Source organism: Equus quagga, chromosome 5, assembly GCF_021613505.1.
Source record: "Equus quagga isolate Etosha38 chromosome 5, UCLA_HA_Equagga_1.0, whole genome shotgun sequence".
Taxonomy (NCBI): domain Eukaryota; kingdom Metazoa; phylum Chordata; class Mammalia; order Perissodactyla; family Equidae; genus Equus; species Equus quagga.
The window spans coordinates 131,624,118-131,768,296 of record NC_060271.1 but is presented as its reverse complement, the minus strand read 5'-3'; the positions used below and the strand labels follow the sequence as shown (position 1 = coordinate 131,768,296).

General features: G+C 43.6%; 1 protein-coding gene and 1 long non-coding RNA gene across 2 annotated transcripts; one reads left to right on the top strand and one right to left on the bottom strand.

The window, feature by feature from the left end:
- Positions 1–71,699: 71,699 nt before the first annotated feature.
- On the top strand, positions 71,700–142,138 carry TAF1B (TATA-box binding protein associated factor, RNA polymerase I subunit B). Its single transcript, XM_046662590.1, has 15 exons — positions 71,700–71,753; positions 72,944–73,042; positions 76,781–76,868; positions 79,035–79,132; positions 81,085–81,180; positions 86,803–86,956; positions 93,113–93,269; positions 99,057–99,156; positions 118,574–118,721; positions 124,880–125,057; positions 125,634–125,680; positions 128,228–128,318; positions 133,722–133,792; positions 134,332–134,554; positions 139,148–142,138. Exons 1-15 carry the CDS (start codon positions 71,736–71,738, stop codon positions 139,350–139,352), a joined length of 1,773 nt encoding a protein of 590 aa, XP_046518546.1. The 5' UTR covers positions 71,700–71,735; the 3' UTR covers positions 139,353–142,138.
- LOC124240003 (uncharacterized) lies at positions 108,740–130,855 on the bottom strand. The gene is made up of 4 exons (XR_006888749.1): positions 128,617–130,855; positions 116,834–116,973; positions 111,482–111,555; positions 108,740–110,112 (listed from the first exon to the last, which is right to left on the bottom strand). It is a non-coding gene; the product is annotated as an uncharacterized LOC124240003 (long non-coding RNA).
- Positions 142,139–144,179: the final 2,041 nt, after the last annotated feature.

Sequence of the window (144,179 nt, the reverse complement as noted above, 5' to 3'; positions counted from 1 at the left end):
GTGCATAAACTCTCCGTATGTTTCCTTCTGGAGTTTGGGTTCGGTGAATGCCTACGAACCCCCTACATCTCTGCACGGGGTGGTCCTTCCTGATAATTGGAGTCGAGGTTATGGTGTCCAGACTGGCCGAAACCAACAGGCAGCCCTCCTTCAGCATTCCTCCTACTGCGCCACCATACAGAGTCCATGCTGCCCTTTGTAATTTTGTTTCCTTTTTTTTCTCTATATGCGTGTTTACACAATGATTTCACTTTGTATATCACTTTTTTCTTGTGACACACGCTAAGCTTTTTCCGTAGTAGCTCATAACTTCCACATCTGCCATTCGTGCGCATGGCTGTGTGAGACCCCTGCCGAGCAGCATCCTGTCATCTGATGAATTGTTATCAAGTGGTTTACTTAGCAGAGAAATGCCAACCACGAGGGGAACGCCCAGCGGGCCAGGGTGGTCTCTCCTCAGCTCTGTTCTGCTCAACATTTTCGCTGATGGTCAGATGAAGACGTAGCATGCAGACTACTCATCGAATTTGCAAAAGACACAAAACTGGAGAGGGTAATAGGTTGTTTGGACAAGGGAACCATGATTCCAGCAGTTTGCCTGGCAAGCCCCTTCTTGGGCCCTTCTTCTCTGCCCACCCCATCTGTGTGTTTACAGGGCTTCACTCGGCAGCCACCACCACACATCACCGTGCCCTGTCGTGGCAGGTGGCTGATGAGGTGGGCCAGAGCACCTTCCCGATGCCTTTGGAATTGGGCCTTACAGATTCCGAGGGTCTCTGGGTGGCTGGAGCATATCACATCAGCTTGGGGGACACTGCGGCTGCATTTTGTTTTATGAACCCAAGAAGCAGAGTAAGCTGGTCAGGGGAGAGAGAGCGACAGAGAAGAGGAAGGTACAGAGGGAAGCAGGGGAAAAGAGAGGCAACGAGAGTCCTGGTTCACTTGTTCCTGAAGCCCAGTCTCTTCTCTGCCCCCTTGTTCTGAGGGTCCCGTGCCATGATAATAAAGTCCCTCTTCAGGCATGAGCTGGCAGCTGTGCTCATGACAGCTGACGAGGTTCTCGTGAAGTCAGTGGGCAGATCTGGAGTCTTGGTTTTCAGGTGACTCAGTTCATAGGGTAAACAGGATGCAGAGGAATCAGGCCCCAAATTAGGGGGAAAAACTGCATTTGGGGTTCTTGGTGTTGCTGTGACCTGAGGAAGTCCCCTGGACAGCTATCTGTGCTGGCAAGGCGATTCTGACTCCTGGCACCCTGTGGACAGTGGAGCAGAGCCCTGCACGGTCTGTCTGCACCATCCTCTCTCCTACTGGCGCTACAGCAGACAGTGCTCTGCTGGGTGGCCCTGCCACACGGGCGGGCGCGGCAGGGGATCCCTGCACAGAGGTGATTGGACACGTCCTCCCGGCCCCACAGTCCTGGGGTTGGTGACAGAGAAGGTGTCTTCCTATGTTCTCTAGACCGAGAAGTGACCCGCTAACAGATGTTTAAGAAATTCCTGGAATAAAATATTTGGCTCCCGTCCTCCTCAAACCATCCCTCACTGAGGCAGTCATTCCAGGGGTTGGTGAAGGCTCCCACCCCAACTGAAGCAGCAAACGAGGCATTTTCTGAAGCGAAGGACTGTACCCCCCGTCCCTCCATGCATGGTGGCTCTCCTCTCTGACAGGGGACAGGGAGCAGAGTGCACAGCCCTCTGTGACCTGAGGCCTGGGGGTCACACTGTTTGCCAGGCCCTCTCAGGGTGGGTGCGTGTGGCCCTAAGGAAGGGTGTTGTGACAGTTTCTCACACAATGGGCTTGCTTCGTGAACTGGGTTCTCTTGGCTCAAAGTCCGCAGGCGGAAGGGGAAGGAATTTCCTAGAAATCAAGTCCCCCCTGAACACTGGACAGCCTGGGCATCGCCAGGGAGCCCATTAGAAATGCAGAGTCTCGGGCCCCACCCAGACCCACTGAATCAGAATCCGCCTTTTAACAGGACCCCAGCCGATTAGTGGGTACAGGGAAGTCTGAGGAGCAATGCTCTCCTGCTCTTTGTGGGTGTGTGTGTGTAAACGTGGGTGTATGTGTGTTTGTGTACACGTGCAGGGTCTCTTCTCTACTGTACTGTGGGATCTGGCAGGGCAGGGTCAGCACTCAGTTCACTTGTGAATGAAACGCATAGTAGGCACTTGGAAAATTTTTACAGAGTAAACTCATTAATCAAATCCCCTAATGGACAGACTTGGTTTCCCTAGTTCTTTCCTTCCAGTCTCCGCCTGAACAACTCAACAGCCCTTTCTTCCTTTCTCTTCTCCCAAACCACAGGCACACAGGCTTACACTGCACACACTTGTGTGTGCACACCACACACGTGCACACCTGCCCACCCTCACACAAACACACCTCAGAGTTGGCTGTCTCCCCACCAGAACGTGGCAAGGCTCGAGGCTCTGTGAGACCAGCTGTCCATCTGTCCAGGGAGCTCAGCAGGTGAGCTGAGCGGGGGCCTGAGAACCCGCGGCCAGGAGCTCAGGAGTGGATGTGGTGAGCGGGACAGCAGAGCTCCAGGGGTCTGTCCCTGGCTGGGGCTTATCAGGACAGCAAAGGGGCAGCCCAGCGGTGGGGGAGCCCCCAGCCTGGCCCAGCCGGTTCCCCGTGTGGTGCATAGCTGCAGGACAGCCTCTGGCTGACTCCAGGCCCTCCCCGGCCAACTCCAGTTAGCTCTGCCTCAGAAAAGTCTGCCCTTCCTGTCTCTCCTCTCCTTGCAGCCCTGCCACCGTCTCCAGACTTGCTGCTTCCTCTCACTCCCACCCCTCCTGTAACAGGCCTAACTCAGCTCTGTGCCCTGCTTGTCCTCAGCCTTCGCTCCTCTCCCAACACTGCCCACAGAAAGTCTCTCAAAGGGGACTGGTCAGATGGCCCCCAACTTCAAACCCAATGGCCACCCATTATCCTCAGCAAAAAGCACAGATTCTTCAGCCTAGCATTTTCGAGTAATAACACACTGACCAAGCGCCTCATTCCCCGACCTGACCCAGCACCTGTCAGAGCCAGGCCCCACCCTGCCCCATCCTGACCCCACTCTGAGGCCCCTCCTGCCCACATTGCCCTCTGAGGCTGAGCCTTGTCCATCTTCCAGTGAAGTCTTTGATCTCGGAACTCCGTGTGTTATTACCCACCCGCCCAGGAACCTGACAGCTTTGCCTTTGTTCTTTCCCTTCCGACACTCCCCTCTTTGATATATGGCCTTGTCAGCAGGAGGGATGAGGAGGGACCTCCCAGCAGAGCCGGCTGGTGCCCTTCATCACTGGTCATCACCCCTTCCCCCGACACTCCAGCACCCATGAGGGGCCTGGTCTGAGCCTGGAGCCTGTGGGCAGAGTGCAGCAGGGAGCAGGTGGCAGAAAGAGCAAAGGCTTCGGGTCAAGCCGATGGGCTGACCCCGCCTCGGCCGTGTCCCTGGATCCCTGGTGACTTTACCCCTTTGAGCTTCAGTTTCCTCCTTATCAGCGGAGGATAATAATATGCAACCACAAGGCTGTCACGAAAACCAGAGGAAACATTGTGCATCAAGAGAACTAAGTATTTAGCCAGTTGCCATTTGATGGAATTCCAGAAGTCCGTAAGAAATCATTAACAGACAGGATAACTGAGGCCCAGAGGCACCATGTCCTATGCAAGGTCACACGGCCATTTGTTAACAGAACCAAGACTGCACGCCTCTTCTCCTGACGTCCATGGCTCCATCTGCAGCTTCTTTTCTTTGCACAGGAAAATGGAATCAGGGTGGTGCCTCAGGAGAAAAATCATGTGGATTCCAAGGGCCAAAGACCAGTGTGTCGTGTCCGAGGACTGTTTGCCCTGGGGGAGGGCACAGCAAAGATGGCCAGTGGGTCACCCCCGTTGGCCACTGCTGAGTCCTGAACTTCCAGGAGAACGGGCCAGAGCAGGGGTCACTCTCCTATTGTTGGAGAAGCACAATGAAAGGATCTGTCATCCCCGAATCTCTGACACACACAGAAGGACATATCCACCCCTCCCTGACCTCTGCTGAGACACACAGACAGACTGACAGACATGCAAACCCGAAGAGGCGCAGGCACACTGACAGATACAAACCCACAGAGAGGACAAACACGTGACAAACAATTAGGAATTGTCTGGCAGGCCCCCAGGTGCCATGAACCAAATCAGATGAGGTGTCGGTGCTTTCAACACACACCTGTGAACATCCACCTCCCACCCCCCTCCTGGACGTATGTACACACCCACACACACTGTCACTCTGGCCTGTTGGGGAGCGGGTAGGTACACAAGTGAGCACTGAGTCTTGGCCTGAGCAGGTATGTGGGTGTCTCCCCACCCAAACGGGCAGCCGGAGAGCCAAGGGACAGGTTTCAGGTTAGCTGAGTATAGTGGTCCTGTGCGGGGGTGGTGAGTGTTGCCATGGAGATGAGAGCCAGAAATGCAGCATTGGGAGGCAGGCTCCAGTGTGTGGGCGGCAGAATACTGCAGATCCACAGATCACAAGGAGGGAGGAAGGGTGTCGGAGGGTCTGGGCTGGCAGGTGGGCTCCTGGAATTGGGTGGGGGGCCAAGCTGCTCCAGGCTAGCAGGACCACCCGCCTGTGTCGCAGTCCTGGGCCCCAGGTGATGAGCTTGGTCTCCCTCCAGCTGGCTGCACAAAGCCAGACTGTGGGGCCTCTGTCTCACCCTCAGTGCCACCCCTCCCCTGGCCCCCTTCCCTCAACAGCCATTGTGCTGAGTCCAAATGGCAAAGCCCGTGAGGAGGGCAGAGCAGGGGCTTAGACAGGAAAGGTAATAACAGGCTTTGGGCAAACAGCAATGCAGTGAGGGTGTGGCTGGCTCTCCCCGCCTCATTCTCTCACCTTCCCTCCTCTGCAGTCCAGGGCAGTGGCAACCAGGAGTCAAATGACAGATCAGGATACCATTCCTTCCAACCATCTCTGAGACTGTGAGCAAACTGCCCATCGTTTCTGAACCTCAGGCTTCACACCTGTAAGATGAGATGAAGAGCCCCGACTTACCTAGGTCCAGAGTCGCTGCGACAGTCAAGTGGCTCTGAGCAGAGCCTGTAGTTGGTCCTCAATAAATTCAACTTGACAGACATCTACTGAATGCCTACTGTGTGCCAGCACGTGTGGAGCTCATGGAATAAGCAGAGAAGAATGAGACAGTGCCTCTCATGTTGAGCTCACCAGCTAGTAGGCAAGACAACAGTGCATAAGTAACAGGATACAAGACAGCTTAAATGAATGCCAGTACCCAGCATATTTAAACAGCTCACATGAGCACCTACTAAGTGCCATGTGCAGGGGATAAAAGAGGCAAGTGCAGCAGCAGAAGCTCAGGTGAACATGGGATGCAAAACACAGAGAAACACAATGACCATCTGCTGAGCATCCCTCGAATGCATCCTGACTTATCCTTGTAACGAGCCAGGAAGTCCTTAGTTAGCATTATCCCCATTTTACAGGTGAGAAAACTGAGGCTCAGAGAGAACAAATAACTGTCCCGAGTACATTACTGCCCCAAGCTCAATCTCACCCCTGGCAAGGGTGAGGCTGGGATTCAGCTCCCTTCTGGCAGGCCCCAGAGCCCCTGCTCAACTGCTTCTCACATCCTTACTGTGCTGACACACCATTGCCTCCAGAAAGGACCTGCCCAGCACTCTAGGCCTTCCCGTCTGCACGAGAGGACTCTCCTCGTGGCCCGTTCCTGCCGTGGCCTGGGCTGTGCTCCCCCCAGCCACTCCCCTACCTCCACCTCCCCCGTTCCCTCCTCCTGATCGCCTCCAACAAGACGGTGAGTGCCTTGAGTCCAGGGACATGGACAGACGGCAAGTGGTCACAGCCTGACAGATCCAGTGTCTGCTTCCTGGGCCACCACTTGTGAGCATGGGTGAAGTCACACCACCTCTCTTGTGGTCTGACCGTCACGAGGCTGAATAAGCTCTTCAGTCCATGTATGGGAAGTGCTGGGCACCACGGGCTGAACCCAGGACCCCTCAGCATCCCGTGTGGTACTGTGCACACTTAGTGCTTCCAGAAGGGGCCGCCTGTCTCTGTGTGGCTGAAGGTAGGTCCAGCCTGGCAGGAGAGTGAGTAGAAGCTGGGTCTTGTCACCAGAGAGACTGGGGATCAGATCCTGCCTCTGCTGCTCCTTACCTGTGTGTCCTAAGGAAAGCCACTGGACATCTCTGAGCTTCTACCAGTGAATGCCTTTTCCCCCCTTGTTCCTTCCTGGCCCCCAGAGGCACCAGCAGGACCCCAGGTTGGTGGGTCTGGGGCTTGGCAGGGTCTAAGGCCTGAGACTTTGCACTTCTCCAGAGGGCCTTGCCCATCCCCAGCTTAGGGGGTAGGGGAAGTGGGAGGGGAAGGGGCCAGTGCCTGCTTCTGAGGTGGGATGGGCCGGCAGATGGCAGAGTGAGGCCAGCCTGGGCGGGGTGGGAGCCCTGCTGCCTCCTTTCTCTAGGCTGGGGCTCCTGTCAAGGACGAAGGTGCCCCTCTTCGCAGTGCCGACAGCCTGAGGCTGGGGTGCCCCTTCTCCCCCCACCTCCCCAGGGAGGCTGTGAGGTAAAGATGGCACAGCTCAGCACAGCTCGGCACAGCTTTAAACAGGACTGCTGCGAGAGACCCAGCAAGAGCCCACAGAAGGAGAAGGGCTGGCCTGGGCTCAGAGGCTCTGCAGAGTGGGGAGCGGGCAGCACCCACCCTACTGACTAGCATCTATGGGGTTTCCGTGGAAATGTTTGCTCGGGCAGAAAAGGAATATGTTACCATGGCAACCTAACATCTTCCCTACCAAGCTGAGCCCCTCGGCGGGAGAAGAATCTCAGAGATGCCAGAGAGAGTAAACTTAGGGGGCTTCCCAGGGCCAGGCCCGGGGCCAGCCAACTCTCACAGGGCAAGCGAGCCACATCCCTTCAAATACTCACTCATTCATTCATTCAACAAACACTTACTGGGCTACGCCAGGCACTGTGCTGGGCCCCAGGGAATGTAGAAATCACCTAACATGGTCCCTGAGCTCAAGGAGCTCACAGTCTCCTGGGGAAACAGATGCATGAACACAGACAATTCGGAGGGTAAGGGCTTTCACAGGGAACTGGGAGAATGCTGTGTAAGCTCGGAAGGAGGGTGGGAAGGCTTCCTGGAGGAGGCGACATTTTTGTTGGCCTGGGACAGGGATGGCACTCCAGGCAGAGGGTAGAGCACGTGCAAAGGCAGAACAGTCAAGACGTTGTTGTGGAGAGGTAGATGGGTGCCAAGGCAAAGCCGTGTGGTGCAGTGGTCAGCTCTGGAGCCAGCCTGCCTGCGCTCAAACTCCAGCTGTGCCGTTTACAAACTAGGTGACCTGGGGCCAGGCGCCGCACCACCTGGTGCCCAGCTCTGTCATCTGGAACATGGAGATCATAACGCTATCCACCTTAGGGGGTTGCTGGAGGACACACATGCGCAGGGCCTGGCATGTAGTAACAGTACAATCAATAACAGCTCATCCCCTTCCCACCCACCTGAGCTGCTCAGGGAAGGTGTGAGCAAGAGGTGTGTCTGATGCTGAAGGTAAAGGGTGCCGGATGAAGAGAGCTGGGGCAAAGAGAACAGAGAGGCCCGAGGGGCCCCGGGAGACCTGCTCCGGCTGGCCTGCGGGCTCCTCCCAGCAGGCTCCTCCTGGAAGGCTCCTCCAGCACCCGGAAGCCCTCAGAGACCATCCAGCCCAACCCCTGCCTGGCCCCCACCCATTGTATGGATGAGAACACTAAGGTCCGAGAGGGTAAATGAGGTGCCAGGGCACACAGTGAATTCGTGACAGTGCTGGTGGAGTTAATGTTCATGAAATGAAAGGCAGCTTTATATCTGACCTGGATAAATATTTTATTTCTGGATGTTAATAATTTAAAAGCCTCCATTTCATCGATGTCTTATCAAAAATAGAAACTTTCTTCTTTTTCAGTCTAGATTTCTTTTTAAAGTAGCAGGTGTGAACAGGGGCTGGAGCAAGGCCCTGTGAAGGGTTTTGTGACAGTGGCCCCCCAGACAGGCCAAGAGCCTGAGCCCCTGGCTGGAGAAGTGGCAAGCAGCCCTCACTTCAAGCCTCTTCCCTCTCTTAGCTTCAATAAGTCCCCGTCTGTCCTTGGAATGGCTGCATGAGGGGACGGAAGCCGCTGAGAGCTGGGAAAGAGACCCCGGGCCTGGGCGCAGTGGGGAGCGTCCACCGTCCCTCCACGTCCACCAGCCTCCCTTTCCTGGTGGGCACGTCAGGGTTATGACACCCTCCTTTCAGAGCTGTTGAGAGAATTCAGAGTCCATGTCCACGGTGGTCCCATCTTGTGCCCAGACCTGACACACAGTAGGCCCACACGTACGGAAATATCCATCCGTAGGTAGACCAGCAGAGTGAAGTAATGTGCCTGCAGCTCTGGAACAAAGCGTCTTAATGGTCATTCACCAGGGGACAAGGTCATGGTCACCACCGTCCCTGCCCGGAGAAGCCACTGCTGAGGCAATCAGCCTGGCCCCAAGAAGGTGCTTTGCCCAAAGAGGACGCCCCACGCCCAGCGCCAGCTGTGTTCGGCTTCTCCTGGTTGAAAACACTCCCCTGAAAACGAGGTCAGGGTGTGAGTGAGAGGCGCTTTCCTCCCCGGGACAGAGGGCAGGGTGGGCACCAAAGGCGGCCGCCCACAACGGGGAATTTTATACAGAAACTATCAGGGTTTTGGCCCAAAGGTGGACGTGGAGTTTAGATGAGAAGAAGAGGGAAGTCATTTTCTCAGATTTAGGGGGCCCCTTTGCCTTTTCCCTGGGGGGAGGAAGCATGACAGGAGACCTCAGAGATGGACACCCAGCCAGGGACCCTGAGCAAATTCAGACACGTCACCATTCTGCCTGCAGTCCCAGCCCTTGTGACCGCAGAGGGCCGAGCTGGGATTCTGGACCAGGACCCGTCGTTGACCGACTCAGTGGCTTTGGGCCAATGACTTTCTCTCTCTCAAACCTCCGTTCTCTCATCTGAGAAGGTGGAGATAATTAACCCTGCCCAGCCTCCTTCAGGGGGTTGTGGGGGTGATCAGAAGGGGTGTCCACTGTGTAAAGATGCCCTGCCCACAGTGCACTGCACAGGAGTTTTGAGTGAGGCCACCAGCATGGCATGGTGACGAAGGGTTGCAGAAACCATTTCAATTACAGATGAGGACTCTGAGGTCCAGAGAGGGGAAGGTACTTGTCCAGCAGGTAGGGAGAGCATGAGCAGGGGCTCCCAGGCCAGCCGTCTGCTCAGGCCTGGCTAAGCTGACCCTTCCTCTGGGCTGAGGGAGCTGCTTTGCACAGCAGAGGTGCCCTTGAGCTCAGAACCTGCGAGCAGGGCACTTTCAGCCAGAGGTGCTTGGGGACATACCTTGCTGTCACTTGCTTTGACAAGCACAGGCCAGACTCAGCACTGAGTTTCTAATGAGACACACCAGTGGGGATGGAGGATTGCGTCTAGCTCCCTGAGAAGTCTGGCAGGGTTCTCTCTGGATCTTGCAGGGCTTCCCTCCTCACCCCAGAGGCCAGCTACACCATCCTGTCCCCAGGCCTTGGCCAAAGATGTTCTCTCAGCTGGCTGTCCTTACCTACTCCCCTGCTTGGGAAAGTCCCACCCACCCTCCAGTCTGCCCATGGCACCCTGCTCCAGGAAACCTGCCTCGACTGCCCAGCTGGAACTAATCTCACCCTCCTGTTCCTCGCCATGAAGCATGGAGCCGTAGGAGGGAGATCCGGGTTCTGGAAACCTGTCTTCACCTCCACGTCACCACTTACTAAGAGTGCAGCTGTGGGCAAGTCACTTGGCCTCCCTGAGACTGTTTCCTTACCTATAAATTAAGGATAATAATGTCTATTCCTGGAGTTGCTGGGGGTGGGGGTGGGGTTAAAATCATACATTGAAGAAATACTATTTTTTTTAAAAGATTTTATTTTTTTTCCCCCAAAGCCCCCAGGTACATAGTTGTGTATTTTCAGTTGTGGGTCCTTCTGGTTGTGGCATGTGGGATGCCGCCTCAGCATGGCCTGATGAGCAGCACCATGTCTGTGCCTAGGATTCGAACCAGCGAAACCCTGGGCCGCCAGAGCAGAGTGTGCGAACTTAACCACCCGGCCACATGGCGGCCCCGAAGAAATACTTTTGAGCACCTTTTAAGTGCCAGGCCAGATTTTAGACATTTAGGATGCAGCAGTGAATAAGAGAAAGTCTTCATGGAATTAACGTTCTAGTGGGAGAGAAAGAGTGAACAGATGAATGAAGGCATAAATAATAATAACAGAGCAGAGTAAAGGCATAGAAAGTCATCCATGGGTGGTGTGCACTCTTTCAGACACAGCGGGTACTTAATTAATGCTGCATGGATGGAGGGATGGGTGGATGGATGGATGGATGGATGGGTAGATGGATGGATAGATGGATGGATAGATGGATGAATGAATGGATGGATGGATGAATGGAAGGATGGATGGGCAGATGAATGGATGGGTGAATGAATGGACAGTTGGATGGATGCATGCATGCATGCATGCATGCTGGATCACGCCTCTTCCACCTTTCATAACCAACAGTGACCCTGGTTGTGGTCCATTTTATCTCCTTCTCAGAGGAGCTCTCTGAACCTCTGAGGCTGCCTAAGGAGAGGACAGGAGGGGATTCTGGAGTAGAGGTGGGCCTGGCTGCACTTCCATGCTGCTTCCTTCTCTCATTACCATCTCAGAGCAGCCTCCAGTTGCAGGAAGAGCCCTGTGCACACAGAGGGCCAGGGAGGCCTGGCCAGGCAGAGAAGAGCCACTAGCAGCTGATAGCAAGAGTCCCAGGCACTGTGCCAAGGGCCTTCCCTGTTTCCCTGACTGGGCCTCACAAGAACCTGGCAAGGGGGCCTCATCCCCAGGATTTGATGCTGAGAGGCTGGCTGAGGCGGAGAGGAATAAAGACCGGCCCATGGGATCAGGGGCCATTAGAGGTGGCAGGGCTTTTTGCAGTCCCCGATCCAGACTTCCCATTTCTAGATGGGGGAATGGAGGCCTAGCAGGGGTGACCGGCCTGGGGTCACACAGGGAGTCAGGGATGGAGATGAGGTCAAGCCAGGTCCCCCTGAGTCCAGGCCCGGTTTACCTGCAGGAGACTCTGGCTTCTGTCCAGTGTTTCTTCAGCTGTGCCCTGTCTGTGGCCCTGCCTCCCCCGTCCCCCTCACCAGTACCCCCACATTCCCTCTTACCTAAATCCACAGGCCACCCTGCTTGTCTCCCTTTTCCTCAAGGCCTATTGTCAACTCCGGTGATAACAGATGCCAACAGGTGACTTCCTGCTTGCAATTTAAGGAATGGCGTGAACCCACCTCAAGTGCTCTTCCCTCAAGGCCTCTACTGGGGCACCACAGCCCCGGGCGTGCTGCTCCAGGCAGGGGGCGTGAAGGGAGCGGGTGATGCCCCGGCTCAGGCAACACTTCTCAGACAGGGCTGTGCTCCCGCCCAAGCACGCGGGCCCCCGGGGCGCAATCAGGCTCACACACTCCGTCTTATTCCAGCCTACTCCTCGACCTTCCCAACCTGCATGACCCCCATCTCAGCCACCTTGGAGGAAGGTAAGGGCCCTCCCACCGACACCTGTTTGACTGAATAGAAAAAGACAGAAGACAATCTGAGCCTTCCCTCAGTTCCTAGGAGAAGTCATAGGCCAGGGTTGGCAGGAACCAAAGGGTGATGCAGCACACGCAGCATGAATCAGAGAATTTTAGGAGTGCTGAGTGAGAGGTTCTGTGAATCACCAGATCACGGAACTGTAGAAACACGGGCAATTCATGTCATAGAATTACGGAATCCGAGACTTCAGGGATCATGTGGACAAAGAGTGTCAGGTTAAGAGAATGACTGAGCACATCACAGCTCCGGGAGGAGTGGCATCTGTCTCTGTCTCCTCCCCACAGATGTCTCCAAATCCTGGCCACTGTTCCGAGGCCTGGAAGCTGTGATAGTGCCTGTCGGCTTCCCGGCCATCGGCCTCACCGCCTTCCAGCTGATGCTGCCTACCACCCTGGTGACGTTCCCAGTCACGACCGCAGGGATCACTCTGCCTGCTCGGGAAACCTCCACAGGCTTATTCTTGTCAAGAGCCTGAGCTTGGCTGCTGAGGCCCTCATGACATCCGACTTGCCCTGTCCCATCTCCCACTGCTCCCTCAGAGGGGCCGACACACTTTGTGGATATTAAAAAAAAAAGAGTGAGCACGCAGCCCTGATCCATACATATCTATCATTGATTGTAGACCACACGCATGGCAGTCTCAGGATGCTCGGTCTTCTCATGGGGTGGCTCAGGGTGCCCAGAGAGTGAGCACAGGAGGGAGGAGATGGAAGCTGCTGGCCTCTCCAGGCCCAGCCCAGACACCAGGCCAGCTTTCCTTCGGCTGTGTTCCATTGGCAAAGCAGTGCCACAGCATGCCCAGATTCAAGAGAAGAGGATGCAGACCTCAAGTCTCGGTGGAAGGAATGTCAAAGAAGGTGTGGCCGTCGTTAATGCACCACAGATGCAGCTGCCCTGGGAACGGGGACTGACCCCCTGCAGCTGGGGCCTGAGCACCTCTGCCCCAGGAGGCAGGGCGGGGATCTAAGCATGTAGGTGGTACTTCACGACTACAGTGATTCTGGTCTGTTTCCACTTCCTTCATCAGAGCCCGTGGACTTCACTCTAGATCTTAGACCCTTGGAGGACTGATAAGAAAACATTTGTCAAGTTCGCAGTTCCCAGCAGGGCTCAAGAAATCAAGGCCACTATTACTGGAAGAAGCATTACAGCGTAGACTCGCATCGGAGAAGGCCCAAGCACAGAGTGTCAGCTGAGTTCCAGGCAGGACTCCATCAATCAGGGGTCTTGGTTGCAAAAACCGTCAGGGTTCTGGCTGTCTTCAGCAAACAGTGGATTTTGTTTTATTTGTTGGGTTTTGTTGTTGTTTAAGGATGTAGAGGGCTCACAGAATAGACAGGAAGCTGAAAGACAGAGGCAGAAGTCAGCGAGATCAGCCAGAGGCGGCGGCAGCTGCCTGGCCAGGCCCTGCTGTGGTCACATCCAGGTCTCCACCTCCGGGCCCCGCCATGACCACCTCCACCACTGAGGACAATCAGGGTCTGAGCTGCAACTGCAAGTCCTGCCCCTTCTTCTGCCTTCCTGCTTCCACAGTGGGAGGCAGGCAGCTCCCGGGGACCACGAGCCTGCACGACAAGGGGGACCAATGATGGAAAGCCAAAAGTAGGGAAAGTTTTTTGAGAAATGGCTCTTCAGCTACTGCTTCTGGAAGAATGAATCAAATTTTTCCAGGATAAGTACAGGGGAAGCTATTTGGAGCAGGCAGCCCTTGTAAGCGGTGAGAGTGAGGCCCTCCAATTAGCCCAGATGAGGGGGCTTGATGGGGTCTGAAACGTGACTTTGGACTGCTACCCTCAGCCCGACTCCGCGCCCCTCCTCATCCCTGCCTCTCGGCAGCCCTGCTCTTCCTAACTCAGAGACCTGCCTGCAGGAGAGATGCTGCCTGAACTGCAACTCAAAACATCACGAAAGAATCAACCAAGCAAATAAGATCACCCTAGGTAGGGGAAAGACAATAAGTGAATGGGTGAGTGTTTTTGTAAAACTAGAAGCCTTCTGGGTGAGCAGAAGTGAGTTCCCATCTTTGGTGTTCAATGGGGTCCACAGCTCTCCTCGGGGAGTGCAGACTGTGATGACGGTCGGGAAATCTCCTTTACCGCTTACTTCAACTTGTGTCCCCCAGGAGTGGGTACCTTTGTGGTCTGTTGCCTGCTCCCCACCCCAAAAGGTGTCTTTGCTGCCTGCAGATCAGAAGGGGTAGTGCGGGTTGGTACCATCACACATCCCTGTACCAGGAGGAAGAGACATTCTCATCACCAGAGACAGGGAGTCAAAGCGAGAGAATTCTGCACAAACAGACCTTGTTAAAATAACTCTCTTCCTTTAGCCTCCCCATATATTTTAGTTCCTTTTCCGCAGTCTCCTCTCTTTGTTCAACCTGGTGTATAAGTACTTAGGTTTGGCCACTTCTTTGGGTTTTTATTTTCCTGTGGGGCTCCCATGTATGTGAAAAATCTGTATGTTTTTCTCCTGTTAATCTGTCTAGGTCAACTCAGTTCTCAGGCCCAGCTGGAGACCTGAGAGCGGAGAGGTAAAGCCTTGCTCCCATCCCCCATGCTATGGGGGCACAGCCAGACTGCAAGGGGTGCACGTGGCACCTGCAAAAGTCCAGGAGGGGCCTTGGGAGCAGGAAGGCCCTCGGACCCCGACTGAGCAGAGAGAGAACAGATCACAAGTCTTCTAGCCTCAGACGTCACACAGGCTGAGCAAGGACAGGCAGATGGGGGATATGGTGCTAGTGGCCAGAGGAACCAGTCCACCAGCCCCTTTCACTCAGTTCCCTCCTTGCCGGCACCCTGTAGACTCCAGGTTTTTGGCATCTAGAGGATGGTTGGGAGACAACGGAAGGGACTGCTAGGAGCCAGGAGAATGGGGTTCTCAGACGATGACTCAGGTAGCCCCAGAATCCATCTCCATCGCTAATAAAGTCCGTGAACAAGTCTGTGGCCGTTCGCTGGGATGATACTTCCTATGCGGTGTTACTGTCAGCAAGCCAGACAGGCAGTAATGCCAACCCCCTACGAGGCAACCAGGACTCCAGCCAAGTTCAAGTCCTGTATTGCCAATAAGTCACATGGACTCTGGGCGACTCAGCCGTCCTGTTGCGCCTTTAATTTCCTCATTGAACAATGGGGTACAGTGGGTTTTCCTACCGGATCCATGACATCCCATTTTTAAGCTCTTAGTCTAATACTGCTGTTAAAAATAAGCAAGCCCTTCAAATGGCAAAATTCTCATTATCTCCTTATAGAATGTAAAAAGGAAATTAGCCAGGCGAGCAGGGAAATCCTGTTTGGGGGCAAATTTCCTTCGGGTTATAAATAAGCAGATGCTAGCGGAAAGGCGCCCCGTACACGGTCTGGGAGGCCCACACTGCTTTGCCCTTCACACAGGCACACACATTTCTGGCAGAAAAGGATGTGACATGCCCGGGGGAGGCAATATTCCTGTTGACCGCTGTTGCCAAGGTAACATCAGGCCAGGCTGCAAACAGGTAGAAACAGCTGGCTCTTCTTACTCACCTTGAAAATGACCAGGAAGGTGATTAAATTTTCTTAGAGTCACAGGTGGGAGCCGAGAAGCCTTATCCTTCTCCTCAGGCAACTCACGACTCCAAGCTGGACCTGGCTTCTCCTACCTGCACTGCCACAAATTCCGCTGTGTTCCTTCGGGAAATCACTGCCTCTCTGCTTCCCCACCTGCAACATGAGGGGTTAGACTACATCCAGGGAAAAGCCCCCCAGATTTTGGGGTACCCCTCAGAACACACAGTGGGCATGAAGCCAATGTGATCCATTTTCTTCCCCCAAGAAAAAAAGCTTGTTTGGACTGCACAACAGTTAGAAGCACTGAAGGGGCAAAAAATCCTGAGGAGAATAACAAAGGTTGAAAAGAAATTAAATACAGGAAGCAAATGGTGATAAAATGCTAAATCCCCTAAGTTAATCTACGAATTTACAGCTAAACTAATAAAACCACTAATAGGTTTAGCTGGGGGTGTCATTGTTATCGTTTGGGGTTTTTTGTGGGGAGGGGGTTGCATTGTTTTCAAAACCAATCAAAATCTTTGAGGTCAATATTAAGGTACTTTTATTTTTTTGATCGGCACCTGAGCTAACAACTGTTGCCAATCTTATTTTTTTTTTTCTGCTTTTTCTCCCCAAGTCCCTCCAGTACATAGTTGTACAGGTTTTAGTTGTGGGTCCTTCTAGTTGTGGCATGTGGGACGCCACCTCAGTGTGGGCTTGCGAGCAGTGCCACGTCCGCGCCCCGGATGGAACCTCGAAACCCTGGGCCACCGGAGCGGAGCATGCAAACTTAACCACTCGGCCATGGGGCCGGCCCTAAGGCAGTTTTACATGTAACGGCTCATAGCATACAGAAATGGTCTTTACTGTTTCACGTGTCTCCATCTGAGCATGTCAAAGTTCAATTGTGGTTTAAATAACAGTGGCCTTTTTGTTTCCATCAAAATACAATACCTATCCCATCTAATTCTAGAGGGTCCAATGAAGTGGAAATAATATATTCATAATAATTATATTGAAATCATCTATATTTGAAGAACACTTAAGAAATTCAATTTTATGGATCTTCAATAAGGGCAAGCGTAGCATTAATTAAATAACAGCAAATAAACTAAAAAGGTATTAATCCAAATTAACATCTTCTGATCGTGCGGCTGATGTTTTCATGCGTGTTGGAAGTTTCTTCTCTCTTTCTGAGCAGTGAATTCCTCCTCGATCACCTTTCTGTGAAGTCTCCTTACATGTTCTCCGAGAAGTTCAGGCAGGATTTGAAGTTTCAGCTGAAGCTTCCGAATCGCACTCTCCAGCTGTGGGACTTTGGACTGCAAACATGCTGCTCAGTTTGAAGAATTTTCATCTGAACTCTAAGTGCTTCGTTCATTTGCTTTTCTTCATAGAACTTTTCTACATTCCTTGATTTCCTGCTTCAAGCCTTTGGCAGAAAGCATTTACGTTGACAGCATCGATGAGTTTCTGCAAATCGACTTCTGACTGACCGTTTTGGTCTCCATTTTTGGATTCACTCTTTCTGTCTGACTCCAAGATGCCGCCATCCATGCGATCTTCTCTAAAGCGAGCAGGAAAAGGCATCCTCAGCCAGTTCCGCAGGACATCTTATCTCCCTGTGTCACCCGCAGCCTGTTGCGCTGTGCGGCGTGACCCAGCGTTCAGACACTTCTCTCCTTGCTTCAGTTCCCGAACCCTCTCCTTCCCTCCCGTGGCTTTCCTGAAGACGAGCGTTTTCATCCAAACCCTGCTGTGTTTCCTCAGCAGCCGCTCTACATTCTTCAAAAAGGCTTTACGATGCTTTGGGTGTCAGTCACTTGGGATCGGAGGGACTTCAATGCATCGCTGAGGGACCCTGTCTGTGCGTGAAGACAGCCAGCATCACTCCCTGGAATGAAGGCTAAGGGGGCTCACTTTCCTCCTCTTTTTCGAGAAGGTTTACTTCATCCTCGGGGGAAGAGGCGAGTCTGTTGGCATCTTTATCAAGTGCTGCCAAGCCCAGAGCGTGTGACTTCAGGGGCCTGCTGCAGGGCCTCGGAGACCTGTGTCATCACCCTAGGTTTTCTCTGACAACCACATTCCTCAACTCCGGCAGAAAACCTCTTGGCTGGCTCTTTTTCCCTCCTTAAAGTCTGCTGGCCCTTCACTAGGAAACCGATCACAGCAGCACGTAGCAGAAGCTCCCAAGAAAACCCAGGGAGACTTGGGCCCTATCTCAAGCTTCCAGATGCCAGCAGAGCATGGCACAGAGGCTCCAGGGTCGGCAGGAAAACATTGCAGTGGCCGTCAGCAGGCCGTTCAATGTTCCAAAGGGCCCCACAGCTCTGCCTGTGTTTGCCGTGTCCTCTCAGCCACATCTGACCAAACCAACCCTGAGGAATGCACCACCTCTAACCCAGACAAGGGCCCCACAACCAGAACAGACCCCTGGTGACCTTGGGGAGAGGAGGCCAGGTTCTACAGGGCAGAGCCCTCTGCCTTCGCCCTGGTCACTGCCCAAGCAGAACGTGACACTCTGTGTCCAGCGCGGTGGCAGTGGACAGGGCTGCTGCTGCTCAGGCCCCTCCAGCCCCAGCTGGTCCTCCAAAGCGGGACCGGACCAAGACCCCTGCACTGCCTGACAGCACATCGGGGCACGTTGGGGGAGCCCTGTGCAGAGGCTCCTTCTGACTTAAAGCTTCCTTCTGCAGCAAGGTCACAGAACCTCCCCACCTCCCTCTCTGCAAGCCCCTCCCTCCCTGCAGGCCCCTCCCTCTCTGCAGGCCCCTCCCTCCATCGCGTGCGCTCCATCCGCTGGGCAGGGGCAGAGGACCAAAGGGCCTCATCCAAGGGAGTCACGATCTGCTTTTCACTCAGAAGGCATCAAGAGAATCCACCAAAACAGGCAACATCTGAACATTTCACGGGCGTTCAGAGGAGCCAGTTTGCCCGTTTGGTCCCAGCGTTCCTGGATGGGGCTCCTGGGAATGTCCCGTGGCGAGGTTGCTCCACCCACAGTTGCCTGGTCATCTCAGAAGGGTGCCTCGGTGGACGGCTCCGCCAGGCAGCGGGTCCTTCTCTCGAATGAGCCACCCCTTCGTGCTTTAGACCGCACCTCACTGTCCTGGCTCCTCTCTGGCAGGCTCAGGCTCCGCGCCCTCTTGTCCATCGCCCGAATCTACCGCGATCCACTGTCCACAGTGCCTTTACCTCTGGCTGGGCACTAGGGGGCACTAGGGAGCAGGCACAGTCCCCCAGTGGGTGTGGGTTTCGAGGGTTGGACCAGGCCTGGAGGGCAGGGGACGAAGGGGCCAAATGCCTGATGGGGAGCCAGGTGGCAGCTTCAGGGAGGATGGCCACAGCAGCCTCTGCCCTCTTTTCTCTGCATTTCACTTTGTCCCCTCCTGCCTGTGGAGGGGCTGTGGGTCTTTGCTCCGGGCATCCGGTCCTTCATGGGGCAGCAGTGCACGGATGCTTTTACATCAGGCTTCTGCTTAAGATTTCATCTGAATGCATGTTTCCTCATCTATAAAAATCAATCGCCACTGAACAGTACCCTTAAACATGATTAAACGGTAAATCTCGTTCATATTTTACTACAATAAAAATAATTACCTGATCAATTACAGAATCGGATCATCCCTAAGGCTCTATTTGGCATCAGATGCTACACCCTGTTGTCTGAGACGTGACCTTTGCACTGTCTGTTATGCCTCGCTCCTCCTGTCATCCTCAAGTTCCCAGAGGCCTCCCCTCCCCCTTCCATGCTGAGCATTTTCAAGTGTCAACTTAAAAAGCAAATTCGCCTGTTATTTTACCCTCAGAACGAGTTTATTCAGGAACAGCCCAAGGAATTGCTATTCAGGATGTGCATGCTACAGCAAACCATGGGTAAATCCAGAAAACAGAGAGGAGCTGCTTTTATAGAGAAAAAGGGGGAGTGGGGAGGGGCTTTTCCAAACAAAAATCCATTGGGGGAAAGTAACAGTTCAGGGTGGCATCAGCTTCTCATTGGCTGAGCTGTGGCATTTCTCATTGGCTGAGCTGCGGCGTTTCTCATTGGCTGAGCTGCAGTGTTTCTCATTGGCTGAGCTGTGGTGTTTCTCACTGACTGAGCTGTTGCCAGGTGGGAGAGAAATCTTCCTTCAGTAGTAAGGTAGTTGTACTTCCTGTTGGGATGCAAGTGTTGGTCTCCTCCAGTTTGGTGTCATCAACCATGTACGATAGGGCATGAGAGCTCCCCCATAGCCTTCCCTGCTCCAATTTACTTGAGGTTTCTTTTATTAATTTGCACATAAGCAATGGGGGTATTCTGTAGGAAGACAGGGACCCGCCTTCCCTTTGCTTTGGGGAAGGAGGACCCTGCCACAGTCGGAGGTGAGAGCCTCCAACCATTGTGTCAAAATTGGCGGGGAGAGGGAGAAGGAGGACGTTTTTGGCATCAGCAGCTAAAAACTAGAGACTAGCCCTTATCCTATTTTTCGTTGTCTCCAAACTCAGCCTCCCAAATGGGATGAGAAGTCAGAGGAGCAAACATGTACAAAGGTTAAACTCAAATACTTATATAAGGTGGCAGAGAGATTTGTCAATCGTTTCCGCAACTGGTGTCAGAACGCCTCTTGGCGGAAGGGGGAGGACTGTCTTTGTTAAAGAAAACACCTCAAGTGGCCCGGACGGTGGGTGCTGGCCTAGGCCCCAAGGCCTCCAGGAGGGTGGAAGCCGCTCCGCATAAGACAAATGAGGCAATCTGGATTTTAGTCCCAAAAAAGGGAAGGGAGAGAGAGGAGCCCCTGAGACGGGGTGGGGCGGGGGTTGGTGGCAAGGAGGAGCCCCCTGAGATGGGTGAGAGGTGAAGGGAGGAGCCAGAACCCCGACAGGGGGGAGGGGCTGGGTGGCAAGAGGAAGGGCTCCAAGCGGGACTTTGCGCTGCTCCGAGAGGCGTCTCACCAGGGCGGAGTGCAGAGACGCACTGAGACTTAGTGTGAGGGGCAGGGGGCCCCACTCTTGGGCAGTGGGCACACTTGGGCAGGACCGGGAGCCTCCACAGGCCTTGGAGCTGGGAGGGCCCGGCCGAGGTGACCCGGCCTTCCAGGGAGGCCTACTTGGCATCTACTCACCCCTAAACAAAGGCAGGGGCATGGTGCCCTTGGCTTGGTGAGGAGGAAGGAGTTGCAGCCTCACCGGCCACAACTAGACTTTCCTGATGTAGGAACCCTTGGCGGAAGTGAGCCCCGGCCTCAGCTCCTGGATGGCTCTGCTGTTTCCAGAGGGGAGAAGAGGGGACCAGTGGGAAACAGGGGGTTTTCCCAGGCCCTTGCCAGCTGGGTCCTGCTTCCTCCTCAAAACCAGCCACCAGACCAGCACAGCTGCTGCTGGCCCCAAAGAACCTCGCTGCAAGGGCTGGCGGAGCCCCCCAGTCAAAAATAACCTGCAGCTGCTGCACGGGGACAGAGCCCAGGGGCACCACCCAGGGAAGGCGGCCCTGCCCCCACGCCCCCAGTCCGGTGCCTAGGGGAGCCCTTGGAAGGCAGTGAGCCCGAGAGATTCCAGTACGGTTACTGCTCTCAGTTAAACCCTGCAACAGCTCTGAGGTTGGCGCCATTACTATCATCATTTCACAAAGGAGGAGGCATAGCACAGAGAGGTTAACCAACCAGCACACATTACCCAGCTGGGAGAACTTGGAAAGTCAGCTGCCCGAGACGTTGCCTTTCCCTCCTTCACAGCTAGGAAAGCAGTGAGGGGTTGAACACCGTTCCGTCTTTTACTTGAGCAAGTCACTTCTTAGCCTCATTCTCCTCACCTGTAAAGACAGGTAAGGGGCCCAGGAGAGGGAGGTGGAAGCTGCCAACCCTCGTGAAGCCTAGGCCCAGAACTGTCCCCTCTGCTGTACGCTACTGGTCAAAGCAGCCACGGGCCAGTCCAGACTCAAGAAGAGGAGAAAGAGACCCCGCCTCTCAAGGTAGGTGTAATTGTTGCCATTTTGTAGATTAATAGATTGAGGCTCAGAGAGGTAAAGCGTCCAGGGTCTTAGAACTTGTGGGACAGAACCAAGCATCACATCCAGGACTGTAGCCTGGTTTGTCTGGTTCTAAAGTCTGGACTCTTCCACGCCGCCACATGCCGGCCTCGACGCATGCCGTGGCAGAGCCCTGGGTCAGGACTGAGGGCCAACTTCAGCTTCCCACCCAGCGGTTCCCAGCCTGGCCTGCACCCTCACCCGGACAACTCTAGAATCACAATGCCCTGGCCCTGCTCCCAGGGGTTCGGCTTTAATTGGTCTGAAGTGGAGCCTGGACGCTGGGAAGTTTTCAAGTGCTCGGGTGATTTCATTCCAGCCAAGGGCTGAGGACACTGTTTCAACCCAAGGGGCTCCCTCCCTGCCTGCGGCCCGCCTGGAGGGCCTTCCCCTGGGCGGTCCTTCCCCACCCCGAGAATGTGGTTCCAGCCGGGGCCCATCCCTCCCTCCAAGTCCGTAGGGGAGAGGAGACTGTCACTTGGTCAGCAGGTTTCCGTGATGGCAGAGTCTCCCGTCCCTGTGCAGGGAGGCGCTAGAACAGGTGGCCCCACCAGAGCACGTCCAAGTCCAGCTCTGCTGAGGGCTTGGGGATGAGGGTTCGAATCCCAGCTCTGCCACTAACTAGTTGAGGCTTCTTTGATCCACACCATGCAGTTAATAAGGACTGTCCTGCCTACTTTACAGATGGTTTTCAAGGCTCCAAAGAGGGAATGAATACAAAAACGCCTTGTAAAGAAGTACAGGGCTTTTGCGTGGAAAACTACAAAACATCATTGAAAGCAATGGAAGAATTAAATCAATGAAAAGACATCCCGTGTTCGTGGATTGGAAGACAATATCGTTAAGATTTAAACTTGTTAATATTGTTAATACTGTGCAAATAGATCTACAGATTTGACACAACATTAGGTTTAAACAAATTCTCATAGCCGGAGAAACAGAAGGCCGCTGGACGGCTAATATAAGATGCACACTTTATTCACATTTTCACATCCCTGAGATCAGAGTGTTATCTTATAATTGAGAGTGTGTCATAGTTTAGTTGTCTTCTGGCCTCTCCAGCTGGGGCCCTCCCCATGGGGTCAAAGCGATGAGTCCTTGCAGAGTCACCCCCTCCATTTCCAGGGACCCCCCCTGGGCTTTCTCCCAGGGTCTGTCCCCCTGGGGTCCACCCGGTTTGCATATCCCAAGGGACAGCTGTTTGTGGGGGATGCTGTGTGGGCATGGGCAGGCTGGGCCGACCAGGTGAGTGCCCGCCTGCATGTGTCCTCGTGGTAAGCAGATGGGGGGCAGGCAAGGGCTGGCTCACCCCACACCGTCATGTTTTGGTGCATAACTCCAAGGAGGCCAAAAATTCTAAATTTGAACCTGGCCTTCCAGGCTCTTGTGAAGGCATAGTTTGTCAAGGCAGGAGGCTGGAACATATTTCAATAGTTTGTGAGGTTGGTTTATAACTTTTAAATATTTAGACATAGAGTGTGTGGGTCTCTGATTGCCCCAGGCCCTGACAGTGTTAGGTGAGGTCTGCAGACTCCCGTCCTCTGAAAACACCAGCCCTGGAACTGGTCCAGCCTGTCCCCTTTCCTGGAACTCCCTCCCCAACTTGTCTGCCTCGCCAACTCCAGTTTTCCCCTGAAGACTCAGCTCAGATTCCTGACTCCCCCGGGGCAGACTCAGGCTCACAGGGACCTTTGTGCCTTCTTCCCTCCCAGCACCTGCTGGTAGCGCTGACTTGGCTGTGTGGAGCCTGGCTGACGGCGGGAGCCAGGAGGCTCTGACCTCGGCCGAGTGCTCCAAGAATTCCCAGACCCCAGCACGAGCGCTGCCCAAGGAAGCCTTGGTGAGCACAGGCATCACCCTGCAATTCAGTCGCCACTTTAGTCCAGTTGCTTAAGACATGCTCACTGCTCAAACCGTACTGGCACACGAATCACCCAGGCTCTTCTTCAAATGCAAGTTCTGGGGCTGGCCCAGTGGCGCAGTGGTTAAATTTGTGTGCTCTGCTTTGGCGGCCCTGGGTTCGCCGGTTCAGATCCCGAGTGCAGACCTACACACCGCTTGTCAGTGGCAGACATCCCACGTATAAAGTAAGGGAACATGGGCATGGATGTTAGCTCAGGGCCAGTCTTCCTCAGAAAAAAAAAAATGCAGGTTCTAATTCTGTAGGTCGAGGATGTGGCCTGAGAGTGTGCATTTCCAACCAGCTCCCAGGTGATGCCGATACTGCTGGTTCAAGAACCACACTCAGGAGTGAGGCTGGAGATCTCATCAACTTCAGAGAGACAAGTTCAATAGACATGTTGTCTGCAGCCAATGCTTTCGGTGCAAACTGTGGATGATGCAATTCTGAAACCAGACTGCAGCTGCCCAAGGGTACTGTGGGAGACTCCTGAGCAAGCTCCTCACTGAGGAGAGAGTTCAGGGATTCAGGGGATCACACAAGGGGGCTTGGAACTCAGGCTGCAGTGCTGTCTCCAGAGTGCCCAGGCCTGCGCCTGGCTCTCGGGTTCCAGGCTCAGCACGGCCCGGCTCGCACAGTGTCCTTGAGCAAGACACCTTCTCTCTGGGCTTCTGCCCTCCTGGGTACTGTCTGCTGTGACAGCAAGAGAGGAAACACTTTCAAAAGAAAGAAGGCCTGGCCTAAGTAGCACTTCCTGCGTGTCAAACACTGTTCCCCACGCTTTCCCTGAGCCAGTGTGTTTACCCCACCTGGCGATGCTCAGAGGTGGGCACTAGTCTTCTTACTACCATCATACTGATGGGGAAACTGAGGCCCAGAGAGAGGAACTGCCCAGGGTCACGTGGTGCCGTAAGGCCCCCGGCAGCCTGGCTCCAAAGTCCCAGTACTTAACCAGCTTGTTACTGAGCCTTTCCAGTGTGAGGCTGGGTTAGGACAGTGAGGGGTGGAACCCTATCCACACTCAAGCCACAGCCCCGAGGCTCCTCTGCAGACACAGCCACAAACCTCTCTCAGATGTCCCTCTGGCTCTGGGGCTCTGGCCGCAGACAGGGCAGTACTGGAGAACGCCCCTGGGCTCCTCCCACCCCAATGGGCAGCCTCGGGCCTTGAGAGCAGGAGCTGGCGCAATGGTCCTGGATGGATGGGCCTTCTGCTAGGAAAGCTCCTACCCCCGGGTTTGGACTTTCTCCAGCCAATTCTCAGACACAGAGCCGTTTTCCTTGTTCTCTGGTCTCCAGCTCAGTGCTTGGCGCACAGTAGGTCCTGAACCCACCTCGCCTCCACAGTTTCCTTTAGAAGAGCTGGGGTGCAGGGGCGATGCGTTTCCAGATCTTGCCACCAGAGGGCAGGCGAGCACAGCAGCTTGAGCACCATCCCACGGGAGCAGCAGAGAGAAGGTGGGGTGGGCGGGTCCCTGGGCGCCCAGGTCCAGGCCTGGGGACAGGGGAAGGCCAAGCGGAGCCAGCCTGGGACACCTTTGCACTTACCCTGGCGATTCCAGCCTGAGCAAGAACCTCCTTTTCTCTTCCTTCCCTTCCATTTCCCCTCCTTCTCTCCTCCCTTTCCACTCTCCTCTTCTAGGTTCCTGGGTTCGATTTTGATCTCATGTGACTTTGGGCCAGACACCTTGCTCTCTAAGCCTAGTCTCCTCATCTGTAAAATGGGACAGTAATGATAATATCCAGCTTTGTGCATTTCCCTCCCTGGGGATTTGGGATGCTCAGTGCAGGGCTACCCTTCCTTCAGCACCAGCCCTTCCCTGCTCTAAGTGAGGAGGTCCAGGCTGGGGCTGGGGCAGAATCAGGGCCCCCTTGCCATAAGTTGCTGCCTCATCAGGCCTCCTGCTCCATCCCTGGTGGTGGATATCTCAAGGCCCAGGTCTGTGGTGCTGTGGGGGGCTGGCTGGAGTGGACCGACTGGATGACCACTGGTTCTCCAGCCTGGAAGCTGCAGCCACCTGTGCTAGGATGCTCGCAGGACATCAGCTGGGTCTGCTCTGGTCACGAGTAGATGAGCAGGCAGTAATGAAGGGATGGAGGAGTGAATGAAGGAGAGAGAGAAATTAATGCACTGCTTCAGAGCATCTGCAGCAAAGGGATGTTCATACCCACTGCCCGCAAAACCTTACGGCCTTGTTAAACCGTGTGGAGCCTCCACAAGGGTCCAAAAGGAGTCACTTGAAGGCCTGTGCCTCTTTTGAAGCTTCTTGCCCACTTGGGATCTCCCCACTGGCAGTGGCCCCAGGGGACCCTTGGCCCTGGTCTAGGCTGTCCTCGGGGGCGGGAGGTGAGGGTTCCTCTAACTGAAAGGGTTTGCTCTTTCATCCCAGCTCAGCTGCAGCACCAGCTGGCCCGCTTCAGAGGAAGTCACTGGCCAAGAGTCAACCAGTGGACCCAGAGATGCTCCAACCCCCAGGGAACTGAGGGCTGTGTGGCAACCCACTGTCAGACAGCAAAGGTGGGTCCAGTCGCCGGGTGACTCCTAAGCTCCCGCCCTCCCCTCCTGCGGGGAGGCCTCCAGAAAAAGGGTTTCCGGGCAGCTGGGAAATTCGATGCGTCATAACGGTGGGTTCTCGGTCCCCAGCCGAGCTCATGGCTTTCTTATAGCCAGGCCCATCTATCCTGGCACTGGGGCAACCTGTAGGGACTTGCCTGTTGCTGACCCAGATTTCCAGGCCACTTTGTCAACACCTCCAGGGCAGGGCAAAGCTTGGCTTCGCAGAGGCCCAAACAGGATCCATGGCCAACATCACAGAAACTCCACCTGCTGTGGGAGGACACCTACCTGTCCCAGATTAGCCCAGCTCCACATGAGCTCTGAGGGCTGCTATGGGCTGCCTGGTGTCTGCCTGGCTCGGCTCTTCCCCCACGAGGCTGTCCTCAGGGCAGCGAATGAAGAGCCAGTGTTCTTTCAATGAAGAGCCCCTCATTGGAAGGGGGTGGGAAGCATCTAACGGAGGAATTTAGAGGCATGGGCAACTGAAGTACCCGGGATGGAGGGTGCTGTGTGTGTGTGTTTCTTCTCTGTGGCTCTTCCACAGTCCAGGTGTCCTGGGATGACTCAGAGCCTCCCCATTGCTGCTGCAGCCCTACCCCCAACCCAGCACACCCAGGGCTCTCAGGACAGCTCATCTCATTGCCACACAGCCTAGAAAATTCGGCCTCTGGCTTGGTGCTCCATTTGCTGAGCCAAGAGGAGGCATGAATCACTGGTTTGTGTCAGAGAAGCTGCACGCTCAGGAGCTGCCAGCGGCGTCTGGAACCCACAGACCTTGGAGCCCGCAGAGCCACAGCCCCTGCCCCTCCAGCGGGGCTGTGCCTCCATTTCCCTCCCTGCTGACCTCCCCCTCGGCCATGAAGCCTGGCTGCTCTGGGTTCTTCTCTCGTCAGCCTGCACAAGTTCAAACAGCCCCACACAGTTAGCGCCCTCAAAGCAGGCCCGGGCTGACAGCCCGTGGCAGTCCCCAGCTATAAGAGGTTTATCAGGATGGTCCAGAATATGCACACAGTATCCTTTTTAGATTTTTCTTGGGTTACAAACTCCCAGTTAAAAGTCTTTGTAAAGAATTCCTAGACTCCCAAACATATCCCTGTGGATCCAGAGGGACCCCAGTTTGAGAAACTTTTGGGGAGTGGAAGTCGGGGGTCAGGAACTAGACTGGAGTCTGGTTTGCTGCCCGTTGTCCAAGCGCTGCCCTTCTCCAAGCCTCGTTTCCTACTCGAAGCCTCCTACAGCTCGGACTTCCTTGCCTCTCTGATTCCTTGGAGACATCCCAGGCCCTGTGGCTGGTCAGATACTGGGCTTCAGGCTTGTGGTTGTGCCTGCAGGTGCCACGTGGGAAGCCGGCCACAAGCGGAGCCTCTCTGAGCAAAGGCGAAGCCGCAGGGGTCGGGGCACGCCCAGGGCTGGGGGTCTCGCCTTACCTCTCTGCTACACGGTCATCTCTCGTTCTCCCTGCAGTCTGCACGTTGGTAGGCTAGTGGTTCAGAAAAGCGCTGCGTTTCCCTGTCAACGACTGGACGGGAATCTGGGCAGCACAGGGTGCTGGCCTCACAGGGAGGCCTGGCCTGGGCTGGCAGGTGGAGGGTCCACGTACCCAGGAGGAATGTCAGCTGGCTCCCCTTGGGCCCTAGCACGGAAGTCCCAGAAAATTCGAGAAGAACAAGATATACGGAAGAAGAAATTATCCTCAAGACTGCAACAGAGAAAGCCTGCCTGAGTTTCCAGCCCGCTGCACTGCAAAATTTGGCCTTGAGCCACCACGTCAACTCTCGCCTGAATTGCCAGCCTACCAGCCTGCCTTATCAATTCTGGACTTGCCGACCCCCACAATCATGTGAGAAGATTGCTTAAAATAAATCTCTTTCTCTGAGCCTCAGAGTCTCTGTTTCTCTGGAGAATCCGAATACAGTCTCTCACATATCCTTCCGATAAATTTACTTTAGCTTAAGTTAACCTAAGTTTTATTTCTTACAATCAAAAAACCCTGATATGATAGAATGAAAGATTTTTCTATTTTGATTGTTTTTTAAAAGGAGCTTTAAAAAGTGTGATCAGGCCAAAGGCTTATTCAAGCATGGGGACAGCAAAGGAGAAACACGAAGGCCGAAGCAGGGAACTTCCCTCCGTGCAGTCGGAGGAGCTTGGTAACGAACCTCGAGACTGTCCAGTTGGCAGAGCCACCCCATCAAGGAGACGGCTCTCTCGGCTGTAACAGCCTGATGCCGTTAACTATCCGAGTGGTCCAATACCCACGTCCCATTTTCACCAAGCGAACTTCTTCCTGGAAAGAAAAATGATGCACTGATTGTGCCTGTGCAAAAAATTGGTCCTTATAACATTCATTCCTCATTGGAAATTGATACGTTGGCATTTCGTACGTTAGTCACGTGAGCACAGTCAGTGGGAGTGCTTCCCTGAGAGACGGATGTGTCTTGGCAACTTCGCAAGTCTAGTTCTGAGCCTGCAAGGCTGACATCCAGAGGCTCTGGTGGGCAAATCCAGTAAGGTTCAGAGGACCAGGCCCTGCAGCCACCTTTCTGGGAGGGAGCATGCCTGTCTGCTCCCAGCGGGGCACTGCCCCTCCCTGACCTGCCTGCACTGGCCATTAGCTGAATGCTCCTTCACACTGTAGGCTAAGTTTAAGAATGGGCCTTGCGGAGGGTGCAGCATCATCCAGACGTGGGCTATGTGTCCTCCACACGGGCTGCCTCTCACTGCCATGGTGCAGTCAGAGATGCATCTTAACGGAACTCTGAATAAATCGGGTGTCCTCTGACAGCCTCCCCCCAGGGTCAGAACCCCTTGTCCCTGGGCTCCCCCAGGGAACGTCCGCATGTTTTTTATCCGTTTGCCATTGTCACCTCCTCTGCAGCAACATTCGCTGGAGCCTTTGGAGGGTCTGTCTTGTTTTCTTTCTGTTTATGACCCTGTGGCCCCTGGCCTCTCCTCCCCAACACAGGGCCAGGCCTTGCCTCCTCACCTGGGGCTGCAGCGCTGATGGCCCACCTTGTCCGGGAGCCATCATGGAGGGCTGCAGACAAACAGCAGCGCTCCAAAACAGAGCTCACCCTCAGCTCTGACCACAGGAGGTGCTGCCTCCACGCCTTGGCGCCTGGACACCACCTGCTGTGCCCACCAAGCCCCTCCCACACCCCACTCCCCCTCGTCTCCTCTGACTCTCCGCCATTGGCTCCTGGGTTGCTGGGAGCTCTACTACTTACTGTCTCCCTCCACCCCCTCGGGCCTGCTCACCTGGGATTTCTTGACCCTACAGCCTGAAGTCTCCCCTCTGAGACCAGCCCTGCCCCATCACCTGCCTAGTCAAAGCCCCAGTCTATGCGTGTTTTGCCCTCGCCAGCCTGTCACACCCACTTCTCAGGTGGGCCTGGCAGCCACCTGGAAGCTCTGCCCTCCACCCTGACTTCTTACTTCAGCCCTGTCTCTGCTTGAGTCAGAACCTTCGCTCCAAACCCCAACTCCAGTCCTGCCTCTGACCCCAGGGTTGGCCTCTGTCCCAGACAGGCCGATGGGAGAGCGGTCGGAGCGCTGGAACGTGGGGTGATGGGAGATTGGCCCACGTGTTTATCACTGATGGTTCCCAAGCCCTGTAGAATGACAGGCCACAGAGACAAAGCAGACAAACAGCTAGTGAGAGTCCACGGACTGTTCGGAAGCAAATGGAGCCAAGGTAACTGATGAGCAGCATGGAAGTGACACCTAAGGACCTGCAGAGCTAGGTGACAGCGATAAGGGTCAAGTTCACCCTGCAGGACTGCTATCCACTCTCGAAGCGCTTCGAGTTGGTGGAACCACAGAAGGCCGCACATTGAAAAGAGGAGAGTGGTGGAAAGTCTTTATTCAGAGAGTGGGACCCCCAATGGGTAGCCCCTCCATGCAGCCAGGAGATCATCCTCTCCTGTCCACAGGAGGCCACAGGAAGAGTCTCTGGAGAAACTGAGCCCAAAAGGCCCAGGTTTGGAGACGAGCTGGGAGGAAGAGAGAGAAAGTCAGAGCGGGAGTGAGATCAACCCGGGTGACCCGGGTCCTCCCTCCGTTCACTCCCCATAGTGGACACTGTCCGGCCTCCACCCAGATGCCCTGGGTCCCCTGGACTCTTTCTGGGTGCCCCTGCCGTGGCTTGTTCCTGCAGCTCACCTGGGAGCACCAGCCTTGGGCTCCTGAAGCCACATCATGGATACTCACTCAGACCCCCAGGGTGGTCCTCACCAGTGACTGGCTGGTGGCCATTATACCATAGCTGTCTACCCAGAAGCTTCCCTTCGAGTGATCCAAGCTGGGCTGAGTGTGGCCTGTCACTGCGTCTTGGATCTCGTGGTGCTGGAGTGGCCGCCTGCTCTCTACTGGTTTGAGAGCTATGGCTGCCAAGGCCATCGCCCCTGACCCCACATGCTTATCTCTTTATAAATGTCATTTCCTCTTCTCAAGGTCCACTCTCTCTTTAAAACTTGTGTTTCAGGGGCCAGCTCCATGGCCTAGTGGTTAAGTTCAGCATGCTCCGCTTCAGCGGCCTGGGTTCGCTTCCTGGGTGTGGACTTACACCACTCATCAGTGGCCATGTGGTGGCAGTGACCCACAGACAAAATAGAGGAAAACTGACACAGATGTTAGCTCAGGGAAATTCTTCCTCAAGCAAAAAAAAAAAAAAAAAGGAAGATGGGCAACATATGTTAGCTCAGGGCAAATCTTCCTCAGCAAAATAAAATAAAGTAAAATAAAATAAAACTTGGGTTGCTTCTGACGGCAGCTAGAAGCCCAGCATCAGGATGACCTGTGTTGGCCCCTGCTCAGCCCTGCAGTCCTGTCCCCATCATCTGTTGCTACCAGAACTCTTCTCTTTATGGCTTATCTTCTTCAGTAGACTGGCTCTCTGCTCTCTCCCTGTGTGTCCAGCTTGGCGCCACCTCCTTGCTCTCCCCATTCTGAAAAGCCTCTAGTGGCAGCCTGATCCACCTCCTGGGCCCAGCCCAGGCTCCCCAGCAAGATGGGCATATAGACAAGATGCCACCATACTTGCACAAGTAGCTTTTCTAGAAATATTTGTTGAGGGGAAGATATGTTTGGGGTTCTGCGAGAGCCATACCTTAGTTTTCCTGCTCCTCTGGGGACCTTTGACCCCAGTGCTCTCTGGTTCTGCTATGTTACCCAGATGGCATGCCTGCGCACGCCTATCCTCCACCCTGGAAGTCCACAATTCCTCTCCCTCCTCCATAATCCCTGCCCTCCCCCACCCTCACTCACAAGGGCTAGCTCCGCCCTTTAGGGGGTTTGGTTGTAAGGACTGACGGATGGGCCTGCTGGAGAAGGAGGCCCATGTCGGGAGGACCCACATCTGTTCCTCGTCGGGCACCCACTTGCTGCTCCCTGTCCACCTGGCACAGATTAAAATCTCTTCCCTTGGCTCAGCCTAGTGTCTGGTATAAGAGAAGATACAAATAATCACGTTTCCAAAGCACACTTCTAATCTTGCAGCTAACTTCTAGAAAGTCAGTGGGTGCAGTGAAAAGCTCTGGGGTCAGGCATTCAGGACCAGTTCCCCCAGCTCTGTGTGGTCTCAGTTGGGTCAGTAACTTCTCTCTGCCTCTGTCACATCCTCACCCGGAAAGGGGGAGATGGCCTGCCCACGGGGTCGTTTTGATCGAAGGTAACACATACGTGCTAAGGCCCAGCATCCCCCCACTGAGGGGCCCTGGAACACGTCAGTGACTACCATTCTTGCCATACTCCTCCTGCCATGAAGGGCAGCTACAATACTGCAGGTGCCACCTTACTGGAATCGGCCCCCAGACAACCAGCCTTGGGGTTGGTATGCGGGGGGCTTCTCAATTTCAGGCAATTGCCAGTGTCTCCATCATTGTCCTGTGTCCACTCCAAACATCAACTCTTTACTGTGGGGTGTCCTCAGGCAGCTCTGGGAGCCCCTCTGGACCTCAGTTTCGTCCCCTGGAACCTTGGAGTCACAACAGTGTCGAGGACTCAGAGATCCTGGACAGGGAGGCTGTTTCTGCACAGGACAGGCTGGACAGCTGTGCCAGTGTCTGTTTGTACCAGTGCTGGCGGCGTGGTGGGCTGGCCTCCAAGGATACTGGCGTTGTAACTCCACACGAAGGAAAGATGCTCAACTGGAGAAGTTTCCGGCACCCTGACAAGGCAGCTGGGAGACGGCCGGGCACTGCGGCCCCTCCGTCACTGACACGCAGCAGTGGCTGGTTCCATGAGAACCCTCTGCGCGGCATCCCGGCATCCTCTCCCAGGCCAGGACCAAAGGGCCAAAATCACTAAGAGGCCACAGGGTATAGCAGGCAACCCCACTCCACCTCTTCCCAGCTGGGAGACGTTGGGCAAGTTACTTAACCTCTCTGCACAATAAAACAAGCAATTCCTGCCTTGCGATTCCTGTTGAGAGGATTAGCAATAGTGTGTGTAATGAGCGAGCGCGGGGCCTGGCACAAAAATAGTAGTTGTTACCTCACCCAATGGGATGACATAGCTAAGAACCGAAAGCCTCCCAAACTGGCCTCACACTCACCCTGCTCCACCCAAATGGGTGTGGCCTTAATTATCTCCTTCCTCTAGCAAACCCTCCTGGAGAACCCCCCGGAACCATGGGTGAAAACCGGGGTGTGCTCACACACCCACCAGACAAGGGTCGCCAGCCCCAGGGAGCAAACAGGGATGGAGGCTGCCTGGGCCCAGCCTGGCAGCCCGAGGGTGACAGGACCAGGCTGCCCAAGCGCTTGGCAGGGAAGGGGTGTCTGGGTGTCCCAGCCTGGATTACCCCTGGGGCCGGCTGGGCAGTCGGGGGAGGCGCAGGGCAACCCAGCTGGTGCTCCAGTTGGCACCGGTGTCCTGGCTTCACACACCCCAAGGAGGCGGCTCACAGGGAGGGGCCGGGATGACGGGCGAAACTGAGCAGACAGGCAGCTCACGCCCACTGCCACGCGCACGCACACGCACACACACTCAGCCTCGCCCAGCACATGGACAGGGCAGTTTCTCAGGCCTCTTTGGTTCTCTACTCGCTCCTCTCTAGGGTATGAGGACACCTCTTATCACGGCCACTTGTTTTTCCGTGTATGAGCTTCTTACGGGCAGAGATCTGTGTCACTCGGTGACGAGTCTCCTGTGCAGTTTAGTGCCAAGTAGAGGATGGGGGACGGAGGCCTGGGTGACCAGACAGATGGGCTGGTGATGCCTGTGTGGGGCACCTCTCTAACACGAGCAATTTCACATAGAGACGCTCAGACTAGTGGCTGCCAACAACTCTCTCTGTACATGAGCCCACTTAATGACCTTGGAGGTCACCTCAAATGACAAGCAGAACCAATCAGCAACGTGCCCCACCTTTCACATGGAAATCCTGAAGGGCATTTCTAAGGTGAGTGTTTAGGAATCTAATATTTGAATGTGGTGTGAGTGGGTTTTCTTTTCTGTCTTAATGAAAGTTTTTTACCCTGTGGGAAACTGTGTTTACGTTTCAGAAGTCATGTAACTGATTTTTCACGACAGATACAAAAATCCCTCTTCCCAAAGGTGGGAGTGTCAGGGGCACACATCTCTCTCCTTCCCTCCTCGCCCCTGGGCCATGCGCTCACAGGAGAAAAGCTGATCAGGAAACTCCTTAGGGTGTGACTTCAGCAGATCGTTAATCTCTGTGAGCCTCGGTTTCCTCTTCAGTTAAAGGTACCTGCCTCATTGGGGTTTTGTGGGAACTAAATAAATTCATGTTGGTTTACACTTTCCCAGCTGAGGCACAAATTCCCTTGAGAAAATTCAGAAATGGATATTGACGGCTCATGAAGCCACAGGAGGAACACGTCCCTTCACCAAAGTGTCAAAGATTTGAAGAAACGTTGTTTCTTATTAAAACAAATATGAATTTCTTATAGAGAACAATGTTAAAAATGCAAGAATTTTAAAGATAAAAACGGACTTCAAAGAAATTTCGAATCTGGAACCCACAGCTTCAGGCTCTGCCCTGATCTCACCAGAGCTCAGTTTCTTCCCTCTTATGGGTTGAATTGTGTCCCCCGCAAAAGATATGTTCTTGTCCTACCCCCTGGTCCCTGTGAACATGACCTTATTTGGAATAGCGTCTTTGCAGATGTAGTTAAGACGAGGCCCTTGGGATGGGCCCTGATCCAGTCTGAGTGGCGTCCTTATAAGAGGAGATGCCACATGGAGACAGAGATACACAGGGAGAAGGCCATGTGACGACGGAGGCAGAGGTGGAGAGACGCAGCTGCAGGCGGAGGAACACCAAGGACTGACGACCACAGCAGGAGCTAGCAAGAGGCAAGGAAGGCTTCTCCCCAGAGTCTCCGAGGAAGCACAGCCCAGCTGACACCTCGCTCTTGGACTTCCAGCCTCCAGAATCATGAGGGTATAAACTGCTGCTGTTTACGCACCCAGTCCTGGAACTTTCTTACAGCAGGCCTAGGAAGCTGGCACACTCCCTGACTTAGAAAAGTGTGGGAAGCCCTGAGGTTGGCCAGAGGAAATGGCAGACCTGCTACCAAATCAGATATCTGCCCCATCAGCTGTGTGACCGTGCATGAGTCACCTCACCACTCTGAGCCTCAGTTTCCATCTCATCTGTGTCTGGCCCATTCCTGGCAGATGCTCCGTATGTCATTGTCAATGTTTGCTGTTACTAGCCTGCTCTTATGTGTTTGTAGCAGCAGAATCCAAATCCAGGCCACCATCTGAGGGGAGCTGGGCCTTGCTGTGGCAAGGCCGATTACGCCCTGGAGGAGGGATGGCAGCTCAGGCTTGACCTCAGGTGCTTGGCAGTGAGGCCACGAAGGATGGCATGGCCTGAGAGCTCAAGGAAGGTGCTGACCAGACTCACAGGGCCCTCCGCCTGCCTCAGCCTTGGGGACTGAAGCTGGTGGAGGAGCTTCAGACCAGACCCCAGAGAAGACTCTTGTGCCCCCTGCTCAGGAGGGGGAAGTGCGATGTCCACTGGGTGCTGGGTGCCTCCTTGCTCTCAAACAATGCAACCACCCAGGGTGATCAGGAAAGGCTTCCTGGAGGAAGTGGGGCTCAGCCAAGCTTCGTTGACAGGATCTGTTTACTTGTCTGTGTTCTTCATCATCGCGGTAAACTTTCAGGGCCTCAGCCTGATTGACATCGCTCAGCACAGGGCCCAGCACAGGGTGGGTGAGCAATAGATGTTTGTTAAGGAGAATCAGAGCTGGCAGAAGGAGAGGAGAAGGTGATCCTGTGGCTGGGACGAGGAGGAACGGCTTGATCGAAGTCTCAGAGCAGGAATGCCATAGGCATCAGCAGGCACAGTGCCTGGGAATACGGGGGAGTGGCTGGGGGCTGAGGGCCTCTCCCACCCCACACTGACGGAGGCCCACAGGTGCTCTGAGACAAATGCCCCCAGCAATGCTGTGGCTGCTGGCTAGATGAGGCCTCCCCCTGCCCTGTGGAAACTTCTGGGGATGATCCAGCACATTTGGGGCTTAGGAAGGGAAGCCCGCTTGCCCAAGGAAAGGTGTATCTGAGCAGCCTGGTGCAGCTCTGCCCACATCACCTCCCTGGACCAGATAGATGGCCAGAGGGGGTACCTGGCAAGGTGGCTGGGGCACGCTCCGGTGGCCCCTAGACCTGGTCCTGATCAGAGGGCAGCATCCACAGGGAGCCTGGCCAAGTATGTTCTTCTGGAAGGAAAGATTCCAGATGCCTGGTCTGGCTCTCCCTGCCCCAAGGATGTGTGCAGAGCCCCAACCCAGTGGCCTGCCCGGGCTCCCTGGGAACATCTGAGCACCACGGAAAAGGTACCGCAGTGAAGGTGGGGCTGCGGCCTCGCCCGCCTGGGCACTCCCTTCTCCAGAGGCCTGGCAAGCCCGGCACAACCCACGGTGAAATTGCTTGGGGATTTGGGGCCGGAGAGCCGTGTTGGCCCAGCAGGTTTCCGCCCTCCGCCCTACACTCTTTCCTCTTCCGCATGGAGTTAGAAGGCTCTAGAGAAAGACGAGGAAAGGGGGCTAGGAGTCCCTTCTTTTCCAGACAGCTCGGGAAACAATCCCAGCTCACTGGTTCTTTGTTCCTGGAGCCCCCACACACCCGTGCTCCCCTCTAGCCAGTGCTCACCTCCACCAGCCCGGGGACAGCACTGGTGTGGCTGTATTTTCTGTAGTTCTATTACAGTGATGGGGTGGCGCCTCATGGCTCTGACTGGATGGAGTAGTGCTCTGGTCTCCTGGCATCTCTACACTCAAGTCTTCCTGAGAGAAGGTCGGAGAGTGCTGGCCTCCCCACTTCCTCATTCGTGACCATCTCTTAGGAGACTTGCAGGCAACCTTCTCATCCACTGGATACTGATCTAATAGCTGCCATGTCAGGAGTCACCTCGGACCCGTGTTACCCATTCCGCCCGTTGACTGAGCATGTACAAGCTGGCCGGCACTGTGGACGATAATCTGCCATTGACCTCCCAGGCTGTTGGGGGCAGCTGGAAAGTAACTGACAGCACAACACAGGCATGAGTGTAGTGACTGAAGGCACTGAGGGGCCACTGAGGGGAGACACCCCCAGACAGGGCAGGCAGTGCCTTCCTGGAGAGCACACACGGCTGCTGTTCGACTCCACGATGTTAACACTTGCCATTTTTTAGCACCTATTAAGTGCCAAGAGTTTACGTCCATATCTCCAATTCTCAGGGAACCTCTATGGTGTAAATTAGCGTCCTCTTTTTAAAGATGAACACCTGAAGCCCCAAGCGAACAAGTGGTGTGCCTGGGATGGCACAGCTGATCAGCCCAGGCCTCCCTGACCCCAAGCTCATCCTCATCTCCAGCACCACACTGCACCCCAACAAGGCAGCATCCTGCTGCAGCCCCACTCAGTGGCCTCAGAGTCAGTGCCACCCTGTGGGGAGGAGGGAGGAACATAAGGATCTGTAGGAATGGGACCAATGGGACCTTCCCCTTCCAAGGGCTAAAAGCATCTTCCCCAGGAGGAAGGCCCTGGAAGCCCCAATCGCCTGTCCTGGTGAGCATGGGGCGTCAGGACAGGCAGGTCAGGAAAGTGGGGTCTTCCTACTCAAGGTCTTGGGCCCCCAAGCTTTGGGATCAGAAGTGATTTGCCGGTCAGGGTCAGCACTCAGTGCGATGAAGCCTCAGAGCCACCAGGTGGCGCCCATATCCCTCCCTCGGGGCGAAATGCTGGTGACCACTTGACTCAGCAAGAAGACTGGGGCTCTCCGTCCGGGATGAACCCAGGGGGCCAGAGACGACTTCTGCCAGAGGGGCATCCTGGAGCCTTTCAGACGAGGGGGCCCAGTGAGCCCAGCGACGGCGAAAGGGCCCTCAAAGTGGAGAGAGGCCCGTGAGAAACTGGAGGCGTTGAAAGTGTGTTTGAGAGACCGTTCCCAACCCGGCTGAGCCTGAGTCCAGATTTGTGAGACAGGTCCTAGTTTTAAATGGCCCTTCCCTAGTTGTCATGGATAGCCTGTTCTTGTCATTTCACACACCCCAATATCTTTATTCAGAGAATACTCATAGGGTCCGGGGGCAGAGTAGGAGGGACAGGATCCGGGAGGGACAGGCCTTGAATGCCAGGGTACCCAAGGTGCTGTGACAAGTCTGCGTCACAGCCAGCCCAGAATCATGTCTCTCTCAGCCCTAAGAATGATGAGATATATAGGTATTTTGCCTTTATAAGTCTTATTGCTAACTATTTGCCATAATAGTTTAAGGAAGAGGAGCAGATTCGCTCAGTCCAGTATGATCAACATTTTGCAAAGTCTAGGGAAGTAAGTGTTCTGGTTGCCAAGCATTTAGCTGGGATGCTATAAATGCTTAGCCATCTGATACTTCCAACATAATCCAGAGACAGTTTTAAAAACTGATAAATCCATCTATGTAAAAGTTAGAAAAAAAAGAAACTTTTACCTGGCAAAAAAAGACTATAAGCAAAGTCAAAATGATATAGTGAGGAAAGTATTTGTCATATATATGAAAGATAAAAGACTGATATGATTGATATTTAAAGAACTCTTTCAAATTTGAGGAAAAATCCCCAAATTCCAGTAGAAAACCGGGCAAAAAACAGGAACATACAATTCACAAAAAATGAAATAAAACAGCCCTTAAACATATGAAAAAATGTTCAACTTCACTCATAATAAGAGAAATACAGATCGTAATTACACTGAAATACCATTTTCACCCATCAGATTGGCAAAAAGTCAAAAGCTTGACAACACACTATACCGGAGAGGCTGTGGAGAAGTTTGCATTCTCATCCATCGCTGGTGGAAAGCAAAATGGTAAAGCCCTAAGGGGACGATTTGACAACATTGAACAAAACTAGATATGTATTTAATTCTTGCCCCAGTAATCGCATTTCTAGGAATTTATCCTGTAGATATATTTCCAGCAACACAAAAATTCACATGCACATGGTTGTTCATTACATTATATGTAATAGCAAAATATTGAAAACTGCCTCAATGCCCATGATCAGAGAGGGGATGGATTAAACGTGGTACAGCTACAGAATGGAGTACTAGGCGGCCGTCAAAAAGAATGAGACAGAGCTCTAAACATTGTCACGGAATGATTTCCAGAATATATCGTTACGAAGAAAAAGTAAAGTGCATCCATAGTATGTTATCTTTTGTGTAAGAAAGAGAAATAACAAAATATACACAAACCTGCTTATTTTTGCCAAAAAGGAACACGAGAAGGGTAAACCAGAAACCAATGAAAACTAATTACCTACAGGGGTAGATAGGAATGGAGTGGAAAGGAGAATGATATTTCTCTGACTATACCTTTTTTGCATAGTTTTGACAAACTTTTGGAACCTTGTTAATGTGTAACATATTCAGTAAATAAAATTCAACCAGTCTGAACGGGGAGGTCACCCCTAAAGCTGAATAAAGCCAAAACAAATAAACTGAACTGTATATCACGACTACACAGAAAAAAGAGAAAAAAAGAACTAATCCTAGTAACTTTGGACACAGTACTTTGATTTTATACCCTCAGTCTAAACACAAAAAGAATTGCAAAAAAATTGTGTAACAATTCTGAAATAATTTTTGTGTATAATAAGACTGAGAAAATTAGTAAACACATTGATATTTTTAGGAGCCAGAATTCTCACTGTGGGACAAAGGAGATATAAGTAAGGAGTGGAGAAAGGCAAGCTTATTGGTTTTCTGGGGCTGGTGGAACAAAATACCGCCAAGTGGAGGGCTGACACCACAGACGTCTGTTGTCCCGTGGTCCTGGAGGCTGCAAGTCCAAGATCAATGTGTCGGCAGGGCTGGCTGCTTCTGAAGGCTGTGAGAGAGAATCTGTTCCAGGCTTCTCCCCTAGCATCTGGCGGTTTGCTAGCAATCTTGGCATTCCTTGGCTTGTAGAAGCGACACCCTCATTTCTGTCTTCATCTTCACAAGGTGTTCTCCCTGTGGGTGTCTGTGCCTAAATTTCCCCTTTTTATAAGGCCACCAGTCATCTTGGATTAGGGCCCACCATCATGACTTCATCTTCACTTGGTCATCTACAAAGACCCTCTTTCCAAACAATGTCACATTTGCTGGGGGTTAGGACTTCAACATCATTTTAGGGGACACAGTTGAACCCATAACAGTAATAAAAAACCTTGTAGTGTTGGATTGGGAGGAGAGGTATCAGAATGAGCTCAGGCTTTTAAAAGAATCCATTTCCAAGCTCAGCCTCTAAGTTACTTCAGCAGCAATGAGCACAACCAATGTCCAGATCCTGGTTTCTTAATAACATTCTAAACTAAAAGGGACAGGACTCCTTCAACAAATAGGTGATTCCAGGGCTGGGAAAACAAAAGTACAAGATGAGCCTACAACTTTTTGCTATGTCTGAAAGTAAGGAAGCCATATAGGAACAGTATGGACATTTCAATAGGATGTTGGGCAAGTCCACTTGAAGAGGATGCCCCAGGCCGCATCTGGGACAACTGGAGCATTAAAAAAAAAATGGTGACAGCAATGGATTATAACACATTGAATGAAAAAGAATGCATGAGTCCATACTGATTCTAAAGATGAAACAAACATATGCATAAGTTGGGGGAGATGGGAAAGCTCTTCTTTACAGTAGAAAGACCACAAGTGTAGAAGGGATGAGAGTTAGGAAATAAACATTTTGCGAGCATCACTAAATAATTGATTAAAATAAGAATATTCAAACCATTGCATGAAAAGTTGTTGAGTAATCAGATTTTATAGTCTCAAAGTATCTCGTCCAAGCTTTATACTTAGTGATTCCAAAGAGAAGGATATCTTTACAGTGGAGAAATCTGGAGGGTACCACTTTCATCAAGTGATCAAAGTAAACATCCACAACAATGGACAGTCTGACATCATGTGCCTCCTGGTGTAATGCACTCAGAAGAACACATCACTCACGTAGCATTCCTGCCATAATTCTATTATCTCAACCAAATCTTGAGGAAACAGTCCAACAAGTGCAAATTGAGGGACGTTCTCAAAACAACTGGTTTGTATGCTTCAAATGTCAGTGTCATTAAAGACAAAGAAATGCTGGGAAACTTTTCCAGATTAAAAGAATGAGATTTTTATAAGAGCTTATAAATTTACCTTAAAACTTACTTTGAAGTAAAAAAGATCCTTGAATAGGTAAGTCAACTTTAGAAAAGGAAAGCAAAGAGGGAGGATTTACCTTACCAGATGTTAAGACATACTACAAAGCCATTTTAATAAAAATAGCACAAAAACAGACCAACAGACCATTGCAACGGACGGGAGCACTGAGACCCATGTACATACGCCAACTTAGTACAAGATAATTTGGCATGACTCATCAATAGGAAAAAGATAGATTTTTCTCCTTAGGTAAATGGTATTGAGGAAACTGGTTCACTCTATGGAGAAAAATAAAACTGGCTCCTTACCTAACGCCATATATTTTATTCCAAAGATACACTGGCATTTTACAAAAGAGAAAACCAAAAGGCAAGTGAGCATTTTCTGTTAAACTCATCAGAAATCAGAGAAAAGGAAACCCAGACAAGAAAATGTCAGTTTCCCATGCTAAGGGGCTGAACAAACCAAGTGTTGGGGAGGGCAGGGAGAGGGTAAAGGTGCCTCACGCTCCACCGTGGGAGTATGGACTGGTGCAGCCATCCCTGGAGCAATGTGGAAAGTCTTAATCTAGTTGTCAACCTAATTCCTAAATTAGAGTAATCCAGCTCATGACCCAGCGATTCCCCCACCGACATGGACAAGGGTGATCTTGGTGGCTTTGTTTGTGGTGACATCCTGAGGGAACGTCACGACTGATTCCAGGTCTAGGTAGGTCAGACTGGATTCTCAAGGAAGCAAAGACACCAAAATCATGTTAAAGGGACTTTTAACATTTAGCCCAAAGAAGCTCCCACTGGCCAAAGATTTGAGCATTAATAAGAATAATAACTACAACTGATGAAAACAATTGAATGTGTTTATATTCATGAGTTTATAGTGACACCAAAAACAAATAGAACACAAAAAGTATTGATTCCTTTTAGACAATACTAGGAAACTGCTTCATTGTTTTGAAAGCAGATAAATAGGGGGAAAGAATCACATTTATTCTGCTGTTTGGATATTAATTGTACCTCAGAGTTAAACCAGATGATAAAGGGATGTCTCTCTTTATACATATATTCCAATGAATAAATAAAGAAGGAATGATAAAAATTAAAATATCACTGTTATGGATTGAATTTTGTCCCCCCCCCCCAAATTCACATGTTGAAACCCTAACCCCCAGTGTGACTGTATGTGGAGAGGGGGCATTTAAGGAGGTGATTAAGGTTAAATGAGGTCACAAGGGTGGGGCCCTAATCCAATGGGACTGACGTCTTTGTAAGAAAAGGAAGAGACATCAGAGATCTCTCTCCCTTGTCCTGTTCACAAAGGAAAGGCCATATGAGGACACAGCAAGAAGGTGGCCATCTGCAAAGGACAACGGCCCACCAGAAACCAACCCTGCTGGCACCTTGGTCTTGGACTTCCAGCCTCTGGAAGTGTGAGACAATAAATTCCTGTAGTTTAAGCCCCTCAGTCTGTGGCAGCCCGAGAAGACTAATACAAGCACCATTCTGCAACGCTGACTGAATTATGGATTCAGACAATGATCATCAATGGCTAACATCACAAAGGAGAGAGAATTAGACTCACATACCTCCTAATGGTCCCACCTAGGAAGTGGTCCAGCCAAAATCAAACAAAAAGCCAAGAAAACAACCCTGAGTCTGATCAAACCTTTAGATCTAACTAGCAATTGACAGGAATACAAGAGACAGAGGAAGACGTTAACCAACACCACAGGACGCGATTAGCTAAATCCAGATTGTGAGAAATTGGACAAGATCTGGTTTCTTCAACAAAAAATTGCAAGGAAATAAAATACAGGAGACACCTACAGATTAGAAGAGATTGAAAAAACACAGCAAACAGTCACAATATATGGACCTTTAACAAAACTTTAACAAAGAAAGAATTTTAAGACAACCAGGGAACTATGAGCACTGACTAGGTTTATATTAAGGACTTATTTTTAATTTTGTTTATGTGTGATAACAATATTGGGTTTATATTTTTCTAAAGAGCCCTTATATTTTAAAGATACATACTGAAATATTTACAGATGAAATAATATGTCTAGGCTTTGGTTCAAAATAATCCAGAGAGTTAAGAAGTGGGAAGAGGTACACTAAACAAGACTGCCCGTGAACTGACAATTGTTGAAGCTGGGTGATGGGTATACCAAGGGCTATATTATTCTCTCCTCTTTTAAAAGCTTGAAAATTTTCATAATAAAAATATTTTTGAGTACTGAGTATTTTAAAAAGTGATAAACAAAATTAGATTTTTTGCACTATCCCACTTAGGTAAATTAAAAATACATATACACAAAACAACACACATTTTACAAGAGCACAAATAAAGTGATACACATCTAACAGCTCAGAGTTGTTGTCAGTAGGGGAGGGAATGGTGGGAGTCAGGAATGGAAATAAAGGGAATTAATTAATTGTTTAAATAAAGCTAGAGAGGGGCTTTTTAAAGACCAATGATGACTGTATACCACGGACTTAGTTAATGCCATCCTCTGCAGCTGAGGTCCAAGGAAAGAGAAAAGTTGGAAGGTGGAAAAGCACAGGGATACACCAAGAATTATTATGCTTCCACTATCCAGAAAGAAGCATCATTAACATTTCGGCATTTCCTTCTAATATTTTTTTCTACACTTAGAGAAAATTACCCTTTCCTTTTCTCTCACTCCCACACTTTGGAGACACATAGAAATGGGTTAAAATTCTGGATTAGGGGCCAACCTTGGTGGCCTAGTGGTTAAGTTTGGCTCAATCCATTTTTGTGGCCCAGCTTCAGTTCCCAGGCACGGACCTACACCACTCGCGGCCACGCTGTGGTGGCGACCCACATGCAAAATAGAGGAAGATTGGCAACAGATGTTAGCTCAAAGTGAATCTTCCTCAGCAAAAAAAAAAAAAAAAAAAAAAAACAGAAGAAAATTCTGGATTAACCATTTTACTAGTGGTGATATTTTGGGCAAGTTTCTTCCTCTTGTCCAGCTTTAGTTTTCTCATCTGAAAAGCAGAAATGATCATAACCAACCTCTTAAGGTTGTGTGATGATGAAATAATCGACGTGAAAAAGCTTCTAATATTACTGGGAGCACAGCACGTGCTTGGTAGATTCCAGTTGCTGGTCCTTTTAGAGGTTCACTAGGGTGGCTGCCGCTGGGTACTTCACAGAGTCATGCAGACAGACGTGGTTGACAAATATGTGTCAAACTGAATGGAATTAAATTACGAGAGAGTCAGATCTCACATATGGTTTTTCATCTCAAATTCTCTCCCTCTCCTGCCAGGACGTAGACGTCAATAAAAGATAGGATGTTATGCACGTCGGGTTTTCCTGTGTTCCATTGTCTCAGTTCCATGTGCAGGGGAAAGGAACTGACTCTTCAGGGTCATCCAGTTCATGTGGCAGTGGGGAGGGATCCCAAAAATATTTTTCATCATTTGCAGCGTTTTCCAGGGAGGAGTTGAAAGATATGAACATTGACAGGAATATTGCAAGAAATATTAAAACAGTCTTCTCGGCTGCTAGGAATGGGATGTTTACTCTTCAGGGCCCAAAGGACCCCAGGTGTTTTCCTGCTTTCAGAGTCTCTGTTTCACATGAGCCACCATGGAAGCTACCACCCATGGCAACGTGTCATTTTCCTGAGTCACCATTTGGTGGCTGGGGCACAGAGCTGGGGACTTGTGCTAACCAGGCATGACCACATCTCAGCATGGCTATGGGGCTCCAGGTGGCTTCCCTGTAGCAATGCTGTGTTCACTAAAGGTCTGAGGGGTCCCATGAATGTTTTCAGTTCTAGTGTTTGGCATTTGTTGTTAGGAGAAATTATGTGCTCTGTTGGCATTTGTGAATCCAGGACTTTTAGAAGTTTCTAGAACATAGGCCTTGGGTCTCAAGGGCCTACTTGACATCTGGCCAATCTGGATCTTTATTCTTCCTTACCATGGATCCTCCAGTGATAACTTCAGAAAACAGAGCAGCAACCTTTGAGTTTGTTTTTCATACAGATTTTAGTCTTGGGGGGCACACCAGCACACACAGGAGCACAGGATATGAAAATGTAGGGCATTCAGCAGGCATCTTGTGCCTTCTCTCTCCCTTCATAGACCAGGACCAAGTCCAGAGAGGTCAAAGCACATGTCCAAGGTCATGCAGAGGAGTCCATTCATGCCATGTGGTTCTGGCTTTGGGGTTAGAAGGAGAGAAAAGGTGAGAGTCCCAGACTAACAACACATACGAGGCCACAGAGTCAGAATGCTGGCTCCTCGAGAGACCCCCCCCCCACCCCGCCTCTCCAGGCAGCTGGAGGGAGGGGAGGTGTTAAGCGCTCAGACTTAACTTAGAAGGACCCAGGTTCCAACCCCAATGCACTTAGTGGCTTCATGAATTTAGGTAAATTACTCCACTTTGTTTTGGCTTTCTCCTTGTAAAACAACCTATCCCACTGCAGAGTTGTCATAAAGGCTGTGATACAAGGCAAAAGTGGAAGTAAGCACGATGAACACTCTGACCTTCCTTATTTTTCTTAAAAGCCAGAGATGAAATTCCCTATGAAAGATGCCCTCCCTCTACCAGAAGGAAGGCAACATTCCTACCATCAAGGACAGGAAGTGGAGACTGAGAGAACTCTGTACAAACAGACCTTGTCAAAACAACTCTTATCTTCCTTTAGCTTTTCCATATATTTTAGTTACTTTTCCACAATTGCCTCTCTTTGTTCAACCTAGTATACAAGCATTTAGGTTTTGTCTCTTTTTCAGGTCTTCCTTTCCTTATGAGGGCTCCTATGTCACAGAAAACTTCTATTAAATAAATCTGTATGCTTTTCTCCTATTGATCTGTCTTATGTCAATTTAATTCTCAGGCCCAGACACAAAATCCTAAGAGAGTAGAGGGGGAAATCTTGCCTTCGCTACAAAAGCAAAGCCTCAGAAGTTCCAGTGGGTCTACTTTCCATGGAGCCTCCATCTGGCTGGTGTTTATCTGCCTCCCCTATCTGTCTGATTTGAGCCTGAGAAGTCAACTCAAGCCCTAAGTCAGCCCATCCTTCTATATGAACCCTTACCAGCTGAGCTTCCATCAGAGTTTCAATATGCCTGGGTCCCTCATGCCTGGGGACAAGGCAGAGGCCCTGGCTATCATGTGACAGCACCAGGTCACACAGGCAGGGTCAGCGCAGAGAGGGTCCCCCTAGCAGGGCACAGGCAAGCACACTGGGAAGTAGAGATGATAAAGATGCTAAAATCTGAGAACTTTGGAACTGGGAGGAGGCTGGCCCAATATGCTTATATTATTGATAGAGAAACTGAGGCCCAGAGCAAAGAAAGAACTTACCCAGGGACATATGGCCCTACTGGCAAGACCAGGACTACGATTCTGCTTTACTGTTCTCTACTCTTCCTCTCACACCTTGCCCTTGGCACAAATATTCTAATAAGTGCAGACTGCAATCTGGATGTGTCTGTCTAAGCTCACAAATGCTTAACTACCTACAGTATTCCTGGTTAGGGTCTTGAATACAGTTCAAGGAGTTAACTCCTGGGGTTATGTGTCTTAAGCCTAGAACCGCCTAACCCTGGTGGCTTGAAGAGATTATATTACATATCACTATTAATTGTATATTAACTCTTGGGATATTGCTTTACTGTGTAAGAAGTAAGTTTTCCCTGAGCTTGTTTAACCCTCTCAACTACCCCACGAGGTAGGCAGTATGGTTTCCCTGAAGGCTTAGGCAGGTGAATCATTCACTCAGCCAGCTGTGATGGACACCCAAGGGTCTCTCTCCGCCCATAGAGGCCCTGCGAGCCCACACTTATTTCCATTGTTCAGCCGAATGTCCAACCTGGAGGAGGCAGACAGACTGGCCACCTGTGGGCAGACTTACCTTGCTTGTCCTCAAACCGGTTTAAAACATCTTGAGTCAGCATTATGAAATCCAGAGACTTCTTTGAGAGCGAAGATTTCTGTGTTTAAAAAAACAAAAAGTGCTGCCGCTCTGCCAACACTGCCGTCCACCCCAGTATTGTCTTCTGTCTTTTGAGCAGATCCTCCTTCTTGGGCCTGTCTGCTCTGCTTGCTTCTCATCATGATTTTCACTGTGGCGTCTACCTCTAACAGAGCCATGATAGCCAGTGTTTGTAAATCACTCCAGAGCTTACAGAGCCCTGGTCCTGGACAGGCAGCTGGGTCTTTCTTCGTCTGGAAAGAATCTCTTCTGGGCACAGCAGTTGGGTCTCAAGGAGAAAGACGTGCTGACTCCTGCACAGCTGTGTTTGCAAACATTCGCGAGGATCAGCTAGTTAGCCTCTGCTTGGTGCTGAGGGTATGGAGCCCATGAGAATTCCTGCTGCCTTAGGGCAATCTCAGCTGAACCAAATAACACATGTAAACTCTAATTCCATTGCTAACTAGTTGTCACTAACTAGCATGTGCCCTTGACAAGCTGCTTCCCCTCCGGCTTCAGTAGCCCCTCCAAGGAATGAGGAGCTGGACTGGACAGCTCAGGTGACTGACCCCTCTGTCTCCCCCAGAGTCTAATCAGTTGATAAAGGCCGTGGCCAGGCCGTGCCACACACTGGCTCTGTTCTGGGTCATCTCGTTTGGAGAGGTGGGCAATGAGTGGACTCTGCCCAGGGCTGCAGAGCCACCTTCAGTGTCAGTGTTGCCTGGCCCGTAATCTGGTTTTAACGATGCTGAAGAGCAGTCCCAGGCTGGGCTGGAGCCCACTGATTGCTGACCCAGTGGCTAGATGGCTTATTGAGGCCACAAGCCCCGGGAACAGCAAAGGAGAATCCAATCCTCATGAAAACCATAGGCTCTCTGGAGCACAGGCCCTCATCAAAGCCCGGTCTCCTGGTAACATCTCAGGAAACAAAGAGTTTTCTGCCGTATTTTTGGAACTGCCGAAGAGTCTAATCAGCCGTTTGTTGAGTGTCGCTCACGGCAGACAGTTCGGGGTAACCAAGCCTCGGCCTCAGGGGAGCCAGGTGCAGCATACACTCAAACAGCACTCTACAGTTTACAGAGCACATTCACGGTGCCTCAGTTCATTCTTACTACAGCCCAGTGAGGAATCGGAAGCTCAGAGAGGTAAGGTAATTTGCCACGTACAGGCCAGCAAGAGGACAGGCCCCGATTATCCACAGGTCTTCTGCCTCCTGACTCAGGGCTCTTCATACCATACCGTGCAACACACAGAGCTAGACTCTCAGGAGACACAGGCTGGAGCGCTTTACGATATATTCTTATTGTTATTTATGCAAGACTGCTGGAGGTGGTAGCGTTTGATATAGGTCTTAAAATGTTATGAATTTTTTTCCTTTTTTACTATTTTAATAGATCAATGTAGAAGATTTGGAAATAAAGCTTAATAAATAATAAAATGCAAAAAAAAAACCCGACAAACAAAAGCCTTATAATCCTAACAATACACAGGTGCTGCCACTGTAAATCATTTACATTGTTTCTTCCAGTTTTTCTTCCTCAAATTTTTCTTTAACTAGTTGAAATCATACTCTAGTTTTGAATTGTTTTTTTTTCTTAAACTTACATTTTATCACATTCATTTTGAATGGGTTGAATTATAGTAGGAAGGGGTGGTGCCTGACTAGGGAATTCTGGACTAAGGACACAGCCCAAGAAAAGGTGTGGGAACAGAGAGACACAGGGCGTATTCAGGAAACGGTGAGTAACCTTTTGAAGCTAACCTTGTGACTCCATGACGAGCTGAGGTTTAGCAAGCAGTCTAGGAAGACCTTTAATGTCAGATGGTGGAGAGCCTTGAATGGCACACTCAGAATTTGTAGTTTATTCTATTCTCATTAAGGAATAACACACTTAACACTGTACATATTTAGGAAAATACAAATGAAAACAAACACTTAGAAATAATTCACAATCTAACTGCCCAGAAATAGTTGCTATTAATGTTTTAATACATGTATAATCGTCCAATTTTTTCTGTACACTTATTTCTTCTTTTTTCCCCAAACAGGGACATAAAATGCATATTATTTTCTAATCTGCTTATAATTCCACTAACATCTTTCTTGGTCATTAAAAATTATTTTGCAATAATGGCTTTTAGACATTTAATGCACTGGAATTCTGTTTTTAAATAAAATCCTACCAGGAACCTCAAAAACCAAAACGGATGAAAACAGAGCTACTGTGATCAGAACATGAGTGGGGCCCTGATGCCTGCCTGACCCTGTAAGACACACTGACCCCATTCTGAAAATTGCTGTTGCATAATGTCATTTTTATGGCTGCATGGTAAGAATATAACATCATCTACTTAATCAGCCTGCTCAGTTGTTTCCAACTTTTCTCTGTAAATTGATACTACATTCTTTGAACACATCCCATAATTATTTCCCAATGAAGGTTTTTGAACATGGGGTATGACATAATCAGAGCTATTAGTGTGAATGCCAGATACAGTAAAATCTTACTTAACTGGAATTCAGCTAGCCACAATCCTTACTTAACCAATCTTCTTTTGCTCATCTTTGGGGAACATAAGGGAAACTCTCTCCCTCCTTCCATCCCTCTTTTTTTCCTCTCTCTCTCAAACACCCACACAGGCACACATACAAAATTATGAAATAATAATAACTTTAGCAAATATGTGCAATAACTGTACTCTGAAAACTACAAAACATTACTGAGAGAAATTAAAGACAAGTATAAATGGTGAGATATACCATCCTCATGGACTGGAAGATTCAATATTGTTAAAATGCCTGTTCTTGGGCCCGCCCGGTGATGCAGTGGTTAAGTGCGCACGTTCCACTTCCACAGCCCAGGGTTCGCTGGTTCGGATCCCAGGTGCAGACATGGCACCACTTGGCATGCCATGCAGTGGTAGGCGTCCCACATATAAAGCAAAGGAAGATGGGCATGGATGTTAGCTCAGGCCTGATCTTCCTCAAAAAAAAAAAAAAGAAAAAAAAGCCAGTTCTAAATTTATCTATAGATTAAACACAATGACATTCAAAATATTAGCAGGGTTATTCTGAACATTTTAGTAAGCAATTTTAAAAATTTATGTGGAAATGCAAAGCATATAGAATAGTGAAAGTAGTATTGAAAAAGAGCAAAGTTGGAGGACTTACATTATCTGGTTTCAAGACCTTCTATAAAGCTAACTAATCAAGATACTATTGTATTCAAGTAAAGTTGACATATACACCAATGGGACAGAATAGAAAGTCCAGGGGACGGACCAGTGGCATAACAGTTAAATTCGTGTGCTCTGCTTCCGCGGCCTAGGGTTCACAGGTTCGGATCCCAGGCACAGACCTAGCACCACTCATCAAGCCATGCTGTGGCGGCATCCCACATAAAATAGAGGAAGATTGGCACAGATGTTAGCTCAGAGTCAATCTTCCTCAAACACACACACACAAAAGTCTAGAAATAGACCCACACATATATATGGTCAATCAATTTTCTAGCAAAGGTGCCAAGACAATTAAATGAGGGAAAGGATAATGTTTTCAACAAAAGGTGCTGGAATAATTGATTGACTATATGTACAAAAATGAGCTAAAACTATAAACCTTCTTTAAAAAAAAACCAGGAGGAAATCTTAGTGATCTTGGGCTAGGAAAAGATTTTTTAAACAGGACACATAAAAAAACAAACTCAATAACTTGGACCTCATTAAAATTAAAAATGTCTGCTCTTTGAAAGCACAATTAGGAAAACAAAAAAGCAAACCACAAGACTAAGAGCCTATGTTTGCAAAACATATATAAAATAAAGGGCTTGTGTCCACAATATATAAAGAATTCTCACAACTCAATAATGAGATAAAACAAAATTGGGCAAAAGAGGAGTGACGTCAGCATCATGGCAGAATGAGCTCTCCCCTTAGACTCTTTCCCATAACATACAACAAAAAGGACATTCACATAACAACAGAGGACATTCACACAACACAAAAGACATCTGAGAGACCCACACAGCTATACATCTGAAGGTGGAGGTGCTGGACCCCCACAGAGGAAGTGGAAGGGGGTAACAAGATCTCCTCTCCCTCCCCCACAGTGACCCTGGCTCCAGACCACATGGCTCTGAGAGGAGGGGGGAGGGGCCGGCCCTACACAGGAACACCTTTGCTCTCCAAGTTCCCTCACAGCATGTGGGAAAACACCCACACAGAGGTGACTAAGCTATGGCAGGGGGTGTCTTCATCAAGCTAGTACCCCAGGAGAGCAGATAGTGAGGGCGGAGCGAGAATGCCCCCAGGATCACATGGGCAAAAGAAAGCACCCCTCCCCCATCCAGCACTCCAGTTCAGCTGGTCGGCCAGAGTGCCTGCACAGATAGAAAAGCCATGGCTGTAAGCAAGCAAGCTGCGGATCATGGTGGGCTCAGAATACACAGCTCTTGACCCCCACCCCGAGGCGGCAGGTGGAAGCTGCGACCAGATACTATCACTATGCAGAGGCGCAAATCCATGCTATCAAACAGTATGAAAAAATATATTAAATCTCCAGACCAGAAGGAAAATGACAAGCACCCAGAAATCAATCCTGAAGGCACAGAAATTTATAATCTAAATGACAGAGAGTTCAAAATAGCTATCATAAAATAACTCAATGAGTTACAAGAAAATACAGATAGTTCAATGAAATCAGGAACTTCTTCACCAAAGAGATTGAAACTGTAAAGAAGAACCAATCAGAAATGCTGGAGATGAAAAACACAATGGATGGGATAAAGAAAAATCTGGATTCCCTGAATAAAAGAGCTGATATAATGGAGGGGAGAATCAGCAGTTTGGAGGACAGACATACAGAAATGCTTCAGATGGAGGAGGAGAGATAACTAAGACTAAAAAGAAATGAAGAAATTCTCTGAGAAATATCTGACTAAATTATGAAATGCAACATAAGGATTATAGGTATTCAAGAGGGAGAAGAGAAGGAGAATGGAGCAGAAAGCTTATTCAGAGAAATAATAGCTGAGAACTTCCCAAACCTGGGGAAGGAGCTGGAATTCCAAGTAAAAGAAGCTACCAAAACTCCTAATTACATCAATGGAAAAAGACCTTCTCCAAGGCATAAAGTAATAAAGTTGGCAAAAGTCAATGACAAAGAAAAAATATTAAGGGCAGCAAGGCAGAAGAAAATAACTTACAAAGGAACCCCCATGAGGATTTCAGTGAATTTGTTAGCATAAACTTTACGGGCTAGAAGAGAGTGGAATGATATAATCAAAATTCTGAAAGACAAAAACTTTCAGCCAAGAATACTCTATCTAGCGAAAATATCCTTCAGATATGATAGAGAAATAAAAACTTTTCCAGATAAACAAAAGCTAAGGGAGTTCATCACCACAAGACCCCCACTACAAGAAATGCTCAAGAAGGCACTTATATCTGAAAAAAAAAAGAAAGAAACAAAGTGGTTACAAAGTCTTGAGCAAGGAAATAAATAGGTAGACAAAATCAGAAAATTGCAGCTCTCTATCAGAAGAGGTTAGCAAACACTTAATTATAACATTAAAGATAAAGGGAAGGAAAACACCAAAATAAATATAATCTCATAATTTTAACCACAAACCCACAACACAAGATGGGTTGTTACAGTAATAACTTAGAAGGGGAGGAGGAATGGGATGGAATCAGCTTAGTCTAAGGAGATGAGAGGCTGTCAGAAAATGGACTATCTCATCTACGAGATTTTTTATACAAACCTCATGGTAACCACTAAATAAATAATCAGAACAGAGACACAAATGATAAATAAAGAGAAAACTAAGAAAACTATCATAGAAAACTACCTAACTAAATTGGTTGTTCAAAATACATGCAATGAGAAACAAAGGAAATACAGAAGAACCAGAAAACAAGCAATAAAATGGCAGCATAAAGCCCTCATATATCAATAATCACTCTAAATGTAAATAGACTGACTTCTCCAATCAAAAGACACAGAGTGGAGGGATGCATTAAAAAATAAGACCCAACAAAATGCTGCATCCAGGAAACACATCTCAGCTCCCAAGACAAACATAGGCTCAGAGTGAAGGGATGGAAGATGATTCTCCAAACTAATGGCAAACAAAAGAAAGCAGGTGTTGCCATACTTATATCAGACAAAGCAAACTTCAAAATAAAACAGGTAATGAGAGACAGAGAGGGGCAGTATATAACGATAAAAGGGACACTCTATCAAAAATACATAACACATAAATATATATGCACCCAATACAGGAGGACCAAAGTACATAAAGCAACTATTAACAAACGTAAAAGGAGATATTAACTCAAGACAATAATAGTAGGGGACCTTAACACTCCACTTACATCAATGGATAGATCATCCAGACAGAAAGTGAACAAGGAAATAGTGGATTTAAATGAAACCTAGACCAGATGGACTTTATAGATATACATATAGAACACTCCATCCAAAACCAGCAGAATCCACATTCTTCTCAAGTGCTTGTGGAACCTTCTCAAGGATAGACCATGTTGGGAAACAAAGCAGGCCTCAATAAATTTAAGAAGATTGAAATCACATTAAGCATCTTTTCTGACCATAATGCTATGAACAAGAAATCCCCTACAAGAAAAAAGCTGGGAAAGGGACAAAGATGTGGAGACTAAACAACATGCTACTGAACAACCAATGGATCACTGAAGAAATTAAAGGAGAAATCAAAAAATATCTGGAGACAAATGAAAATGAAAATACACCATACCAAGTCATATAGCAAATATATGAGTTTGTAGCAAAAGTGGTCCTAAGAGGGAAATTCATAGCAATACAGGCCCACCTTAACAAACAAGAAAAATCTCAAAGAAGCAATCTTAAACTATACCTAACAGAATTAGAAAATAAGGAAAAGAAAGCCCAAAGTGAGCAGAATGAGGGAAATAACAAAAATTAGAGCAGAAATAAATGAAATTGAAACCAAAAAGACAGTAGAAAGGATCAATGAAACAAAGAGCTGGTTCTTTGAGAAGACAAACAAAACTGACAAACCCTTAGCCAGACTAAGAAAAAAAGAGAGAAGGCTCAAATAAATAAAATTAGAAATGAAAGAAGAGAAATTACAATGGATATCACAGAAATACAAAGGATATGAGAACACTATGAAAAACTATATGCCAACAAATTGCACAATCTAGAAGAAATGGATAAATTCTTAGACTCACACAACCTCCCCAAAATGAATCAAAATGAAGTAGAGAATCTGAATAGACCAATCACAAGTAAAGAGACTGAAACAGTAATCAAAACCTTCTAAAAAATAAAAGTCCAGGACGAGATGGCTTCTCTGGAGAATTCTGCCAAACAATCAAAGAAGATTTAATGCCTATCCTTCTCAAACCAATCCAAAAAATTGAGGAAGACAGAGAACATTCTAACACATTCTATGAGGCCAGCATCACCCTGATACCAAAGCCAGAAAAGGACAACACAAAGAAGGAAAATTATAGGCCTATATCACTGATGAACATAGATGCAAAAATCCTCAACAAAATATTGACAAACTGAATATAGCAATACATTAAAAAGATCATACACCACGATCAAGCGGAATTTAGACCAGGGACACAGGGATGGTTCAACATCTGCAAATCAATCAGTGTGAACCACCACATTAACAAAATGAGGAATAAAAACCACGTGATCATCTCAATAAATACAAAGAAACCATTTGACAAGATCCAACATCCATTTATGATAAAAATTCTAAATAAAATGGGTATAGAAGGAAAGTACCTCAAAATAATATAGGCCATATATGACAAACCCACAGCTAGCATCATATTGAATGGGGAAAAAATGAAAGCCATCCCTCTGAGAACAGGAAAAGACAAGGGTGCCCACTCTCACCACTCTGATTCAACACAGTACTGGAGGTTTTGGCCAGAGCAATTAGGCAAGAAAAAGAAATAAAAGGAATCCAAATAGTCAATGAAGAAGTGAAACTCTTCCTGTTTGCAGACGACATGATTTTGTATATAGAAAACCCTAAAGAATCCATTGTAAAACTATTAGAAATAATCAACAACTACAGCAAAGTTGCAGGGTACAAAACCAAGTTACAAAAATTGGTTGCATTTCTATACTCTAATAACGAACTAACAGAAAGAATTCAAGAATACAATGCCATTTACAACTGCAACAAAAAGGTAAAATATCTAGGAATAAATTTAACCAAGGAAGTGAAAGACCTATACAACGAAAACTGTAAGACATTACTGAAAGAAATCAACGATGACATAAAGAAATGGAAAGATATTCCATGCACGTGGATCAGAAGAATAAACATAGTTAAAATACCACCTAAAGCAACCTACAGATTCAATGCAATCCCAATCAGAATCCCAATGACATTTTTCACGGAAATAGAATAAAGAATCCTAAAATTCATATGGGGCAACAAAAGACCCCAAACAGCTAAAGCAATCCTGAGAAACAAGAACAAAGCTGGAAGCATTGCAATCCCTGACTTCAAAATATACTACAAAGCCATAGTGATCAAAACAGCATGGTAGTGGTACAAAAACAGGTGCACAGACCAATGGAACAGAATTGAAAGCCCAGAAATAAAACCAAACATATACGACAGCTAATCTTTGACAAAGGAGCTAAGAATATACAATGAAGAAAGGAAAGTCTCTTCAATAAATTGTGTTCAGAAAACTGGACAGCCACATGCAAAAGAATGAAAGTAGACCATTCTCTTTCCTCATACACAAAAATTAACTCAAAATGGACCAAAGACCTGAAGGTAAGACTAGAAACCTTAAAACACCTAGAAGAAAATATAGGCAGTACACTCTTTGACATCAGTCTTAGAAGGATCTTTTCGAACACCATGTCTACTTGGACAAGGGAAACAAAAGAAAAAACAAACAAGCGGGACTTCAGCAGACTAAAGAGCTTCTGCAAGGCAAAAGAAACCAGGATCAAAACGAAAAGACAACGCACTAAATGGGGGAAAATATCTGCAAATCATATATCTGACAAGGGGTTAATCTCCATAATATGTAAAGAACTCACACGACTGCACAACAAAAAAACCAAACAACCTAATCAAAAAATCTGCAGAGGATATGAACAGATGTTTTTGCAAAGAAGGTATACAGATGGCCAATAGGCACAGGAAAAGATGTTCAATGTCACTAATCACCAGGGAAATGCAAATCGAAACTATACTGAGATATCACCCTACATCTGTTAGAATGGCTTTAATCACCAAGACAAAAAATAACATGCTGGAGAGGGTGTGGAGAGAAGGGAACCCTCATACACTGCTGGTGGGAATGCAAACTGGCACAGCCACTGTGGAAAACAGTATGGAGATTCCTCAAAAAATCAAAAATAGAAATACCATATGACCCAGTCATCCCACTACTGGGTATTTATCCAAAAAACTTGAAATCAACAATTCAAAGAGACTTATGCACCTCTATGGTCATTGCAGCATTATTCACAATAGCCAAGACATGGAAGCAACCCAAGTACCCATTGACTGATGATTGGATAAAGAAGGTGGTACATATACACAATGGAATACTACTCAGCCATTAAAAAGACAAAACCATCCCATTCGCAACAACATGGATGACCCTTGAGCATATTAAGTGAAATAAGCCAGACAGAGAAAGACAAACACTGTATGATTTCACCCATACGTGGAAGATAAACACACAGACAAAGAAAACAGTTTAGTAGTTACCTGGGGGAAGAGGGTTGGTGGGTGGGCACAAGGGGTGAAGGGGTGCATTTATATAGTGACTGACAAATAATAATGTACAACTGAAATTTCACAATGTTATAAACTATTATGACTTCAATAAAAAATTTTTAAAAACCTAAAAAAAATTGGGCAAAGATTAGAACATTTTGTCAAAAAAAATATACAGATGCCAAACAAACACATGAAAAGGTGTTCGACATCATTAGTCGTCAGGGAAATGCAAATTTAAACCAAAAGGAGATACCATTACATACCTCCTGAAGTGGATAAAATTTAAAAGATTGACAATGCCAAGTATTGGCTAGAATGTGCAGCAAGTTCAGCATTTACTTACAAAGTGAAACATTCACTTACCATATGACTCAGAAATTCCACTCAGGTATCTTTCAAGTGAAGTGAAAACATATGTCTACACAAAGATTTGTACATGAATATCCATTTTAGCTTTGTTCAGAGTAGCCAAAAACTGGAAACAATCCAAGTGGCCATCAACTGGCAAATGGATAAGGATAAATCGTTATCTAAATGGACTATGACTCAGTAATTAATAGATACGAACTCCCGATACATGCAACAACATGAATAAATCACAAAAGCATTACTAAGTGAAAAAAGCCAGATACATAAGACTACATACTGTATGCATTTATATGAAGTTCTAGAAAAGGCCAATCTATAGTGATGACAGCAGATCAGCAGTTGCTAGGGGTTCGGGGTTTGGGGATGGGATTGACTGCAATCTTCTAAATCACATTTTTCATAGTGGTGGCACTACGATACACATATGTCAAAACTCATCATTTACACTTGAAATTTGTGAATTTTATGGTAAATAAGTTATACTTCTACTGGCATTTGGATTCATCTTTGCTTACTTTTTTGTCACTCTTCTAGCCACTCAGTAGCTTCACATTTCATGGTTCAGAATTGCAATGTCTGCTAGTGTCAAGGATAGAGTTTGTGTTTCTGTTTCTTATTTTCCTTGTTGTTTCAGGGTAATTTTTGGGAGAAAAAAGAAGTGGGAAAGGGGGCCGGCCCTGTGGCATAGTGGTTAAGTCTGGCCTGCTCTGCTTTGGTGGCCCAGATTCAGATCCCAGGTGCAGACCTACACCACTTGTCAAGCTATGTTGTGGTGGTGACCCACATACAAAATAGAGGAAGATTGGCACAGATGCTAGCTCAGCGTGACTCTTCCTCATCAAAAAAAAAAAACAAACAAAAAAAAAAGAAGAAGTGTGAACATCCTTTCCTCACCATCTTAAACTTGGAAGTCTTATAGATGATATTTAAAACCAGGGGACTGGAGCTGCCCCTATTTCTTAATGTACTAATTTACGTTTTGAGACACTACTAATGAGTTCCTACAGTGATAAATAAGAATTCAGATCTCCCATACCTCCCCACTCCCACTTCCCTATCTTCCCAACACATTTATAAAACAATTTTAGTTATGTTGATAGTCAGGACACACTGTATTATGATTGTGCAAATATCACTCACTAGAGAACCACATTAACACTACACCCATAGCAGCTTTCTTATGCAGCCCTTCACTTTTACTGGTGTTTTCTCATTTGCCTGATTTTCTACACAACTATCATTAATTTTTCCTACTGTCCCAATAAAGTCTGCCTCAATTCTATCAATAATATTTTCCATAATCTCAAATATGTCATGTTCATCTTATTCCTAGAGACTTTCCTTTCAGAGCCTTCCTTCGATGTTCTCCAGTTCAGCCTGGATGATGTACAGATGTCATCTGGAAATTTCTATCCACCATCATCCTGGGGATTCACGTTGCCTTGTGTGCTTTGGATCCCTTGCTTTCTGGATCCATGTGCTCCTTTCTTGGTTTCCTCCCTTGTTTTGCTGGGTCGTTACCTCCAGTAGTTCACTAAGGAAGGATACAAGGGAAGTAAGTGATTTTAGTTCTTGCATGTCCCAAAATAGCTTATTTTTCCCTCATTTGATGGACAGTTTGGCTGAATCTAGAAGTGTAGGGTGTAAAATAGAATATCGAAGGCATTAGTCCATTGTCCACTAGATTCCCACGTGTTGTTGACAGGTCTGTTGATTCTGATTCTCTCCTTCTTCTCTCTAGAAGTTTTCGGCATCTTCCCTGGATCCCTCATACAGGGACCCCTCGTGCCTGACCCTGGGTCTTCTTCATTCCCTGTGTAGGCACATCCCTTGTGCCAGCCCTTTGGATTTGGAAACTCACGCTTTAGTTCTGGGAAATTTCCTTGTTTTATTTCCTTGATGATTTCATCTCCTTGGCTCTCTTGCTGGCATTACTAGTAGTTGGCTTTCAACCTCTTAGACTTATCCTCTTGCTTTATCTTTTCTCTGCTATTTTCCATCTTTTTGTCTTTTTGTTCCGTCTCCTGATATTTCAGATATTTCTCTGAATTTACTGTTTTATATTAAATTTTTATTTCGGCATATATTTAACTTTAATATATGTTTTCAGGAGTTTTTTTAAAAAGCTCTCTGATTCTCGTTTCATGGATATAATACCATCCCTAGCCTTTCAGGGAGATTGTCAGTTTGATGTTGTCTCTGATTTCTCCCAATTCTCTTTTCCATTTATTTGTTGGGTTTGTTTTCTGTCTTTCGAGTTAGAAGCTCCCCTCCATGTGCTTGGCCATTGGCTCTCATTTATGCCAAGGGCCTAGAAAGTTCTTTACACAGACGACAGACTTGGGCCCCAGGGGCTTCAGTCTAATAGGAAAGAGCTTCAAACCGGCTCTCATTGTGAAGAACCCCAAATGGTCACCTCTGGGATTTACTCCAGAGAAGAATCTCATGTCCTGCCTTGGCGGGAATGTAAAGCATGCTCCTGGCATTGTGGAAAATGAGATGGGGTGGTATTCAGATTTTCACTCAATTCCCCTGTGTCTAGTCTGTGTTTCCTCCCATCCTGCTGCCCACTCTCACACTCCTCTTCAAATACCATTGGCTCCTCTCCCATTTCCTTGGTCTTAACCCTTTTATTATGCTGTTATTTTAGTAATCAGTAGGAAGGGAAAAAAAAGAAATAATGCATTATCTAACCTGGCCTGCACTGTTTCAGTGATAAGGAGACTGAACGAGATTCAGAGAAAGTTTGCCTTCTCTGTGGTACCCCACGACTCCCTACAGTCACTGCTTCTGTCTAGGTCTCAATTTCCTCACCTAGAAAATGGTAGAATAGTACTAGATGAATTCTAAAAACTCTTTCTATCCTGAAATTGTATGTTTCAAGAAACCAGAACCTGGTGTCCAAGGTTATTTTACCTATTTGTCATATTTTCGGTGCTCCCAAGATGTTCCACCAATCTCCTTTAAAGATCTCTTCTTCCATTCTCCCGAATCAATGGCCAGAGGCAGGGCTGGCCTCACGGTTGTGCAGCCTGGGCAGTCATAGCAGACCTCGCACTCAGAAGGGCCCCACACTTGGTTTAACACTCTGCTGTTGCCATCTTGAAATTCTTATTAATTGTTGAACAAGGGGTACCACATTTTCGTTTTGTGCTGGACCCCATGAATTATGTAGCCAGTCCTGGCCACTGGATGGCAAAGCCAGGACTCATCTTTCAAGGACCTTCACACTCACCGCCAGAGCTACAACTCCTGTGGCTGTTAACTTCTGCTTCCTGGAAGGGAGGAAGGAGCAAGACCACAGCTGCCCCGAGACGAGAAATGGATAAACCAGCCCACAACAGGTTCTGCAGCTTGCCTGAGATCTTATCGCTCAAGAGTTTGGAAAACTCTTGAGTTATTTAAGCCAAACTCTGAGTACCTCACATGAATCTTAGAAGGTCATTTTGCTTCTGTTTCAATGGGACTGTGCCTTCTGGCTGTTGATGTCCTTTGACAAGGCAATTTTGCAAACAGAGGACTTTATTCATTCATCCTTCATTCACTAAAGAAACCTTTATGAACCACTTACTCTGTTAGCAGAAAAATGGGCTTTTTGGAGCAGGCAGAATCGAGTTAAGATTCCTCTCTTGCTGGCCCCATGACCTGATTTGACCTTCTGAGCTTCGGCTTCCCTTCCTGTTTTATGAGAAGAGAATGATTACCTCCCAGCTCAATGATGAGATAACATGAGTAATAGGCCTAGTACAGTGCCTGACACACTATGTGCCCAGCAAGTATTCATTCCTTTAGTCTTCTCCCCAGCCCTATAAACCACAGCGGGTTTCAGCTTCAGTTATGAACAGACCACAAGCAGGCCACAAGCAGGCTGTGGAGCACTCAGAGGGTCCATTCTATCTTCTCTCCAGCAGAAATGTTGAGAGAAGCCCAGGGAGGAAGGAGGCTCACGCCTATGAGAGGTGTTGAGAGTGGTGTTTGCTTTCTGGAGCATCCCTGTGCTCTGTGATTAGCACTTCAGAGGTTCCCAGAAAACTTTGAAGATAATAATATGCCTCCCTTCCTTTCAATGGATGATCTTGAAGTGATACGCTTAAGTCTGTAATGAAATTTGGAGGCTCTCACAAGGAGCCAAGACTTGCTCTTATCTTAAAAGTCTAGCTATGAAGATTCAGCCCACAGACAGGAGTGGCACAGGAATGTGCCCTTAGAAATGCCTCCTCCACAAGCCGTGCCTGTTTTGTGAGATGAATGGAGTGATGAGCTAGTAAATTTAGCCTAATAATTTATGGCATTTGTATTTCACTTTTCAGTTTACAAAGCTTTGACAAAGCCCTTGCACATCCACTATCCCATTTGCATCTTACAATCTCAGAAAGTGTTTTGGTAAGGTTATCATCCCCGTCCTGCAGATGAGAAAAGTGAAACTCAAAGAAGTGACTTGTCCAGGTCACACGGCTAGCCACTAAGCATCAGGGCCAGGTTTCAAATCCAGTCTCCTGATTGCAGAGTCTCTGCTCTGTTGCCTCCCTGAAATAGTATTTAACCATTTCCACATTCAGTAGAAATTCTTTAACTAAACTTTTAGCTGAGTTGTCCTGGGATCCAAGCCCTAGGATGCTGGTAGCATCAGGGGCTCAGGAAGAGGCAGAGAGACTAGACCTAAGGTGGCCATGCCTGGCAGACTAGGGCCCCAGCCCGCTGAGCGGTGGCTACATTCCTGGAATTCCAATGGCCTGGTCACCTGAGAATAATGCAGCCCCTCAGGGTGGCTTCATCAGGAGCCAGATCTGTCCCTCTCACCCACTCAAGGACTTTGCTCCTGTAATTCTGCCCCCTCTCTCCCACTAACCAATATTTCATTTCATTAGCATATAAACACGCTGCAATAGTTCACATTTTTAACCTCATCCATATCTCCCTTTACTGTTGCCCAGTTCTCTGCTCTTCCTTTCAGCAAAACTCCTACAGGACTTGTCTTTACTCACTGTCTACTCTTTTCCTCCTGTTCTGCCTTGAACCGACTCCAATTAAACTTCCATCCTTACCACTTTATTGAAATCATCTTGTCAATGACATGTATCTTGCTAAGTCCTATGCTAAGCTCACCCAACTCTTAGTAACATCTGATATTTCTTCTTTCTTGAGACTTTCTTCACATGGCTCTTGTCACCACACTCCTCTGGTTCTCCTCCTTCCACATTAGCTGCTCCTTCTGCACCATCTTTACTAGATTGTTCTGCTCTTCCTGACTTCTAAACATCACAGGGCCCATGTTTCGGCCCGAGGCTCTCTCCTCTCCCCTACTATCTACTCTCACTCTCTACGTGGCTTCGTTTAGTCTCAAGGCATTAGATCTCATTTTTACACTGTGACTCCCAAGTTCACATCTCCAGTCAGAACATCTCCTCTGAATTCCAGATTCATTTGTCTGACTTCCTATTCAATATCTCCTCTTGTATTGCTAATAGACATATCAAATTTAACATTTCCCAAATCTTGATTTTCACCCCCAAACCTGCTCATAACCATCTCAGTGAAAGGCTCCACCATGGCCACACTCTGTCATCCTTGATTCCTCTCTTTTTCTCACAACTACACACACTCCACTGATGCCTCCACCTTCAAAGAACATCTATTTCTCACTGCCCATGATAGTGCCAACTCCAAGCTCTGCCATCTCTGGGTTGGATTCTTGCAAGAGCCTCCCAATTAGTCATCTTCATTCCACCCTTATCTTCTGTGGTCTGTTCCCCACACAGAGGCCTGAATAACACTTCAAAGCATAAACCACAGAGATCTTTTGTGGAGTGCCATATTTATAACGAGGTCGGGCTCAGCGCTTTCTGAGAGGGTCATGGCACAGCAGCCAAGCTGTGCGTCCTACACCAGACTACCCAGTTTTGACTCTTGGCTCGACTACATACATAAATTTTAAATGACCTCTCCTTTTTCAGTTTTCTTGTCTGTAAAATGGGGCTGATGATGATTATAATATTCAGATGAGTTATGTTTAGAAGGGTGCTTGGCTCATAAAATGCTAGATATGCATCAGTTCTGACTTTGTTAAGAAAACTAATGTTGTCAATGCCCTTGACTGGAAGGGATGTGGTGGGTTTTAACAAACATATATGGGAGGGAAATTCAGTAAGAATGGTGAAAAGCAGGAACTACACCCTGGTGTGCTCAGGCCTTTCCTCCCTCCACAGCCTCCCTCCTGTCGTAGGAGTCCCCACTACTCCGATTGAGCCCCAGATGCCTGTGTGGGCCCCCACTTGTCTGCCCCTCCAGGCTCTCCCTGGCTCTGAGCCAGAATCCCTTGAAGGTGGTCATCCTCACCTCCAGGCACATGTGGAGTGGACAGTACACGGCAGTCATGGCTGGATGACTGGCTGCCAGCTGATCCACCGGGAGTCCCTTCTCCCTTCTCTAGTGGGAGCCAGTGATGGTGGCCAGGGGGTGGGACCTACTGGGGACACCTGGTGTAACACACGGGACAGACGGCATGGGCGTACTGGCCAAATATCAGCCTGGTAGGTCCAGAAGACCTTTGGCAATCCACAGTTGGGGCCTGCCCTGTCCTCTGACCTGGAGCCTCAGGACTCTACCTTTCACCCATTACCTTCCGGCCACACTAGCTTCCTTTTGTTCCTCAAACACACAAAGCCTGGTCCTGCCTCAGGGCCTTTTCATTCTCCCTGGGATATATTCCCCCATATTGTTGCGTGGCTCTCACTGCATTCCCATCTCGACTCATCTGGCCCTTCTTCAGAGAGGTCTCCCTGATGACCCTATAGGAATTCTGCTCACTTTCCCCCACCCCAGTCACAGCATATACCTACCCAGCTGTATTTTTTAAAGCATTTCTCACTCCCTAAAGTTATATTTTATATTTATCTGTTTTCTATCATTCTGCCATGATAAATATGGCCGAAATAACAGACAACAAATACTGTTGGAAGATGTAGATAAAGTGCTGAAAATTTAGAAGAAACAAGTATTAGCACAAATTACACAGGTTTGCAACTTGAAAGTCTGCTATACAGTTGGATGAAATAAAGATATTTTGAACAACTCCTCGCTCATGACAGTCACTAGATCCTGTTTCAATAATGGAATACAGAAAGAACTGCTTTTGAGGAGCCACTAATGGGAAGATGAACCAGGGAGCATATATTCTCAACAGTAAATCATTCCTTTTATAACACAATATTTTACAGTAAAATTGTGTCCATGGAACCATTGAAGGAGCGGCTGCTTTGACTAGGATAATAGAACTCTGAGATAAGACTGCCAACTGTGCTGTGGGTGACATGCCACCTCATTCACCAGCAGGAAGTGGCAGCAAAAGCTGAAGGCAGAAGGGCACACGTTGCTGTATGATGCCACAGATGTAGTTAATAAGGACACAAGACCTTTCAGATGTCATGGGATCATTAGCATAATCTGTAATGAGCTGAATATCCATGAAAGTCCTTTGTTCCACATGTTGGTTAACTCATGGCAAAATACTTAAAAGACCTGTCAGACTTTTACAGACGTGTTATCTTTTTTCAAACAAAAAGGCAAGAATTCCCGCAATGACAAGCAGCTGTCGGTAGTAAACTGTCTGGCAGATATTTTTGAAACCATGAATACACTTAATTTCTCCCTTTGGGGTATAGGGGATGCTTTAACAGGGTGAGCAGGTGAATGGCTGGGTGTGTTGACTGGCCTTATCTTTATGTTTCTGATCACAGACGTCCAGGGGCCTCTAAGGCTGCATGACAACTTACTAGATTTCTGATTTAACTCTCCCATTTCCAAGAGCTATTACACCTCTGCTCTCTCCTCAGGCCTCGCACAACCCTCCCCACTCCCACACTCAGCTAAGGACTTGCTTGCCGTTTCTCCAGAAACAATCAGAAGAGTCCTCCACCACGTTCCCACCAGTGCCTGTGTCTGACTGTCCTGCTCTCTCTTCTTTCCTGTTCCTGTCACAGACAAATCATCTGGGCGAAGGCCAATCCCCCCGCTCTGGCTGCGGATCCCATCCCCTCCCCCAGCTCAGGGGTAGCCCCCTGAAATCGTTCCCCCTCTCTTCTAACGTCTTCAACAAGCGAGCAAAGAAACAAAAACAAACAAAAGAAGTTTCCCTTGACCTTACATCACCAACCAGCTATGGCTCCTCTGCCTCGGTCTGCAACAGAATCCCTCACCAGAGCGGTCCACACTCTTCCACCATTCTCCATCGAACCCACTCTCTTTGGCTTCTGTCTCCATCACTGAAACCTCCTTTATCAGGTCACTGATGACCCATGTCCAGATCTGACACTCACATCTCAGTCTTCATCTTGCTGCGGTTCTCAGGAGCATTTGACATAGTTGTTGGCTTCCTCCTTTCCGACACGCTTTCTTCACTTGGCTTCCAGGACATTACAGGCTACTGGCTTTCCTTCTACCTGGCAGGCATTCACTCTCAGCCTTCTTTCTGGATCCTCTGTCTTGGTTCCTACTTCTGTATGTTGGAGCACCCAGGTCTCAGTTCTCAGATCTTATTCTCTATCTGGACCCATACCCTTGATGATCTGATCCAGGCTGTTGACTCACAGATTTATACCTCCAGGTGTTACCTTTCCCCTGAACATTAAATTCATCTATTCAAAGCATACTCAACATCTCCACTCGGAGATTGAATGGGCATCACTAACTTAAACATCTCACCAAAAACTCCTGATTTTTTGCCCAAACTCTGTCATAAACACACAGAAGTCTTCCTGATCTCAGTAAATAGCAACTGCATTCTATGTAGGTTCAGACCCTAAACTTTGCAGTCAACCTTAACTCTTCTTTCTCCCACATCCTACATCCAATCCATCAGAAAAGCCTTTTGGCTTATACCTTTGAGATATATGCAGAAGTTGACCATATCTCATCAGCATCACCTCTCACCCTACCATCAGCCCCAGGATGGTTCAGCAGCCTCCTGGGTGACCCTCCTGCTACCCCACGGCCCCCTTACAATGTATTCTCTGCACCCCCAGAGCACCCTTCTAAAATATGAGTCAGCTGCTGTCACTCTTGTACATTCCATGTCCCTGAGACAAACTCTGATGTCGTTACTATAATCCACAAGACTATCCATGATCTGGGCCAGCCACCTCTCTGACCTCGTGGCCTCTACCACACTCCTCCCTGCTTATGAAGGGCCACCTTCCTGTCTCAAGATCTTTGTACCTGGAGTGCTAATCCCTCACACAGCTGCATGGCTGGGCCCCCCACTTCTTTTAAGTCTCTTCTCAAATGTCACCTTCATTTGAGAGGCCTTCCCAGTCCACTCTGTCTAAAATAGCAACTCCCATCCCCAACCTTCCACTCATCTATTCTCTATCTTCATATTCTGCTTTCTTTTTCCTCATGGCAGTTTTTTGCCACCTGACAGATTATACAATTATTGATTTATGTATGTATCATGTGTCTCTCCCAGCTAGCATGTCAGCTTCATTCCCTGTGCCTAAAACAGTATCTGGCACATGCAGGCACTCATTTGTTTAATGCATGAAAAAGTAACTGCTTTTTTGGAAGAAAGTTATGCAACAGAGACAGCATTATGAGAATGGATGTTTGCAAATGTTTCCATTGGCATGAAAACACTTGGTTCTCTGTATCTTTGTGAGGTATCTTTTTCTGTTATGATTGCCATTAAAAAGAAGTACTAAAGTAAATTGAAGTAGACAAGAACTACAAATTACTGTATCACATACTGTTAAGCCAAGATTTTTAACAATAGTGCACTCTTTAATTACATAACTCTTACTAATATTTTCATTGAAAGTGATTTATATTAATAATTTAAATTTTATTTATCTTATTTTAATATTTATATTATGTACAACATACATCACTAGAACAGCCCTGCATGTATATAATTTATACAAAAATACACATCTGTATAATGGGGATGTGTGCTCAAAATATTTCTCTGATATGTTGTTATCTAGAAGAGGAGGGTTAGGACAGATTAGATCTGGGCATATGTTTTAGGTTTTTGTTACATCACATTCTACTTCAAGAACCAATTTCTGTAGCTTACCTATTACTTCGTGACAAACTAACTGAGAACTTAGTGGCTTAAAACAATAACCATTTTGTTGACTCAGAATTCTGTGAGTGGGGAATTTGGGCAGGACTTGGCTCGGTGGTTTTCTGTTCCACCTAGCATCAGCAGAGGTCGTTCGCTAGGCTGGGAGGTCCAAGAAGGCTTCACTCACATGTCTGACACTTCAGTTCTCCATGCAGCTTCTCTGGCTAGCTTGGGCTTCCTCACAGCATGGCTGTCTTGAGGTAGTTCGACTTCTTGCCATGGCTGTTGGTTTTCAGGAGACGCATTTGAAGAAGGGAAAAAGCTGCAAAGACATTGCTTGGAAGCTATATAACATGACTGAAGCAACATTCTATTGCTCAAAGCTGCTTACAAGACTGTTGCTGATTTAAGAAGTGTGGGAAATGGACCTCATCTTTCAATGGGAAGAGTGAAAAAGAATTTAAGTCCATTTTAAATCCACCACAGGCTTCTTTTGCACATTACTATGTTTGTGAGACTCATCCATGTTGCTGTATGTAGCAGTTACTCATTCTTTTTCATTACAGTATAATATTCCATTATATGACTATATCACAATTTGCTTATCCATTCTCCTATTGATGGACATTTAGTTTTAAGTTTTAGCTATTATAAAGAAAGCTTTATGAAAATAATTTTACATATTTTGGTGAACACATACACTAATTTCTCTTGGTATATATCTAGGAATGAAATTGCTGGGTCATAATTAGCATATATTTAGCATTACTTCGAAACAATTTTCCAAAATATATCTAACAATTTACATTCCCATCAGCAATGCAGAAGAGGACCAGTTTATCCATATTCTTGCCAAACCTTGATGTTGTCCATCTTTCTAACCTTAGCCACTCTGGTAGATGTGTAGCAGCATCTTACTGTGGTTTTAACTTGTGTTTTTCTGATGAGTCATGATGTTGAGTACTTTTCATATATTTATTGAGCTTTTAACTATCTTCTTTTGTGAAACAGCTGTTCAAGTCTTTTGCCTATTTTTAATTGGGTTATTATTGACTTCGTGAATTTACTGAAATGTACTGATTTATTAAATTCTTTGTTGTGGATACAAGTCTTTTGTTGAATATATGTATTGTGAATATCTTGTCTTGGTCTTTAGTTTGCCTTAACAATGTCTTTTGATGAACTAAAGTCCTTAGTTTTGATGAAGTCTAACTTAACAATGTTTTCTTTCATGGATAGCGTTATTGTGATCTGTTTAGGAAATCTATCCCATCTCAAGTCATAAAGATATTTACTGGGGCCAGCCCCGTGGCTGAGTGGTTAAGTTCATGTGCTCTGCTTCAGCGGCCCAGGGTTTCAGCAGTTCAGATCCTGGGCACAGACATGGCACCACTCATGAGGCCACGCTGAGGTGGTGTCCCACACAGCACAACTAGAAGGATCCACAACTAAAAATACACAACTATGTACTGGGGAGCTTTGGGGAGAAGGAGAAGAAGAAGAGAAAAAAAAAAACGGAAGATTGGCAACAGTTGTTAGCTCAGGTGCCAACCTTTAAAGAAAAAAGAAAGCGGCCTAAACTCCATTAAAAAAAAAAAGATATTTGCCTATTTTTCTCTAGAAGCTTTACGGTTTTACCTATTATATGTGGGGCATGATCTATTTCAAATTAATTTTTGCATATGGTGTGACATAGGGGTCAATATATTTTCATATGAACATCCAATTGATCCAGAATCATTTACTGAAAAACCATCCTTTCCCCCATTGAATTTTAGTAGCACCTCTGCTGTAAATCAAGTTATCTTACATGCATTTATGGGTGAGTTTCTGGACTTTCTATTCTGTTCCACTGATCTTTTGGTTGTCCTTGCATCCTACTATCTGGATTACTGTTTGATTTACATATTTTTTAACATTAAACCAACCTTGCATTCCTAGAATAAACCCAACTTGGTTTTGATTTATTATCCTATTTATATATTGCTGAATACAACAAAGGACTTCCATTCAATTTGCTGATATTTTGTTTGGAACTTTTGCATCTATGTTTCTGGGAAATAATGGGCTTTAATTTTTACTTTTCTTGGAATACCCTTGTCAGGTTTTGGTGTCAAGGTTATGCTAACTTCATAAGATGTGTTGGTAAATTCTCTCTCTTTTTCCATTATTTGGAAGAGTCTGTGTAAGATGGGTATTATTTCTTTCTTAAATGTTTGACAGAATTTACCAGCTTTACCGTGTTTGAGATTGAGGTTTTCTTTGTGAGAAGGTTTTTTTATTTATAGAGTTGATTTCTTAAATAGATATAGGATTGTTCAGATTTTCTATTTCTTCTTGGATACTATTTGATAACTTGTATTTTTCTAGGAATTTGTCCACTTCATCAAAATTTTCAAATTTATTGGCCTAGAGTTATTGGCAGAATTGAGTAATGGTTAGTGTTGGGCTCCATGTCACTTAAGAGGTGTGGAACCTTGGGTATATTCACTGCTAGGGCATAACAGTAGAGCTGGGGTCCTTGCTATGGGTGGGTCCTCTTGCTAGGCTTGAAGGGCTAAACACATCTTCTGATTTACACATTCTTTCTTTAGATATGTTAATACCTTCAATCAGGCTTTGGTGTTCAATCAGATTTTGGCCCAGGGACTCCTGGGTCCCTTTAAAGGTTTATCATCTCTGTTCTAATTTTATTTCCCTGTTTCCTCTACTTAGGGTTGCCTCAGTGTTGCTCCACCATATCACCTATTTGTAGCTGAACTGTTTTCCAGAAATATACCCACATTAACTCTTACCTGCAGCATAAGACAGAGTCCATCTCACTGAGCCCTTTTGCCACTGATCATTTCCATTAGACAAAAACAATCTGTGGCAATCCAGATAGGCCAAAAATGACATCTGAGCCAGAGTTTTAAGAAATGCATGTTAGAGCTTTTCTGCTAAAATATCCCTTTAAGTCTAAAACGACATTTTTTTCCAAAGGGCTGACTTTGCTCAAAACAGTTAATTTTCTTTTTAAGGAATGGCTGGAAATATCTGTGGTTCGTTTCTGCACAACCATGTCCAAAGTCTCAAATCAAGATATGTCATCTATTTAAACTATTTTGCATATACATAAAAATCTTACAAAGTCATTCATCCATTCAGCAGATCCTTACTGATCACATGCTGTGAACTACGTACTGTTTCAGGCCCTGGATATATAGCAACAAGCAAAAAGACAAAAATCTCTGATCTCATATGTTAGTTCAATACATTAACTCCTATTTCGTTGGCCATTCAATACTGCCCCGTTCCCATTCTAATATTTCAACATTTGAAATCAGGGCTGGTCTAGAAAATAAGAGGCTCAGGATCAAGCTGTTCATATGACAATCCTTGAAGCTTTGAGGATGGGTAAGGTCTTTTGCAAAGAGTCTGAAGTTGCACAGAGCCAAGCCTAGTAAATGACATGGGTGACATAACAGGAGAAGAGAATTTACCTAATGCCATGATAAAACAATGGGACTGATTGCTCCACTGGACCGGGTGCCTCTTGAAGGCAGGGACTCTGTCCTGTTTATCTCTCATTTCCCAATTGCTGGAACAGTGCCTGGCATACAGTGGGTGTTTAATGACTTTGTGAAATAAATGAATTAAATGAATAAGGAGTGAATGAATGAAGAGTCACTCCCTTGGTGATCTCATCTAGTGACTTTAAATATCATCTAGACAGAGATAACTCCCAAACATATATCTCCAGTCCAGGATTTGCCTCTGAACTGTGGACTCCTATATCCAAATGCCTTCTCATTGTACCTGGATGTCTTACAAGCATCTCTAACTTAATGTCCCAAATCAACTCCTGATTCCTCCTCTACCCCACTCCCAGACTGTTCCACCCTCAGTCTGCCCTGACTCAGTCAATGATCACTCCACTCTTCCAGTTGCTCAGGCCAAAAATCTTGAAGTCATCTCGGACTCCTTTCTTTCTCTTACAGCCCAATTCTTGTCCAGCAAGATATCCTTTTGGCTCTACCTTCCAAATCTGTATTTCCGGGACCTGTGTACTTCTCACTGTCTCGGCTGCTTTCACCTGGTTCGAACTACCATTATATCCTGTCTGGATTATTGTAATAGTCTCCTGATTTGTCTCCTAACTTCTACCTTTGACCCCTATCAGTCTATTCTCCCCACAACAGCCAGAATGATCTGTTAAACATAAGTCAGATCATGTAACTCCTCCAATGATTTCTCCAATTTCTCCAAGTCAAAGTTAAAGTCCTTACAACCATATTTTGCTCCAACGTCACTTTCTACTCTCCCTTTAGCTCCTGTTCCAGGCACTCACTGACCTCCTTGCTGATCCTTAAATGGCGTGGCACGAGGCTCAGGACTAGGAATTATGGATGGATGTTCCCAGCATGCCTCTTTGCTCCCTTGCCTCAAAGGTCACCTTGTCAATGAGACCTTTCTTGACCACCCCATCTAAAACTGAAACCACTTTATGGCTCCCATTCTCCTTTCCTGCTTTTCTCCTTGGCCTTCATTCCCATCTATCATACCATATATTTTCCTTATTTATTTTTGTCTCCCCACCAGAATATCATCTCCATGAAGGCTGGGACTTTGGTTTACTCTGTTCCCTGCTGAATCCCCAGGACCTAAAATATCGCCCGTTTAATGAATAAATCAAGGAATAAAAGTGTCCAGTGAAGGAACAGCAATAAAAGTTAACATTAGTGAGGCCCTACTATGCGAGGCTCAGTGATAAGGGACTCACAGGTAACATCTAATTGGTATAGAGGAGGAAACCGAGGCACAGGGAAGCAGAAGAGCCGTGATGAGAAACCCAGGTCTAACTCAACCACGTATGTTCTTTGTCCGGAAGCGCACGCCTCTCGGTGCTGTTCGACGCCAGAAGGACGGGGAAGGCCCCGAGCCCGGTCCTCGCCCCGGGACTGGCCCTGCACGCCGCCTCCCTTGCCCCTTAAAAGACTAAGAGGGTCTTGGAACGAACGCTGTCAGAAGAGCGTGATTGAATCAGCCCAGCGTTCGGCACCGCCCAGTTTCTTACTGGTTGGTTTCTGTTACCTCGACTACTAGAAAGGGATGCAGTCTGGGAGGGGGATGCAGGATTCGCGGAGCTTTGCCTCGCGCGCGAGCAGAGGTTTCCCCGCGGCCGCAGGCGCCGCCCGGAATCCAAACTCAGGGGCTCGGTTTCCGCCCGGAGGGCTCCTCCCGACGCTGCCGGAAGCGGCGCCGGTGCCGGGTAACGGGCCCGGGCGGCGGCGGCGGCGGCGGCGGCGTCGTCATGGACCTGGACGAGGCGGTGAGGGGGCAGCGCGCCGGGCGGGCCCGACTGCGGGGCCGGGGCAAGGACGCTGGGGAGAAGGGGCTGGTAGCCGGAGGCTGGCTGTGGGGGCGTCCCCCGGCCGAAGGAGGGCGGGGCGGAAGGCTGCGGGCGGCGGGAGGGATGGGGCTGGCGGCCGCGTGTGCGCGGGGTTTTCGGAAAGAGCTGGAGGCTGTGGGTGGAAGCGTTAGTCGAAGTGGGTGTGTTTCAGGAGCGGGATGAAGTTGTTGGCTGGATGAGGAGGGTTCTGTGGGTGGCCCCACATGGCTCATCCTCTCTCGCCCGGACACTCACGGGTTCCCAGGGATGCTGGGGTGGGCGAGGGGGCGCCGGGGTTGGAACCAGAATACCCCCAAGTCGCCCCTGCCGGTCTCTGGGAATCCTCGTCACGGGCCGGTGCAGGGATTCCAGGCTGGGGTTTGGGGACGCTCCAAAGTAACGGTAGTTATCAGGACAGGTTAATGAAAACTGCACCAGCTCGTCGAAATAAACTTGGCATTCATTTTTGACATACTACTTAAAACACCTCCCTCTGATGGTGTTAAAGGAGTATTCGGTAATTAGATCAATGATAACGTCAAACACCAAAGAGGTGGGAAGCAGTACTTTAGTGCCAGTCTGTGCGTGTGCGGAAGCTTATGGTGATAGAAGGACTTCAGTCCTCCAGCACCTAGCTCGATGCCTGTTACATACAAAGTTGATCCTCCTTATATTGCTGAGTGAGTAAATGGAAGCTCGAAACAACCCTAATAAAAATCTGGTTGTTTTGCGGTGAGCATGTGTTCTTAGTGTCCTGGAGGAAGTTCCAAATGGTACGCTATTTCTAGTTTTTTAATCTTCTGTATACTTAAGTCTTGTCATCTCTTTTTGTCACAGCATTCTCAAGGAGTATTATTTACTCATCTTTTTTTTCCATTTTACCCCTACCACCTTTTCTTCTTTTTTTCCCTTACACACTGCATATTTTAGAAACATTTCTTTAATAGTTTAATTTGGTCTCAAACTGCTCAAAGACTGAACTGCTATTTTCCTTGTTTGTAGATAATGTCCCTGATCTATTTTCTGGTTTTGATTATTTTTTATTTATAGAGTAAAATTGCAGGGAACCCTATAAGTAGAATTGCTGGGTTTGGGTACAGTGTGTTGAGTGTGGTTTCCCTCTTCTACAGAAAGAGTTCAAGGAACGCTGTACTCAGTGTGCCGCTGTCTCTTGGGGTCTTACAGATGAAGGCAAATATTATTGTACTTCTTGCCACAACGTTACAGAAGTAAGTAATCGATCTCATTTATGAATCTGCTTATGTTTTAAAAATTGCTGTTTCAGCCTGATATGTGGCATAGTTCCCGAAGAATCGATCTATTTTTATCACTCATGCAATGCCCGACTTCCAAGATCGTAAGTCGTCTTCCAAAGGCTTACACACGTGTTAAAGAATTTGTAGATCAGATTTAGGATGAGTTTTTGAAATGATGTTGGGCCACATATGTACATGATTTCCTGATTCAGACTGTATAGTCTAAGGGGAAATGATTAAAATTATACTTAGAAGATTATTTATTTCTTTTTATTAGTTAATACTTATTAAGAGTTTTTAATGTGTTGGGGTAGCTTAAAGGTTTGGAAGATGGAGAGTTAGCAAGACTGAGGATTGTTGGGAGTATTGGAAATATGCTTCGTTATCATTTTATCTTTGTACAGCACCTCATAGCGTTACAAAGTGTTTTCTTATCCGTTACTTCGTTTCCTTCTCATGATGACCTGTGGGATATACTCTTATGCCTATCTATAGATAGGGCGAGTAGGGCTCATGAGTTCAGTGCGTTTGCCAAAGTCACATAAGTGCGAAGTGTTCAGCCAGGGCTTGAACCTGGGTCTTCTGACTCCAGTGTTCATTTTACCCCATCACACTGCCTCCTAAAACGGAGATTGTCATACTGTCCTGTAGAACCTTGGTAATGAGGCTACCTTACACTGAGAGTGCTGGGTCGTGTTCTGCTTACCACACCTTCAGGGCAGTATAAGCAAAATAATCAAGGATGTGGACAGTCTGCTATTGGACAGGCTAAACAGGCCAAGACTCTTCTCTCTGGAAAAGGATTTGCTCAAAATCTACAGATCCAAGAGGGAACAAATATTGCCTTCACCATATAGGCTTAAGGAAGGCAAATTTGGGACAGATAAAAGTAATTGTGTAGACTTCTGCTTCTGGCCAAGATGGAGTAATAGGAACCAGGTTTACCTTCCCACCTTAAACAACTAAAAGCCTGGATAGAATATATGAAACAAGTAAAACAATTTTTTTTCTCAAGAAAAGTGGTTAATTTAGCTTGTGATTCAATCACACAAGAGCTCTTCTTTGAGATAATCATTGTTCTTCAGTCTGCAGCGTAAGTTTTTATGTCTACCTCTCATTTAGTCTCACAGAATATTAAAAAGATAAGTACTCCTGCAATGGAATCGTTGGAGTGATGGATATGTTCATTACCTTGATTGTGGTGATGGTTTCGTGGATACACACACACATCACATTGTACACTTTAAATATGTGCAGTTTGATCCTCTGCTTTGATGCATGTTAAGGCACTAGCAGTTTTACTCACCATTTACTTTGCACCAGCGGTGTAAATGTGAACACAGTGAGGGAAGATTGCATCCAGATGGACTATTTGGCATTAGCAGGTGAAGTTAGCGTACTGTTTTTGTTTAAATTAAACTACATTAACTAACTGCTACCTTCATTTATGTCTTTGATAATGTTTCTGTTCATTTCTGTCTGATAAAATCTGCTGCAGTCATTTTTTAACTTGAAAGATCCAAATACCGTTACCTTGTTCCACATTTGAAAGACTGGTCAACTTGTGTGGAGTAACTTGTCAAGAATACAGCATTCTAGCAGGTGGGCAACATCTTATATAGGCCAAAACCTAACTCAGTGCCTTCCATATGATAAGCAAAGCTGTGTGTTGCACAGCTTCAGTGGTTACTCTTGGCTTTATGGCCGTCCGGGTGTCTTCTTCCTATAGACTAAATGTGATCAGTGCTGCGTGGAGTGTGGTGGTGTAGTGGGCAGTGTAGAAATCAGTGGGCAGGGAATGACCAATGAGACAGTAGTTACACCTACGAAGAGTGGAAGTCGTGGTACAACTTGCTCTATTTTGCTGCCCCTTTCAGTACCTTCCAGTTTGCTCTGTATATAATTCTCAAGCTGCAGATACTCTCTACAATCTGGGAAAAGGCCTTCTGAATTGGTAGAGGAATTAGAATGTTACCTTGGTATATTTTTTACAGGAAAAAATTTTGGGGGTCTTAAGTGTGGCCAATTTATATAATAGATGTTCTTGCAACTATTTCATGGATATTTAATAAAGGTCTAGGCTAGAATTGTGTGATTTTAATAGATTATGATTATAAGGGCAGATTCATTATAGAAAATTTAGAAATTATGAAGATGAAAGTTAAAATCAATAATCTCAACACACAGCATTTCAAAAACTTTTATTTAGTCTTTTTTTTTTTTCTGTGTATGGGAAGAGAAAAGAGATGTGGGTGAGTACTATTGAATCTTCTGTCTTAATAAATTAAATATTTTCCTGTTATTCTGAACATTAGTGGACATTCTAATTGAATGTATAACTATCCTACAATATAACCACTCACTAATTTAATTAATTATAGCTCCAGTTTGGTTATTTAGCTTTTTCTAGCTTTTAGTTATTTCACGTTTTGTCTAGTCCAGATGTTAAGCCATTTTTTTCCTGCCCTCCAGCTTACTGTGTATATAATTCTCAAGCTGCACATACTCTCTACAGTCTGGAAAAAGGTCTTCTGAATTGGTAGAGGCCTACTCTTTATAGCTTTTGTCTGTCTTTGCTGGGTAACTGCTTTGGTATGTATTCTGATGTGTCTTATGTTCTCAGTGTGGCCAACCCACTCCACCAGAACTGCTGCGAATATGGTTTCTGTGACTAGAGAGAATGAAGTCCCAAAATCCTATTGTTGGAGATGTTTCTTTTATTCTTTTTTTTTTTTAAAGATTGGCACCTGAGCTAACATCTGTTGCCAATCTTTTTTTGTTTCTTCTCTTCTCCCCAAAGTCCCCCCAGTATAGAGTTATATATTCCGGCTGTGAGTGCCTCTGGTTGTGCTACATGGGCCGCTGCCTCAGCATGGCCTGACAAGCGGTGCTACGTCTGCGACCAGGATCTGAACCTGTGAAACCCTGGGCCGCCAACGCGGAGTGCACGGACTTAACCACTCAGCCACGGGGCCGGCCCCTCTTTTATTCTTAATCAAAGTTGAAAATAAATTTCATTCCAAATCTCTAAATTTAGAGAAATATATAAATGTTCCCTGTTGATTGAAAATCTTCACCTTACTTCCATCATTAAGACTTAATACTTTTATTTATTGGTTGTGAGAGAGGCAGAATCTTAGGTACCAATTGTTGAGAGCACTTGGAATTGAAAACTTTGGGGTGAATTGTACTCAGCATTTAGTCATTCTAAAATCCTATAGGTTTGATTAAAAATGAAAAGTAGTACTTTTATAATTTCATAAATAAATCTGTTTTGCTGCAGTATTCAAACACAGAGAAGTAGGATGAAACTAATCTGTAAGTAGTTCAGGCATTGCCAATTATAATAAATATGGAAACCATTTTAATTCCAAAGTGTGTTTTGGATGTAGAAAAAAGTAAATAAATTTGACTTTAGGTTTGGTGTGAAACAGTTAAAAAGAGATTTAAAGTAAAAGTTTATTCATTTGACAGACATTTATTTAGTGTTTACTGTGTTCCAGGCAGTTTTAAGTACTGAGAACTTTTGAATGAGAAAGCAATATAAAGGTTAACCAGAATGTTACTGTTTATGTAATTTTCCCAAAATGTTACCATCATTGGTCCTGACACTAACAATTTGGTTCATAACACTTCCCCAGAGCGTGCTCGGAAATATATTTAGAGAGATGTGAAACTCTCTCCTTAGTGGTCTGTTTCTGTTTCCTGCAGAGATCTAAGGAAGTTGTAAACACTGGGGCTATTCCTAATACTAAAATACAAGCCATCAACCGGGGACTTAAAAGAAAAAGAAAACTTGGTAAGCTCTTTCTTCATATGCGCTTAGCATTCTTCGGTCATGTTTTTCACCTTCATGATTTGGGGATGTGGAATGGAATTTTAAATAGATTCTAGAGAAGCTGCCAAAATTTAACTAGATAATCCAAAATGGAATTAAGGTGGGTAATTATTGATGGTAAGATTGGAAGCAGATGTCTTAAAGCAGGGCCTTTTTTTATCCTGCTTGTCAACGAGTTGCTTTTCCAGGGGAGCAAACGTTATACAAAAAATAATAATAGCAAAGGGAGCATATTTCTTTTTATCTCTTGGCGTATGTTTTTCTGTTCTTTATCTATTGTCTATTATGAGTGTGAGTTTCTGTGCTTTTAAAGAAAAATGTTCATTTTCTGAAATGATTCAACTATGAAATTGTCAGGTTAAGCAGGTTAAGCATGATATTCAACTTTCAGAAATCCATTTTTCACATTTGATTTTGAACACACCCTTTTAAACTATGGAAGATTATTTTCCCTTAAAATAATCTCAGCATGGGTGTGCTTTGAAATGGAATCTATTTCATAATGCAGTGAGTACATGTAGTTAGCCATTGTAGAGAAGAGTCTGAGGTAAAGTCTAACTGATGCTTTTTATTTCTGTGTCTAATTACCTAGGGCCAGATTCTCAGGTTTGAAACCAGGCTAATGATAGTAGTGTAATCTTCTACCTGAGGTAGCTTTAAGGATACACACACATGAAATATATTATATTTGTATAAATGTTAATGAGATATCTGTGTGAAATACATTGACGTTCCTAGATGAATAAGAGAGAGAATGCCTAAATGCTAAGCTGTGTTCCTGTTTAACCTTTACAATGACTATTTTTATTAGGCTAAAACTTCATTAATTTCAATTAGATTTTATCAGAGTAAAACCTGATTAATTTGGACTTTACCTATCTAAATAATTAAAATGTATAGTTTAAACTTAAATTGCTGAGGGAACTTCAGATGCTTCAAATTAGATGTCAAGTGTCTTATATTCAACCTCTTTATCCTTAGTTTCTACATCTGTAAAATGAGAATGTTAATACCATTTGTCATATAAAATAGGAACCTAGACTCAGAATTTAAAATGTGGCTATCAGTTTGTAAGAAGAATGTGCAAGAAGAGACAGCATGTCTATGTAGCTTGCAGAGCTTCAACTCCCTCAACTTGGGAATGCATCAAAATTACAGGCTGTCTGTTTTACCCTGTACAACCCGGAGACCCTTTCCAGAAATTGAGTGAGTCAGTGTGACACTGAGGTGAAGGAGGGGAGTAGGAGTCCTGTGACGTATGCAGGGGAAAGGGGATCTTGGAGTCATAGTAACAGACTTCAGAAGCTGTGTGTAGAAAGTGCTGACAGCATACTTTTCAGAGTTACAGTATTTGTCCAGCAGGGAGGGGTAAAACAAAGGTCTTAACAGATTTTAACTTTTTTTTTAACTGGTAATAATATTTAAACATGCAGCTCTGTCAACTGGAGTGGTAGATTTCTTCACAATCTCTTAGGATTGTTTTGAGGATTGAAGATAATAACCTACTTAAGATAGCTTGCACACACCTGGTACCTAGGCAGAGCTCAATAAGTCTTAGTTTCCTTGCTTTCAGTTTCTCCCTGTAGCCTAGAACCATTTCCAGAAAAGCAGAATGCCCTTGAACAGTTTATTCACTTTGTTCTTATTGGGCTTTCCTGCACTCCTGGACCATCACATCTTGGCTTTTGTTCTTTCGTTCTCCAAATACTTCTTGTTCCCTTTCTTTGTGAGTTGGAACTCACAAAGGGGTGGTAGAAGCAGTGGTTGAGTACTGAGCATCCTTTCATTTAGGATTCTGCTGCGCATTGTCCACTACGGTATACATTTTTAAAACTTACTTTTTTTTTTAACATGGTGACTATTAATTTTCCTGCCTTTTACATTAATATTTCAGAAAAACTGTAGATAATTTTAAATATTTAAATTCTGATAAATTATAAAAATTATGTTTAGCTTTAGCATTTGTGTGTAAATTTGCCAGATTTGTATGTTTGAATGGAAACCCTATTCAGGGGTATACAAAAAAATTGCAGTTGCAATGTGTAAAACACAATTGTCACTATTTAGTAGCATTACTGTTAGTAAATTAGGAATACAAATGTCTGAAACATGTTGTATGTCATTTAGAGAAAGGCTGGGATTGGTATGTGTGCGAAGGTTTTCAGCACATACTCTATCAACAAGCAGAAGCCTTAAAGACCCTCGGAGTAGGCCCAGAGTTAAAGGTAAGTCCATTTGTGGCTAGATGTTGGCTTTACATTTTGTTGTTTGAAGAACAATAGATTTAAAGTGAAACTAAGAAGAATAGTAGGGTTATCAGTAATAACGTTAGGGATACTAGAAGAATCATTTTTCTGATGTTTTTGCTTTAATCCTTTTACTAGACCAGAAGTTCCCGAAGTGTGTTCTACAGAATGTAAATAAGCAGTGCATCCAAAAGAAAATAGTAAAAGTTTTAGTCTTCAGATATTTAGGAAACATTGGGTTAAACAAAGTAGAACAAGCAACTTTGCAGACTTAAATTGGTGCCTTTTATGTGTTAATGTGCTTGTTTAATTTCCAAGGGAATGTAGTATGTAGTATTCACAACTTGAGAACAAAATCCTTCGATGTGTGTATGTTTGTGGAGCGTCCATCAGGACTTGGTTTCCACAGAACGCACTTTGGGGAGTGCTACGTTAAATCGGAGGTGCTCAGACTTGATTGTGCATCAGAATCACGTGGAGGACTGCTCAAGCACAGATTGCTGGACCGCACTCCAGGGTTCTGACTAAGTAGATCTGGAGTAGGGCCCAAGAATTTGCCTTTCTAACAAGTTCCCAGGTGACACTGATGCTGCTGGTCCAGGAATCACACTTTGACTTTGCTGCCTCTCAGGAGTACCCATGGTATCCCTGCTATTATTTGAGTTTCATATTCCCTCATCTGGTTGAAGCCATTTCAGGAATTTTTTTAAAAGCCAGTTATTTAGCAACAAGTGGTTACTGTACACTTGCTTCATGCCCATCATTGGAAACAAAGTGCTCAGAGATCTAGCCTAGCTGAAGAGAGGGTTTTGTGCATCTGTGGAATGAGTAAACACAAAATTATGTAATGATATGCTCATAGATAACAGTAAGGGCAAAGAGAAGAGGGAAAGATCAGTGTTTACTGAAGTCACCAAGAACAGATTTGTAGAGGAGTCTTTGCTATTCACACCAGAATCTAGGGCAAACCAAAACACAATGCCCTCTGGACCAACCCATGGCCTAAATGGACTCTGAGGCTACCCTGAAAGTATTATAGGAATTAAAAATCCAAAAACATGAAACAAGAGAGGCTTACCCATGGCAATCCTTGCATTAGGTATGATTGCTGGTAGTCTAGGGCTTTGTGAATCTGGTTTCTCCCTGCATAGTCATCCTAGGTATAAGAGTTTTTAAATAAATAGTTTGATATAGTTACACCAAATAGCTTCAGTAGGGTTTACTCCTGTATAGCCTTCTACCCCCTTCATTGGGGTTAATCCTGAAAAGAGTTTCTCTGAAATTAGCCAATGAGCCTAACCACTTAGACCTCCCCAGGTCATGGTGCTAGAGCGGCATTATGCTAAGAACACAGGCTCCAGAACCAGAACTGACTCCAAGTCCTATTCATACCTTTTCTGCTTATTGGCTAGGTCATTTTGGCCAGGTTACTCAGTTTCTGCAGTGATAAAATAGAGATGATAGCTATCTTGCAGTATTGTGTTAGAGCTAACGGATGCCTTGTACCTAGAAGGTGATGAATAAACGGAAAAGTAGTTCTGTCTTGTTTTGTTCGTTTTGTTTTACTTTCACTTGGACCCCGGGGTCGGTAGATTGCTAGACTCGATAGCAGCTTTTCCCCTAACTGGAAGTGTAGTCATGTGTAAATTCCTTTCTTTCTCTGACACTTAATTCACTTGCAAAAGGTAGGGATTCACCTAGGTGATCTTTAAGGAGCTAGTCCCTTCCTTTTCTAAAATCTAAGATTAAGAAGAATTTATTTAGTTTTTCCCATATACCTGATATTGTGATGTAATTCTTTTTATGGAAAAGTAAGTAAGAAAACATTTAGTAGAAGACAATGTGTAAAGTACAAGAGATTCTGTGGTATAAATGTGCCTGTATATTTGCCATCGTAACCTGAATTGCCACTCATTTCCCTTTCACCTTAGAATGAAGTTTTACATAATTTTTGGAAGCGCTACCTTCAGAAGAGCAAGCAGGCTTATTGTAAAAATCCAGTTTATACCAGTAAAAGGAAAGCTCCGGTAAGGCACAAGTCTGAAAAGTGAGACTAAAAGACATTTCTATTGAGAGCAGAGGTGAAGATGAGATTCAGCCTCACCTGGGTTTATGATGCTTGTCAGAGGACCTTCAGTGAAGAGATTTCTATTATAGTCCAGGAAGACAGGGTCACTGATCCTGACATTGGAATTAATTTTGACTTCTTATTTGACTAGTTGAAATGTAAAGAAATTTGTGGTTAAGTTTCTAAATGGAAGCTTAAGGAATTTCTGTCATTGTACTATTAAAAAATTTTTTTGCATATGTTACTCCTTTAGTTTGTAATACCTACTTACTTTACCTGGCATCTCAGATTCATCTCAGTTATCATCTCTTCTCAGAAGCCTTTATGTAAAGAAAAATAAGTCTGGGTGCCTTACCACCCTCCCCCAACATCCACCAGAGCAGCTGTATTTTTAGCAGTTTGCTTTTAACTGCTTTGTAAATATGCCGTGGAACAGTTTATTTGGGGTAGCAGAGGATTCCACTGCTAGGAAAGGCAAATTTGATAAACTTTGATGTGTGGTATTTATTTTCCAGGCCTGAGAAGAGATTCTGAATCTATTTGACACACATTTGTTAAGAGCTTAGAAACTTGGCTCAGTGTTTCACTGTTCGGTTGGGGTCTCATAGGTTCCACATGCAGAGTTTTAGTGACCCAGGACTGAGAAACCCAGCTCTGAGTGAAAGGAATAGGTCTAAGAATGAGAAGTTTAGACTAGTCAAGTTGTGCAAGATACAATGATAAAAGGGGGAATAACCTAAGGAATTAGTTTGGAAAATGTCCTTTTTAAATATGAGATAATGAATTTAAGTAAACTTGAGAAATAACATGAATTTAAATAAACTCGAGAAATAACTTGAATTTAGTGGAAAATACAACTCTTTTTTTTTATTATTGAGGTCATATTAGTTTATAACATTGTGTAATTTCAGGTGTGCATTATTATATATCAGTTTCTGTATAGACTGCATCATGCTCACCGCCAATAATCTAGTTTTTGTCCGTCACCATACATATGTGGCTCTTTATCCTTTCACCCATCTCCCTACTCCCTTCCCTTCTGGTAACCACTAATCTGTTCTTTTTATGCATTTGTTTATTATCTTCCACATATGAGTGAAATCATATGGTGTTTGTCTTTCTCTATCTGGCTTATATGGCTTAACATAATACCCTCAAGGTCCATCCACGTTGTTGCATATGGGATGATTTTGTCTTTTTTATGGCTGAGTAGTATTCCATTGTGTGTGTGTGTGTGTGTGTGTGTGTGTGTGTGTGTGTGTATGTATATATATGTGTGTGTGTATGTATTCCACATCTTTATCCATTCATCAGTTGATGGGCACTTGGTTGCTTCCACATCTTGGCTATTGTGAATAATGCTGCAGTGAACATAGGGGTGCATAAATCTCTTTGTATTGGTGATTTCATGTTCTTTGGATAAATACCCAGTAGTGGGATGGCTGGATCATATGGTAGTTCTATTTTTAAGTTTTTGAGAAATCTCCATACTGTTTTCCATAGTGGTTGCACCAGTTTGCATTCCCACCAGCAGTGTATGAGGGTTCCCTTTTCTCCATATCCTGTCCAACATTTGTTGTTTTTTGTCTTGGTAGTTATAGCCGTTCTCACAGGTGTAAGGTGATAGCTCGTTGCAGTTTTCATTTGTATTTCCCTAATAATTAGTGATGTTGAACATTTTTTCATGTGTCTTTTGGCCATCTGTATATCTTTGGAAAAATGTCTGTTCATATCCTCTGTCCAGTTTTTGATCAGGTTATTTGTTTTTTTGTTGTTGAGTTTTATGAGTTCTTTATATATTTTGGAAATTAACTCCTTGTTGGCCATATGATTTGCAAATATTTTCTCCCAGTTGGTGGGTTGTCTTTTTGCTTTGATGGTTTCCTTTGCCTTGCAGAAGGTTTTTAGTCCGATGTAGTCCCATTTGTTTATTTTTTCTTTTGTTTCTCTTGCCAGTAGACATGGTATTCGAAAAGATGCTGCTAAGACTGATATTGAAGTGTGTGCTGCCTATATTTTCTTCTAGGAGTTTTATGGTTTCAGGTCTTACGTTCAAGTATTTAATCACTTTTGAGTTAATTTTTGTGTATGGTGTAAGATAATGCAGACAACATTTTATAACCGTAGAATTATGAAACATCCTATTTTGATTCAGGGGGCAGGTACCTCTCAAGAAAAGCAAAAGATGCTGTATAGTTCTAAGGTGACACTTTGAAAAAGAAGAGAAAGAATTATCCAAAATATTAAGAGCTTAATGTTTAAAATTACATAGCTAAGGTATTTGTTGGTTATGTTTATGCACTGGGGCTTTGCCTAACAGAAATTTAAAATCGGAACCTGAGATTCTCTCTGAATTTTAATATTTTTAGGTTAACTTCAGATAATAAAAGAGGCTTTGTTGACTTGAGTAAACACCTGTTTAAAGTAAGGTAGGCATTACACTAAAATCTTCTTGGTGAATAAATAAACAATAAGCAAAATTTTAAGCTGGTATATAAATTGGTAATATAATTTGTATCAAAAGAGTACAGCTGAACTCTTTTGAAAGGTGAAAGAAACAATTATTTTAAATTGGAAGCTTAGTCTTCTCTCATATTCAGTAAATTTTTTGTGTGCTTTGGGTAGAACTGTTCCAGGAATAGTAAGAGGCCTGCATCTGAATCCTGGCTCCACTGCTTTTGACTTGTGTAATCTTGGGTGAAATAAATTACTTAAAACTTCCAGGAGAAGCAAGCAGACAAGCAAGTATGTAGATCTGGGTAAGAAGGATAGAAAATGAGAAGGCAGCGAAGGGTGCTGTTTGATATGGAGTGGCCAGGGAAGACCTCTGAGGAGCAGCCTTAAGGAAGAGAGAAAGTAAGCCATGAGGATATCTGGGGGAAGACATGCAGACTGTCAGGCCTCACCCAGACCTACTGAAACAGATTACACATTTTGACAGAGCTCCTAGGTGCTTCCTGGGCACACTGAAGTTGGAGAAGCACACCTCTAGAGGAGAAATGGCTGGGAGCAGGTGGTAGGAATGGAAATACGTGGTAGGATTCTAGATAAACTTTAGAGAGAGCCTGCAGAATTTCCTGATGGATTGGCCATGGGGTGTGAGAGAAAGAGCGGAATCAAGGATGGCTCTTAAGGTTTTTGCCCTGAGCAGCTAGAAGAAAGGAGTTGCCACTAGCTGAAATAACAGGTGGGGCAGGAAGATCGATAGGTCAGTTTTGGACATGTTAAGTTTGAGACAACTGTTAGATATCCAAGAGGAAATCTCAGATACTCAGATATACAAGTCTTCAGTTCAGGAGTGAGGTGCAGCCTAGAGATATAAATTTGGAAGCTGTCAGCTTACACTATAATCGTGAAATCTAAAATGGCATTATCTGTAAGATGCACTGTTATTTTAAATACTCCCAAGAAAGAAAATAATGCTGCAAATTAAATTATGACATGCCACTATTTGTAAGATATATCCTGATTTCAGGGATGTTAAAATTTGAGGAGCGGGGTGCCGGCCCTGTGGCCGAGTGGTTAAAGTTCCATGTGCTCCACTCAGTGACCTGGGTTCACGAGTTTGGATCCTGGGCATGGACCTACTCCACTCATCAGCCATGCCTTGGTGGCATCCCACATACAAAATAAAGGAAGATTGGCACAGATGTTCGCTCAGGGCTAATCTTCCTCAAGCAAAAAAGAAAAAAAGAACAGAGAAGGATTGGCAGTGGATTTTAGCTCAGGGCAAATCTTCCTTACCAAAAAAAAATTGAGGGAGGGGGGAGTGCATTTCAGAATTGAATACTGGTAGATAGTATTTAAAACCACAAGACCAGATGACATCACCCAGGAGTGAAGAGAGAGAAGGACCAAGAACTAAGCTGTGAGTCACTCTAGAGTTAAGATGTCTGGGATAAAAGAGGAACCAGCCAAGAAGTATGAGGAGCAACTCGTGAAGTAGGAGAAAGCCAAGAAAGTAAGGGGGTCATTCTGGAAATGAGGGAACAGAAAGTTTTAAGAAGAGGGAAATGATCAACTGTGAGAAATTCTGCTGCCTAGCCAGGAAGGAAGAGGGCTAAAAATTGAGGGCAGCAGTGGGATCAAAAGTTTGGGGGCCAGCCCGGTGGTGCAGCGGTTAAGTGTGCACCGTCCGCTTCTCGGCGGCCCAGGGTTCGCCAGTTTGGATCCCGGGTGCGGACATGGCACCACTTGGCAATCCATGCTGTGGTAGGCGTCCCACGTACAAAGTAGAGGAAGATGGGTGTGATGTTAGCTCAGGGCCAGTCTTCCTCAGCAAAAAGAGGAGGATTGGCAGCAGATGTTAGCTCAGGGCTAGTCTTCCTCCAAAAAAAAAAATTTGATTGGAGGAGCTGACCCCGTGGTGCAGTGGTTAAGTTCGAGCACTCTGCTGCGGCGGCCCAGGGTCGCCTGTTCAGATTCTGGGTGCGGACATGGCACCGCTCCTCAGGCCATGGTGAGGCGGCATGCCACATGCCACAACTAGAAGGACCCACAACTAAAAAAAAAATACACAACTATGTACTGAGGGGCTTTGGGGAGAAAGAGGAAAAATAAAATCTTTAAAAAAAAAATGTTTGATTGGAGTGGGATATAAGATAGAGAGGAGAGAATCCGAGACAGTAAGTCTGGACAAATCTTTCAAGGCATTTTGCTGCAAAGAAGTACAAAGAAATTGCGTTGTAGCTGTTGTCAAGGGCAGTTTTTTTTAAGTGGGATAAATGATAGCATATTTGTGTAGTGCTAGGAATGATCCAGGATAGAGAAGAAATTCTCACTGGAGAGAGGCAGTAGAAGTGAATGACAGTCTGAGTAGAGAGAGGGGTAGGATCAAGTACACAAGGGAGAAACTGGCTTTAGCTGGGAGCTGGCATAGGCCACCAGAAGAACCAGCAGAGTTGGAGAGAAGGAGGAAAAAGGATAGTTCAGGCAGGAGAGATGGAATTAGCGAAGACACAAAGCAAAAATTCCCCAGGTAGGCTTGGTAAGGAGAAGACAGCAGCGTGCGTGGAGTCATTATCGACACTTGATGCTTTTATAGGTGTAGATACTAGAGCTACAGGGAGGAGGCCTGAGGCACCTGCTGGTAGCTGGTTTCCTCACTCACCCTTGTCTGTGGCCCTTCTCTGAGAAGCATTGCCAGGAGCGGCCGGGGGCACCTTGCAGAAGTCGAGGTCTTTCAGTCTTAAGGACGTGGCAGATGGTCGCAGTTCTCTAGAGTGGTTTCTTTGTGGTGTTTGCAATGGTCAGGAATGTTTTAAGTTCATGGACATTAATTGCACTTCTTTCACTTCTTTTTTGTTCAATTCTTTATTTCCCTGATCCCGTTTCATCTTTCCTAGTTTACTCCCTCATTTTTGTGGAGCATCTTTTCTTACATTGCTTAGGATATTAATGTTATTTCCCCTCTGATTTGATTGTTTTGGCCTCTGTTTTTCATATTAGATGCTTTCTTCAAATGTTTAATGAGCCTAAGATGGCTAGTCCTGTTTAAGAATGGAGACTAAAAAGTTGATTGAAACTTTATTGCATTTTAAATTCCTATGCAATAATTTTATTTATGTTATTTTGCAAATAGGTATTAGAAGATAATCCAAGTCATTCAGACTGGGATAGTGAACCTGAGCTGCTAAGTGACTTTAGCTGTCCTTCTTTTGTTGAAAGTGGAGCAGAGTCTCAGCCTGATGTCCACACTCAAAAACCTTTCCCCATCATCAAAGCATCACAATCAGGTAAAAATGAGACTCAAACTACCTAGAATTTTAAAGCTGGTAATACATCTTAAAAATAATTTGGTCCAGGGGGCTGGCCCGTGGCCGAGTGGTTAAGTTTGCGTGCTCCGCTGCAGGCGGCCCAGTGTTTTGTTGGTTCGAATCCCGGGCGCGGACATGGCACTGCTCATCAGACCACGCTGAGGCAGCGTCCCACATGCCACAACTAGAAGGACCCACAACGAAGAATACACAACTATGTACTGGGGGGCTTGGGGGAGAAAAAGGAAAAAAATAAAATCTTTAAAAAAAAAATAAATAAATAAATAAAATAATAATTTGGTCCAGTCTCTTCATATTCCAAGGAAAGGAACTTGGCCTAGCAAGAAGAATGACTTGCTGAATCATATGGCTGGGAGAAAGGCAAATCAAATGAAATCTTAGTGTAATTTCTGAAAAGGTGCCTTGTCTCCACACGAGTATTTTTGTGTGATTTTTTTAAAGGAAGCTAAATGGTAAGTGCATCCAGAAAGAAAAGGAGGCTGGTTCAATAAAGATCTTATGTATGTGTGGGCCCAGGATTTTCAAAGAAAAGTTGCAGCAGAGAAATGATAGAACTAAGCCGTATGGTAAGGCAGATGAGAGTCAAAGATATACCGAATTTCTAAGCACAGACTAAAGCAGGCTGCATGAAACTTACCATATTGTGTGTGTGTGTGTGTCTGCATCTTATTTGCTGATTTAATCCCGTAGTTTAAAATAAATACGGAGTGTCTCTAAGGTTAAAGTTATAGACCCTCTCCTCAAAGCACTTATTCATGATTTTAGTTGTTTCCACACTACATTTTTTTTTTTTAAAAAAAAACAGTGGAAAACAGACCTGAAAGAACAGACCAGGGTTTTGTTATAGATTACTAGACTCTTAATGTGTGCTGATAAGAGTTTTCTGAGAGAGAGCTTCCAACCCCTCTGGTGTTAGGGATTGTTGAAATCTGGGTTAAGTGTGGTTATGTAAAACTTTCAACAAAACGTTTCCTGTATGGGCTGCTTCTTTGCAAGCCCCTTGCCCTCCAAAGATTAAAAATTATTTTTATCAGCATATCCGCATTTCTTGCTGTCTGCACAGTGACACAGATATCAGGTAAGTTATTTTAATGTCCAAAGAAGTAAAGCAGTTAGAACCATAATCGGGCAGCAATGAATCTCTGGAGTTTTCTTCCCCATGCTTTCAGGCAAGGCTGGACTCAAACAGCCCCAGAGGACTGTGACTCTGAGACCATCCAGACCTTTTAAAACGCCATGATTGTTTACCTGCGTTAAGGGTTTTGTTTGTGTGTGTGTTTTAGTAAATGATGATCCTCAGAGCTTTCTTTTAGTTTATACATTAAAAGTAACCATTAAGGGGGCTGGCCCCGCGGCCAAGTGGTTAAGTTTGTGCACTCCGCTTCGGCGGCCCAGGGTTTCGCTGGTTCAAATCCTGGGTGTAGACATGGCACCGCTCATTAGGTCATGCTGAGGTGGCGTCCCACATGCCACAACTAGAAGGACCCACGACTAAGAAAATATACAACTATGTACTGGGAGGCTTTGGGGAAAAAAAAGGAAAAATAAAATGTTAAAAAAAAAGTAACTATTGGGGCTGGCCCCGTGGCCGAGTGGTTAAGTTCGCGCGCTCCGCTGCAGGCGGCCCAGTGTTTCATTGGTTCGGATCCTGGGCGCGGACATGGCACTGCTCATCGGACCACGCTGAGGCGGCGTCCCACATGCCACAACTAGAAGGACCCACAATGAAATATACAACTATGTACCGGGGGGCTTTGGGGAGAAAAAGGAGAAAAATAAAATCTTTAAAAAAAAAAAAAAGAAGTAACTATTAATACAACTCTTATTACAAAAGTAAAAAATGCAGCTATTCAGAAAGAAAATAAAATTCCCAGTTATTCCCAATACCACCTAGAAATAACCATTATTGCTGTAGTAGATCATTCTAGAAAGTTTTCTATTCTTATAGAGAGAGAAAAAGGGAGTTTTGTTTTTGCAAAAATGTGAACTATTTCTTCATTCTTTGAATTTTTGAATCAAAATTCTACATGCATGTAATTCAAATAGATTATAAGGCTTGTTATAAAAAACTGTCTCCTCTAAATGTCCTGTTCCCAAGAAGCATTCACTTTTCACTCTTTCGCAACCTCCGTGTCTCTGTCATGTGCTTCCAGTGCTGCATCTTGATTTCCGGTTTTGCACATTAGCTCTTCAGTCCTGCTGTGGAAGGTGAAGTCTTCTTACTGCCCCTCCTCCCCACGTAGTCACCAGCACACAACTGTGCATTTCCCGTTCTCTATCTTCCCAATATAATTATAATTTTTTACTAGATCGATATTTAATGCTTAAATTGTTATAAATGTTATTCAGAACTGAGCCACGTAGCTTAATCTGATCACTCTTGTTGTGTATCCTTTGGTTTTCTCAGTGTTGATAATTGCCCTGTTATTTAATCTCCTATTTATTACTAACCTATAATTTATTACTATTGGGTCTCCACACTTCCTTCCACTTCTGAAAATCTCTCAATTCCTTAGATGTTCTATCAATTTCACCTTCCAGAAGAAGTCTTTCTGGAGCTCCTGACCTGCTGTGATCTAGAATGATTTGTCTCTAGACCTGGATCCCAGCTGTCTTTGTGATCTCTACCACTGTCCTGACGAGTCTTTCACTTCTGTTTTGTTAAATTCTTTATTTCCCTGATCCCGTTTCATCTTTCCTAGTTTACTCCCTCATTTTTGTGGAGCATCTTTTCTTACATTGCTAAGGATATTAATGTTATTTCCCCCCGATTTGATTGTTTTGGCCTCTGTTTTTATGTTAGAGGCTTTCTTCAAATGTTTAATGAGCCTAAGATGGCTAGTCCTGGTTAGGAATGGAGACTAAAAAGTTGATTGAAAGCTGTGTACTCGTGGTGCGTCTTGTCAGCTCCGTTCTGCACAAGAGGGTGACGCAGCTGGGTTATTTTCTTAGTGAACCTCCAGTATTATTGTCTTTAAATCTTTTCCCCCTGAGCTGATCAGATTTTCCAGAGAAATCTCTGTGAGTCTTCTATTTGGAGGGTGTAATCCTGTCTGTTCTAGAAACTGGGTGGGAAGAAGAAGGGCCAAGGGCAGTGGGGGATTGTCTGAATACTCATATGTAAACTTTCACTTAATCCTCCTCTTTTCAGTAAGCTGCCCCTCCTGTCAAATGTGATTGACACACGCCCTATGCTAGAGACTGTTTTACTCTTTCCAGATGAGAAACTTGCAATTTTCTACCGGGGTTGGGAGGGGCAGTCATCTGGCTGCGTGGAGTTGGCTAAGAACCTGAGTGTCTTAACTGCTTCTTAATCAGACTTTCAAGCAGTCCTCCTGGCGTTAACTCTACCTTTACCCAATTTCCAGGGGTACCTGTTTAACCAATTCCTGAGCCTTCTTTAGGGGTCCCTAGGGGAAAATTAGATTGGTTTTTGGCTTTTCTTACTGCTGGCTTTGAATCTAGCTTTCTTGGGACTGCTAAGGTAGTGATCACTTATTCATATGCTTTCTGGCTTTTAAAATTTTATTGCTGTTTTTCCTTTTCCATGTTATTTGTTCTTGAGTTTATAACTTTTAAAAATTCCTTTATAACTGTTGTAGTGGGACAGAGCAGAGGCTAATATATGTTTTCAACCTGCCCTCTTACTGGAAGTTCCTACATGTTGTCTTATATATATATTTTTTAGCATAATATTTTATGGAAATCCATGTCCTTATATATACATATATTTTTTTTTTAAAGATTGGCACTTGAGCTAACAACTGTTGCCAATCTTCTTTTTTTTTCTGCTTTTTCTCCCCAAATCCCCCCAGTACGTAGTTGTATATTTTAGTTGTGGATCCCTCTAGTTGTGGCATGTGGGACACTGCCTCAGCGTGGCCTGACGAGTGGTGCCATGTCCGCGCCCAGGATCCGAACCAACGAAACTCTGGGCCATCGAAGCAGAGCCCACGAACTTAACCACTCAGACACGGGGCCAGCCCCCATATAGTCTTTTAAAACAGTAGCCATCAAACTTTAGCATCTGTCACAATCACCTTATTAGGGCTTATTAGAACACAGATTGGTGGGCTCAATAATTTGCATCTCTAATAAGTTCTCAGGTGATGCTAACACAGCTGGTCCATGGACTATACTTCGAGAACCACTGATCTACAGCATTGTGTAAATTGTTATGTAGAATTCCATTGCATGGAGTTATTTAATTAAGTTTCTATTCCTGTCACTTAGGTTGTTTTAACATTTTTTCATATTATAAGCATTGCTGCCACAACATGCCTTGACTCTGAATCTTTGCATATTTTTAAAACCATTTCACTAGCATGAAATCTTAGAAGTAGAACTGCTAGACCATTTGTCACCAAATATTTATGGATTTCGACTCCTTGCCAGCACCTGTTCTGGGCACTGAGGACGCAGTGGTGAACAAGGCTGTCTGCCTTCAAGGTGCTTAGATTGTAGTGGGAGGAGCTAGACAATAAATGCACACATAAAACGGTAAAGGTCAGTTACTGATAAATGCTATGAAGAAAAGATTTGCAGGATTTGGAAAAAGGGATTTTGAGGCATAATTTGGGGAGTTTTTGTCCAAGAAAGCTTGGAGTCTCTCAGGGTCATTCCTAGTCCTGCTTTCTATTTACCCTCATTTCTGGCTTTAAACACCAGCTGTGTCCTGATGACTCTAAAATTCCCATCTCCAGCCTAGCCTCTCCTCTGAACTATAAATTTTTGTATTCAACTGCCTACTCAATATTTCCATTTGTGTATTTAATAAGATCTTACACTTAATATATGCAATTCTGATATCTTGATTTATCTTGTCCAACCTACTCTATGTCATCTTCCTTGACTCAGTAAATGGCATTTTCATTCTTGTTGCTCCGGCCAAAAACCTTAGAATCATACTTCTCTTTTTCTCTCATACTTCACGTCCAATCTATCAGCAGATCCTTTGACTCTGCCTTCAGAATATGTCCAGAACCCAGCCACTTCTCCCTGCAGTGCTGCCACTCCAGTCCCGGTGCCTGTTATCGCTCTCCTGGAATGGTGGTCTTCTGTGTCCACTGTTACCCTCCTAGAACTCCATTCGTCACTGCAGCCAAAGAGACCTTTTTAGAAACATAAATGAGATCCTGTTGCTCCTCTGTTTAAAACTCTCCAGAAACTTCTTATCACACTTAGAATAAAATCCAATGTACAATCAGGAGCTACAAAGCCCTACATAATATGGTTTCTTATTCTCTCTCCTGTGTCATCTCCTACCATTTTCCCTTCACCCAGGATGCTCTCACCACACTGGCTTTCTTACTGTCCTTCAAGTTCACTCTTGCTGAGGCACTTGCTGTTCTTTCTGAGATCCTCTGGACTTACTCTCTGAATTCATTCTGGTCTCTGCTCAGATATCACCTTCCCAAAGAGGCTTCTCTGACCACCCATATCAAATAGCACATGTCTCTCCCCTTCCCATCACTTTGCCCTACATTGCGATTTTTCTATGCAGCAACTACCACACTGTCCATCAGTTGTAATTTTGTGTATTGGCTGTCCCCCATTACTGGAATATAAGTTCTGAGAGAGATGACACACTGTTCACTGTCCATTCCCCAGACCTAGAACAGTGGCATAAAGAATGAGATGAATACCTGCTGAATGAGTGAGAAGAAGATAATGCCCTGTAGAGGATGTCTGGAGGGTGGGGGTGGGAGGAGGCACTGCCCTGGTTAGTGTTCTGGAGAGCCTCTCAGAGAAGGAGACATGTGAGTTGAGGCCTGGGTCAAAGGGGTTACACATGTTTTGGTTTGCTTTGTAATTGTTTATCCTTTTATTTATTTGAAAAATTTTTCTTATTTACTATTAAAAAAATTCAAGCAGGTTAAATCTCTCTTTAGAATCCCAGCCTATCTCACTTTCACAAAGAACCAGCAACTACCTTTTTGGCCGATTTCCTCTAAACCGTCCTTGCTCTTTATTGCCAAATTGCTCTTTGTAAAGATTATATCAATTTTAACCTGATTTGAAGATATTTAAAATGCCTCTGGATTTTTTGTTGTTTTTCTTTTTTTGTCCAAAGTAGTTACTTGCACTTTAAAAAATCTCCGTTTATCCCCTAAGAAACGGCATCCATCTGTTCTGGATCGGTTGATGGAGTGGAGTATTCACTACGAAAGGAGAAAGGAATCGTGAAGATGACTGTACCCAGAACATTGGCTTTCTGCTGTCTGGCATTGCTTTGGCAGAGAGAGACAATTACTCTTTCAGATCTTTTGAGGTGAGCTGGGCCTCTTGTGTGATGATGCTTTTGCTGATTATCTCTGTGAACTAGGGGACAACCTTTGGATATTTTGCATTTTGCAAGGAGGCTTAAATTGAGGAAGGGACTGAAAAGATTGGGTAGCCTGAGTTCTAATTGTGAAATTTAATCCTCCCTGGACTAGTAATTTATCTTCTTGGTTTCCTTATTTATAGAGGGGAAATAATTGTATTTACCTGACACAGGGTGTTGGAAAGTTAATTATCTAATGTGAGTAAAATGCTTTGAAGATGAAAAATGACAGTTAATACCTGAGTAGTAGTAGTAAGTATTTTTCATTTCTAAGAGCAGATGAACAGATGATTTTTACATTGTCAGATGGTGGTTAATAGTTACACAAAAGCATATAGTGGTGTTAAGAAGTAAAATACAGGTTGTCTGTGTTTATAAGGAAAAATTGAAAACAAAATTGTTGGAAGAAGCTGTTATGCAGATAGTCAGCATATACATTTTCAAGATAATCTATAGAGTTTTATAGTTAATGAGTAAATTATGGCATTGTGTGTAAGAATTTCTCGTTTAATAGGAGATGGGCCAAAATCATTAATGTGTTAATTTTTCCCTTGCTTTATGTGTGTGCTAAATAATAACATTTGGATTTAATCAGTGTGTAGAGTGGTTTTCTAAGAGCACAGATTTATAACCAGACTCCTGGGTTTGAATCCTGGCTCTGCCGCTTGTATGTTATGTGACCTTGAGTTAGTTAATTTCTCCTCTGTTTCCTCATTGGTAAAATGGAGCTAATAACTACTTTCAATAATTAGTACTACATGAAAAGCACTTAGAACAGTGCCTGGCACATAATAAAAACTGAATGCTAGTTATTAGTGTTTTTTTCTTCATCATCATCATCATCATCATCATCATCATTATTATTGGCACTAGGCCCTTTGACTAAATAAAATGCCTCCAGTGACTGATGATAGTGCCTTTGAATTTGGCCACATCAACCGAATAACAAGGCTTTTCTCAGATGATTAACTCTACATGCAGATAGTCCATGATTCAATGAATTTTACTGTGAAGTTGAAAACCTCACCTTGCTCTGTCTGCCCTCCTTGGGTGATCTCATCTTCTCCCGAGGCTTTAATTACTATCTATATGATGATGACTCCCAAATTTATATCTCCAGCCCAGACTTGTCTACTGAGGGCCAGACCCATATCTTTATATATACAACTGCCTGCTGGATACTACTTGGATGTCTTTATGGTGTCTCAAAATTAGCATGACTAAAAGAGGTTCATCTTTCTCCTCGTCCAGCTCCTTCTCCAGTGTTTTCTCTCTTCGTAAATACCATGTACTCTGTTGCATCCTCTCCAGAAACCTAAGAATCATCCTTGACTCTCTTCTCTCTACATATACAGTTAGTCTTTCTGTCCTATCAATTATACTTCCAAAATAACGCTTGAAACCCTTTTTCTTCCCATTCCTTCTGTCTCTATCTTGGGTTGCTTAACAGCCTCCCAGGTGAGCCCTATGCCTGCAGTCTTCTCCATTCCTATTCACTTGCCTCCTGATAACCAGAGGGATTATATAGAAACAGCCATCTAATCATGTCATTAGAGCTGGAGAAAGGGGCTAGCCATCCTACCCAGGGCGGTCTGTAAGGGATAACAAAACTCTCCTAGAAATCTAGCAAGATGGAGAAAATAATATTTACCCAGAATTCTTCTCAGGGAGAGTATTATGTGTGGTCGAAAGGATGGGGCTAATATCCTGCACCTTTATCTGTCCGTCTTTCCTCCCCTCCCTCCAGGGAGAATTCTAAAGTCCCTCAAGGAGATTGGATCAAGTTTGCTGGAGGGCTTTTATTTTGCTTTGTGGGACATACAAATTTGGGAACCCTGCTTACTTGCTTGGAGCAATAGGAGAAGAGACTGCCACCACTGATTCTCTTTCTCTGCTTTTCTTGGAGAAAGAGTTCTAAGTCACAGCTTCTCCGAGTGTGGCCCCCTGACCAAGCAGCATCAGCATCACCTGGGAACTTGTTAGAAATGCAAATGTTTGGACCCATTCTAACCTCCTGAATCAGAAACTCTGGGGGAAGGGCCTGGTATCTCTGTTTTAATAAGCCCTCCAGGGGATTCTTATGGATGCTAAAGTTTGAGAACTACTGCCAGATTTTGAAAAAATATTTAAAGAACATTGATTTGAAGGGAATACATTATTAGCCTGGCCACAATACCCATATATCTTATACTGATCCTGCATGTCACTCCCCTGGTTAAATCTTTTAGCAGCATCCATAGTCCTTAGGATAAATTTGTAATCCTTAAAGTAGCTTTAGAGGACCCTGCCTTCCTACCAATAACAACAATAATGAATAAAAGTAGCCAACATATATTCATTCCACAAATATTTATTGAATATCAGTTATATACAGGTGTGGTTCTAGAGCCTAGACTCTTGAGATACAATTGTGAACCATATAGATCAAGTCCCTGCTCTCATGAGGTTCTAGACTAGAGGAGGAAACGGGGAAGCAAATAAATAAATAGATAAATAATAGTCAGTGAAGTGCTCTGCTGAAGACTGAAATAGGATGATGTGATAGAGAATGACTAGATGGCTACTCTAGATTGGTTATTAGGGAAGGCCGCACTGAGAAGGTGGAATTTAAGCTGCACTTTGAGTGAAAATGGAGCCAGCAGGTGAATATCAGAAATACTGGCATTCCAGGTAGAGGAAGGTGGCTAGTGCCCAGCTCTACAGCAGCAGCAAGCTCTGTGTGACCAAGGAGCAGAGGAGGCTACTGTGATGGGAGTGAGAGAGTCTGAAGAAGTGGGAGGACGACGGCAGGGAGAGATTAAGTAGGGGCCAGACACAGTTCTTTCTAAGCCACATTAGGAGTTTGGATTTTTTTAAAATTGAGATATAGGGGCCGGCCAGGTGGCGCAGTGGTTAAGTGCTCACATTCCGCTTTGGCAGCCCAGAGTTTGCCGGTTTGGATCCTGGGTGCAGACATGGCAACACTTGGCATGCCATGCTGTGATAGGCGTCCCACATATAAAATAGAAGAAGATGGGCACAGATGTTAGCTCAGGGCCAGCCTTCCTCAGCAAAAAAAGAGGAGGATTGGCAGCAGTTAGCTCAGGGCTAATCTTCCTCAAAAAAAAAAAATTGAGATATAATTCATATACAGTAAAATTCACCCTTTTAAAATGTGCAGTTCACTGGTTTTTAGTATAGCCACAAGGTTGTGCACCCATCACCTCTATCTATTTCCAGGGCATATTCACCACTCCGAAAGGAAACCCGTACTCCAGGAGTTTGGCATTTAAGTGTGATAGTAAGCCCCTGGAAAATTTTAGCATGCGAGACATGATCTGATCATCAGGCTGCCAGGAGGAAAATGGATTCTAGGTAGGCAAGGGTAGAAGCCGGGAGACCAAGTGGCCTCTGCTGTACTTTAGGCAAGAGATAGTGGCTTGGATTACAGTGGAACAGAACAAGGTAAATGGGATCAGGATGCATTTTGCAGGTAGACACAACTCTAATGCAGTGCTTCTTAAATTATCTGTGATGAAGAGCCAATTTGTCACATTTCCAATCTGTCCCAGATTAAAACTGTTGAAAAGCACGATAAAATTATAGAGAGAGTGTTTCCAGGGACACAGCTAGAGTAGTGGTCTGTTGGTCAGGATGAGCATATGGGATGCTTTTAGTCTGTGGCAATGCCTCTGTCAGTTTCCTGGATGGATCCAGAGACTTAACAAGAGAAATGGACTGTTTTTGTTGTTGTTTTGTTTTGTTTTGAGGAAGATTAGCCCTCAGCTAACTACTGCCAGTCCTCGTCTTTTCTTGCCGAGGAAGCCTGGCCCTGAGCTAACATCCATGCCCGTCTTCCTCTACTTTATATGTGGGACGCCTACCACGGCTTGCCAAGAGGGGCCATGCCCGCACCTGGGATCTGAACCAGCGAACCCCAGGCCGCCGAGAAGCGGAATGTGAGCACTTCACCTCTGCGTCACCGGGCCGGCCCCGAGAAATGAACTGTTGAGAACCGTGATTCAGTAGCTATCTTTTCGAAAAGTGTATATTTTTCTAAAAGGAAATTCAAATTTAAAAAGGAAAAAAAACCTTTGGAAAGAGGTTAAGAGCAGCTCTATTTATTAATGGTGAAAATTGTCAAAGCCCCAGATGCTTGAGCTGTGCTCTGTGCAGGCGTCTCTGCTCCCCTGGGCAGGTTTCTCCCTCCCTCTCTGCTCCTACGGTGCGTGCCTCTATGGGAGCACCACAGCACTGTCTGTGCTGCCTCTTGCGCAGGCTGGCTGGCTGACCTGCTGGGGTCATGGTGGGAGCTCTTCCTGTCTTAATCATCTCTGAACTCCTGACACCTCACACAATGCTAGCATATATATATATTATCGCATGGGAATAATGACTAAATAAATCGTGACTATGTTAACATCATGGAATAGTAGATAGTTATAAAAGTGATGAGCATGCAATATATCCTGTATGTAAAATAATAAATAAACCAAAAATGTAGTTCCAAAATAATATGAATACTGATTACTATGCTCAAGTACTTTCATAGAAATTAATGAAAACCTAGGTGGGAGTGGTTTTCTCTATAGGGCTGCTTTAAAGAACTCTGTTTTATCTTTAAGCGTCATAAAACACCATTTTTACGTAAAATTCTTTAATTCTAAACTTTCACTAGACTAAGAAGTTAAGAAATCACATTTTTAATTTGAAATTAAAGTTGAATACATTTTCTTCTTTAACTGCTAGAAAGCTGAAAGCCAGATGTCAGCCCAGCTCTAGCAACACAAAGACTGCAAGGCAAAACATGTTGATACTAACTTATTTCTGTCTTAGCTTATTTTCTTGAACAGTTTTCTTATTTTAAAAATCTAACATATAGATATGCATATATATGGCACAGGTTGCAGCACCCTCATTCCTCATCCTATATTCTTCCCTACTTTATTTTTCTCCTTACCATTTTTTCCTACCTAACGTACTATAGATTTCATTCGTTTTGTTTGTCAACTTTCTCTTTTCGCTGGAATGTAAACTCCTTGGGCACAAAAATATTTTCCTGTTTTGTTCACTGCTGTTTCCCCACATCCTAGAATAGTGCTGAGTATATAGTACTCAGTAAATTTCTATTGAATTAATGGATGAATTGTAAATAAATATGTGTGTATATTTATTTATAAATATGTGCTGTTTTCTTCAAACAATAATTTACTCAAAATATTTGATCAGCTATTCTGTACTGGACATTGGGATGGAGTAGTGAGCAAGTTGGCAAGTTCCCTTCCCTTAGCTGTTCTTGCAGCAACAAGCATCTGCTGCGTACTAGTATAGGTATTAGGACAGCCGGTAGTCAAGGGAGGTGTCCTAACAAGGAAAACAGGGGTCGAGGAGGGTCTCCCCGGAGAAGTGATCTAAAGGGAGTGGGAGCTCATCCTGTGAGGAGAGCGAGGGATAGGAGTGCCCTGTCTGCAAGCCTGTGACGAGCTGACAGGTAAGACAGCACTGCTTAGAAGTACTTCGTCTTAGTCAGAAACTTAAGTGATCGTTACATAGTTGACTAAATGTCTTCTCCACCCATGGGTACAAAGAATAATAGATATTTTCAGATTTATCATTGTAAAAAATATGTGGGGGATAGAATATGCTCAACTGATTCTTACCTTGTCTTTGAAATATAACATTTTCCATTCTTTCGTTTGCTGTGCTAAATCAGTACATATCTCTTATTGAAACTTTTTCTTTTTAAAAATATAGATTTGTTGAAGAGGACCATATTCCTTACATAAATGCTTTTCAGCATTTTCCAGAAGAGATGAAATTATATGGACGTGACAAAGGAATCTTTGCTATAGAGGTAAATTATTTTCTTTTTTACTTTGTAGTCACAAATAAGACACGAGAGTAATATGGTGGTTTATATTCCTTGCCTGGCTTATTATTTGGTGTTGGAGTTTTTAAAATGTCATCTAGTTTTTGTTCTGTCCAAATATGGAACATAAGTCATAATTTATTGAAGAGTAGAATTATTATTTCTTATTAGTATAGTGTTGAGACTAAACGTTAGAAGTTTTACATAGAGACCTTTAGGTAATTTCAAATTTTCTAAAAAATATTTTTTGTTGTTATTTGCACACTGTGTTGCTTTGGAGAAAAGAAAAGAAAGTTAATACCTTGTTTCAAGAGGCACTATTTTAAGTCCTTTGCTTGTGTTGGTCTTTTTCCAGATGTGTTCAGATGTCTCCAGTGCAAGGCTTCTGTCCTTTGGTGATGTGTCTTTCTCACTATTTCTAGCACTCAAAGCTTATCTTCCCTTTGTTCTTCATCATCAGGTTGTCAGTATGCTAAATATTAATATTAAATATTGTCCTCTGCCCATTTACGGAATTATTTTCATGGACCTTTCTAACCTTTATGACCTTCATAATGTTTGTGGTTTAATTCAAACACGTTTGTGATCCTCACTAGATCCTGCATTAAAGTATGGTTCACTGTCATCCCAGTTTTGCATGTGAGCAAACATCTCAGAAAGGTGGAATGATGTGCTAACTCCTGCAGTTGGTCTCAGCCTCACGACTATAGTACTTTAGGCCTTTTGCTCATTGTCTCATCTTTTGCTGTTTGTCTGCTCCTCTTCCCTCCTCAATTACCCTAGTTCTTCAAAACACTTGAATAGGTGCTATGAAAATATAATAAGAGTTTATTACACCATAGTTCCATAAAGTACCGATTTTTACACATTGAGCCAGAGGGAAATGGATGATTGAACATACAGATAAATAAGCTTGCAACATAGCGTGACATTTTACATCTGAGGTTATTAAATATTAGCAGCATTTTGCATTGAATTAGAATATTGGTCACTGTGAATGATTTGTAGAGACCATTAGATTTTGAAGCCAGAAGTGGCTCTGCTCTCAGAACGACTTATGTGGGAGCAGTCCCTATAATTTGGAGAGCAGAAAGCAAGCTTGGAGGTGGGTTCCCAGTACTGCTTCCTCACACTCACCATTATTTCATGCCCAGGAGAGATGAGGCGAGTTCCCAATGTGTTTGCCCTTGCAGTGTTGCACATCCATGGGCCGCACAAGGAAGGAGAGTATAGCTGCAGCTCCCTCTTGACCTGGAAAAAACAAAAGAGAAATGATAATAGTGCTGGTGCTTATTGTGTACTGGGCCCTGTTTTAAATACTTTATAAATTCATTTTTTATTCATACTAACCCTATGAAGTATGTATTATTAGTATTATTACTCCTATTGTACAAATGAGGAAACTGAAGCACAGAGAGATTAGGTAACTTACCTGGTCCTGTCACTCTGAACTCAGTCCAGCATAGCCAAGGCAGCCTTAGTTTAGAGCGGAACAAAAGAGCCAGACCATACCAAGCAGTGAGGCCTGGTGAGGGAGAGGGCAGAGAGCAGCGGGGGCAGGAAGTGGGAGTAGTTTATTGAGGCAAAAAAGGCACTCCAGACAAGTTACCCAAACCAAGATGTGGCTCTGTGGCAGAGATGGCAACCAGAACCAGAAGGCAGGGGATGGAAGATTCAACTGGAGGGTGGTCCAGGCAAGTAGTGACAGTGGGGTAGCAAGTACATGTGTCCTGGCATGAGGCACAGGCGGGCTAGCCAGAGTGGTCTTCATGAATGCTGGACCTTTCTGAAAAGGCAGGTTAGTCTATTTCTCAGCTTGGGCAGGGTTGCATTTGTTTAAAGGACTAAGGACATAGAGGACACATCCTCCTTTTCCAGAGGGCACTCAAGACCCCAGCCAATTTGTCAGAGATGTGGTGGCTTAATTGAACTTGGGTAAAATCAGGGAAGTAAATACTGAAGTTTAAGATGTCCCTACCATCTCAGGGGCTGTGTTCACATCTAGGAAAAGAATTACACAAGTTCTTAGTTTCAGAACTAGCCTGGACTCAGGGTTGATTGGTTTTTCATCATTTTTAATGGCATCCTGTGCTCAGTGAGACAAGTCTGGACTTCCTGGGCATGCCTTGGACAATACTGATGCTACCCTGAAACTGTCACAAAGGAGTTTTAAAAAAATAATTGATTCGAAAATCCGTATAATTTATTAATTAGTAATTTTAGATTTAGCAACTACAAAATTGTTTATGGCTAGTCATGTGAGCCTTGTTTAAATGTTCTACTGAAAGGAAAATACATTTGGTTCAATAAGTCTAGATGAGTGTCTTTATATTTGTTCAGTTTTTTTAGAGGGACCAATGGAACTGAGTTATTTTACCAGCTTAGTCTTAGCTAATAAAACTTCTCTTCCTCTCGCCTTCCCTTCTTTCCTCGCCTCTTCCCCTCCCCTCCTTTCCCCTCTCTCCTCTCTCTCCTCTCAATCCCTAGTATATTCTGTATCTTACCTCCTAACTGACAGGTTTAACCTGATTTCTCAGAGTCATTCACCATTCACATTATATTGATAATGTTTATACTTGGTTGAGGTTTTTATACTTTTTCCTGGTGCCTAAAATTATTACTTAGTTGTCTTTAACTCTAACCAAATTCTAAGTTTCTCAGGAATAGACACCAGAATCTTTTATATAGAATTATGGAATATTAAAGCTGGAGGGAAATTTAGAGATCACTTAGTCCACTTTCCTGATTTTTCCAATAGGGAAACAGGCCTAAGAAGAAATTTGACTTGGGAATAAATACATCTCTATTTTGTTAGAGTTCTAATGAGAATTATTTGAGATAATGAATATTGCAGATATTCAGATGGTAATAGGCTCCCTTCCTGGTCCCAGGATGGAAAAGCTTTTGTTCTAAGGTGGGGATTAAGAGGGTCATCAAGCTGCTTGGAGAAAAAAATGTATCGTTTTTAGAAAATAAAGTTTTCATTTTAAATGTCTGTTAAAAAAAAACTACAAAAACCTTTGAATGTGTCCATTCCTAAGTTTTCTCAAAGTAGTTTCCAGGAGGTCCATGGATATGACTCTTGCTTTTCATTATAGTGTTTTATACTTTTGGTTACCATAAATTCAGCTTCTTGCAAAGGATTTTGCTTCCTGGGCTGCGTTTATGTGCTTGAGATTGGTATCTAACCAGTAATTTCCTTTTGAATTAAGAAATTAGGCTTCTCTTTATATATACTCACATAGAGACTCAAATTTCACTCTATAAAAATAATTATTTTTTAAAATTTACTCTCCATATCCTTTCAAACAGTAATAGAATAGATCTCATTATTGCCACATGTTTAAATGACTGCAAGAGTGACATATAATGCACAGAGTCAAGAGACTGTTACTGTAATAGCCAATGTGGCTCACATTCCCAGAAGCCTAGCTTAAGCCTTTAGTTAAGATTTGCACTGCCTGCCTTTGAGCAGTGTGGTAAGAAGTGTCTGCAACTATTATAGCCACTCTTATTGCTGGTGGTGTTTCAGGGTTTCAGCCTGAAATATTATGTTATTTCTGCCTCTCCCAAGTATTCGCAATTTGAGACTTAAGTTTTGTAAATTAAAAGGTGAAGTGAGTTATTTTATGTTTTATTTTTGCTTGTTTTATTTTTGCTCTAAAACCATTCAAATACTAATTTTTACTCATCCTATCAATTACTGTGATTGCAACTTTTTCTTTGACATTCTATCAGTTTTTGCTTCAAGTATTTGGGAGCGCTGGTACTAGGTACATAACCTTTAGGATATTTTGTTTTCTTGATGAGTTGACTCCTTTATCATTTTGTAGTGCCCTTTTTTCACCCTGGTAATATTTCTTGTTTTGACATCTACCTTGTTTGATATTAACATAACCACTCCAACTTATTTTTAAATTAATGTTTGCAGAATATGTGTTTTTCCGGTCTTTTCTTATCTGTGTCTTTATACTTAGAGTCGTTATATTTAGACAGTATGTAAAGTCTTGATTTTTTTAATCCAGTCTAATGACCTCTGTCTTTTAATTAGACTGTTTAGACCATTTACGTTTGATGTAATTATAAATACAGTTGGGTTTAAATCTACCACCTTACTATTATTTGTCCCATCTAGTCTTTATTCCTTTTTTCCTCTTTTCTTGCCTTCTTTTGAGTTAAGAATTCTTTATGATTCCATTTTATCTCCTATTGATTCATTAATTATACCTCTATTTTTTTAAGTGGTTGCCCTAGAGTTTACAGTATTCATCTTTAACTTATCAAAGTCTACCTCAAATAATAATATACCAGTACATGTCTAGTGTAAGACCATTAGAACAATATATTTCCACTTCCCTCCTCTTACCTGTTATAAATCACACAACATGATGGGATTATTTTTGCCTTAAAAAGCTGTTTGTTGGGGCTGGCCCAGTGGTGTAGCGATTAAGTTTGTGCACTCTGCTTCAGAAGCCCAAGGGTAACTGGTTCACATCCCAGGTGCAGACCTATGCACTGCTTGTCAAGCCATTCTGTGGCAGGTGTCCCACATATAAAATAGAGGAAGATGGACACAGATGTTAGCTCAGGGTCAATCTTCCTCAGCAAAAAGAGGAGGATTATGGGGCCAGCCCTGTGGCTGAGGGGTTAAGTTCACATGTTCCACTTTGGCGGCCCAGGGTTTCGCTGGTTCGGATCCTGGGTGTGGACATGGCGCCGCTCAGATCTTGGGTGTGGACATGGCGCTGCTCATCAGGCCATGCTGAGGCAGCATCCTACATAGCAGAACCAGAAGGACCTACAACTAGAATATACAACTATTTACTGGGGGCCTTTGGGGAAAAGAAGAAAAGAAAAAAATAAAAGAAGATTGGCAACAGATTAACATCTCAGGTACCAGTCTTTAAAAAAAAGAAAAAGAGGAGAATTGTCTGCGGATGTTAGCTCAGGGCTAATCTTCCTCCAAAGAAAAAGTCATTTGTCTTTTGTATTGTTTATTTCCTTTTTTTTTTCCCCAAAGATTGGCACCTGAGCTGACATCTGTTGCCTATCTCCTTTTTTTCTTCTTCTTCTCCCCACCAAAGCCCCCCCAGTGCACAGTGGTATGTTCTAGTTGTAGGTCCTTCTGGCTGTGCTGTGTGGGACGCCGCCTCAGCATGGTTGATGAGCGGGGTGCCATGTCCACGCCCAGGATCCGAACCGGCAAAACTCTGGGCCGCCGAAGTGGAGCGTGGGAACTTAACCACTTGGCCATGAAACTGGCCCCCAAACCTACGTATTTTATTCTTTTTGATGCAGTTGTAAAAAAGCTTGTTTTCTTAATTTCTCTTTGATAGTTCATTGTTGATGTATAGAAATGCAACTGATTTTCATATGTTGATTTTGTATCTTCCAACTTTATTGAATTAATTTATTAGTTCTAAGTTTTTGGGGGAGTCTGTAGAGTTTTCTATATCTAATACCATGCAAATAGAGACGGTTTTACTGATTCCTTTTTATTTCTTGCTCCTGCCTAATTGTTCTGGCTAGGACTTCCAGTACTGTATGGACTAAAAGTGGTGAAAGTAGGCATCCTTGTCTTATTCTTGATCTTAGAGGAAAAGCTTTTAGCTTTTCACCCTTGAGTATGATGTTAGCCGTGGGCTTGTCATATATAGACTTGCCTGATTTCTGATGAGAAGTCAGTCTGCTGTCATTTTTATCTTTGTTTTTCTCTATGTAATGTATCTTTTTTTCCCTCTAGCTGCTTTTTAAGTTTTGTCTTTTTATCACTGTTTTTCATTAATTGGATTGTGATGTGCCTTGGCATGGTTTTCTTTATGTTTTCCTGCTTGGGATTCATTGACCTTAGATCTGTGGGTATATAGTTTTCATAAATTTGGAAATTTTGCATCCACTGTTTCTTCAAATATTTTTTTCTGTCCTTTCTTGATTTTTTTCTGGAACACTAATTACATGTTAGACCACTTAATATTGTCCCACAGTTCACTGACTTTTTTTTCTGTCTTTTTTCCTCAGTGTGTTTTGTTTTAGATAATTTCTATGATCGTGTCTTCACATTCACTGATCTTTACTTCCTAAGTCTGTAATCAGCTGTTAAACCCATCCAGGATACATTTCTTTTCTAGAAGTTCCATTTTAGTCTTATTTTTTTCCATTTCCCTCATTATGTTTCCTTTTATATCCTTGAGTATATTGACAATATTTGTAATAAATGGTTTAAGGTTCTACTAATTCCATTGTCTTTGTTATTTCTGGAACTGTTTCTATTGATTGGTTTATCTCCTGATTATGTGTCATATTTTCCTGCTTCTTTGCATGCCTGGTAATTTTTGATTAGATGCAGACATTGTAAATTTTGTGTTGTTGGATGCTAGATTTTTGTTCTGGTGTAGAATTAGGTAACTTGGAGATCAGTTTGATCCTTTAGAAGCTTGTTTTTAAGCTTTTTTATGCCTGGTCCAGCGTCCTTATTCTGGGGCTAACTCAGTCCCACCACTAAGGCCTGTCTTGTCTCTTCAGAAGACTGTACCCAATGCCCGCATTATTGTGAAGTCTCTCCACTCTGGCTGGGACCTTGTGTGAGCTCTGGGAATTATTTGGACTCATTGGAAAAATCTAGTGATTTTTTTTTCCCCCTGGCCTCAGGTTTTTCTCACACATGCACAGACTGGTACTCAGCCAAAGATTTGAAAGGACACCTTCATAGATCTCTGGAGTTCTCTCTCTGTGCAGCTTTACCCTCGGTGGTACTCTGCCCACGAATTATAGCCACCTCAGCTTCCAGGAACTCCACCTCTGTCTCCTCAGCTCGGCAAGACCGCCAGGCTTGGTTTCACTCCCCACTCCCTGCATTGCAGCTTGGAAACTGCCTCCAGGCAGTAAACTGAAGCCATTTGTTTTTCTTCTCTCAGGGATAATAGTCCTGTGCTTCCTGTTGTCCAGTGCCCAAAATGGTTACTTCATATATTTTTTCAAGTTCTCTGATTGGTTACGGTGGGAAGTCAGTTCCTATAGTAGTTAATTCTTCATGGGCAGAAATGGGATGTTATGAATACTAATTTTTAGACATTTAGAGGTAGAGTCAATATTTAGATGCTTTTTAGGTGTTACCTAAACAATTCTTTCTCAAGTGCCTAAAAGTATCTCATTTCTCATTCATTCTGGATTTAAAAAAAAAATTATAATCTCTCTTCATGAATATTCTCTCTAGTCTGATCTTTGCTTAAGAATTTTCCCCCAACTGGACCGTGTTATTTGGAGGGTCATGGTTATAGGCTTTTGTTTGTTTACACAAAATACTTGCCCTAGTAATAATCTCTTTTGTTGACTATTTTTAAGTTAATCTTGAGTAGGAGGACAGGGGTAAAATTGGGGAACAATTTCTTATAGAGATTTTGGTAGAAAATATAAGCGTAAAAAATAATACGAAATTATTTCTTGGTGACCAATAACCATTGCACTTTGCCTTTTTCACTTATATCTTGGAGAGCTTTTTTCAAAAATAATCTTTTTATTTTGGAATAATTTTAGATTTACAGAAAAGTTGCAAAAATAAAAATAGTACAAAGAACACGCATATATCCTATACCCAGATTCAACTATTGTTAACATTTTATCCCATTTTTTTAATCATTTGTGCTATTTTCTCTGTCTATCTATCTATGCAATTCTATTTCTGAATCATTGAGGGTAAGTTACATCTATCATGTCCCATTACCCCTAAATATTTTAGTGTGTATTTTCTAAGACTGGGATATTCTCTTGTATAACTGCAATTTAGTTATTAACTTCTCATTTTTCTAAGAGCTGCACAGTAAAAATATGTCACAGTTTACCTAACTAGTTCTCTATTGATGGGGTTTTGTGTTGGGGGATAAAAGGCAGATAGAAGACAGCTAGGTAATGAAAAAACAGGGCTAGAAACAGTCTAAATGTCTCTCAACAGGAAAATGGATAAGATGTGAAGTCAGACAGTGACATTTTCAAACAGCTTTGAAACTGAAGGAATTATGAGCAACAAGCTGCATGAATGAATCTAAGAAACATTCTGTTGAGTGTAAAAGGCAAGACTGAGAAAACTACATACAGCATACCATTTTTGTTAAGCTCAGAAAGAAGCTAACCTAAAGATGTTTATTTACATATATTTATGTGTATAATAAAATTTTTTAAAAAAGCAGGATTGTGATGAGCACAGTCTAGGATACTAGCTACTTCTGGGGGAGGAGGAAGGGGAGGGCTGGGGAAGTAGTGCACTGGTAGAGGCCCCGGTACTGGTAGTGTTCCAGTTCCTGAGTCCGGGAGTGGGTTCATGGGCGCTCATTTTATTATCAGGCTTTATAGTTTACAGATACATTACATGTATTCTTTTGTATGTTTCAAGATTTTAAAGGCAGCTGGAGGATGTAGTCTAAATAGAATTTATGAAACAGAGGAGTAAAAGGCAATATGTGTTGCTTGGGTTGGTTTGTGTATGTCTTGCATCCCCAACTACTCTTTGGGAGCTGGGACCATATTTAATGCTTATGTTTTATTATCCATAAGACCTAATGTAATTCTGTATACATGGTAAGGACTCAGTCTGTGTTTATTGAGTAAGTGATTTGAAATAGCTAAAACACAGAATAAGTTTAAATACTTTGTTTTCAGGAAATTTCAAATTGATCTGTTGGGGAGTTTTTTCTACATAAGTGGGAAAATTCCAGACTGCTTCTCATGTACTTATTACATAATATACCAGGAGGCCATTAAATATTGGCATTTGGCTGAAAAAATAAAAAAGCATTCTATGAATATTTTAGTGATAAATGTGTAAGGAGTATAACTTCTGCTTATAAGCAAGGACATTTAAAAAGGAGAGTTATGGGTGTGTCAGTATCACTCATGAAAACCAGTGTGTGAAATAAATAATCTTATCAGTTAACTTGTACTGTTCAGCAATATACTGAAACCAATAGTGAATTATACCAGACAGAACCTGTATGTGTGAGGCTACATTAATGATACTTCTTTTAGGAGAGTCGTACCTTGTATTTGGGAAGTGAAGCAGTGGTTTCATGTGGATTATCTGTGATTCAGTTTGATCCTGGCCCAGCACCCGCAGCACCCTGCATGCTCAGCCCAGGCCTCCCCTCACCTCTGCTTCCCAGAACTAGGTTTTAGGTTAGCCTCAAGAAAGCCGAATGATGGCAAAGGTCAGTCTGCTGCAAAAACAATCACGTAACTCTTCCAGAATCAAGTAGAAATTATTTGGGGTTATCTACTTTTCTGGATACCAGCTATTTTTTTTTTTTTTAAAGATTGGCACCTGGGCTAACAACTGTTGCCAATCTTTTTTTTTTTTTCTGCTTTATCTCCCCAAACCCCCCTGTACACAGTTGTATATCTTAGTTGCAGGTCCTTCTAGTTGTGGGATGTGGGACGCGGCCTCAACGTGGCCTGACGAGTGGTGCCATGTCCATGCCCAGGATCCGAACCCTGGGCCGCCGCAGCGGAGCGCGTGAACTTAACCACTCGGCCACGGAGCTGGCCCCTGGATACCAGCTTTTATTCTTCTTTGGTACAGATACGTGAAATTTGAACATAGCTATGCAACAATCAGCAGACTGTTTGGAGAACAGACACATCTTAAGAAAGAGGACGCCAGTATGTTTTTCCCAGCTCTGATCCTGGGGCCAAAACAAATTACTGTCTCCTGTTCAGTTGGCAAGGTCTCATTGGTCATCAATTCATAAATTTGTTTTTGTTCATAAGGTTTGTCCTTGTGCAAGTCGACAGCATGTTTTTAAAATGTCTCATCCACAGGACCAAGACCATATTTCACATATGGTGTTCACCACAAATCTCAGAAGACCAGAGTTTGAACATAAAAAAGTATTTTTAGTTACTACATGGTAGATTTACGACCATTAAGGTATTTCTAGTAGACTGAAAACGTGAGGTGAACTGTTCTGTGAATCTTATGTATTACTACATGTGGAATTCATCTTATCCTCCTCCATAAATAATATATTCCAGTGCTGTGTCATTACTTCTGACATTGCTTTTATTCCTTATTAATTTTCCTTTGTAATAGAAAGTCTTGGATTAACAGGTGCTTGTCGTATTAGCTTTTTCTCAGCTGAATCTTTGCTTCAAAACAACAAGGATAAGTAAGGGTGAGGCAGTGTACTCAATTTTTTTTTTTTTTAATAGCTAAGCAGGAAGTTCACCTCTGGCAGGGTATTGTAATCAGGTTTATCACAAGAGCCTGCTGTTGTGTAACAGAAACTCTAGCTTGTCCCTACCTGTCTTAAGGCATTGCTTCATGAAGGAAAATAAACTCACTGGAAATTTGTGAAATTCAATAAAATGCTTTCCCAAGCACTCCATTTTTAATGCATGCTAGAACAGTTTATTATAGCCTTGTGGTCTTTTAAAAAACCTATTAACCTTGTGATTTCTTACTGTCGTAATTAAATGAATCTGTATCACTCTAGAAGCCCTGTGTCGTATTTACTGTACCTCTCAGACACATCTTCAGCCACGACTGGTAGTAGTCCACATTCCCTCCCTTCTCCCCCGCTTTCTCAAGAAAGGGGGTGTCTTCAAATGACTGTTTATTTAATTGACAGGCAGCTTTTCTTCATTGTATGCTTTGCTTTTGCTCACAAAAGTGCATTCACTATTCCATAGTATGTTGAAACTTTTAAATGGAAACAGCTTTTCATTAACAAAGGAAGCATTTTCTTCCCTCCTTCCATGTCTTTGCTTTCTCCTCTAAGTCTTGGCTTCTTCAGCAGCTGTACCTCCACCAGAAATGACAAAAGGTGCAATTGTTCTAGGAGATGGCGGTGAAGATAATGCCAGTGGAGTTTTGTGTGTGTGGGCTGCTGGGGACTGTTTTTCTTCTGTGTTTGGTTTGGTTTTGTTTTTGTTATTCCAGAAAGTTGAGCACACCTTAAAATGAAACCAAAAAAAAAAAAGAAAAAACCTTTAAAGACCCTTAAACCTTTATCCTACGTGAACTATTTCTTTCCCTTACGTTGTTCTGGTAGTATTTAAGTGGGCCCCTCTGACCCAATAACAACAAATCTGACAAAACTCACTTAAAACATAGGGGAATGGAATACAGAATACAGAGAGTATTGATGTGGTTTGTTTTCTCTTTCTGAGCAGGCCGTGAGATTGAATCTTCCTGCCATTACCCTGACATAAGAGCAAAGCTCGAGAGAGAAGACAGGTGTGCAAATTAGATTTTAGTATTTCCACCCATCTCATTTTTCTGAGTTGTGAACATCCCAACACCAGTTAGATATCCTTTTCATTTTACTTCCTTCCTTAATTTGAAGATAACCTCCTTTTTCTGCCTCTGCCTCTTCTGCTGCTTTATTTTTGACTCAGTTTCTGGAGTATGGTTCAAAGCATCATTTACTTCTAGCAAAAACCTTTCAGTTCATCTGGTAGAAGAAACTGAAAATCTAGTCTCTTTCAGGGACACCGTCTCTATATGGAATACCAAATAATCAAATCACTAGATACACTTGTCTCTATTACAGACATAATTCATTCTGCCAGTTCTTACAGACAGTAGGGCTACTTTTCTCTTTTCAGCCTTGATTTTCTTTATTTTTATATATTTTAAACCCACAGACCAATTTCTAAACAGATAATGTGTAACGTAAACATTATTCCACCATGGTCCTTGGCACTGTTTCTATATCCTCTCGAGAATTAGTCATTTCGTCATCCCTCACTAGACTCAGCAAGAAAGGATAAAGAGGAAACTGGAAATTCATTCTGTAGTACATCTCAAGTATTTTGAATGTTGATCAACAACATTCTAATCTTCTCTCTGAGTGAGTAAAAAGAAAAGATGTAATGCTGGTCCAGCCTAACCCACTGAGTGGCAGTTTGCCACGATGATTCATTTTGCCTTGGAGCAATCCTACACCTTTGAAACTAGGTCCCTGTTGGTTGATGGAAGAAAAAGACTCCTCCAGAGCTGTCAGTCACTTATGAAGCACCTCCAAAGAATGGTCGTACTAGATCAAGTTTTAATACACCCGAAGTCTTCAAACTTTACTCTGGATTTGTTCACCATCTTACTCTGTAGGCCCCATGTAGCTTTGGGGATTGTTTGTGCAATCATTGTTAGAATAATAGTCTGACAGGTTTAAAATCTACCTGAGGGAAATTATGGCGAGTGTAATGATAACAGGTGTTCTCAGTTTTCCTCACTCCCACTCCTCCCAGAATTACTACTGCCAGACGGCATGAATAGAAACCAGCTGATGTTTTCTTTTGTTCTTGGCCTCCCACATCTTACCCATCGCTGGAATTTGTGGTTGCTCTTTGCTTTTCAAGCTTATGGAGTAAAACCATCTGAGGGTCTCTTCTAGGCTGCAAGAAAAATGAAGATGGGAAGCCACTGCATTTTATGTTTTTGCATAGGAATATCCTGGAGAGCTTGTTTAAACTACAGGTTCTTAGACCCAGTGTGAGAGATTGATTCATTAAGTCTGGTGTGGGATCTAGGAATATCCTCTTTGTGTGTGTGAGAGGAAGATTCCCTCTGAGCTAACATCTATTGGCAATCTTCCTCTTTTTTTTGTTTTGTTCTGTTTTTTTCTTTTCCCCTTGGGGAAGATTAGCCCTGAGCTAACATCTGTACCAATCTTCTTCTATTTTGTATGTGGGATGCCTAGAACAGCATGGCTGATGAATAGAGTAGGTCCACACTCGGGGTCCAAACCTGGGAACCTGGGGCCGCTGAAGGGGAGCACGTGGAACTTTAACCACTTTGCCACGGGGCTGGCCCCTTAGGAATATGCATTTTTAAGAAGCATCTTGCAAGTGATTCTGATAGAGATGATGCTTTGAGCAGTGCAGACTTGTCTTATCTCTCTGCCTCTGTCTTTCTTTCTGTTGTTATTCCATCTTGTTCTACACAACTCTTGTTCCACAAGAGATTTGAGGTACAGTTAGACAAATTAGCAGATAATCAAAGGGCCAGTATAAAACAAATGTTGTTATACCTTACTAAACATGCAAAGTTTTAATCAGGATTCTGAGCGTCTTCTTATTCTACTTAATACAGCAGGGATTCCACACACCAAATGAAAATACCGTAAAATATCTAGCGGCTTCTATGAGACCCTTCTCTTGGGTGTGTTCTATACATGAATGCACTTTCTAAAAGTCAAAATAAGACTATTCTAACAGTCATTAAATGTTTAATTATTATGTGATAGTTAGCATGTTTTAGCATCTTGTCAAAATTAAAGCCTGATTCCCCTCTCTGGGCTAAGGACAATGGGATAGAAACAAAAATGTTTCACTATGGTCTTAGTCTCTAAAACAATGCTAAGTAATAATGCTCCCAGCCTTCTGCCGAAGGTCAGAGACTTTGCTGAGCCAGCAGTGCGGGCCCCCCGGACTGGCCTGATTTGGTTGGAATGGGAGCAGATGTGTAGGGAAGTTAGTCCATAGCCAAAGCCTGTAGGGACAGTTGGGCCACCACCTCAAGTGATGTGGGAGACAGAAGGCAGCATTCTGATCCTTTTGATGACGTTGTGTGCAGCAGAGAGCATGCAGTGGTGATGTCCAGTTATAACTCTTACCTCATTTGAGGCGCTATGAAGATCCCTTTCAGTCTTACACTAGAACCATTACATGGTAATGAGCCTAATTTCTGGACAGAGAGGCCCTGAGCAAGAGATTCGGCAGGTATTATATTTTCTTTTTGCTGAGTATATTTTGTCTTTTGGGAAAGGCAGACCCATATCTTGGTGTTCCATATTTAATAGTTACAGTTTAATAATTCCATCCTCACCCCAAATGTATGTGTCTATTGCTAAGATCTTTTATATAAGATAAAGGTAGATATTAGCAAGTAGTATAGATTCTAGATGGTTGTAGATTTTATATATGTTGGATTTTTTTAATCTGCAGCTTTAGTATTATGACCTCTAAGATGACCTTCTAATTATGACCTCTCTAATATGTTGGGAATTTTTTCTTTAGGCAGATGTTAATTAGGTTCCTTTTTTATACTTTTTAAAAATTGTGGCAAAACACGCGTAACATCAAATTTACCATTGAAACTATTTTTAAGTGTGCAGTTCAGTGGGATTAAGTACATTCACATTGTGCATCCATCACCACCATCCATCAGACCTTTTTCATCATCCCAAACTGAAACTCTGTGCCCATTAAACACTGACATCCCATGACCCCTCCTCCCTGCCCTGAGGGCCACCGTTCTGCTTTCTGTTTCTATGGCTATTCTTGTACCTCATTCAAGTGGAATCATACAACATTTGTCCTTTTGTGTCCAGCATATTTCATCTAGCATAATATCTTTAAGGTTTATTCATGTTGTAGCATAGGTCAGAATTTCATTCCTTTTTAAGCCTGAGTAATAGTCCATTGTATGGATAGACCACATTTTGTTTATCCATTCCTCCATGGACATTTGGGTCGTTTGCACCTTTTTGCTATTGTGAATAATGCTGCTGTGAACATTGGTGTACAAGTATCTGTTAGAGTCGCTGCTTTAAGTTCTTTTGGGCATATACCCAGGAGTGCAATTTCTGGATCATATGGTAAGTCTATGTTTAATTTCTCAGACCATTGTAATATGTTTTTGAATGTTTTTTTTTCTTATGAAAGTAATATATTCAGAATGATTAAAGGGAATGTAGAATATAATGAAATGTATGAAGAAGGGAATAAATATCATCCACAATCCAATTTCTAATGGATGCCATTAACATCTGGTATTTTCGATTGTCTTATTTAATGTACATAACATATTTGCAAAATTAGGATTGAAGAATATATACAAATTTGTCTCCTTTTTTTTTTTTAAAGATTGGCACCTGAGGTAACAACTGTTGCCAATTCTTCTTCTTTTTTTTTTTTTTCTGCTTTTTCTCCCCAAATCCCACCGGTACATAGTTGTATATTTTAGTTGTGGGTCCTTCTAGTTGTGGCATGTGGCATGCCGCCTCAGGACGGCCTGATGAGCGGTGCCATGTCCACGCCCAGGATCTGAACCAGGAAACCCTGGGCTGCCGAAGCAGAGCGCATGAACTTAACCACTTGGCCATGGGGCCAGCCCCTCTCCTGCATTTTTAAACTCAAAGTTGTACTATGAATATTTTCCTAAGTTATGGAACAGCCTATGAAAACACTTTTTAATAGCTGCTTAATATGTATGCATGTACTATACAGCTAACATAGATGTCCAGTAATAAGGAAATGATGGATTCATAGAGGGGAATATTTTCCAGTCACTCAGAATGGTATTGTTATAGGCTATCTGTTGACATTAGAAAATATTCACAAAATATAATATTAGGTGAAAAGGCAGGAGACGAAACTATATATATCTAATTCACCTTGTACAGAGGTTTTCGGGAACTTAGTCTAAGAGCCATGTAAACTATTAGAGATTTTAGTGGGAGAGTGACGTATCAGATTTGCTTTTTAAAATACCACTCTTGCTGCCAGCTTCAAAGAGGCAAAAGCAGATATGCGGATATCAGTTAGGAGGCTGGTAGCCCAGATCTGGGCTGATGGAGGCTTAGAGCAGGGAAATAGTAGTGGAAGTAGTGAGAGATAGCAGCAGTCAATACACAGTTTTGAGGTGGAATCAACAGTCTGTGTGGATGTGGTGTGTGAGCAAAGGGAGGTATCAGGGATGATTCCTGAATGTTCGGCTGTGGTGACTGGGTAAGGAACACTGATGGAGGGTACAATTTGGAGGTGTGGAAGATGAAGTCAGTTTGGAATATGTAAGTTTGACGTAGTGGAGAGAGATCCAAGCAGAGATGTCAGAGAGGCTGTTGGATTTAAATCCCAGTGTTATAAAAATGGATCTGCCTGTCCACCAAGATCCTAACAGTGGCTTTCTCTAAGTTGTGAGCAATTTTTATTGTCTTTACTATAGTATATTTCATAAATTTTCTATAATGATCGTGTATTATTTTTATAATCAAATTTAAATATTGCTTAAATATATTCATCATGGCATTATTTATACTAGTATAAAATTGGAGACAACTGAAGTGTATAACAATGATAGAAGACTGGTAAGAAAATAAGTAAAGTGATATTGAAACCCTGTAGCCACCATTTAAGAAACATCTTCAATATTATGCAAAAGAAAAAGTCAGTCTGTTTAAAAATAAATGAAGTTTTAAAAAGTAAAACCTACCATACTGAATCGAGACTTGGAGAATCTATAATGTTTTGTCAACTCTAATATAGTTATGTAGATTTGCGTTATTAATAGTTATTTTATCCTGAGTTCGTATGTGAAAGAATGGTGGCCTTTTTGTCACCAGATATTTAGTTTGACATACCCACTTTTAGTGTGGACATTTTGAAAATACATTAAATCTTTTTAGCTCACCGGATTCCTTTTGATTAATGACCTTACAATTGCTTGTTAGGAATTCGTATCTATTAAATTGGTTTTTTGAGATTACTATTTTTCTAAGGGGAACTTTACTGCTCTGGTGTTTTGTTTGCAGATAAAAGTACCTAAGTACATCTCCTACCTGCATTTTTTTAAAGGATTAGGGTTGCCTTAAATCTTGTCGGTCATGTTAAAATTGTCTTAACTTGAAAAGATGCTTCAAATTCTGTACAAAGTGAAGCAGATGTCTAAATGAGTTAATTTTATAAAGAAAAAAGACAGTTTCCTCCCAAAGGTCGCGGAGAATTTGTTTTCTTTTTTCTCTTTTAAATTTACAGGTTAGAATTTACAGATTAAAGTACTATATGAATAGTGTTTTAGTGTACAAATAGAATTACTCTATCTTAACATTTAAAGAAGACTTAAAAAGGTTATATTGTTACTTTGGATTGACAGAATTATATTCTTCAGCTATGGATTAATCTTATGTTAATAATATAGCATAAACTGAAGGCCTTTTTTTCCTAGTAGAACTCAAGAGTTTAGATATTAGGTAGTGGTATGAAAATATACTACAGTAGCCTCCCTTTATCCAGGGGGTGTTCCAAAACCCCTGTTAAGTGCCTGAAACCATGGGTAGGACTGAAACCATGTTTTTCCTATACATACATTCAGGACAGCATGGACACGCTAGGCAAAGAGATGATTCTCCCAGGTGGGATGGAGCAGGATGGCATGAGATTTTATCACGCTACTCAGAATGGCATGCAATTTAAAACTTAGGAATTGTTTATTTCTGGCATTTTTTCATTTAGTATTTTCCGACCTCGGTTGACCACAGGTAACTGAAACCGCAGAAAGTGAAACCGTGTATAAGGGGGACCACTATACAAGGAAGATTATAGCTTTACAATCACAAATAAAGTCAAGCATAATTATAAGTTGTAGAAATTGACAGTATGATTGTTTTCTGTAAGCATACCACTGTACCATTGTAAAGCATTTCCTTGTGCTTTATAATTGCGTGTGAGCTGAATTTAGCAAAGTAAAATTCAACAGAAATATTCATTCCTTCAGTTGGCTCCCAAACACATTCATACATTTAGAAGATGGGCAAGACATGATGACTGAGCAGTGTTCTCAAAACCAGCTTGGGGTTTAATTGACTTTAAACTCAAATTGGGAAAGAGGTTTTCACTGAGAGTATGGAAGAACTTTTTAATGATTAGACCTGTTAAAAATGAAACAGCCTACCTTCGGGGAGGATATTGAGTTCCCATCACTGGAGAGTTACAAGAAGAGCCAAACCTGGGCCTGCTCGGGGTCTGGTGAAGTTGGACCATATACTTCTAAAGGTCTTTCCAACTCTGAATTTGCCAACTAGACTGTGTCTCCTGCAAAATGATGGGTGAAGCAGTTCTGTTATACAAAATAGTTTGGTTAACTGGTGTTTTTCTTTTCTTGCCACTTTTTTATTTTTACTTTTTATTGAGGTAAACTAGACATACAGAAAAGTAAACATATCACAAATGTGATGACTTTTCACAACCTGAATCCATGCCGAAATTGAAAAACAACATTACTAGCACCCCGGAAGCTCCACCCTTGTGCTCACATCTAGTCCTTACCTCCCCCTACCCCAAGAGTAATCATTCTCCTGACTTCTAACGGTATGGAAGCTTGGTGCTGAGTTGCCGAGTTTTGTACTTTATGTATATGGACTCATTCTCTTTTGCATCTGGCTTCTTTATGTCAACATTATGTTTTGAAGATTCATTCATATCGTTGCTTGTAGAGCATTCATTTCTTTGCTATATAGTGTTTCATTTTGAGATTATATCGAAATTTACTTATCTTTTCTATCATTGATGGCATTTGGATAGTTTCGAACTTGGGGCTTTTACAAATGATGTTGTTATGAACATTCTAGTACATGTCTTTTTGTGGACATGCTTGCACATTTCTGTTGGGTATATGTAGCTAGGAGCGGATATTGCTTTGTCATAGAATGTGCACACGCTCAACTTTAATAGATACTGCCAAACAGGTTTCCAAAATGTTTGTATTCAGGCCCAATTTTAAGAGGGTCCTACCAATATGAGAAATGTTAGTTTTTCTGAAATCCCAGAAGCCCTTTTTTTTTAAATCTTACTTGGGGTACTTGATAATTTTCTATCTTGTACTATAGTTATTTTATCTCCTTTTCTAGATGATAAACTCCTTGAAGGGATTGTTTTATTCATCTTTATATTTCCCAAAGTACTTTGCATGGAATAGACTAAATTTGATAGTTTTATTTGAATGGATAAGTAATTGAGGAAAAATTATATGTAGTATTAATGTCAGGAATGTTTATAAATTGCAAAAATATAAATAGCATACCCAATAAACTACGGGGATGATCTTAAAGTGCCGAACAGAATTAATGTATTGATATTAGCTCATAGATTTTTCTGAAATCTATTAAAGAATCTTATATGCTACTATGTGGGAGAGTTTAGTATGAAATTGAATTGTGGATTTTTAGCTATTAGACTTAAACCCTGGTGTTATCTCCCACATAGAAGCATGTGAATAGTATGCAACAGTGAACTAAATTTGTTAGCTTTGAATTTGAAGATTAATGAGAGGGTGCTGGTAATGAAGGGTGAGAGGGAAGTTGTGTTTAGAACAGTTATGACAACGTTGTAACTCCAGTTGGGTCACAGCTTTGTCCCTTCCCCCAGATTCCTCCATGACTGGCAAGAAGGACTGATTTTACTGTATCATGGGTAAGGCCAGTAAGAGTTTTGTGAGCCAAATAGAATTTTAGTAGCTTCTTAATTTAGTGTTATTACTTTTAAAACTGCTAAGTTAGGATATTAGGGATTTATGGGTGGTTTCCCCTTCATGCTTTTCTCCACATTCCAAATTTTATTCAATGAGTATATATTATTTTTAAAAATAATTTATGTTGCAAAAATTGTTAGCTTGACTGTCTCTCTTTTATTTCAGTCTTGGCCTAACTATGAGGATATCTATAAAAAAATGATTGAAATTGCCACATTTTTAGATTTGCCACGTTTTCCAGACATAACTGAAGACTGCTATCTTCATCCAAACATGTTGTGTCTGAAATACTTGATGGAAGTCAATCTCCCTGGTAAGTGCGTGGTGTATATGGTGAGGACACTTTTACCTGCTAGAATTATAATGAGCAAAATGTAGAAGCCTCTCAAATGACAGACTATTAGAGCCACCTGACAGAGTCCATAGTAACATAAAGCTTAATTTCAAAATCCTTTCTTAAAGTACTTCAGGGGCTGGCCCTGTGGCCGAGTGATTGAGTTCATACACTCTGCTTCGGCAGCCCAGGATTTCGCTGGTTTGGGTCCTGGGCCCGGACCTAGTACCGCTCATCAGGCCATGCTGAGGCGGCGTCCCACACAGCACAACCAGAAGGACCTGCAACTAGAATGTACAACTATGTACTGGGGGGCTTTGGGGAGAAGAAGGAAAAATAAATAAATAAAATCTTTAAAATATTTCAAACCATTTAAAATAGTTAAAAAGACACTGTTCAGAAATAAAGAGTTCTATTTTGATGTGAGGGATGTGCCTGAGAGAATATATTTGGTTTTTACAGTAAGTTTGCCAACTGCGAGTAAAGTAACAAATGTTTCAGTATGTTTTTATGAGCTAGGCGCCCCCTCCCCCGTCTGGAAAACAGCATTTCTTTATTTGCGTGAAGCATGATTATTACATAATGAATTTTAATTTTTTAATTATAAATAATAGTAACATAATGCTATTTCTGGTTCCTAAAACAAGTGGAGATCAAAGGCTGGTAGGATCACAATGAAGTCTTTAAGGCCAGGAAACAGAATGTGAGAGAGCCTCACTACACCTTGCTCACAATGTACCAAGACACAGTAACCCGATGGGGTCTGCCCATGGAATCCAGGCCTGAATTTCCTGCTGAACTAGAATGTGAGGAATTTGGGACTTTTAGTCTTAAGAGAAAATACAAATATGGTGTAACGATACTATTGCTCGAGCAATATCAGAAATGTGATTGAATACATTTTTAGTAGGAAAGGAAAATACATGTTATGAAAAAAGTAATATACAAAACTGTGCAGTATAATTTTAACTGTAAAAATAAATATATACTAACATATATACACAAATGTAAATATTGTCTATAATTTAAAAATATTTTTTAAAAAAGGAAAAAAACACTTCAAATGTGTGTGTCTCCTGTTGAGATCACAAAAGTCACTAGCTATTTGATTAATAATGATTCCAGAATTTGGAAAGTCTGATTTCTGCATTTTAACATGTTGCATAGATCAGAATTACTCTTTTGGATTTTGTTTTTTTGATTTACTTCTTTTTTTCCTAACTGAGGTATAATTGACATATAACATTATATTAGGTTCATGTATACAACGTAATTGTATACATTGCAAAATGATCACCACAATAAGTCTAGTTAATGTCCGTCACCATACATAGTTACAAAAATTTGGTTTACATCTTTGATGGTTCTTTCAAAACAGGGAAGGTTGCTGTGTTCTCTCATGTACTCCAAAATCTTGAACTTATAAAGGGAATACTAGATTATGGCAGAAATACCAGGAATTACCAAAATATAGCTGACACGGGCTGGTTTATGGCAAATGTCTAGCTCATGTGGTTGCCATTCAGCAGTGAGAGGGTAGTAGTATTTTCTGGCCAGTGTGTGTAGTTTGATCGTATTTCTCACCTAACTCTTCCTGGGAATAACAGGTAGAATTAAATCCATTATAAGATGCAAAGAGACATCATCTGATATTTATTAAGTGCCCTTTTCCTCCCAGAGCCCCAGTGCATAGTCGTATGTCCTAGTGGTAAGTCCTTCCAGTTCTTCTGTGTGGGACCCACCACAGCGTGGCCTGATGAGTGGTGTGTAGGTCTGCACCCAGGATCTGAACTGGCGAACCCTGGGCCGCCCAAGTGGAATGCATGAACTTAACCCCTCGGCCAGAGGGCTGGCCCATTAGAACCAGGATACAGAAATTTCACTTTACACAGAGTGTTCAATAGAAATAATTTGAAATATAGAAAAAAAATGTATACATAAATGTTATCAACCTTCTTATTTATAATACTGAAAAATCAAAAACAACTTAAATATCCAGCAGAAAGGTAGTAGTTAAGTAAACAGTGGTACGTATATTCAGTGGAAGATTATGCATTGTGCAGCTTTTTTTTTTTTTTTTTTGGGTGAGGAAGATTGGCCTTGAGCTAACATCTGCTGCCAATCCTCCCCTTTTTGCTTGAGGGAGATTGTCTTTGAGCTAACATCCATGCCAGTCTTCCTCTGTTTTGTATGTGGGACACCACCACAGCATGGTTTGATGAGTGGTGTGTAGGTCCATGCCTGGGATCCAAACTGTTGGACCCCAGGCTGCCAAAGCAGAGCACACGAACTTAACCACTGTGCCACCAGGCCAGCCCCATATGCAGCTTTTAAAATCATGTTTGTGAAGAGTTCATAAAAATATGGAAGATATTTGTGTTATGGTGAAAAGTGAAATAAGCCAAATTGCAAAATTAGATATAACCATAACCATAGCTACATAAAATGAAAATATTTGTGAAAATATTGGAAGTAAATATACCAAAATATTAAAGTGCTATTTATAAGTTATGATAATGCATTTTTTCCTTTCTTCTACCTTTATGTATAATAAATGTCCTATATTGAGTTTATATTACTTAAGAGTGGGAGGAAAACAATAAACAAAATAGAGCTACAAATTGAGATATGAAAGTCTCTGCACCTTAGGACTTAGCTTGTAAAATGTGACATTGATTTGCAAACTACCCATAAGATTATAAGAAGACCTGGGGCCGGCCTGGTGGCACAGCAGTTAAGTGCACACGTTCCACTTCGGTGGCCCAGGGTTCGCCAGTTTGGATCCTGGGTGTGGACATGGCACCACTTGGCACACCATGCTGTGGTAGGCGTCCCACATATAAAGTAGAAGAAGATGGGCACAGATGTTAGCTCAGGGCCAGTCTTACTCGGCAAAAAGAGCAGTTAGCTCAGGGCTAATCTTCCTCAAAAATAAAAAATATATATATATATATAAAATAAAATTAAAAAAGACCTGTAGGATGTCACCATTTTTTAAACTTACAAATTTTGCCTTCTACAGTGCCATCAGTTCTGTTAATCAAAAAGAGGAGACCTGTGTATTTGGCACTTTCACAAAGAGAGGTTTTAGGGTTTTCAGAAAGCTAAAAGTGGTTTTAAGCATGCTGGGACAACAAATGCCCCTCCTCTGTGGCTTTCCGTGTGACCGTGTAGTCTCTGGAACAAGGCAGAATGGTTTCAGCAAGCGTGTCACACACACCCTTCTGAGTAAGCACTGCCTCTTTGATGGCTTTGAACGAGCTCCAGACGCTTTTTCTGGTATCGTTCCTCATCCTGGGACTGCCAAGTCTGCTAGAGAAGATTTCTGGCAGCTTTCACAGTCATGTTTAAAATTTTTGGATAACTTTAGCACTTCCAAAGTGCCTCCATATACATTCCCTCATTTGTGAAGGTGGAAAGGGAGGGGAAGTGGGTGTTTTCATTTACAGCTGAGACGCGATGGGGCTCAGTGACACCTGGCTGGTAGATGGCAGACTACATACTTACAACCCAGTCTTTCCATTCCACAGCTAGTGTTCTTTCCATGTTATGCTCTGGTTCAGGATCCTGCACTCCTTAGTTTTTCTCCACTGTCCTTTCTTCCTTTCTCATAATTTCTTCCATTTGCTTTTTTATTACTTTGTACTTTTGGTATAAGAGAAGCAGTTTAAGATACTAATTTTAAAAGAAATAGGGGAAACATTTTTCAAGAACTGTCCTTCTTTATAGTAGTAGTATGGTTTTGATTTTTAAATTATCTGAGAAGAAACTAGAGCCTCTATAACCAAATATAATACACAAAATTTTAGCGAATGTATTTTAAAATTAATTTTTTCCTGTGTTTTAAGTGTATGTGTGTGAAGGCAAGAATCCTACCTGTTACCCATTTTTCTGGTTTCCTCCATTGTAGCAGAATGTCTTGCACATAGTAGGCATTCAGTAAATGCTTGTTGAATTAAACTTAATTTTGTATCTTATGATCTTTTTGTACCTGAATGAAGCCCATGAGTAAATTCAGATGGAATCTGTAAGTTAAAATTATCTTAACAATTGTAAGTCCAAATTCTGTATCACACAGATACCACCTACCTCTCTCCATTCAACACCAGACTGAACTGTTTGCCTGTCCTCAAAGCATCACCTCATCTTTGTCACGGTCCTGATCATATTGCATTCTGATTATTTACAGTTATTAAATAATAAGCTCCTTGAGGAAAAGGGCTATGTATTTATCTTCAGTACCCAGGACATAGTTGCTCAATAAATATTTTTTTGAAAGAATGAGTAAAAGCCAAGTGAAAACTAGCTAAATTATTAGAACCTAGTAGACAAATAAAAATATTTTGATGCCATACTTTGAATTATCATTGTTATGTGTTTCTATATCTGTGTGAACAAAGCATTTTTTAATCAGTGGAGTTTCTTTACTTAAACATTTCAAGAAAGAAATTGGTTTTATATTTTACTCATTCTTCACCGAAAACATATAGGTAACACCAATTATGTATAAGTTGCTGCAGTTAGGAAGACAAATAGATCAAGACTGAGTCGTCCCTCAAGTTGAGAGAGACAAAGAAGTGCACCCTTAACAGTACGCAGTCGGGTCAACGCTGGAAGAGCCGCTCACGCGTTCAGAATAGGCTGACCACAGAGGCAGAGGTGTCTTACAGGTGTTCTTAGAAGCAGTGATTGGTGGGACTGAGTTCTGTAAGATGAGTAAGAATCCGCCCAGCAAAGTCTGAGGTGAGAAATGGAGAAAAGAAATGGGCTTTCTAGGCAAAGGGGCAAAAATAGTTGAGTAAAGCATCTAGAGGCCAGTGAGAATCTGGCTTGTTTGGGCAACTGTGGCGATCTATTTGGGCTGGGAGCTAAAAGTTTTAATGGGTTAGTGAGAGCAGGGGAATGAGATGATTAGATTAAGCAGCTTCAGACCAGAGGAAGGAAGACCAGTTATGAGGGTGAACTAAGGAGCAACAGTGGGGAGGGAGAACAGTGGATGGATTTGAGAGCAGTCAGCATAATAGCTCACACTGATTAAGTGCCCACGGTGTGCCGGGCGCTGATCTCGGTGCTTTAGGCATATTAGTTCATTTAATCCTCACAATAACTATGAGGTAGGCACTATTGTTATTCCTGTTTTATACAGATGAAAAAACTGAGGCACAGAGAAGTCATGTAACTTGTCCAAGGTCACAGAGCTAGTGAGTGATGGAGCAGGGATTGCCAGCCAGGCAGTTTGGTTCCCTAGTCTGCTCTTAACCACTGTATTGTATGCGACTTTGGGTGTAGAGTCAGCAGGGTACGGGGACTGAGTGCATGTAGGAGGCTCAGTTCAAATCAGCACAGTTTATTATGCTCTTACAGGTAGTAGCCATTCTACAGGAAATTAATGAAAATAGAATGTGGCACATGTTAGGTACTTAGATTAATGAGTAAAGACATTTGTTTAGTGATTTAAAGTTTTCAAAGTATGTTCACTTGTACTATCTTATTTAATCTCAGTTTATCCTCACCATAACGCATTTGACAAGCGAAGAACCTGAGGTTAAGTGACTGGAATCCAGAATCACAGAGCTAATGATTGGAAAGCCTGAATATAGTCCCTAGGGTTTCTGGTTCCAGGTCCTACCTTATTCAGCCTCGACTAGTAGATGCAGTCTCTGCTGAGCATATAATCTCTTTGGAAAAGCAGTACATCTAGTTAAGCACACATTGAAGCTTCCAGCGTGCTAGCCAGGGTGCCAGCCAGTGAGTGAGTGCACATTCCTGGAGAAGCTCTTGGTCTTATGGGGAGTGAGTTTCAGGTAAGCACAAATTACCGCAGGAACAAGACGAGAGACAGGTATGAACCAATAGGAAACTGTTCCATGGCTGTGTGTTAGGTGCCAAGATGTGTCCTATACATAGTTGTGGTTTTAGGAGTTCAAAGTAGGAAAAGACATGCCTTGCCAAGATCCTACCGTTAGTTTCTCTATATGAGTATCATCCTTTGATTTATTTTATTCACAAAATGTGTGTCTCTGAGTTCTAGCTTGGTACTGTGGTTTAAGAGGAAGCTTATCTTATGGATATATACTTTAGTATGGTCTGATTAGCAAAGAATTTAATTCACCTTTTACTCTTTTGTTCTTCAACAGACGAAATGCACAATTTAACCTGCCAAGTGGTAAAAATGACTGGAATAGGAGAAGTGGATTTTCTGACCTTTGATCCAATAGCTAAAATGGCAAAAACTGCTAAATATGATGTACAAGCTGTAGCTGTCATTGTAGTAGTATTGAAGCTGCTGTTTTTATTGGATGACAATTTAGAATGGTAAGTGTATGTCAGTTTTATGAGGAAAAAATTGTTTTGTTTTAACCTATTCAGAGTAAAGGAATCTGTGTTATCTCAGTAGAAAAGAGAGACACTCAGTTGTTACAGGACATTGACTAGTAGTGACAGTTAGTTCTTACATAATATTTTGACTCAGCTAGTTGTCAGAGATTTCATTCTACCTTAGAAAGTTGTTTGTGTCGTGTTTTATTCCTCTTTTTTAGGTAGATACGTGTGTTTCTCATTGCTCCACTGATTCCTAAGTTTTAAATCATCAGACACAAATCCTAAAGAATTATTTAGCACTTTGTCTGTATGCCTTTAGGCTCCTGGCACTATATGTCTCTCAAAGATTATTTTGGAAAGTAAAGGAATCTTACAGTGTTACCCCTCCCAAATGCCAAGAAAGAGTGGCGGTATTTATAGTGTCTTCTTCCCTGTTTCAGTGATTGCTTCTCCATTAAAATTTAGCATCAATTTCAAGTACTGTTGTATACATTTCTTTCAGAAGAATTCAAAATTTGTCTTCAAATAAGTGATTTCTAAATAAATTGACTTGTTTATTGGTATCCCCAGGTCTTTGTCTAATATTGCTGAGAAATATAATGAAAAGAACAAAGAAGGTACTTAATTTTTTTGTCGATCAAATTCAAAGTGATTGTAAATAAGGATTAAAAGATACAATAAAGTAGGAAAGAAACTTTGAAAAATATACGCATACAGCTACACATATGTATACACTTATACATACGTATGTATACAAATTGTACCTTATACTAGGGTTATATTTTCATGTAGTTATCCAATTATATCTCTAGGCTATGAAAAAACTTAAGTGACTTTCTACTATGTGTAAAGACCAGCCTGCTTTTTTATTCCCAGCTTCTACTCACTCGCCAGACCAGACATGAACTTCCTGGCACTTTGTGACTGTACCCTCTATTCTAGCGCCTTCAGTCCTGCCTCACACTGGTCCTTCTACCTGAAATGCTCGTTCCTTGTTACCCCCCAGCTCCGTCAATCCGTGGCAAATCTGTCTTCATTCTTCAAGATGCAACATGAATACCCTCTTCTCCCTTCTCTTCACACCCACTCCGCACCTCACCTCTTCCCAAATCAGAACTAATCACTCCTGCCACAACCACTCCTGTCCAAACTTCTATAAGGTGGTTAGGACATTGAATTATAACTAGTGGACCGAGTATGTCCATCCTTGTTAGGTTGTGAATATTTGTAAAGTGCTTAGAAGAATATTTGATGTGTAGTAAGTGTTACATTAATGATGGACAGACAGACAGGTAGATTGTGAGCTTCTAGGGGGAGGGGCCATATCTTTCTTACTTTTTTTTTTTTTAATGTATCTTTAGTATCTAACATAGTGATTGACCTGAGAGCAACTCAGTAAAGTTTGGTAAATACATGAATTCTTAAATTCAATTCCATTTTCCTGATATTCTCACCAGGATTTATGTTCACTGTTGGGGGGGTTGTAATTTCAGCTTTATTGAGGTATAATTGACATACAATTGTAAGATATTTAAAGCATACATTGTGGTGCTTTGATATGCGTGTACATTGTGAAAGGATACCCCCCATCTAGGTAATTAACACATCCATCACATTACATGTTTATGTTTTTTTTTTTTGATGAGAACATTTAAGTTCAACTCTCTTTAGCAAATTTCGTTTATACGATACAGTGTTGTCAGCTCTAGTCCCCATGTGTCACATTAGATCCTCAGACGCTGTTCATCTTATAGCTGCAAGTCTGCGCCTTATACCAACCTCCCCTATTTCCCCCTCCCCCAGCCCCTGGCAACCACTTTTCTACTCTGTTTTTATGAGTTTGACTTTTTTAAAGGTTCCATTTATATGTTTATTGGTTTTAGGAGCTTGGGTTTAATGGTAACAGCCAGTGTGTGTTCTTTCCAGAGTATGTGCAAAAACCCTTCTTTCTGCACATTGTTTCAGGTCGGCTTCCGCACAGACTGAAAGGTTGAACAAGATGTCTTCTAGTACCCCTTCTCATGCTAAAGGCTCACCATAGACTTTGTAGACATTTAGGGTAAACAGGGTGCTTTGACATGTCTTCCCTGTGATCCTCAAAATAAATCTGTGCTGTCCGCGGGGCAGGGATTTGTCCCCATTCTCTCTGCTCCCCTGCTGTGCACTGTCCCTGCCCCCCACATCACTGATGAGGGGCTTGTGGTTTAGAGAAGTTGTGACTTACTTAAGGTCAAGGAACCTCGAGTTCTATAAATCGTTAGTTTTCCTCTGTCCTTACAGCTCTGTTGGTATTTGCCTCTGCTCTTTGGCTGTATGGCCTACAAGGCCATATTGGGTTAAGTGATAATTATGTCAGCCAGTTGAAAAGATTTTTAACTAGACATCTTGAAGGAGAATATGTTCGTTAAAGAACATATAAAATCAGGCTTTCACTCAGCCATCTTCCTCCTGTCAGCCTTCCTTCTAACTCCCTCTCTCTGTAATCCTGTTTTCTGCTTTACCTTTCATTTCATTTTTTTCCTCCCTACTCTTCCTGTCCTCCCATATGGATTGAATAAAGGGGTGAGGAGTGAAGTTTTGTACTTGACTGCATTCAGTTCTATTGTCTCTCTAACGTCGACATCTTGAACATACATTCACACCAGCTGTCCACTGCTGTCCACTTTCTTATCTCCAGATTCTTTGGATTTGGGTTAGGATTAGGAGGAACAAGAAAAGGAGCTGATGAAACTGGAAGTCTGGATTCAGCTGCTATAGTGCCATTTCACATATTTATCTATCATTTGTACCTTAAATCATGAATTCTGACTTACTGGAGTACCACCATATGCCAGGCACTGTGCTGGGTGTTGAGTTGGGAGGAAGAGGACTGATTGTATAGTGACAAACAAAATATGTCTTCTGTTCTCAAGGAGGTAATAGTCAAATCTAGGAGAAGCAGACATATAAAAAGCCAGCTTCAGTATAATCTGGTTAGGGCCACGATATAGGTAGGAACTCAGAGGAGAAGTCGTATTGGAGTACGGAGACAGTGACTCCCTCTATAATTCCAGGGGCTATTGTACAAATGTTAATTATGTCAGTGGGTGAAGACTCAAGTGAACAATGTATACTATTGTAATGTGACGTATTTGGTTAATAATCATGGATTTTGTTTCTTTCAGATAAGCCATGGTTTGATTTCAGAAAATGGTACCAAGTTATGAAGAAATCTCTTGATGAGAAAAAACAAAAATGGGAGGAAACCAGGGCAAAGTATGTTCTCTCTTCTAGTCTTAGATTCATCTACTTTATTTTCAAGTCTGTTACTCTACATTTGAAAGCTGAAGTTTCATCAGTATAGACTCATTGGCATTATGACATTTTTCGTAGAAATATTAGCCCCTATATTCTAGTTAACTTTTTTATTTTTTACATTACTATTAACTAAACTCCAGATTTTGTTTGGATTTCACTAGTGTTTCCATTAATATCCTCTTTCTGTTCCAAGATCCCACCCCAGGTACCACAGCGTTCTTAGTAATTAGCTTGTTGTAATTTGCGTGAGTCTCACCTGCATTTCTGATACCGCTCCCTCTTCTCCTTTTTCAGCGTTGGTCATCTCCCATCTGTGCTTGCCAATATTACAAAGATTACAAATGTCAGCCTGTCACATTTGTAACTGGAATGTTCCCTCCAAATAAAGATGCCTATAAAAGTCAAAACAAAGGAAAGCAGAAAGAGTAGATTTAATTCAGTCTCTCTCACTATTTGACTCTGAACTCTCATTCCGATGTAGGTCTGTTGTGGTAGAGTGGGAAGAGCATAGCTTCAGAGACACACAGCGCTGGGTGTGAATCCTGAATGCGGTACAGACTAGCTATGTGACTAGGCAAGCTGCTTAACCTCTTAGCCTCAATGCACTGAAATTTAGTTTGCTTATAAATTTTCAGTGACATTATATCTTATATAATATAGAGTAGATTTCTATCGATCACTGATTTGAACAGTTTTATATCCTTAGAACTTTGAGTCTCTATGAGACTTTGAAGAAAAAATTAACATCTTTGTATTTTGCATAAATTTACAGTAACACTCGTTTGAGCAACTAATTTTGTATCCTTTGAAAAAAGCAAGGTTCCTCAAATTAGTTAAAATGATAATTCATTCAATTCTAGTTTCCTTATCAATAAAATAGGGATAATAATGCCTGCTTTATACTCTTAAGAACTAAATTTCAATTTTCACAGAGAACTAGACTATTTTTTCTCTAAATATAAGGGAACTTTTAAATAGAGAAACAGCAGACTTACAGGGATGAATAAAGCCACTGTGGGGAAGAGGATCCTTGCCAAAAAGGAGAGAAGAGTAACTGTTTGTCACTCTTCATGCCGATACACATGATGAAGGAGAAGTGGGAGGGGAACTTCTGACAGCTCATGGACACCCAGGAAATGAGTCCTTCCTCTTCCTTGTCCCAGAAGGAATATCTCTGTAGTCATTTGGTCTCAGTGGGTACAAGAGTGGCAGCAAGAAGAGAAGTTTGTTCTGTTGTCTTAGGTTATCTTGGAGAATCAGCTGTTGGGCCTTCCTCTTTATGGTGCCAGCTAGGGTTGTCCTGACTGATGCTGAGAGGCTAGGTCTTCAGGGGCCATGCCACTCAGGTGTCTCAGTGGTGACTAGGCATTCATTAGCTCACACCAGGCACCAATTTACACTTCAAGCATAGCTATTAGAGCCCAAATTCCTATTGCAGTGTTATAATCAATTGCACATCTAAGACTTACTGACTTTTAGCTACTTTAAGAAAAAATTTACTGATCAAAGAAAGTATGTCTAGTTTCAAAATGGCCTTTTCCCAGGAGACACCAGGTCCTAGGGAAGAGATTGTCCTGGGGCTCCACGACCAAGATGCTACTTCATAAAGTATATGCTTTGTGCTAAGAGAGATAACATATGTAAAGTAGTTCAAGAGACACTGTGGAGAGAATGAGAAGCCATAGGCTGGGAGAAAGTATGTGTAAATCACGTCTGATAAAAGATTTGTATCTAAAATATATAAAGAGTTCCCATACAATAAAAAAAACAAGCAGACAACCCAGTGTTTTAAAAGGCCAAAGAGTTGAACAGATACTTCACGAAAGAAGTTGTGTAGATGGCACATGAAATGATGCTCAATATCATTAGTTAGTAGGGAATTGCAAATTAAAACCACAATGAGGTAGCATTACATACCAATCAGAATGACTAAAAACAAACAAAATACTGACCATGCCAAATGTGGGGATGCAAAATGGTACAGCTGTTTTGGAAAGTTTGGCAATTTCTCCTAAAGTTAACATACATTTATTTTACTACCCCATAGTTTTCACTCCTAGTTTTTTGTTTTGTTTTTTGTGGGATTTTTTGGTGAGGAAGATTGGCCCTCAGCTAACATCTGTTGCCAATCTTCCTCTTTTTGCTTGAGGAAGATTGTTGCTGAGCTGACATCTGTGCCCATCTTCCTGTATTTTGTATGCGGGACACCACCACAGCATGGCTTGATGACTGGTACATAGGTCCCTGCCCCAGATTCCAGCTGGTGAGCCCAGGCCACAAAGTGGAGCACACGAACTTAACCACTATGCCTCCGGGCCGGCCCCCGACTCCTAGATATTTACTCAAGTGAAATGAAAACTTAAGTTCACACAAAAATCTATATATGAATGTTTATAGTGGCTTCATTCACAATGACCAAAAACTGGCAACAACCCAGATGCCCTTGAGCTGGCGAATGGATAAACAAACTAGTATGTCTGTACAACGGAATACTATTTGGCAATAAAAAGGAACAAACTTCTGATAGATCCAACAATATGAATGAATCTTAAATGCATTATGCTAAATGAAAGACTCAAAAGGTTATGTGAGGTATGATTCCATTTATATGACATTCTGGAAGAGGCTAAACTCTAGGGACAGTAAAACAGATCAGTGGTTGCCTGAAATCAAAGGACTGGAGATTGGAGAGGGGTTGACTATCAAGAGGCACGGGAGATTTTTGGAGTGAGGGAGCTGTTCTGCATATTAATCCTGGTGGTGACTACAGAACTACGTGTTTGTCAAAGCTAGCAGCACTGTACACTGAACGGGGACTTTTACTGTATGTAAATTATACCTTAATTTTTAGCAGTGGAGAAACAGATCATATGGGAATACTGGAGGGAAGCATCCAGCACTCTGTGGTGTCCTGTAGAAAACGTTAGGACTTGTGGGGAATCTTTGTTTTTGTAGCTTTTGTGGTTGTGGAAAGACGTAGGCAAAGTAAAGTGAACGTTTGAAGGAGTATCTAGACAGTGTTGTTCTTTTAGATTACCTTCCCCATTTTCTGGGCGTATGACCAGGAAATAAAGTACCTCCTTGCTGGTAGCATCATTGACACGTATATAGGCATTTATTGTAAATACATAAGATGAGGTCTAGATGCAGAATCTATCTAGATTAGGTATTCACGAGGAATTTTTAACAGTGAGTTTATCCAGAGATTGGGACTAGACTGTTTAGGGAATTTCTTTATTATTTGAGGGTTTTTTTTTACGTTGAGTATGTTGTTACTTTTATTATTTAAGAAAATAAATGACAAAAAAGATATTTGAAAGAATCACAAACTCATTTACCATACGGGTAAATGACAAGCTCTCTGATATATTTTTTTTTTTTTTTTTTTTAAAGATTGGCACCTGGGCTAACAACTGTTGCCAATCTTTTTTTTTTTTTTCTGCTTTATCTCCCCAAACCTCCCCTGCATACAGTTGTATATCTTAGTTGCAGGTCCTTCTAGTTATGGGATGTGGGACGCCACCTTAACATAGCCTGATGAGCAGTGCCATGTCCGCGCCCAGAATCCAAACCCTGGGCCGCCGCAGCGGAGTGCGCGAACTTAACCACTCAGCCACGGAGCCGGCTCCTCTCTGATATATTTTAAACGTGGCGTGGCTCACAAAAATTTAGTTTGCACATAATTTTCAGGAAGACCATCACCTTCAGGAAGACCATTAACATTGATTACATCTCTGCTGCTCCCTAGTGATTAGAGAAGTTTCATTTCTCTTCTTAACATTTTAAATCACTATGAGAATTTAAAGTAAAAAGTTAACATCTTTGTTTTATATAAAGTCAAGATTTTGCTGATTTGATCGTCTTTTTGAAATCCTTGAGAAATATCTCAATTCTTAATTGGTTAAAATGAACATTGGTTAAAATGTTTACTTTCTATAGGCATTTTCTTTCCCGGCACTAAAAACGAATGGTGAAAAATTACCCATTATAGAATACTATAAATTCCAAAATATTAAAATATTTGAATTTCTGACTTTCTGTTTCTTACCAGCTTTTTGGTAGAAAGTCCACAGATATTTCTTGAGTGTCAACTAGCCAGGTACTTTGTCAAGCACTGGATAATAATTACTTCTAACAATTGTATAGGATTTAAAGAATCCTTACATGCATTATCTTAATTATTCCTCTGACAGCCCTGTGAAAATAGAAGGCAGGTTTAGAGATGTTAAATTCATTTGTTTGTTCATTTATTCATCAATTCATTCTTCAACAAATATTTAAATGAGTCCTTACCATGTGCCACTCACTGCCAGCACTAGGGACGTGAAGAGTGAGACGGTCTCTGCCTTTGAGAACCTCCAAAATGTGTCACATATGACTCACGCAAGGTCATACCATTAGGAAGTGGCAGAACCGGGTCCTCTGATTCAGTCCTCTTCCCCTTGCCACACTGCTTCTCACAATAAGAACATGGCCTGAGATCAAAAAGAAGGTAGTACTTATTTTTACTATAAATTATGAAAATCCTCCACATTAGGAAACTTAGAGTTAATGAATGAGACTGAAAATGAACATTAAGTGTTATCTTTGTTCCAGGGTAGCAGTGTCTGCTTGGCAAAGTTAGCAATGGCCACTAGAACCAGAAATAGAACATGTCACTTCGCTTGGTCCTGAGTCTAGGGCTGGTCACCCCCAATCTGGAGGAACCCCACATGACTCTTGGTCTCTGCCCTGGAAGGCACCCAGAGGGCCGGGTCAATGTGGGGTCTTCATTTACAGTGGAGCCTCCCTGGCTGGCCTTCCCTGGGTGAGGAAAGGGTAAGTCAGCGCAGGGACTATTAGCACTGTGTCATGCGGGATTCCAGACCTTTCCTCATTCCCACCAGGATAGGATTGACCTCCAGGCATTAAGTGCCAGTCTTCTACAGTCTTCACTTTGTACGAGTTATCAGAAGCAGAAGTACCGCTAACTTAATCCTCAGCAAAAGGGCAGCTGGGCAAAGGCAAGGAGGAGCAAGGTGCCTGGGGGCGTCGCTGTGTAAGCATGGACGGCATGGAAGTTTTATGGTGAGGGAAACCACTTCCACATTTTCTGCATAATTAGTAGCTTCTTCAGGATCTTCTGGCATCCGGGAGGCTTTGGAAGGAGCACGTCATTCTGTTGGCTTCTTCTCTCCTTCGGTACTACTTGCTTACTTCTAGGACATGAGCTTTATAGACAGGTGTCAATAGGTCATGCTAAGCCAGAGCTTTTACACTGATATCAGGAATTTCAGATGTTGCTTCAGAGAAACTGCTCTGAAATGTGTTTAGGTCTGTTTCTTCTCCATCCTGCTCCAACTGTTTTTCTACCTTGGATAGGTACCTGTGGAAAAGTGAAAAGCCACTCTACCACTCGTCTATCGACAAATCAGTGGTATGTAAAAGAAGAGGTGAGTTACGTCTGCTCTTGTTAATGGCGCAGGTGGCAACACAGTTGTGGAAAAGCTAAATATCTTGACTTGAAAAGTGAATGCCTAAGTAATTTTTTTAGTTCTTTAACAAACGTTCCAATGCACATCCCAAGAATCATCATCCTTGGCAAGAAACCTCCAGAAGAATCTATTTATTGCAGGAACATGCCATCATACCAAACAGAACTTACCTTCCCACCAGAATCTAAAATCTTATATTTCTATGGCTTTCAGAACTCTTTGTTTGGAGAATTACCCTCAGGTTGTCTTATTCGTTCTTTTTTTTTTTAATTGTGGTAAAATATATATAATATAAAATTTACCATTTTAACCTTTTTTAAGTAGTCCCCCGGCTCCCCTCGTCCAATTTCAATTTCCTCTAATGGTATCCTCGTATTACCATGGTACATTTGTCAAAACTGAGAAACCAACATTGGTACATTACTATCAAGTAAACTGCAGACTTTATTTAGCATTAGTTTTTAGTTTATTCCTTTCATTTTTTCTTCCATTTCCAGAAATGGTGGTGAATCTACAAAAACAGTTTAGCACACTGGTTGATTCAACACCAACTATTGGAAAAAAAAGCCCTTCAAGTTTTCAGTTCAACTGGACTGAAGAAGACCCTGATAGAACTTGTTTCCATGGACACAGCCTCCAGGGAGTCCTGACGAAGAAAGGCCAGTCACTGACTACCAAGAATTCACTGTATTGGCTCAGTACACAGAAATTCTGTAGAAGGTATGTGATGCTTTTAGAAATCAAACGATAACAAAACATGATGAAATCTCTAGTTTGGCCTGAAGTAGTATTCTTTTCTAATTAAAAAAAGTCACATATAATTTAGAGGAGTTGGCTACAATAATGGCTAGATAGGTTATTTGTTGGAATTAGACGATGGTGAGCTTATAATCAAGAAAATTGAAGTTATACATTGAGTTTTGTGTAAGAGTTTTAGGGATGGAGGTGTTAACTAATCTTATTGTGATAATCATTTACAATATATACATGTATCAAATCATCACATTGTACACCTCAAACTTACATAAATTATATGTCAATAATAATAAAGCTGGGAAAAAAGTGTTAGATTATAAAGCCTTTTCTCATTGTGACTTTATATTTTTATACTAATCCCATTTCCATATTGACATAGAAATTGTCTATAAGGCAATTTCCCATGCTAGTTAAGAAGACACGTTAATGAATCTGGCTGTTCATATCCCAGCTCTCCTGCTTGCTCATTGTGGGCAAGTTATTTACCATTTACACATCTCTGTTGTCCCGATTATAAAAAGAGGGTATAATACTCTTTCTCCTCTTCTCAGAACCTCCAGTGGCTCCCATCTTATTGAGAGTAAAGTCAGAAGACCCTGTGGAGCCCATGAGCCCCTGCTGTTGTCTGCCCTCCCCTGACACCTCCCTTCTGTGCTCACTGCCGCTGTTTACACCAGCTTTCTGGCTGTTCCTTGAACCGTTCCTTGCTAAGCACACTCCCCGTGGCAGGCCTCTGTGTGTGTTGTGCCTTCTGCATCCAGATGAGCTCACTTCTTTCAGGTTTTTGCTCAAATTTAACTTCCTTGGAGAGACCTTTCTTAACCATCCTGTCTAAAACAGCACCAACCCTCCCCCACACACCCCTCATCACTCTCTGTCCCCCTTGCCTGGTTTGTTTCCTGATGGCTTTTGTCACTATTGAATATATTATATGTTATATATTTGTTTTGCTTATTTGTTTGCCTCCCCACACTAGAATGTAGGTCCTTGAGTGCAGGGACTCTGTCGTATTTAATGAAAAATCCCAGAGGCCGGAACAGTGCCTCTCACATTGGTGCTCACCAAGTGTTTGTTGAATGAATGTATGGAAAATAGAAGCTACCCCATAGGCTTCTTATGAGAATTAAATGAGATATTTGGTCTCTGTCACATAGTAAATTCTCAATAAATAATTATGATCATTATTATTTTAAACAAAACTTTCTATTAAAGAGTTTCACTTCCTGAGTTGAGTATCAATCAAAGATAAGTAAAATGTAGAGAATACAGTCAGAGATAATAAAATGAAGTTATCTGTATTATAATTTACTGCTCAAAAAAGTTTAGCAGAGTCTAGAATGATTAAGGAGTGCCACATCGTAACAGCAGCAACAGTGAAAGGCCAGAATCCCAACCCTGGGGTCTGAGGTGATACATTCCTTTGCAGTGATCGGTGCACTGGCTTTTTCAGGTTTTAAGATTTCATCAGGGGCCGAGTGGTTAAGTTTGCGAACTCCGCTTCGGCGGCCCAGGGTTTCGCCGGTTCGGATCCTGGGCGCGGACATGGCACTGCTAGTCAGGCCACACTGAGGTGGCATCCCACGTGCCACAACTAGAAGGACCCACAACTAAAAATACACAACTATGTACTGCGGGGCTTTGGGGAGAAAAAGGAAAAGTAAAATCTTTAAAAAAAAATAAAAAGATTTCATCAAGAGGAAGAGAAAAGGTTGTAGTCCTGGCCAGTGAGGAGCCCACATGCATGAGACCAGTTAGGAAGTGCTGGGCCCAGGCTCTTCTGCCTCATCTGCAGCAGAGTCGGTCCTGAGGGTGTTAGGGGGGCACTGACACATTTATGCTTTGCATAGGCACAGTTAGTGGATTTTGGTGGTTGTTCACAGATTTAATTCTGTGATTTAATATAAGGCACTTGGTATAAACAGGCTGTGGTAGCGTCAGAGATGAAACAGCTGAGATTTTTTTTCTCTGCATGAACTATAAGGCCAAAAACTATAACATATAGATGAAACGTCAGTGGTACCATGACTTTATGCACCAAAATGATCTGTCAGCCTTGCCTATTTAGACCATAGCCTAGAAGCAAGAGTAAGCAAAAAAAGGCTTCAGTCATCCAATAAAAATGTCACAAAGTCTGCCACTGAAGCTTATGCACTTTTCTCAGAAAGCCCCTTAGCCCCTCACTCAGAGTCTGCTTCCTCTGCCTTCAGGTGTGTTTCTGTCAGGCTGAGTTGCCTGATTTTCAAATTCCTAATCATCAAAAGAAACTAAGTAGGAGGGAGACCGAGAGGTACTCTGCTGATAGGCATCTTGACAGCAAACCTAAATGACATCCTTTTGAAGACAACAGAGGAGCCAGCATAAGAATCAGAGGCAGACGGAAAACTCACATTGCAGCGTCTCGAGTTCATTCGTGACACACTGTCAGTAGCTCCACATGACTTAGTAAGCCTGACTGTGTCTCAGCTTTAACATAGAGCATGTCCCAAAATGCTATGTGCATTCTCTTTGGGTTTGTTTTTCTTAGCTGTATTTTCTAATATTTCCACAATAAAAATAGACAACTTGTAATAATTGTAAAAGCTAAAAAAAATTATGCTGAATGTGCTCTGTTTAGGATAACATAATATATAACTCAGTTTTTAAAGATTTCTATCCAACATGGTTAAAATGAAATGTTTTGATGCTTGAGAGCAGACCTTCAGCTATACAGCTGAGTTTGTCATGCAGAAGGACTCGTTTCTGAGGGGTCAAAGGGACAAGCGTTTTACCGTAAAATAATCACAAGAACACTCAGGCCTCCAGAACTAAGCAGAGAAAGGCAGCGAGAGCGCTTCAGCTATGGGCGGTTGTTCATCCTTCCGAGGCAGAGCTAACAGTCATAACGAATTTAAATGCCCTTGGTATTCCTTACATTCCTGCGAGTGGGCCAGGTACTGACAGTCAGCTGGTCCAAAGACCTGTTGCTGGCCCTGGCTGATGACGGTCCATCCCTGACCTCCCTGAGGGGCGGGTAGCTCATCGTCCTTCCACAGGAACAGGCGCAGCCATGCTGTTTCACCTTGTCTTCCGCAGGAAATGGAGGGGCTTTGGATGTCTCCCAAAAGTTTTGCTTGAATTTTTAAAAATTTATTTTTAACTCATTCTTTTAGACTATAGTAAAAAACAGTACTCAAATATGTCATGTGCCAAATTTGAGCATACTTGAGACCCACCAAAACATTAACTTGTGTCACCAGGTTTTATTTGTTTCTTTTGAGTGTGGGCAGACTTCACAGATTGTTCCTTCTGCATGCATTTGACCTTCTCATATTCACAAATAGAGAGAACAGTGTCACGAACGCCCCTGTGCCTGTCACTCAGCTTTAACAACTGTCAGCATGGCTACACTTGCCTCACCCACGCCCCACCTCACTCCTTCACCCTCTACCCCTAGATTATTTGGAAGGAAATCCTAAACATCATAATATTTTTTAAAGAAAATTATAATACTATTAATCAGACGTTAAAAATCTAATAGTAATTCCTTAATATAATGTGCAGTCAACATTTAGATTTTGATTGTGATGTAATTTTTTTAAATAACTCAGTCTATATAAGGCCCATACATTGCAAGTGGCTGAGATATCCCTTAAGTGTTTTAGTTTGTAAATTCCCCCTTTATCTCTTTTCTTCCCCTTGCAAATTCTTGTTGAGTAATCCAGGTCATGTGTCCTGTACAATTTCCCTTAGTCTGGATTTCGTTGATTACCACCCATGATACCATTTAACACGTTCCTCTGTCCCCTGGATTGCCTGTGCCTTGGTATAGTTAGAAATTTGGTGGTTAGGGTTAGCGATTTGGTGGTGGTGATTTGATCAGATTCAGGGTCTACTGCTTTAAAATAAGTGAAATTGCTTTGTGAACTCTTCTTTCTATACTGCATACAGGATTACAAGCTACATTATCAACTCTGGTGTCTTATTTTGAGTGGGGTTAGGGATTATTTGTTTTCCTTTGTTTATTTTAAAGCTATGCCCAGAAGGGGCTGGCCCTGTGGCGTAGTGGTTAGGTTTACATGCTCCACTTCGGCAGCCCGGGGTTCGTGGGTTCAGATCCTGGGTGCAGACCTACACACCGCTCATCAGGCCATGTTGTGGCAGCATCCCACATACGAAACAGAGGAAGACTGGCACAGATGTTGGCTCAGGGTCAAGCTTCCTCACCAAGAAAAAAAAAACAAATATGCCCAGAATCTCTCCATGTCTGCTTTTGTTTGCCTTGACCATGGTAAGAAGGGGCCACCTGGAGTGGAAGAGCCTCTGGGCAGCGAGTTGTGAGACCTGGCTCTAGCACCATCTGTGTCCCTTGCATGGTAGCCATGGACCGTGCTAAAATTTTTGCTTTGTAAAACTAAGGAGTTTGACCAAATTGTTTCAAGTTTCCTTCCAACTCCGAGTACTGTTTTAAGCCTGGCCATGTATATTTGCTAAGTTATTTGGGGGATGTTCTGGGGATAGATGCAGACGTTTCCAAATGGCCATTGAAAGTTAACTTCTTCCTTTTTCTTCCCCTTCTAGCTATTGTAAACATGTGACGACTTATGAAGAATCAAATTTTTCTCTGAGTTATCAGTTTATAATAAATCTCTTCTCCTTTCTGCTGAGAATAAAGACCTCCTTTCTCCATGAAGAAGTGAGCTTAATTGAAAAGAGACTTTTTAAAACAAAATATAGTAAAACAAAAAAGAAATCTTCAAGATCCAGGAAAGTAAGAAAATACTGAGAAAAATGAAGTAGAAACTTTCTTGGGAAAATATTTTAATAGTGACAGCAATGTCAAATTATAATATAACATTCCAGAGAATTGTGGAAAATAGGTTTTTATTGTATATACATGTATACATGCAACACACATATACACACACACATATCTATGTCCTCAAATGTGCTTACAAAAATGTATATTGGAAAGCAAGTAAACTTTGTTTAAATTTATTTTTTAAATTATGAATGTTCTTTGAGATAATTAAAACAATAAGCTTTATAAACGGTATCCAGAAATTTATATTCATTGTTCCAAAGAATTTAAGAAGACAGGACACTTTCTGACTCATTCTTCAAGGCCAGCATTACCCTGATACAAAAACGAGACAAGGACAACACAGAAAGGAAAATTACAGGCCAATATCACTGATGAACATAGATGCAAAAATCCGCAACAAAATACTAGCAAATTGAATACAGAAATACTTTAGAAGGATCCTACACCATGATCAAGTGTGATTTATTCCAGGGATGCAAGGATGGGTTCAACATCTGCAGATCCATCAGTGTGATAGACCACGTTAACGAAGTGAGGAATAAAAATCACGTGATCCTCTCAATAGATGCACAGAAAACATTTGCCAAGATCCAACATCCATCTATGATAAAAACTCTCATTGTATTTTAAAGCTAAATTTGCTTTTTAAACTCGATCACTTCCTTACTCTTTATGCCCAAAGTAAATCCCAAATAAATCAAATATCTAAACATTATAATCTTTTATATATACACATACATTAAAGTATTAGGAGAAAACAAGTGTGATTGCTTTGATGATCTTAGAATGGGAAAGGCTTTCTAAGCATGCCTCAAAACTGGAAGCCAGAAGGAAAAGATTAACAATGTGACTACAAAGGGAAATGGCAAACTGGGAAAATATACTTGCAGCATGTGCTGGACAAAGGAAGCATTTCTTTAATGTATCGATAGCTCTTGCAAACACTAGAAAAAAGACAAGCTGAGCAAGGGATATGAAAAGATAGTTTTATGAAAAAAAGAAATACAAAGGCCAAGGCAAAAGACAGGAGAGGATACTCTCCCTAACTCTTATTAAAGAAATACAAACTAAAGACAGATGATTTCCCACATATTAGATTGGCAAAGATTATTAAGGTTTATAATACCTGATGAAGATACTGGAAAATCAGGCATTCTTACTCAGCTTCTTTATGCAACGAATACTTTCCGAGCAACTTACATGTTGCAGGCCCTGGAGAAAGCACTGAACAAGGTCCCTGCCTTAAAGATCTCCTGTTCTAAGGGTGGGGGCAGATAGTAAACAAATATATATATTTGGGGTAATGAAGTACAATGAAGAAAAATCAAGATAAGGGATAAGTGATAGGGTGGGCCATTTTATAAAGAGTGGTCAAGGAAGGAACCTCGGGGGAGGTGACATTTGAGCAGAGACCAACATGTATGAAGTACAATTGAGGGAGCAAGCCATATAGCTATCCAGAGGAAGATCATTCGAGGCAGAGGAAACACGTGGAGGCTCTGTGGCAGGAGTGCTTGATGGATTCGAGGAATAGCGAATTGTCCAGAGCGGCTCCAGTGTTGTGGTTGAAGGGGAGAGTGGTAGCAGATGAGATGGAAGAGGTGGCCTTCAAGGCCAGGGTAAGGCTTTTATCCCAATGGTGTCACAGGACACCACAGGAAAATTTTGAGCAAAAGAATGATGTGACCTGACACATGTCATAAAAGGGTCACGGACCGCCCTGTGGTGAACAGACTGCAGGGGAAATGGGCACAGGTAGGGAGGCCACTTTAGAGACTATCGCACTGGTTCAGGCAGGAGATGGTGGTTTAGACTACAGATTGTAGTGGAAGTGAAGTAATGAGATCCCAGATACAGTTTAAGTATGGAATAAATAAGGATTTGGTGATGGGTTGGTTGTGAGTATAAGAAATCAAAATGCCATAATGTTTTTTTCCTGAGCAACTGAGTTGAGGTCCCATTTATCAAGATGGGGCTATTTTAATTGCCTCCCATTCACCCTGTTTGTGAGGGAAGCTATTCCCACCCTAGGATTGTGGGGACCACATGGCACCCAATGCTGAACAGATGAGAAAAACAGCAGTTTATTAATCACAAAGACTTACCACCTGAGGGGGCCCACTACGCAGGGTCTGAGGGAGGCGGGCTTTGTAGTATCAAGAGGATGGAGTGACCTCTGGTTCCTGCAGGAAGCTATGATTAGCTTGTTAGAACAATTCCATGGGCTGGCAGAGAACTGAAACCCACTACTCAAGAGGAAGCAGCAACTGCTCCTGGTCCTCTAGATAAGGTGTGTTTGGTTAGGGGTGGGAGTGGAGTGGGGAGGAGAACTTGTAGTTAGGCCATTTGAGGTCCTCCCAGTTTCACCAGATGTCAAGGCAGCACATAATACCGGGCCTTAATTATAGGCCTTAAACCAGAGGGAGAACCCTGAGAAGAGTGGGAATTGGGAAATCAGTTCTGTTTTGGGCATGTGGGGTCTGAGATGCCTATTAGACATGGAAGAGATGTCAAAATAGACGGGGTAAAAAAAATCGATAGTTCAGAGTTCTAAGATAATGTAAATATAGAAATCACCAGAAATGTTAAAACTGTGAGACTAGATGGGATCTCCTAGGGAGTTAGCATAGGTAGAAAATAGGTCTTCCTAGATGCTGTTTATGAGGTTGTGCAAGTTCTCTTCTAGTCCTGGTTTGCTGAGAGTTTTTATCAGGAATTGATGTTAGGGTTTTTTTCAAATGCTTTTCCTTCACCTATGAGGTGACGGTATGGTTTTTCTTTTTTAGCCAGTTAATATGGTAAATTACATTGAGTTTCAAATGTTAAACCAACCTTGCATTCCCAGGATAAATTCCACTTAGTCATAATCTATTATCCTTTTTATATATTGTTGAATTTGATTTGCTGAAATTTTGTTAAGAATTTTTACATCCATGTTCATAAGGAATGTTGTTCTGTAGCTTTCTTTTCTTGTGATTTTTTTAATCTGGTTTTGTTATCTGAGTAATGCTGGCATCTCAGGATGAGTTGTGAAGTATTCCCTTCTCTTCTGTTTTTACTTTGTCGAAGCATTTGTATAGAGTTATTCCTTAAGTTTTAGTATTAAAACTCATCTGTATCTGGATTGGGAGGGTTTTCAACTACAGGTGCAATTTAATACATATAGGGCTATCCAGGTTATCTCTTCTTGAAAAAGCTTTGCTTTTCAAGAGACACTGTTATGAAAATGAAGTCATACCAGCAGCTGGGAAAAAAGTATTTGCAAAACATACATCTGACAAAAGACTTGTAGCTATACAAATAATTCTTAAAACTCAATAATAAGAGAGCAAAAAAAAAGCCACCAGAAATAGGCAAAAGAATTGAAAAGACACTTCAGCAAAGAAAATATACAGAGAACAAATAAGCATGGGAAAAGTGCTTGACGTCCTTAGTTATTAGGAAAATACAAATTACAACCAGAAAGAGATACCACCACACACCCACTAGAATGGCTAAAATTTTAGAAGACTGACTATAGTAAGTGTTGACAAGGATTTGGAGCAACTGGTGCTCCCACTGCCAGTGGGAATGTAAAACAGTGCAACCATTTTAGAAAACAGTTGGGTTGTTTTTTAAAGTGAAAAATATGCCTACCATATGATTCAGCCATTCCACTCCTAGGTGTCTTCCCAAGAAAAATAACAGCATATATCCACACAAAGACTTATACACAAATTTTCACAGCAGCTTTATTTGGAATAGCCAAAAAAGGGAAACAACCCAAATGGGCATCAACAGGTGAATGGATGTGGTATATCCATACAGTGGAATACTGTTAGCTATAAAGAGGAAGGAACTGTTGAAACAGCAACAACACCTCAGCTCAGGAGAGGGATTTGGCAGAGTATATAAAAAATATCATTTTGTAACTTAAAAAGTTACTTTCTAAAGATTTTTACTGAAAAATGTTATTTGAATATAAATTTTGTGGACTCAACATCATGATTTGAAGTGCTATGGCACTTCAGTTGAATAAAGAGTTGAAGTTGCTAACAAGTTCCATATACTTAAAAATATCGAGACAGAGAGTACAAAGCTATGAAAAGTTTTGGGCCACCCACAAATGTGAAATAAGATTAATAAGAGAGGAAAGGGAAGCGAAAAATAAGGTTTTGCATGCATTTCAACCTTATGATTTACATTTAAGCCTAATAGGCGTTACTTCTTTAGGAGTCAATGCTTTCACACCTAAAAACTATTCAACCGGAGGAAAAGCTTATCTGTATACTGCCTAAAAGGGGAGGAGGATTATTATGACAGTGGTAGCATGCGTTGAGCACCTACTCTGTGTAAGGTACTATACTAAGTGCTCTGTCTCATTCAGTGTTCTCAGCTGTTCCCTGAGGGCCACACTCTCATCCCCGTGTAATAGATGAAAAACTAAGGGTTAGCAATGGGAAGTAGCCTGTCACGGGCACAAGCTAACACAAGGCTGAGCTGAGATCTGAACTCCAGATTCCAAATTATATTAAAAAAAAAATCCTCAGTTGTAGACTTCCTCTTGCTTTAGCAGTCCGTATGTTTCCCTTTTGTTTGCATCCTGGGGATGGAAGAAGGTTCGTGTATATTTTAGTAAGTTTATTTCAATAAAAATTTCTTGATTGTTTCTATCGGTGGTTCTCCAAGTGTGATCCCTGGATCAGCAATGACGTCACCAGGACACTTGTTAGAAATACAAAATCCCAGGCCCTGCTCCCCACCTGCCATTTCAGAACTCGGTGTGGAGCCCAGAAAGCTGTGATTCAA

What these genes read in the sequence shown, in the direction of transcription:
- TAF1B (XM_046662590.1), top strand. An exon ending in CTTGCCACAACGTTACAGAA is followed by an intron (nt 73,043 to 76,780) that starts GTAAGTAATCGA and finishes TGTTTCCTGCAG; the next exon opens with AGATCTAAGGAAGTTGTAAA. An exon ending in AAGGAATCTTTGCTATAGAG is followed by an intron (nt 99,157 to 118,573) that starts GTAAATTATTTT and finishes CTTTTATTTCAG; the next exon opens with TCTTGGCCTAACTATGAGGA.